The sequence below is a fragment of the Engystomops pustulosus genome, chromosome 10 (genome assembly GCF_040894005.1).
Source record: "Engystomops pustulosus chromosome 10, aEngPut4.maternal, whole genome shotgun sequence".
NCBI classification, from domain to species: Eukaryota; Metazoa; Chordata; class Amphibia; order Anura; family Leptodactylidae; genus Engystomops; species Engystomops pustulosus.
The window spans coordinates 58,372,817-58,516,995 of NC_092420.1; the positions used below are offsets into that span (position 1 = coordinate 58,372,817).

Genomic DNA, 144,179 nt, shown 5'->3' on the forward strand with positions numbered 1-144,179 from the left:
CAATGTACATCACACTTGATATATCATCTTGTAAATGAGGCTTTGTGGGGTTGCGTCTAGGAACAATTGGTTATTGTGTTTACTGAATATGTAGAACGGGGCGGAAAGAGATTTTGTCCTATTATGTGAAAATCTGGAGCTGTAGGATAAGGGTGCTCATTGCCAACCCTTTCACTGCGTGTTCAGAACCTTCATGAATAACAGGACTACAATATATGACCTGGCAGCGAGAGGAGGGGTAGCAGGGCACTGAGTCTCATGGCAACATTATAAAGCAGGAATAACATCCAGTGGTGGGAGTGGGGCAGCATTATTTATTTCTAACTAACCAAACAGTCTGGAGTCATTGTAACAGAGATGCAGGAGGATTGAGGAGGACATCAACAAAGCGAGGACGTGGATAAACAGAGGAACACATCTATACAGAGAGATTGTCTGGGATAGAAGAGAATTGTGGAGGATCAAGGTTACTTGAGGACATTAATGAAAACTGAAAAGTAGAGAAACCATAAACTAAACTCCTGAAGCAGACAAATTGATTTCCTGGCAGGTATGTGGAACACTTATATATAGTTAGTGATGGATATATAATGATTAGTAGTGATGAGTTTTGTATTAAAAATAACAACGCAACAGCACCAGATGAGAACTTGTTTACCAGAGATAAATAACAGAAGGATGCCTCCAGTGAAGGTGGAAGGTTGCCATCCTCCGTTTTCACATTGTTTACAGTTAACACCATTGCTATATACCAGTTATTCTGTTCCAAATCTCTTCCTTTGATGCTATTCTTCCTCCACTCGATAGCATAAAAAGGAAAAATCTCAGACTAGTATAGCCCACCACTATAGACCACTGCGACTGGGATTATTCCTCCTCCGTTTCCACCGTTCACCACAGTGGACCGCTGGAAGAAATATATATGAACATCGCATAGTATGTTTTAAAAGTTGGAGTTTAATAGTATATAATCTACTTACAAACAATAAGTTAAAATGTGCATATAGAAAATCAATTGGGACGCCAGTCTCGCATGTCCGCCCGACCCTGGGTTTCGCCAACCACGGCTTCTCCCGGAAGAAGTTTATTATTTTATAACAATGCAATCAGAACATATATTCAGGGAACTGAAATAAGGGAAGCCAATACAAACATAAAAAAGGACAAAGGGGGAAAATGTAGGAACAAAGGGAAATGAAAAGTGGCAGCGCTACTGGTTCAGAATTGCCATCCAGGGAAAGTGGTGGACTTTCAAGGAGACAGCAATATCAGGGATCTTCACCTATCCAACATACATCCCACAACGACCAAACCTTGTAAAAGGATTTTAAGTTATTGTATTGAAGCAATGAGTCATCGTAAGTAAGTGTAGAATCAGTCTGGGTACATGTTTACTCGTTTTGGCTCACTGAACAATCACCACATAAATCTTGGTGTCAAAGCAAAGAGAAACTTCTGCAATAGAGGGAATCACCTCCTGCACCATCCATCACAACAACTTCATCAAAGGACAAGGCCAAAACAAGCAGAATAGGATCCACATCTTCATCACGCATCTGGCTTGGCCGTATCCCTTCGATAAATCTGAAGGTTATCTGATAAACCATGGTATAATCACTGGTTAATGTTACTCCACTATGTAGCATATTGATGTGAATGGCTCAATGGCTTCAATAAAGAAATCTTATTACAATTGTGTCCAGCCTTTATGGAGGTGTTATTACTGATATGACTTAAGTTATGTTTATACTTCATTTACAGTTAAAAATGGATCAACCCCATGAAGGTGAGCTAAAACGGTGGATTTGTTCTAAGCCGAAACAGCACCAAAAACGAGGTGAAAATGAAGCCTCAAGATCATTATCAGTCACCCCCCTATTCACCAGCTGCCAGAGGTGCCAAGAATCTGGGATAAGAAGAAAGATTGGTACTCAGGGTAAACCCAGCAGCCAATCCAAACATGTCTTGGAGAACAGCTCTGTTGATCCAGATTTTGACCTACACCCACGGCCTACACGAATATTTTCTTCAGAGGAAGCATCAAGAGTAATAAAATCTATCTTGGATAAGGAGCTTCAAAATTGTGATTATGAGGCTCCAGGAAGTCAGAGAAGAGCAATGGAGCTTGCAGAGTTAGTTAAAGCGGCAGTGAGGGACCTTGGCTATGAGCGGTACAAGCTTGTCTGCTATATAGTGCTAGGTCCAGTATCTGGGGGGACCATATACTGCTGTAGCAGAAGTGTGTGGAGTCCAACCTCAGATACGTATGCAGAATATATGTTCCAGAATCAGTCTCTTTTTGCATTGTGCATTGTGTATGCTGGATATTATGAGTAACAAATAATAAGGGCCGGTTCTAAACAAAGTGGGGCCCTGGGAAAAACTAAAAGAGGGGCCCCAAAATAAAACTATTTTATGACCAATCACAGTCAGTAAGAGGCTCCCTTTATTACAATCTGTAATATGGGAGAATTTTATAGGAGATAGATAGATGATAGGGAGATTGATGGGCAGCACTGTGGCTCTGTGGTTAGCACTACAGCCTTGCAGCGCAGGTCAACATCTGCAAAAAGTTTGTATGTTCTCTTTGTGTTTGCGTGTGTTTCCTCCGGGTCCTCCTGTTTCCTCCCAGACTCCAAAAAATAACTGGTAGGTTGAAAAGATTGTAAGCCCCATTGGGGACAGGTACTGATATGGCAGCTCTGTGCAGTGCTGTGTAATCTCTGTGCACTATATAAATAGAATTATTAATTATAATTATTATGATAGAAGATAAATATGAAAGATGATAGAGATTTCTAGATGCAGAACTTTAAAGTAGATAGATATGAGAGATAAATACATTTCCATCATCTGTGAGGTGCAGCAGCTCCTGTGTGCAGCAAATTCTCCCTGCAGCCTGACGGCTAAGAATCTGGAGGGGGCTACACTTCAGGGGATGTATCTTTGGCTCTGTGACATATAGAACCTCATTTTTTTTCATATGAAAGAAAAGAGTCTCCTCTAAATTTTTGTTTAGGAAAACAGAAAATGTAACTGTAAAATTGCCCTCGGGAGTGATTTTATTAATAAATATCCCACCTGATATTCTCACTTTAAACCTGAATATCTTTGGATCCATAGCACCTAGAAACAAAATTCAAGATTCATTTGAAAGAAGAGATTCTCTCCATTTAGGCAATTACCCATAGCGCCGACCCTGCAAATAATATGGATATATTGGTGTGTTCTTTGCCTCTTAAACAAACTGAAAATGCTTCATAAACAAAGCTCTATGCATCCTAAAATGCTTTATCCTTGGCCTACAAGACTGCCAGCCATGATAGCCAGCAGAACAGCCCCTCTCACGAAAACAGTCTGCAATATAAAAAAGGGAGCTGAACAGTCAGCAACCAGAGCTCACAGTCCATGTCAGAGGAGAACTTCAAATTCACAATGAAGGTGGCATTTATTGTTAATATAAAGTTTTACTCTGACTTCTACACAGCATGTGGCCTGTTAAAATGGCTGTACAAGTAAAAAAAAAATTAAAGTTTTGCTAATGGGGTTTTCTGATTCTTGATACTTAGGAGAGGTCATCAATATCTAAACATTTGTAGTCTGACATACGGCATTCCCACATCTGCTTGTCAAACATAGTCCTGTACATTTTATAATGGCTGTGCTTGGTATTGCAGCCCGGCCTCATTTAGTGGGATTGAGCTAAAGGGGGGAATTTGTGGGGGCTTCTGCGCCACGCCAGGCCCCGTGAAGGGGAGCGCAGTTCCCTGGCTAATACTTTCAGAGGCCAGAGCCTCCTAATGTATCAGGATGTGCCGAAGCAGCAGCGTTTAATAAACAATCCCCAAAGTGTCTGGTGGATGTGGCGTTGAATGCCTGACAAGCCGATGCGGCAATCACAGACACCATGCTGCTATGAGCTATTAAACGGTGATAGTTATTGGACCCTGGCTGGTCTGACATAATGACATAGGATAAAATCGAAAAAATGTAAATAGTACTCCTACTCTTTATGTAGAAGAGAGGGGAGAGGAGTGCCGCATGGAGGGCGGTGATACGGCTGCACAATGGCATATATTATGATGTTCATATTATGATGTTCAGCCTTAATTTAACACATTGTACAATTTAAAATTGTCTATGTTGCACATGGCAAACAATCAGAGATCAGCTTTCATTTTACCAAAGCAGTTTAATGAAAAAAAAGCTGAGCTTTGGTTGGTTGCAGTAATGAGGACAGTTTTCATAAATGAAGCCAAATATGAATTAATCAGTAAAGTATTTTAGGTAATGATATGAACATCAGGGGTTTAGTGGGTGAGATATATTATATGCACTAAACTGACTATTTATGTAACATATTAAAGAATGGACTTGGTAACAAAATAAACTGATATATAAACAATATGACTAATAATCATTCTCTAACTTCCAATGACAATGGATATAGATAAATCCTGATGAAATCAATAGCAGGAACATTGGTCACATTTACGGGCATTTACAGAGAAGACTGTGTGAACAAAGACTAATCCTGAACATTATTATGTCACTTCTCCTCCATCGTGTAAATTACTGTCCAGCAGTCAGTAATGGAGATACATGAAGGTACTGTCCGACAAGAACCCTCCTTTATTAATAAACTGCCTAGCACTGTGATACTGTCAAGCCGTCAGCCCTGCATTTATTGAGATACAGTACTGTCCAGCAGTCAGACCCCCTTATTAAATAAAAAGTAGAAAATGGCCTCTTGTCATTACTAACCTCTGGTGCTGACACTAATTTCTCCTCCTCGCAGGCTTCACACCGCCAGATGCTGAAAACTGGTGTACAAGCCATGCTAAATCACCGCCATTGTCTGTTTGACACAAACGATTGTGCATATAAACATTGTCTATCTGTGTTTCTTTTTTGGAAAACCAATACAAAATTTAAGATAAAAAAAATGGCTCATGTAGTGTAATAACTTCAATTTTATCTGATTAAAGTGGCAGGGCAGACAATTCCGAATATATATCACAGTTTATGATGTCACTCTGTGTACAAGACTTGGTCAGCCACTGGTGACGTCCCACCTGTCACAGTATCTAGCCTCATGCTCTGAAGGTTATTTTCAGCTGGACACGTGTCGCATTCATATGATGAGTGAAATTCCTTCATGTACAGACTGAGGAGAAGATCTGCAGCAGGGACTTCTACAGGAGCCTCTTACATTATAGAGAACACAATGAACAATGAACACAAGGAAACATGTATTCTTCTAAGGTGCCATTCCATTGCAGACTTATGTGAATGATTACATGCCGCTCGGAGAAGAAATATGCAATTCTATTCTGAGCCTAGTCTTGGGTATCAATGTGTCTGATCGAGTTGGATACAGCAATTAGAAAAATCTGGGTAAGTCGCATTTACAGAGGACTTGAATTGCAATAATCTTGAGATCTTTTAATGGGATATTCTGGCAGGTTATCTCTTATCCACTATGATGGTGGAATCCAAAAAATTGGAACTTTGAATTTGTATGTAAGTCAGAACTGTATATTTTTGAATTGTAGCTACGGACAAATTATTTTTTGGTCTCCGGGACAATTGGATTTAAAAACTGTTGGATTGTCATAAGAACCAGGATTAACAATAAAGCTTCATTACAGACACATTTAATAACTGTTATAATCATTGATTGTAGCCTGGGGCTAAAGTACAGTAAATTACCAGAGGTCCGTTTGTAACTAGGGGTCGTCTGTAAGTCGGTTGTTTTTAAGTAGGGGACCGCCTGTACAGGGCAATGTCACCTGGGATCTAGGACTCTGTGCTACATCTATAACATTATTACAGGCTGTATTATAGCCTAAATAAGGTAACCTCCCACCCTTTGGGCTATTATTATACTGATTTACTACTCTATGGGAGGGCAAATGTCTCCCATGGGAACTTCTCATTGATAGATGTAAAAGTTTCTAAATTTGAAGCCGATAATACCGGTAGTTATAATCTCAATATAACATGCAAGACTGGGATCACGCATTCTGGTGCTTTAGGTAGGCTAGAGAGACTCCTCACAAGCCATAAAATGAGTTTACACTTAATTGACAGAGAAATGGTCATAGGGAACCTGTCAGAAGATTCCATTACAGTCTGCTATAAATTGCTAAAATCTAACAAAACTGTGCAAGTCACCTACTGTTACCCAACCATAGTCCCTGTCCTGATTACACTACTTTCTATTGGTAAATCAATGGTAATTCATTCTCAGATTAGACCAGTGTGATAGTACTGCACATTGCAGGATGGTGGTACCATTGTACATGGGCTGTTACCTAAAAGGGGCACGTTAAAAAAGTAGGTGATACTGTGCTTAGGAGTTCAGGCAAATGTCCCATTATGAAGTTTCATGTATACAATTAAATGGCCCTAATTTAAATGAAATGCTGTAAACCTCTGGTACCTCATATCATGTAAAGTACTGTACAGGGTTCATACAATATCATTCATCCTACCAATGTAGGTTTTGGTTCTCAAAATAGTGCATAAAAAGCATGTTATTTCCTTTCATTAATTCCATGATAAATGGGTCACTATATTTAACTCATTCTCACAACATGTATAAAAGGAGGGTGTACAGGCATGCTAGTGGCGCCATCAATGGCTTGTTAGTCATTACATGAAATGAAATGGGGACATTTCTCAATTCCCTGGCCAAGGGAGTTATCAAAGTTTAGTCAGTAAAGGCACCACGCAAAATATAACTCAACTGGCAAAAAACAAGCCCTTTAATAGAGTCATTGATATAAAAATGTTATGGCTTTCATATTCGGACGGAAAAAATTATGGAAATTGATTAAGAACTCTCAATAGGGTACAAAATAGAGGTTGGTGGACATAGTATAGATTTGCTGGTGAACATTTAGGGACCTGCCTAGCCCTTGTTAGTCAGTTGGCTACCACTCTTTCCTCCTTTTGATTGATTTCAGCATGATGTGCAAGGGAGACTGGTAAGTTCAAGTGCTCACAATAGGAGGCTGATGGACATAACAGAGATTTATTGGAGGCTGATGAACAATTAGAGACCTTCTTCCTTTAGATTCTTTCCAGCATGTGCATAGGCGATTGGTAACATTGTGAAGCGATGTTCCAAGATCAAAGCCTTTTTTTTCTCTCCACCATAGCAAAAGTCCAGTCATTGGGTTAAAGCTGGAACATGAGCGCTGTGGTTTGCGTAGGATCAATCTCTAATATCAAAGCTTTGTGGGAAAGCAGAATCCAGAAACACCAGGACGAGCTAAAAGCAGAGAGGGGACGGAGAGGAAAGTCTTCTGTGGGAGAGTGAGTAGAAAGATCTTGTACTACACTGGCAACGATCTGCCTTCTACATGGCTTGGTAGTGCCATTTTCTATGTGATCCTTGTTGTGTTCGGACTACGGTGTAATTATTACAATGATTAGACTGGAAAATAAGCCTTTATTCAATGGGTATGACTGCCAGATTGTTGTTATACATGGATATTTTGAAAGGACCACACACAACAACAATATATGGGTGTGAAAGAAATTAACCAGAAATTTTTGCATTTTTAAAAAATTATATCAAAGTTTGGAAGTTTACTTAATGCTGTTCATAACCAATTAGTGACTGCAGTGATAATATGCCTGTGGGTAGTGACACTTGAGTTTTTATACTGCATCAGGTTGTGCATATTTTTACTCAATTATGTATATGTCTTACTGTGGCGGAACAGAATCTCTAATGTATGGGAAAGTCGGATCCAGCTATCTAAATTGAAGGAAAAGGTTTACAATGAGGATGGAAGATTAATCCTGAGGATAGAAAAGGAGGAGTGGAAGGTAATTCCAGGCCATGTTCACTAAAGAACTGCTTTTCCAGCATGTAAATGATAGTCATGAGGCATGTATTAAAGGCTATCTACCATCAAAATCTAGCATGATAAACTAGGGAAACTTACTCATAGATCCAGGAACCATGACTGTGGTAATCTTCTTATAATTGTTAATCATGGGGTCCTTCCTTCTAAAATCGACTTTTATAATTATTCAAATGAACCTTAAAGTCTCTGGTGGGTGTGTCAGATTCACGTTTTGAATAATGCATGGTGCAGGGCCTGAAGGGAGGAGCATGACTCATTTTCATTGTATTCCTGGAACATTGTTAGAACCTAAAGTCATGCTTCTCCATTCAGGTCCTTCACAAGGTATAATTCATGAATCAGCTGTTACCGGAGTGTTCCTTTAAAGGGGTTGTTTAGGCTTTGCAAAATCTTGTCGACTGAAGGTGTGGGAGTTGTGGGTATAAAAGCAAGAGATGTCTTGGTTACCTCCTCCATCCGTCAGTGCTGTACCCTTTATTTACAGAGGCAGGGCTTGCCCACCCATCCAGTGCCATGAACCTGGTACTCCATTAAATAAGATGGCAGCGCCTGCCTCTGTAAAAAAAAATCTCTCAGTGAGGTTGGAAAGTGCTAGTGGGAAGGACTCTACATCTCTATGCCTTACGTCAGTTCAGCCATCTGTACCACATCACCCTCCCATTTATTTTGTTAGATATCAAAGCAGGCTTCCTAAGTTTTTTTGGCAAGGCACAGAACCCTAAAATCAAGTTGGCCAAGGACATGTTTGACCCTTACTTATTGAATATTTATGAGGGTGGGAGAGCATTTATTGGAGTGCTGTACAAGTTTTACAGTCAGTCAATATAGAATAGGTGACATGTCTAATATCAGATTAGTAACATCTGGCTCTTTACTATTTTCCCTCTCTACTGCAGACACTTCCTGGATGTTTGGTAAAGTTACCACAACTTCAAGAATGGCAACTACACCGCACAGGTCTGACTACTATACCCACATTCATTGCCAACTTTAATAACCTTTTGGTCTTGGACTTATCTCGCAATGTAATAAATAAAATTCCTCGGGAGATTGGTAAGTTACTATAAACTGCTTATGCCTTCTCTTGTTGCCCTCTCTTATGTGCATAATGCTTTCCGAAAAATCCAATCAAAATAATCTGATATGTTAGATACTTGTAAGGTAAATCACATTCATCAAAAGTCTACAATCTCAGACCTCAACAACCAATGGCATTTATTGAGAAGAGAAGTTTGGATACTTCTTCCCTCATGAATTTGGGTGTAGGCTGAAATATCCATGATGGACTAATGAATGTTTTGATAATGATATCTGATCATTTTTCACTTTCTACTCTGTAACAAGCTTGGATTCAACTAGTCATGTCTCTACACAGTGAGATATATTAAAGAGTCCTATTTTTAAAGGGTTCACACATGCCCATTAAGGCTACATTCATATTGGGTTTGTATGATACGTTCAGCGTATATGCCCAGAAAGCTGCCAATATACGTTTCATCGTCCTGCTGAGCAAAGGCCATAATAGTCTATGAGGGACGGATGAAACTTTATGGCATCCATCCTCGGCCTCCACTGAGCAAACGGTCCGGAAGGTCTCCAGGGATGTAACTGTCAGTATAAGAGCAAAAACGCTGCTTGGGAGTCACCTTCAACACCACGGCTGCAATACCCACAAAGGGTAAAAGAGTGAAACTGGATTATGTATCCCACTTTGAGCATACAGTGAGATACACTACAAATCCTTACAACACAGGGCTACAATCAAATGGGAACATTGCCTAATAAAAGTCTGCACAATGTTTAGCTCCACAAGACCTATAACTAAAATATAAAATTAGTCCTTACCTACAGTGTAACATAGTTGTAGGTATCCGTGTTCTGTTTCACTCATCCTGATTTTCCCACATTCCCAGGTAGACTCACTAAACTGCGTGAACTTTTACTTAGTTATAACCGAATAGCTGAGGTCCCTGCGGAAATAAGTGGCTGTGAAAATCTAGAGAGATTGGAGCTTGCAGTTAATAAAGATATATCAGAGCTCCCGGATCAGGTAAGAAAATATATAATGGTCACTGTTCTACCACAATTATGTGTGTAAGCCTATAACCATATAATAATACACTGACTATCAATGTCTTATATCACAATTCTTGTAGTCTCTAAGAGGTTTTATCCTTTCTCCAGCTCGGGAAACTGACTCAGCTGACACATCTGGACCTGAATATGAATCAGTTTACCACCATTCCAAGGGCGGTTTTGGAGCTCCCTGCACTGGAGTGGTTGGATATGGGTAGCAATAAACTGAAGACATTACCTGAAGATGTAGACAAGTGAGTGCAGCCATTTACTGTATGTGCCATCAGGCTTCTGTGTTGAATGACTGCTCATGTAGGTTGTCTTATACAGGATGCAATGTTTGCACACCTTGTGGCTTCAACGGAATGAAATCTCCGATCTGCCCGATTCCATTGGAAATCTACAGAATCTTAGTACACTTGTCCTTACCAATAATCGGATGAGAGGGATCCCAGCTTGCCTCCAGAGCTTACGGAATCTGAGGTAACAAGTGATCCAGTGCCACAACACCCATGGTCCCCCAAGCTTTTGACTGTTTGCATGTGACTGCTTATGTGCTTTACTTATTGGCACGAGGGCTCCTAGGTACAGACATCTGTGCTGTATGGTATTTATCAGCTCTAATAGGTATTTGGTCCACCTATGCCATGACTTGTAGAAGAATCTAGTACAGATCATATGCAGATCATAAATATGAGGATGAAATCAATTTTCACTGTGGAATTTCCCGCAGTGTGCATTTGGGATTTCCATAAATCCCATACACTACACTGATAAAGATCCAGATATGTGTTACTCTATATTTTTTCTTCAAACAGGTTTGTAAACTTCAGAGACAATCCCCTGGAGCTTGAAGTCTCTTTACCCCCAGGTGAAGATGAAGAGGAGGAGGAGGAGAGAGATCTGTTTGGATTGCAGTTCATGCACACCTACATTCAAGAGAGTCTAAACAGTGGCAGCACAGGTATATACACAAGATATGTAGCTGTGTGACTATATTAGAAATAGGCAGCTACATTCCGAGCAAGGTTCTCACTCCTTTCGTTCCATATGACTGTCTGTACTCTGTAATGAAGTATTTTACTTGTATATGTCCCTTATGATTTGCAAAGTACTACGGAATATGATGGTGCTATATAGATAAAGATTATTATTGGCTGTATCTATGCTTCTGATGTAGGACACGTCGCCTTTAAAGAATTTGCACAGACACTAGTGGTAACTTTATCTTTTGGATACTGAGCAAATCTGCTACTCCATGCTTTGTGGCCACTTTCAGTTCTGTAGGGAAACCACTCCCTCTAGTCTTGGCTTAATAGTTTGGCATGGGTGCAATGAGCTGTTAAAACTTCAACTCAATATATATATATTTGGAATGAAGCTACAACAACCTGTACAAAGAGGCATTTCCAGTTCAATGAAAGCAAACATGTTGAGCTATTTCTCCTGCCTCGGGAGATATTAACATGGTTTGGTGCAGGATTTATAGATAAAAAGCAGAGAAAATGTAGACAGGACTCCTAGTAGAGACAGTGTCATGACTACTCAGCCCATCCAGGGTGATTGACAGCCTTCTCTCTCCACACCCTGGATAAGCAGTCATACAGCCTGTGAGGGCAGTGTAAACAGGACTGTCTCTACTTGGAGTTTTGTCAGGATGTGGCACAAAGCACTGGACCTGTTCTTGTTCTGTACTGGTATATGAAGCCTACAATTTGTACTCGCAGCTCATATTTTATTGTGAGTGATTAGTGATCCTACAATAACCTTGTCTTTCAGACTCATTTTCATGACAGAATGGAAACACAAAAGTGGAACCAGCCCAAGATCACAGAGTTCGTGTTTTATTACATCTTTGGTTGTGATCACGAGACGTAAAAAATAAAAAAATATGCTTGTATCCAGTTAGATGCGCAGAACATAGATTCCTGAGGATATTTCTGATTCCATTCACCTGTCTGGTTTGTTGCTCCAATGCAGTGAAAGACGTCTAATGAGAGAAGACGAGGCCACTTTAAGAGTCTGCTTTAAGTAACTGAGGTACTGCTGTCAATATAACGTTCTCTAAGGATATCTGAGGCTCAGTATAATATTCTAAGCTGGCCTTATATCCCATCCTTTCCAAGTATTCTACACGTCCACGGTCTATAAGCAGCTTGCAGAGACGACCTAAGTTTTCTCGCTCCTCAACAGAAAGTTGTAGCCTGGAAAACAAAGAACAGAGACAGAATTTATATCTATGAAAAACAAAGTCATGCAAGGATGAATTCCTATTTGAGACCATCATGTCCTCACCCCTGAAGGGACTCTGTATTACAGTCATTGCTCTTCTGGTCTAGGTCATGTTCTTCTACATCCTCAGAGTTTCCTTTTGTGCTGCAGTTCTCTACCTGAGATGACCTCCTGCTTCCACATGTAGCCCAGCTGGACATCCGCTGGAAAAGGCCAAATTCTCGCTGCCCCAGTCCTAACTTTTCAAAAAAGTTCCTGCCCACATAGTGCTGCCAATCACAGCGATGGTGACAGCACAGGGCAATAACAATCCCCTCCACACTGCAGGGAGTTCTATGTTCTAGACTGATGGATTGATCTGGATCTGTCTTGTATCGCTTTGATAGGGGTTCTCCCTCTGGATTATTATAACTGTGCACAAGGCATCGAAGAGCCAAATCTACAAAATAAGAAAAGACAAAAGAAATGAGACCAAACCATCAGTACAAGAATGATATAAAAATGATTACTCAGACATACCTGTGCCAGCTCCACAAAGGTGTTTACCAATGCCAATGACTGGAAGTTGTTTCTGAACAAGACTAGGTACTCGATCTAATATTTGGGAAGAACAATGGGGAAGATTTACTAATGGAGGTTAAAATATCAACAAAATAATCATAATGAAGCATTGATTGATCTGTGAATGTTATCTACACTAGATGAGTAGTCACCTCTTAAAAGGAAATCTACCATCAAAATCAAGCATGATAAACCATGGGCTCATACTGAGGTAATCGTCTTATAATTGTTAATCATGGCCTCCATCCTTCGAAAATCAACTTTTAAGATTATGCTAATGAGTAAGAAGCACAGAGTAACCAGAGGAACCTCTATGCTATAGCTTCACACACGAACAAGCACTTCCCCCCTCCCACTGTGTGAGATAACAGCAGGCAGAGGGAGGGGAAGACTGTGAATCTGCAGAATGATAGGGCTCTGATAACTAGTCCCAGAACCCTTCTGGCTCATTGGTATAATTATCAAAGTTGATTTTAGAAGGAAGGAGACCATGGATAATGAATATGAGAAGATTACCACAGTCATGGTGGCCTGGATCTATGAGTAAGTGTCCGGTTGATCAGGCTTGATTTTGATGTATAATAAAAATATTTCTAGTATTATTTGCTACTCCTCCAATGATTGTCACCTTACTTACCTAAGCAGAGGTGCTGAATGTCAATATGGAGTCTCTCAAAAGTTGACTTCCTCTGTTTTCCATCTACCTGTTGATAAGAACACACAATCTTTCTATCTCTAATACTTGGGAAGTGTGATAAGCTTCACATTTAGGGCATGCATATGACCTTGTTTAAAAAAAAAAAGTCTACCCTCTCTGCCATGCATTATAATATGTTGGCAGCATGTTGTAGAGAAATGTGCTGTGATTTTAACACACCTTACAATATGTACAATATGTGATTTCCAAGATATTCCTAGTTTAATCTGTATGGTAAAGAAGCAGTTGGTGCACCCAGGGTGTCCTCAACACCCGGAGAACTGCTATTCCTGCTTAAATCACATCCCTTTTCCTCTAGTACCACATGACAAATCTCTTGCTTATTTGATGAAAAGGCACTCCTGGGTGCACAAATGAACAGAAATAATTAAGGTTTTTTTGGAACCCACAGTGCATTTATCTCCAATATGCTGCCATTGGATTCCAATGCTTGGGGATTTGTTAATTAAACAATTAAACGTGTTGAAAATATTCAAATCCTAGAAGAAGATATGGCTGAAAAGAAGATATGACCACCACATTTCCCAGCAGGAATTAACAAATATAACAATGCCAAACACCATTATAAAATGTTGGCTCAATGGTCTAATAGCCATTTTCTTGGCTCCCCAACTCAGAAATCCTAGGTGCGCGACACCCCAGGACTATTAGAGGATGCTTATCCCAGATTTGTCGACCATAAATTGAAATATTTGATTTATGACTATGTTTTCTTTGAAGTATAATTTTGCCATATCCTTAAGTAGCCATCTTAACCCCTTCCTGCACCTTGACGTGATACTACGTCATAGGATGCGGGTCGTTCCCGCACCTTGACGTAGTATCACGTCATGGCGATCACCCGGGCTCAGAAGCTGTAGCCGGGATCCCACAGTAACAGCCAGGATCGCGACTATCGCGATCCCGGCTGTTTAACCCTATAGACGCCGCGGTCATTGTGACCGCAGCGTCTATGGTGAGTCGCCGCGACGGTCGGCACCCTCCGTGCAAGTCATGGAGGTGCCGAACGTTGCCATGGCAACCCTGAAGCCGCATAAGGACCCCAGGGTTGCCTTCACTAGAAGCCTGTTAGGATCGTGCTTACAGCACGATCTAACAGTGCTGATGTCAGCCTATGCAGAATGCATAGGCTGACTATGTAATATGCTGCAATACATTATTATTGCAGTATATTACAATGAATAAGTGATCAAATGATCACTTGTTCATGTCCCACCCTGGGACAAAATAAAACAGTAAAAAAAAGTTTTAAAAAAAAAAGTGCAATTAAAAAAAATTATTAAAAAAGAATAAAAGTCCCATCCCATGCAATTACCCAATAAAACATAAAAAAGTGAAAATCACCAAAAAAACACAACATATTGGGCATCACAACGTCCGTTACAACCCGTACAATAAAATAAAATTGTCACTGAACCCGTACGGTGAACAGCGTAAAAAAAAAAAACACAAAAAAACTTGCAAAAATTATGAAATTTTCACATCTGACCTCATAAAAAGCGCATAAAAAGTAATCAAAAAGTAACATTTACCCCGACATGCTACCAAGAATAAGTACAGCTTGTCCCGCAAAAATAAAGCTATAAACCAGCTCTGTAAACAAAAAAATATAAATGTTCTGCCCATTGTTACATGGCGATACAAAAACAAGCAAATTTCTCACAAAATGAGTTGTATATTCTGCAAAACAAGTTAACCATAAAAAAGCCATATAAATGGGGTATCGCCATAATCACACACATAAATTTTTATGGTATGGTGAACGTCCGGCGAAAAAAATGCTAAAAACCATAAACAAGAATTAATGATTTTTTAACCACCACCAAGAAAGAGTTAATAAAATCTGATTATTAGCTATTGAGCCCCCCTGTAAATGATGCACCTGAAAAGTGGATCTCATCCACAAAAAAATAATCTCCCATATGTCCAAATTACAAAACAAATAAGCATTTTATAGCCTGTAAAATGTGACATGCAGATCTGCTCTGAATGGCACTGCTTCCCTTCTATGCCCGGCCGTGCGCCCATACAGCAGTCACCACCACATATGGGGCATCCTTATACTCGGGAGAAATTGGGTATCAAACTTTGTGGAGTTTTTTGTCATTTAATACTTTGTAACGGTTTAATTTTTGGCCAAAATTAATATATTGTCTAAAAAAATTACAGCTTGTAAATTACACCTTCATATTGTTTTAACTCATGTGAAGCATCTAAAGGGTTAACACACTTCTTAAAGTTGATTTTTTACACATAGAGGGGTGTAGGTTCTAAAATGGTGTGATACATGGGGTTTTACTGCTGTTTAGGCAGTTAAAGCTGAGCATGTGCCTCTAAATAAGGGTTTGGGCGATTTTCATAAAAATGAGAAAAATTGCACCCGAAATTCTGAACCTCCTAACAACCTAGAAAAGAGAGAGGATGCATAAAACCCTATGCCGATATAAAGCAGACATTCGGGAAATGTTAGTTATAAAGTTACTTGGGTGCTATGACTATCTGCCTGAAAAGCAGAAAATTTTGAACTTTGAAAATGAATAATTTTAAGAAATTTTTGCCAAATTTCAATTTTTTTCATAACTAAACACAAAAGATATCATCAAAATTTTTCTATTACTTTAAAGTACAATGTGTGACGGTAAAACAATCTCAAAATCCCCTGTTTAAGCTAAAGCCCCACAAAGTTATAACCTCCTATAATGACACAGGGCAAATTTTAAAAATCAGGCCTGGTCCTAAAGGTTTAAAATGGCATAGACACGAAGGGGTTAAGGCAATTGGTTGCAAACCAATTACCAATTATATTGATTAGGACAGGAAACTCACAGTGGAGTGGAGGCAGTTGGTCTACGGCCAAGAGCAAATTATGTTATCTCATAAGGGCAAGTTGATTTCCCCTCCACACATAACTGGCACAGAGGGGGCATCCGATCCATAATTTATGACAGTTATTCATCTGTAATATAATGGTGTACATAAGGATATAAGAATGTGTTTAGATATATTTAGGTACTTAAAGCATACCTCTAACCAAAACTTTAAGATCCCTTGAGTGAAGATTCACCGAATACAATAAAAACTAAAAATTTAGTTCATCTGTACCCTGCTAATCTAGGCAAAGTGTACAGTCACATCTGAAAAAAAAAATCTGAAAATATTTTGTATGTGAAATAAAAGCTTCTGTTGTTTTATCACTTGTCCTTTGTCCACCAACAAGTGATTTTATACGGGCTCAGCAAGTTCAACTTCTTGTACTGCTCCACTTGACTGTGATGTTTCCTACTGAGCACTGATGAATATTTTAGTAGCAGATCCAGGATGCCACTCCACATTTAGCATGGTTAGTTCCAGGGATGGCAAGGATCATATACAGCAGTACATGGGACCTATGCAGCTCCATGGTGCAAAGCCATGAAGCCTTCGGTGATAGAAATCAGAAGTCTGATTCATCTGACATGTCTGTACAACAGATCTGAGGTTTTTGGAGTCTACAATTCACCGGAAATAGAAAAAAAAAAACTGATAGCAGAACGGGGATTGAATCAGAAGATCAAGATTTAATAAAAGAAGCAGCAACCAATACAGGCGGTCCCCTACTTAAGAACACTCGACTTACATACGACCCCTAGTTACAAACGGACCTCTGAATTTTGGTAATTTATTGTACTTTAGTCCTAGGCTACAATGATCAGCTGTAACAGTTATCACAGGCGTCTGTAATGAAGCTTTAGTGTTAATATTGATTCTTATGACAACCCAACATTTTTAAAATCAAATTGTCACAGAGACCAAAAAAGTTCTGGCTGGGATTACAATGATAAAATATACAGCTCCGACTTACATACAAACTCAACTTAAGAACAAACCTACAGACCCTATCTTGTATGTAACCCGGGGACTGCCTGTATAAGAGATAGATAAATGGAAAAGGGATGGTCTGTGTTCTATCTACACCAGTAGTTTAGTATGACATTAGTCACCAATGTGCACCAAAATACTCACCATAGGGTATAATGCATAGTCAGGTACACAACATGTAGACCAACCTTAAATCTTGTTGTAGCCCTTTCCACTAGCAAGAAGTGAACATTTTCAGCATCTTCTGTAGCGATATTCACCCAATGTGACAACTTCCCTCTGCCTGCTCCAAATTCTACAAAGCAACGAGAGGCACCAAGCAAACCCAGCCTATCCAGATGACCCAAAATAGAGCCCTAAGAAAATGAAAATGCACAGTAAATCTTGTAAACCAGGTTTATCCACTGTCCAAAGGATAGGAGCTTAGATGTAAATCAGTTTTAAAAACTGCCATACGTCACTTTATCCAGCAATAACTTTAGAAAGTTTCAACTTATCCAATAGTTTTTCGTGACATGTTGTACTTCAAGTTAGTGGGAAATTTTGGTTGATATATTTCGCGTTTATTTTTGAAAAAAGGTGAATTTGGGAAATATTTTTTAAAAATTTAGCTATTTACATTTACCATATCTTGGCTTTCTATTGGTGTTATTTTATAAGTGTCCTTTTGTTTTATTACGATGCTAGATAGACCACAAATCGAGCATCATTTTTCCAAATTTTCAAGAAAATTTTAGAATGAATTATTTTAGGCACCATTTTATTTTTATAGAGGTTTTTGAAGTCATATTAATAGAAACCCCCTAAAATTCACCCCATTCTAATAATATTACCCTGCAAACTATTCAAAACAGCACATAGCAAGCTTCTTAACCCTTTAAGTATTTTACAGAAATTAAAACAAAATTAAGGTTTTATTTGGAATTTTCTAATTTTGTCCAAGGACAGACCTAGGGACCTTTATCAGAGAAGACGGTGTTGCAATTGCAGGGTGTGTGTAGGAGGAGGGAGGAAGTCCCCTTCCTCAGCAGATTTGTAGATCCTGTGGTCACAATAATGGGTCAAACTTGTTGTGAGTTCCGAAAGAGCAGAGGTCCGGCTGTCACTGTTCTTCCTTGCATGAGGGGACCTGTGCAGAACTTAGGCTGGGCCAATGGAGAAACCTGTCAGCCTAGCCTAAAAGCCCTTTAGTGGTCGATGCAGAAACCCGCATGGGTAATCACAAAGGGGTTAAGGGACGTAGATCTAATACATAGAAAATGAAGAATAAATCCTTATTGACCAGTTTTTGATTTTAATAGAAACTCAGTTAATCTACAAACTTTAACAATTACATTGTCCAATGGCAATGACTGTACCTGTTGTTTGAGATGCTTGGAGGCAGAATCTCCATTTGCTGGATCATTCAGAGCTTCATGTAATGCCGGATGACATAGTTTCTTGTCTGGAAGTGGGGGATCTAAGCCTAGAAATATAAGTAGAATAGTGTGAGAGACAACAAAACACACACACATACAAGGAAGAATATTTACACAAATACCACCCAAAAAGCAATGGATGAAAATGTAGCATTAGATAGCTGTCATGGGCAGATCAGGTCCACATGAGACGAGGCTCTCCAGCTCATATATGGATATGCAGAGAGTCCAAATGGGTTTATGGAGAGGTATCATGTTTATGAGACAATATGAGTCCAACATTGGAAATGTGAATGTAGCTCTGAAATAGAATAAGCTCCAAACAATATCAAAATAATAATATAGACGACTCCTAGTTAGGGTACATTCACACAGCGGTATGCCCGCCGTGCGGGCATACCGCCGTGTGCTGGAGAGGAGGAGGAGGAGGCAGCCCCTCCTCCCTCCATAGAGAATAGCGGCGCACGGCCGCACACACGCCAAAAGATAGAGCATGCTCTATCTTTTTGCGGTGTGCGGGCCGGATCGGTGCCACACATGTGTGGCACCGCATCTGCGCCGCGCCGCTATTGCCGTCTATGGGGACGTACATGCGGCCTGCCCACGGCAACCTCTAGTGAAGCTTTCTGGATCCTTTAATGTACTGATCTGTAGCTCCAGGCACCTGAGTGAAGTTGGCCCCCCACCTTGTTCAAATCTAACAACATTGGTGTCAAACGTTTGTGCTGGTTTGTGCAGCAGAAATTTTCAATTGCGCTGCTATAGTTTATAAGATATTAATAAAAGTTTCCAGAGGTCACCAGAGGTCAAACAGCCCCCCCCCCACATTACTCAAACAAAACTGGTGCTATTCATTTGTGCCATGTCTGTGCTTTTCAAATTTTTGCTTGCGCTGCTTGTTTTGAAGATATTAATGAAATTGTAAAGGTCAAAATGTCAGCCAGTCACCCCCCCATTAACGGAATCATACAAAACTGTTGTCAAACGTTGTGCAGCAAAATTTTTCAATTGTGCTGCTATAATTTTTAATGTATTGATAATTTTTTTCCCCAGAGGTCAACAGAGTTTTTTCCTTCCATAGCACAGTGTGCTTGCTAGCTCACCCTGGTGATCAAACCAGAGAAGTCCACAATACATCAAAACAAGGTAAAGTCATGTAGAGGTGTTAGGAAAGAATGGTCTAGGACTAGGGTATCTCCTCATCCCCACACAAACCGCTTCAATGAACTTTGTCCAACAAATCCACCATAGAAAAATATTTTTTAATTTTACTTCAATATATTTCAATCTGCAAATATCTTCTCAGTGTTCACAGTAAATTCATATTTCACATATAATAGCTTGTAATTTTCATAGAGAGTATAACCACAAAGGGTATATATTTCTCGCTGAATCCAGTGTTTAACATTCAATCTATGGACTACGCTGGATTCAGCGAGAAATATATACCCTTTGTGGTTATACTCACTATGAAAATTGCAAGCTATTATATGTGAAATATGAATTTACTGTGAACACTAAGAAGATATTTGCAAATTGAAATAAATTGAAGTAAAATTAAAAAATCTTTTTTTAAAAATATTTTTCTATGGTCGGTTTTGTTAAACATAGCTCATTGAAGCAAACCAGACAGAGAAGTGTCACCAGGTTTGTTATTTTACCAGTGCATCCTAAAAACCTTAACTTATTTAAACACCTAAACATACCTTAAAAATGATAGCAGCATAAATGAAGATTTTTGCTGCACAAACATGCACAAGCGCAGCACAAACCTTTAATGCCAGTTTTGTTTGAATGTGGGAGGGGGGAGCTGGCTTTTGACCTTTACAATTCCATTAATATCTTTAAAACAAAAGCAGCACAAACTAAAATTTTAGAAGCACAAACCAGCACAAACATAGGACAGTTGATTGGCACCAGTTGTGTTTCATTTGGGTAATGTAGGGGGGAGGGCTGGTTGACCTCTGATGACCTCTGGAAACTGTTATTTGAACAAGGTGGGGTGGTCAACTTCACTCAGGTGCTCCAGGCTGTAATAGTCAACATGAGAGCCATCAAAGGTGTCTGCATGAAGCACAACATAAAATTATGAAAATCCAATTGGCCGAAAACAAATACTTTGTCTGGAGTTAAACTTATAAAATATATCAGTTGTGACTTACACACAATTTAAACTAAAAAACAAACCTGCAGACCCGGGACTGCCTGAACTGGAAATTGACATAAATTTTGCAATAAAACCGTATGGCCTTATTTAAGCAATGGATGTGATGTATGTGCATCCAATATAACATTGTGAATCACATTCACTCACCGTCAGTGACCTGCACCAGCGTATCTGTCAGCTTCTTCAGCTCTTCTTTGGACAAGGAACCAAGGCTCACCTGAAAAGTGAAAAAAGGCATTTGTCAGCACATTAAATTTCTTAACTTTTACTACATAAATTAACTACAGTGACCCCGTCCTGACATGGCCCATTTTAAAAAATCTAACATGTATCACTATAAGTGGTTGTAACTTTTGTACACTAACATATCCAGTGTAAATAAGTTTTGCGTTTCATGATGAAACAAACGGAAAATTTGCGAAAATTCTCCATTCGCCATTTTTAACTGCTTAATGCTGAGGCCCTTTTTCGTTTTTGCGTTTTCATTTTTCACTCCAGCTTCAAAAATCTATAACTTTTTTATTTTTCCATGTAAAAAGCTGTGTGAGGGCTTGTTTTCTGTGTGAAATTGCACTTCATAGTGATGGGAAAAAAATCCAAAAGCGAAATTGTTGAAAAATGGCATTTATGCCAATTTCTCGTGGGCTTGGATTTTTACGGCTTTCACGGTGCGCCCAAAATTACATGTCTACTTTATTCTTTGGGTCAGAACAATCACAGGGATACCAAATGTCCAAATATAAATTCTTCATTTTGCCATCTTCTGTGCGTACTAGAAGTTTTTTGCAACTTTTGATGAAGTTTTCAATGTTACCATTTTGAGGACTGTATGGCCTTTTGATCACTTTTCAATTTTGTATATTTTGCAAAGTGGCATTTTCGACTTGGGATGCTATTTTCTGTAATGGGTTAAAAGCTGGGAATGAGTTTTATTATATTTTGATAGATCGGATTTTGTGATGCGGCGATACCTAACATGTTTATGAGTTTTACTGTTCATTTATATCAGTTCTAGGGAAAGAAGGGTGAATTTGAATTTTTATTTTTTATATATTCATTAATTTTTTTTACTATTTTCAGACCCCCTAAAGTATTTTAACCCTAGGTTGTGATGGATCCTACCATATACTGCCATACTACATTATGGCAGTACAGACGGTCCCCTACTTAACACACCCCTTGTTACAAACAGACCTCCGGATATTGGTAATTTATTGTACTTTAGCCCTAGGCTACAATAAACAGCTGTAACAGTTATCACAGGTGTCTGTAATGAAGCTTTATTGTTAATCCTGGTTCTTATGACAACCCAAAATTTTTAAAATTCAATTGTCACAGAGACCAGAGTGCAGGATAAGATGGACTGTGGCGCGGGACATCAGCAGCGGCGGAGGAGGGGAGTACATTTATTTTTAAAAAAAAGCCAGGCCCAGCCCGTGCCTATTTTATTTATTAACCTCGGATAACCCCTTTAAGAACAAACCTACAGAAACTATTCTGAGTGTAACCTATATAGGGGATTTTGCACATCATCCATTACAATATGCAAATCGCACATTGCAATACAAGGGCTAAAATGAGACAGCTTTAGGTCTTTGTAACCTTGCTGCTCGCCAATGATCTCACAGGGAGCGACGATCCAAGCCAATATGGCAGTGCCCATGTGCTGCTGACTTTTAATGGCACCGGCAATCTAAGCGTTAACATCTGCGACCGATGCCAGGTACCGGTGGGTGTTTGTCTTTGCCCATCCTGCAAAGTTTGCTTCCCAATTTGTCCTATGGGTGCCAGTGCTCTGTACGTGGTGGTAACCTTCTGTGTGGGCACATGGCAGAGCATTGAAGAGAAGGAGCGCCATTCACAGCCGATTTATTAAATCTCTATGGGTAGAGGAAAAGAAAATCATTGATTCTTGTTTTGGATTTTAGCACATGTAATATTTATGCTTTGGGTCACTACAATTATGGCGATATCTCATTTGTATTGTTTATTTTCCTTGAATAAAAACAAAACCTCATTTGTTTTAACATCACATTGTTTTCTGAGCTATAACTTCTGTATTTGGCAGTCAATAGGACTGCTTGGGGGCTTATTTTTTGCGGGAAGAGTTGTATTATTTAGTTGTATTATTATGGGCCACAAAACTTTTTGAAGAACATTTGAACATTCTTGTGAAAAATCAACATTTTATAATGACATTTTTTTGTGTGGGTCCAGATTTGTTTGGTTATGGTTCAGATTTATTGTACAGAGTGTTACAGATATGGTCCTGTTACATCTGCAATGTATTTATCTGATCACATGAAATCACAGCATGCCTTCATGAAGGAATGAGGAGGTGTAGAAGTCCATGGAAGCATGGGGAGGAGTAGAAATCCAGGCATGCTGTGATTTCATATGATCAGATACATACATGGGGTACATATACCTTCGATGAAATCACCCTGGTCACATAACTTGTAAGTGTTTAATGATGTAACAGACCTTTTTCTCTCAATGTTCCATACAGCAGCATATTATAGCACTTAGACCTGTCAGGAACAAGGAGGCAGGGCAATGCAGTTACCACTGAATATGAGGGGGTTCCGATCGGTGTGTAAGGGGTTAACGCCCCCTATTGGAGTTATCTTCAATCCCGGGTGTTACAGCAGGCTGTCAGCTGTAATATACAGCTGACACCCGCTGCTTCTGGTACTGGCTCTGCTTGTGAGCAGGTGCCAGAAGCGTGATGTAATAGTACTGCACAGGTCGGGAAGTCACTGTTATGTTGTGCAGCCTGTTACTGTTGTGTGGCTCTGTCTTTCCGTAGTGATGTCACCGTCCGTGGTTATGTAAACATGTAAACCATTGATTGGAATGCAAGTGGTATAACAAAACAAACAATCTCCCCTCAAGGCTACAGCTTACCTGTTCTTGACTCCCATCCACAATGGCTGCTCCAGAATTTACATTAAGAACATAAAAAACCTTTTGGAAAAAAAATATAAATTAGTATGTGGGAACAATTTAGTCACTACTGATGCTTTCAAGATGGCATCTGCCTCCAGGACATAAACTAATTGTAGCATGTATTCTGACTCTGAGCACTTATTTGGGATTTTTTTTTCCACTACTGTATTAGTTTGTTATCATAAGGCTATAACTATGAAGTGGATATTTTGTTTATTCAGCCACTCCCTTAATTAGCTGACAGCTGTGCCCACCTTATCCCATCTATATGTCCCATTCACAGGTTTGGTCCAGAATATTTACTTTAAAGGGAACCTGTCATCAGGAGCTTTTTATTTGGCTCCATATACTCATAGAGAATCGTTTACACATTGCCAAAGAGTTTTTATAGTAAAACTGGCTTTTTCCGAAAAAAAAAAAAAAAAAAAAAAAGATGTTTACCAAAGATCAAAGTTTACCCTTCTGTATGCAGAGCTGTTTTCCTAGTCCCATGGGAATGACCAGTGATGAGTGGGACAGACACTTTTGACATACTGAGGGGGGAAGCGACAAGGGGGAGGACATATGGGGGACATGAGAGTTTGTTTTTTTATTTGAAATCGGTGCATGACAGAGTGGTTACCTGAGACTGGAGGAACCACTCTTCACTGGCCACTCCCAGGGGACTAGGGACACAGCTCTGCATACAGAAAAGCAACTCTTGATCTAGCTTAGCTTTTTTTTTTTGCAAAAACTAGTTTTACTAGAAAAACTCTTTGGGAATGTGTACTCTATTCTCTTTGGGGACATGGGGGAGCCAGAAAAAGGACTCCCGATGACTTCTGATGGGTCCAGAGGAACAGCAACACAGAACACATGTTATGTGTTAATTATAGAGAATCTATCTCCAGGCGAATCAATATGAAACCACAATAAGTACCTTGTAGGGACAGTTGCATGTGTCCTGGATATGTCTTTATAAATTGAGACCGCCGCCTGCAGTCAGAATAATTTACTTATATTCATGGTTCTCTTCCAGTCAGGGGGGTGAGGCATGCGCTGGTCATCTCCGCTCTGACCATGGCAGGCCAAGGAGAGAACAAGAAGCCAGGAGGCAGAGCCTGCTGCAGCTACCAGGAGATAAGGAGGCGCAGTTACGTAGAGACGTGTATGCTGTGCCGGGAACCCCACCCCGCTGACTTGAAGCGGATTATGAATATAAGTAATTTTTTCTGGCTGCAGGCAGCGGTCTCAATTTATAAAGACATGTCTAGCACATATGCAACCGGCCATACAACGTACTTACCGTATATACTCGAGTATAAGCCGAGACGCCTAATTTTACCACCAAAAACTGGGAAAACCTATTGACTCGAGTATAAGCCGAGGGTGGGAAATGCATAGGTCAAAGCCTCCCAGTATATTGGCAGCCCGCCCCCAGTAGTATATTGGCAGCCCGCCCCCAGTAGTATATTGGCAGCCCGCCCCCAGTAGTATATTGGCAGCCCGCCCCCCAGTAGTATATTGGCAGCCCGCCCCCCAGTAGTATATTGGCAGCCCGCCCCCCAGTAGTATATTGGCAGCCCGCCCCCCAGTAGTATATTGGCAGCCCGCCCCCCAGTAGTATATTGGCAGCCCGCCCCCCAGTAGTATATTGGCAGCCCGCCCCCCAGTAGTATATTGGCAGCCCGCCCCCCAGTAGTATATTGGCAGCCCGCCCCCCAGTAGTATATTGGCAGCCCGCCCCCCAGTAGTATATTGGCAGCCCGCCCCCCAGTAGTATATTGACAGCCCGCACCCCAGTAGTATATTGACAGCCCGCACCCCAGTAGTATATTGGCAGCCCGCCCCCCAGTAGTATATTGGCAGCCCGCCCCCCAGTAGTATATTGGCAGCCCGCACCCCAGTAGTATATTGGCAGCCCGCCCCCCAGTAGTATATTGGCAGCCCGCCCCCCAGTAGTATATTGGCAGCCCGCCCCCCAGTAGTATATAGGCAGCCAGCCCCAAGTAGTATATAGGCAGCCAGCCCCAAGTAGTATATAGGCAGCCAGCCCCAAGTAGTATATAGGCAGCCAGCCCCAGGTAGCATGTAGCAAGCCAGCCCCAGGTAGCATGTAGCAAGCCAGCCCCAGGTAGCATGTAGCAAGCCAGCCCCAGGTAGCATGTAGCAAGCCAGCCCCAAGTAGCAAGTAGCCAGCCAGCCCCAAGTAGCATATAGCCAGCCCCAAGTAGCATATAGCCAGCCAGCCCCAAGTAGTATATAGCCAGCCAGCCCCAAGTAGTATATAGCCAGCCAGCCCCAAGTAGTATATAGCCAGCCAGCCCCAAGTAGTATATAGCCAGCCAGCCCCCAGTAGTTTATAGCCAGCCAGCCCCCTTAAGTATACAGCCTGCACATTTTTGTGCTGAAAAACTCGGCTTGTACACGAGTATATACGGTATTGTGGTTTCATAGCATTTTGCCTGGTGACAGGTTCCCTTTAATAAAAGAAAGAATGCTAAAATGCAAAAGCCATGTGTAAAAATCTACATTAGAATAAAAATAAAAGTAAGTCAGAAAAATGATTCCTGGAGTTCTGTATAACCACAATTTTGTGTAAGTGATTAGTAGCAATGCCGTGAGAGTGAGATACCGTTCTCACTCAAGGGTGTGGCGCTCCATTCAGTTTTATGGTCTTGGCTGGAGATAACCAAGTGATATGCTTAGGGAAGGGGATTACTTCCTTTTTTCATAAATAATTAATAAAAATTATGAAATCCGTTGTGTGATGTGGTTAATCTGAGATTGGATCTAAAGTGTTTAGATGGCTTAAACAACCCAAGACAAAGTGTGAGATTGTGAACCTATTGCACCAAGGTTACACCAGTTGAAAGCTTTTAGTGTACACATTATTACCATATTTTTCGGACTATAAGGCACACTGGATTATAAGGCGCACAGCTTTGATTTCTGAGAAAATCAAAGGATTTTTTGTGTGCATTATAGTCCGAAAAAATACGGCAAATGATTTTCTGGCTTATATACTATGTTTTGATAATTTCTCCAGTTGGACCCCCACCAATGGAATAAACACAGAGAATAGAGTTGGAATAACATCTCCATCATCTGTGTTAGGTGAGTGAAGCAGTTCTACATATATTACAACTAATCTGAACATACCGGCTGAGGTTTCTCTCTTGAGTTGCATTTCTTTAGATGTTTTTGGAGCTGATCTTCATATACTGTGCTGTAAGAAAAAAAAAGAGAATAGAATATAAAGTGATCAGATGAAAACACACATATTGCAGTAATAAAAGTAGATATGTTTTTCTGTTATTTCAGAAATGAATAAAGCAGGGATAAAAGTAAACTTTCCAATATACTTCATAAAGGACAGCAGCTTCTGTGTGCCCTTTTACAGCTTCTATCTCCTGCAGCGAGTAGTGTAACTGAAAGCCTTCAGACAGATAAGGAGGCTAAAGATAAACTCTTTCATCCCTAGAGAATATTTCCCTTAATGATCGAACTCTGTAAGTCATTAGACACTTTATCGGGTTCCTTTATCTCTCAGCAGTCAGGAGATATAGGACAGAAGGCCGATTTACACAGACTGCTCAAATAAGGTAGAAAGGTAGGGGGAAACACAGGGAAATGTTTCTATAAGGCTACATTCACACGGCCGTATGGGGGATGTATATAGGGCCGACATATATATACGCTGTGTATACGTTCCCACAGCCTGCAATGGGTGCACGGCGCAGTACAAGAGCGGTACGGTGCAGCACAAGTGTGGCAAAGTACCCTTCCGTACGTGCGAGAAAGATAGGACTTGTCCTATCTTTCCCCATAATACGGTGCAGTGTGCCGTACATCACTATGGAGAGGGGGGCTCACCCTCTCTTCCTCTTCCTCTACCCTCCTCAGTACAGCAGGCACACGTTCATGTGAACGTGAAAGTATATTACAATGTTTAGGATTTTCATCTGCAATATATATATTTTTGAAATGTTATCAAAACTTTATTTACACCATAATCATATAATTTAAACTTACTGTTTGGGGTCCAGAGGACAAGGAATCCTTATTCTGCTGTTCTGCTCCTAGAATGAAGGCACAGACCACACCTCAGAATACATATAAAGTACATCCTTGTCACGTAGCCAATACAAAGTTTAATACCTTCAGAACTGGTTTTATAAGTTTATAATCTGAAGTAATCTACCTGCACTGGACATGTAGATTACGATAAACCACATACTATTGCATTCAACCCTACTTTATGTAGTTTAGAAATTAGTATTAGAAATTCAAGTATTATCAACCTTGCATCACTGGACTGAACAGACACGCTGGGGCACATTTACTAAGGGTCCGCACACAGCATTTCTGTCGGGTTTCCCTAATATTTCCTTTTTGCGCCACCTTTAACAGGACTTTTTGGAACACGCGATCAGATTTTGGCGCAATCGCGCCGACCTTCATGTAACGCAAATTGGGGGCGTGGCCGTCAGACAACCCGACTGATTTGGACTGAGCGTGGGATTTAAAATTCAAATTGTGCCGTAATACATGCACTTAATACACCGGGAAGAAGGTGAACTCCAGCAGATCTGAGCGGGGAAGCGACACATGCAGGATCTCGGGCACACAATCTTGCTGAATCGCGGCAGACATCATCCTCGTTGGAGAACGCACCTTGGGGATCATGCAGGGACCGGGTAAGTAAATGTGCCCCGCTGAGTTCAGTCCAGTGATATTATGTCCGGTCTTGGAAACACACAGATCCTTTATCTCGGACTACAACCTCTGATGGGCGACCAGCCTTAATCTGCCCCTGCTACTCCCTGTCTCCTCTCAGGCCTCAGTGAAAACTGCTTACAGTATGGAGGCGCAATCCCCTGTACAGTGTCAGTTTTAGAGAATGAAGAATATATACTGCAGGGGGCACAGACTGAAACCCCCCAGGTGATGGTTTCTGGAATCAAGCAATGGAACCAGAATGACTAGCAGACCCATTGAAGGTGAAAGCATCCTCTCAGCTGATACATTACCTCCCCATTTTCTGCATGCTCCCCACAAAACTTCTTCCCCTCTGCTACGATCATCTTACAATATCGTTTTTTCCTCTGAACGAAATAGCTGCACCTTCCTGGCAGGGGGCCCGCAGCTATGCCCGGGGGTCTCTCCTCACCCATCATGTTATACAGTATGTGAGGTGCGCACGTCGGCTCACTCAGCCTTCCCTCTCTGACCACAACAAATATGGCGGCAAGAGAACAGCGGGACACGTTCCCACAGCGTCGTAGAAAAGAGTACGTCATGACGTCAGCGCGTAGCGGACGCAGCAGGCGGTTGATTTGGAAATTGTACCGCGACAACAAGTGGCAGATAGCGAAAAAGGGGGTTCGGCTGGTGCCCGATGTGCTGAGGGGCGGTGGGTGCAGGGCAGCCCGAGGCACAGCTGGTAGTAGATACGGGGAGCAGGGCAGGAGGAGGGCAGCGCGCTCACCGCTGGGGTCATCGCCCGTATCCTAGTAACAAGGCCTGACACAGGACAGACCCACAGGATGGTGCAGATACACGAACTGCTGAGCCGAGAGGTGAAGGTCCTGCTGAGGAACCAGGACTGCAGTGACAGGTAATGTCCGCCATACTACTACCACTCACCTGTGTGTCCTAGTACTACTCCCATCATCCTGTACTAGCCTTCTGTGTGTGACTGCCATACTACTACTCTTATCATCCTATGCCAGTCACTTATGTGAAGGACAGCCATACTACTGCTCCCATTACTAGCATCCTATGTGTAACAGCCATACTACTACTCCTATCATTATATTCTAGTCTCCTGTGTGTCCTATTACTACTCCTATCATCCTGTACTAGCCTTCTGTGTGTGACTGCCGTACTACTACTCCTATCATTATATTCTAGTCCCCTGTGTGTCCTATTACTACTCCTATCATCCTGTACTAGCCTTCTGTGTGTGACTGCCGTACTACTACTCCTATCATTATATTCTAGTCCCCTGTGTGTCCTATTACTACTCCTATCATCCTGTACTAGCCTTCTGTGTGTGACTGCTGTACTACTACTCCTATCATTATATTCTAGTCCCCTGTGTGTCCTATTACTACTCCTATCATCCTGTACTAGCCTTCTGTGTGTGACTGCCGTACTACTACTCCTATCATTATATTCTAGTCCCCTGTGTGTCCTATTACTACTCCTATCATCCTGTACTAACCTTCTGTGTGTGACTGCCATACTACTACTCCCTTTACCTTGTACTAGTGTTGTGTGTTACTCTACTCTCATAATACTATATTAGTCTGTCATTTTACACTAGTATTGTGTGTGTTTCAGCCATATTACTACTACTCTCATCATTCTGTACTAGTGTCCCATGTGCCGTATTGCTACCCCCATCCTTCTATACAAGTCTGTATTGTTGTGTGTGTATCACACTACTACCTCCTCCATTATTTTATACAAATGCTGTGTGTGCCAGTCATACTACACCAGTTACCTCTATACTTGTGATGTCTGCCATACTGTTAGTCAATAGTTCTCTACTAATGTTCTGCCATAATGCTAACCTTCTAATTCTACATTGTGCGTCTACCATACAACTACCTCCATCTTTCTATACCAATGCAGTGTTTGTCATACTTACTCAGTCAACCCCATAATTCTATATGAATGTTGTTTGTGACAACTATACTACTACTCCCAACATTCTATACTACTGCTATGTGTGTCATCCATACTACTATCCTGTTATTGTGTCAGTCATACTACTACCTCCATCATTCTACTATTGTCTCAGCCACACTAATACTCCTATTCTTTTATACCAGTGTTGTATGTCTGCCATACTACTACCCCTATTCTTTTATACAAGTGTTGTATGTCTGTCACATATGTATGTCATCATTCAATACTAGTGTTGAGTATCTACCTTACAACTACACTATCATTCCAAACTGGTGCTGTGTCAGCCCTACTACAACCCCCTTCATTCTATACTTTGTGGCCTCTGTGTTTCAGACTACTGCTACTCCCAATATTCTATACTACTCTACCCCCATTACCAATTTAGATGTTGTTGGATAAATAATGTGAATTTTAATAGACTTCCCACTGACACAGATAAACAGCATTTTGTTACCTGATTACATTACGTCAGTGTCCTAATCTATAGTATATGTTACAGGAGACAGACTGTCCGGATATGCATTGAACAACACTCGGCCTCAGCGCCTGTCCATAAGAAGGTGTGTATGCAGCTAGATCTTAAAGGGACTCTGCCACCGGCTTTTACCCCACAAACTACTAGTCCTCTCAGATAGGGCATGGCATTCCCTCTTGTCTGTGAAATCTCACCCGTTTAACTATTAGGGGGATCTTTTGATTGAGATGAGTTATGTGTCACTTTAGATGTCCATATCTTGGACTCTATAGTACCTAGTAGCATGGTACTGGTGTCGTATTAAAGATATAAATCTCCTCTTTAACTCCTTAATGACCTCTGTATCGGGATTCTACAGCAGTCATTTAGGGTACTTCTGACACGCCACCTTAATACAGCAGCACAGCAAAAGAATATTGTAGGACACAGAGTCCTACAAGTGCCGCTGCCAATGGTGTCACACGGCAGCTCTGGGTCCAGTGAAGGACCCCATGACTGCAGAGGCCTGGTCTAATAGATGACTGTTGGGAGAGATGTGATGCATTACACTACATAGGTACCCTACTGGGTCTATAAAAAAAATAAACGTACATACTCACCTTGCGGCGCTCCCGATGCTTGGTGCAATATCAAGAGTTTATTTTTTTTATACATCAGGCCTGCTGCATGGGGCATTTGATTGACTGGGAGGGGGGCCACCAAAAATATATAAACCACAAGGAACTGATAATACTTGATTCTACTCGTGCCAATAAGTTTTCCCAGTTATTTGTGGCAAGATTAGGACCTTGGCTTATACTCGGGTATATACAGTAATATGAAAAAATACTGTATATACTCAAGTATAAGCCGACCCGTGTATAAGCAGAGGCCCCTAATTTTACCACAAAAACCTGGTAAAACCTATATTTTATAAGCCGAGTTTGGGTTTTCAGCACTTTTTAGTGCTGAAAAACTAGGCTTATACTCGCGTATATATGGTAAGTTAATAATAGGTTTCATTAAACAAAAACCCCAAACAAGCAAGAATTGCCAGCCGTTAAGTACCGCTTTACCAATACAAATTCAGGCTACAAAACTATACTAGTATTTACCTTGTACAACAAAGAAAATGCCCAAATTTACATTTTAAAAGAATCCATCACACAAAAAAATATTAATGCTTACATGGTGGTGATGCAAAAAATCCCCAGAAGTATTTCATTATGCATAAAAAAATAAGAAATTGGAATCACGTAGTACAGTGATGGGCAACCTTTTGAGCTTGGTGTGTCAAAATTCGTAAAAAAACCGAGCATAACTCGGGTGGTGTGTCACCTTGAGAAAAAAAAACTTATTTTGTGATATTTAGAGTTTAAATAACAAATACGTATAGTTATTTAACTTACCTGCTTAGTGACTTCTGTGTTAATCTGTCAGTTGGTTTCTTTTGTTGGTCTTGCTGTTATGTAACTTGTGTGGGGTGCCATGAACTAAGATAAGTGAGGGGGAGGGGGAATTCTTCCAGTGATGGCGAACCAGTGGCAGTCCTGCAACAGCTAGTTTTAAGGACATTTGTGTCCTGAGAAGTGCCCCCTAAACCAGTGTACATCACAGCCCAGTCCAGCAGAGCTCAACTCAATAAATTAACGTACCTAACTGGCACAGGCTCCAATGACACCACGGACCTTACGTTACTCCTCTTCAGGCCGCTTCAGCTCCTGTGTGGATGTTCCCGCGCAGGCACAGCATAGGTTGCGTCTTTGCGAGCTGGGGCTGCTCTGTCTCCACGCTCCACTCTGGAGTCATTGGGCGGCCTCCGCAGAGCAGGAGAGGAGGACAGGAGCAGCAGCTGCGATCTCTCTGACTGAGATGCAGCCGCTCGCTGCAGACCACATCGCCAACCGACCGCCCGACCGGCCCCAGACAACAGACAACTGCACTACAGCAATTTTTCTCCAGCAGCCGTGTGTCACTGAAAATGGCTACGTGTGTCAGTGCTGACACGCGTGTCATAGGTTGGCCATCACTGACGTAGTATGACCCAGAGAAAAAAAAAGTTACTGTATTTTTCGGACTATAAGGCGCACAAAATTTTTTCTCAGAAATCAAAAGTGTGCCTTATAGTCGCATGTGCCTTATATATGAACCGTACTTACAGACAACAGCTGCCATGAATAATGTACAGGTCTGCCACCTGCTAGTCATTCATCCTTCTAATTCATCCACCTTATAATCCGGTGTGCCATATATATGAACCTAGACATAGGGAGCCTGGCCCCCACTTTTGTGCTCCTGTACAGCTCCACCTTCTGGTTCTTCTCAGAGGTCACAGCCTGGTCAGCCTGCCATCAGAGGGAGAGGGACATGCTGTACAGGAGCACAAAGATGGAGGCAGCCTGCAGCTCAGACAAGTCACATGTTGTTTTTTGAGATAAGATAGTCCTTTATTAGTCCCACAGTGGGGAAATTCACAGATGCATCCAAAGCAAAGTCCCGCCCCTGTGACTACCCCAGGATTTTATCAGGATGCAAGAGTAAGTTATAACATATAATTATATTGTAATGCAAATGCTTAGAAAAGACACTGCAGGTGTCATTGGCTTTTACAGTCTATCATTAGTGAAAATGAGGTACCTGGTAACAGGTTCCCTTTAAATACACTGCACAGAAAGAAGTTAATAAAACTTTACCAGTATGGCATATGAATCCTACTTTTTGAACCCGCAAAATCAAGACCCCATACAGCTATAGTGACCAAAAAAATATATAAGTTAGAGGTTGTTGAAGGAATTGACGAAAATAATGAAAAATGGGCATGGTGCAGAGATATGGGGTTAAAATAAGGTTTGTGGTTCTGTGAGCTTTATACCTAGTATAAAACTGGATCTTTATGTGCAGTGTGCATTCCCTACTGCCATTAGCTGGTTCTGCTTATCTGGTTGTTTAGCTCGCAGAACCACAAGCCTGATGCATTATTAAAACTGTGATTCTCCTCTTTAAAATCAGAGGGTTGGTTCTAGGGGTGTCTGAAGTGAAGCTCCCTCAGCATCCTTGAGACTCTTTAGGCAAGAAGTGACTCTAGTTTATTTTTTCCCAGCGGTACAGGAACCTTTTAGGTAAATAGACGATTTTTAAGGTAAAGAGGGAGCTGTTGGTTTAGGTTTGCTGCTTTGTGAAAACACTCCAGCATAGGTGGTCGTATCCCAGGGAAACAATTTCATTTCAAAGGGACAGCATGGCTACATCTACCTCTGTGTGAATTATCTTCTCACAGGGAAATCCTTTTTAATAACATCCAAACGGAAAAATATATCTACTTGGTAGATTAAATGTCAATTCCCAGATGAGAATAACCCCATTAGGGCCTCATTCAGACGATCTGGCCGCACCATTACCGTTCCCGGAGCATGCGTTATGTGACTGCACCGTGACCGCGCACAGAGAAATATAGGACGTTTCCTATGTTCTGCCGTGTTACTGTGCTGAGTTTCTCTAATGGAAGGCGAGGGGTGAACAGCACTCGCTCCTTCTCTCCTGCGCGTTATATGATTGTCTGAATGAGCCCTAAGTGACACTTAAATATACTGCATCACACAAAGCTTGAGTGATCATCTTCACTATGATATTAAACATGTGGGTTGCCAGGTAAAACTTATTGTCAAAGTTGTAACTATTTTATATTTTGGAACTTTTTCCTGCAGGACCTGGTGGTTCGTATGACTGATGATACTGATCCTTTCTTTCTTTACAACCTTGTGATATCTGAAGATGATTTCCAGAGCCTGAAGCTCCAGCAGGGCCTGCTAGTGGATTTTTCAGCTTTCCCACAAAAGTTTATAGATTTGCTTTATCAATGTATCAATGAAGAAAATAAAGAGGTGCCTCGGTAAGACACAGTTGTGGAAATATGTTATTGGATATGAAAACAACATTTTCAGAGTTAAAGGGGAATTCTGATTTAGATTAGATTGATAGGGATTCCTGTGATAAGCTCCTCTGGCACTAATATTGATATGAGGCAGAGGTCGCACTAACATTTTTCCTGAAGGGTAATAATACTACTTTTACCATTTTTAAGGAGTATTTTTAGTCGAGGAGGAGTATAAAATTTTTAGTAGTACATATAAATAGCTACTAGGTTAAAAAGTGTTAAAAGATGAATATTTTTGCAAGAAAAAAATCACAACCAGTTTGTTCTAACGCCCGATACCCCACCTGTCCAGAATAAAGGTGTTGCCCCATACCCCACCTGTATAGACTATGGCCAGACAACTATTCACAAAGTAGTTTATTCAGTAGCCCATTGAAAGATGCACATTTCAGTTGTATTAAAGATGAGCTTTTGCCAGAGACTGTATTTGTAAGTTACCTGCTGGTCCTGGTTTGTGTCATGTGACCAGCAGTAAGGCTCTCCATTCATCCGATAAAGCGTTGTGATATCAGGGTTGAAGAATGACCAGAATGAAGTAAAGCATATCTTTCCTACAAGTAATATCACATAGCTTTCTAACCATCAAATAAAAGTGTTTTCAGGCACAGTGCTTTAAAAGGGGACATCCACTTTCAGAAAATAATTGATATTGTTTGTGCAGCGAAAAGTTATACATTTTTTCCAATATACTTTCTGTATCAATTCTTCAGTTTCCTAGGTCTTTGTTTGCTGTCCTACTATAGGAAGCTTCATTGTTTGCCTTCAGTGGATAGAAATCCATCCCTGGAGAGCAGTCGGAGCAGTGTGATGTAACAAATCGTGCACCTGTGTGACATCACATGACCAGGCACCTTTTTTTTAATTCTTGTTATTCACAGGAAGTAAACAATGAAGCTTCCTATTGAATGACACCAAGCAGAGATCTAGGAAACCGTGAAGAATTGATACAGAAAGTATATTGGAAAATTTCATTATGTAAATTTTCATTACATAAACAATATCAATTATATGCGGAAAGAAAGCAACCCCTTTATGTCGGTGTATATTAAGTGACCTGTTGTGATCTTTCTTCCCAGATTCCTGTTACAGTTGTCCTCGGGCACAGTTCTGGGTAGTTCGCCTGCTCAGTTAGATGTGGTGGAGACTAATCCATTTAAGCACTTGACACATCTGTCTCTACGACTACTACCAGCAAATGACATAGAAGTAAAGACCTACCTGGCTACATGTTTAAAGTGCATCAAGGTACCTATATAGTTCTATCAGGTTCATGTGTATTGTTTTTTTCCATTTAGATTAGAATTGGACAACAAGGTAATTTTTTTATAATTTATATAATTTTTGTCCTTTTTTGTGCAGGAAGAAAAACTTATGATTCACCACAAACTGAAAAAAACGGAAGATGATCTGACACGACAGCTCCTCTGTACACAGCAGGTACAATATGTGTGTAAGATTCCATACACAAATGCCAATATTTGAGGCAGTCACATGAAATACACTTTTTATTTGTTTGTGCAAAAATTTACCTTGGCCATCAATGTCTGGCCTCTCAGGCAATACCTACAAACCAAAAGAGCTGAGACAACACCAGTGCCTTTTTAATAAAAGTAGAATGTTTTATTGGGTATACATTAAATATACATAACTATTAAAAATCCAGGAATGGATACACAGAAGAAATTGGAGTGCTGTGCAGCGTTAATAGAAAAATAAATAACTCTTACACATTCAAAATAGGCACCAAATTAGAAGGCAAAATGACCAGCAGTAAATGTTGAAAATAGAGGGGGTCAAACTTAATGGAGTACAGGAAGCTGCCCAGCACCCTCCCTAATAAAACAGCAAATGTGTTCAATATTTCAATATATGTGTTTGATATTTATGGAGGTAATTTTTTTTTTTCTTGTTGCATTTGTTGTTTTCTTATTTTTAGCTTTGTATCTTATTTTTCTTGGCAACTTTGTATCTGATAACCCTTTTTTCTTTTATTTAGAGTCTGAATGAGAAAAGTATTGAGCTTGAGAATTTGAAGAGTGAATCTTCCTCTCAGATATCATCACTAAACAGCCAGCACACAGCAGAGATTACCAGCGAAAAGGAGAAGGCTCAGCAGGTATTAACTTCATTTATTATACAGGCAGTCCCCGGGTTACATACAAGATAGGGACTGTAGGTTTGTTCTTAAGTTGAATTTGTATGTAAGTCGAAACTGTATATTTTATCATTGTAGTTCCCGACAATTTTTTTTTTTGCCCCAGTGACAATTGGAGTTTCAAATTTTTTTGCTGTAATAGGACCAAGAATTATCAATAAAGCTTCATTGCAGACAATTTTAAGCTTATTATTGCAATCTGGGACTATTTTAAAGCATCCAGAGAGCTTCACCAGAGGTCACAGTGGGCAGAGGGGTCCGTCTGTAACTACTAGGGGGTTGTCTGTAAGTCGGGTGTCCTTAAGTAGGGGACCGCCTGTATTGTGTATATGTCAGAAAGTCATTCTAAAATCAATAACAACGGGAAACCTATCTATGTGTGTGTTAACCATTTACAGAGCCCTTTTTCGTTGTTTCATGTCTGTTTGTTTATTCTTTTTTTTATTGGCCTCCTTCTGAAAGCTATACATTTTTTTTTTTTTTTTTCATTTACATTATTTAAGTATCACAAAACCGATCTTTTTGTACGTTTACATTGCATATAGAAATGCAATGCTAACGTCTGGGGGAGGGGCTTGGCCCAATCACATATGCGTTTTCAATTAAACTCATGCGGACAGTAACTATCAATCAGTGTTTTGCAAGGAGAGCTTTATTATTATTTTTTTTTATGATGGTTTATTATATGTATATGTATTGTGAATGTTGTCCTGGTAATGCCAATTTATTTTGTGTCTGTCTTATACATTTTTAAGAGGCACTGTATCTCTATGAAATGGTAGAGAGTGGAGGTTGAGAGTTTACATCCCATCTGGGCAAAATAAATATTTAACTGAATAACATGAATTAATTTAGAGACAATGGGGCTTATTTACTAAGGGTCCCGTGGATTGCACTTTCGTCGGCTTTTAGAAATTTTTGGGATTTGCTCCTCTGTGACAGGTATTTAGAAGGGGATTGTGTCGCACGCAATTGGATTTTGGCGCAATTGCGCTGACTTTCATGCCATAGAAATCGGGGGCGGCCCGTTGGACGATCCGATGGATTCGGACTGCGCGCAGGATTTAACTTTAAAATTGTGTCGCAAGACAATACACTTACATGCACCAGGAAGAAGAAAGTGAACTCCTGCGGACCTGAGCGGGGAAGCGACACATGCAGGATATCCGGCGCATAATCTTTGTGAATCGCGGCAGAAAGCATTATCGTCAGACAACTACAGCGGCGATCGCGACACAACCGGATAAGTAAATGTGCCCCATTGTGTCAGGGAAATACCTGGGAGATGTAGAATCTCCATATATGGATATTTCCCCTGATTATGTGGTTCCTGCTCTGCCGCTGTCCAGCACATCTATATAAAGGATTCCCTGACCAAAGTACGAGTATGAAAGTATCGAGCATTGTGTAACCCTACTTTGAATAGATGTGTGACGGCTTGTTGTCTGTAGGAATTGTAATTTTTCACTGGTTCAAATTACATGTACCCTTTATTCTTTGGGTCAGTAAGATCAAGGGTATACCAAACTTCAATATTATTTTTAATGTTTAATTCCTTAAAAATGTACAGAGTTGTGTAAGTTTGGATGACGAGCTGATGTTTATGGGTGCAAAAACTGCAAAAAAGAGGCGATTTGCTCACTTTTATACTGTACTGCAATATATAGTGTATATATACTGCTGATCTGTAACGGTTTGCCTCTGGATTATTGACAGGTCAAGGCGTCTCTGAGACAAGATCAGTGCACTCCAATGCCATTATAATATACCTTATATACTCGTGTATTAGCCGAGTTTTTCAGCACAAAAAATGTGCTGAAAAACCTCACCTCGGCTTATACACGAGTCAATGATAAAAAATAAAAATAAAAAAACCTTCATACTCTCCCTCCGGTGTCCCCGATGTTCCTCGCGGCTCCCGATCCCTGTCGCAGCTCCCCGTGTCTCCTGTTCTATCTTCTCTAGCCGGCAGAGTCGCGTCCATTCGATCTGTCGGCTATCGCACACTATGATGCACCGCTGTCGCCGCTGATGACTTCATCAGCGGCGACAGTGTCGCATCACAGTGTGCGACGGCCGGCAGATCGCATGGACCCTACTCTGCCGGTTAGAGAAGATAGAAGAGTGAAGCAGCCGCCAGGAGCCGTGACGAATATCGGGGACACCGGAGGGTGAGTATTATGTTTTATTTATTTGTTTTAGCTGTATGCTACACGGGGGCTGGCTGGCTGTATACTACACCCTCAGCTTATACTTGAGTCAATAGGTTTTCCCTGTTTTCTGTGGTAAAATTAGGGGTCTCGGGTTGGCTTATACTCGAGTATATATGGTAGTATATTTTGTGGCACTTAACAGGTTGCAGACCCTTTTCACAGCACTGTACACCAAAGAATAGAAAACATAAGGGCGTCAATTATGCTGCAGTTTTATATTATTTTGTCAGAATGATTACTGTATTAACACATAATAAAACTGGTATCTCAAAAAAAAACTAAAGGGAGTTGTCATTTGAAGCTCAAAGTTAGAGCCATGAAAACAGAGCCCTTCACAAAATGGTAAAGAATATAAGAATATATTAAATAGTGACACTAGAAAGTATCATCTGTTTAAAATAAAAATAAAAAAAAGGATTTGACCTTTTGGAAGGTGGGGAGTGAAAATGGCGGCAAGTGTCTAAACATTTTTCCCTTATCTATAGGTTGATGAGATAGAGCTTTATCAAGGGTGTGCTGCTGTACCACTGACAGGATCCCGAAAATTAAAAGGATTGCTTTTGTATATCTCATAGATACAAAATGAAAATGCATGAATGTGTTTGTCTGTTGGACCTTTCATCACTATGGAATTTTTTTAGGCGTATTCTCAGCTACTGCAACAGTGTGAGCAACAAAGAAAGGAGTTTGAGAGTTCACTTCAGAAGAACAGCCAGCAGATTCAGAGCAGACTCAATGAGCTTGAACAGTCCAATAAGGATCTTCTAGAAAGAAGATATAAGGCCGAGTCTACTGTCCGAGAGCTCCGAGCAAAGTACCAGAACCTTGAAGAGGTACCCTTCCTTTAATAATTCATCTATTGGTACATGTATGCATATTGTATTTCTATTCTTCATCGATTAAACTCTAACCTCTATGACTTCCATGTTGTTGGGATTTTGCTTATGTCTGGAAACTTTTGCAGTAATGGGTGAATGCAATGGAATGTTTTTGGAATTCTTTAGGAACTACAGAGAGCAGAACAGAAGGTAACATCTCTAGGTAGAGAAAACAGCGCACTAGATGCAGAATGTCATGACAAGGAAAAGGAGATGAATCGCCTGCAGACGCGGCTTGCTGTTCTGGAGCAAGAGCTGAAAGACAAGGATCAGTTGGTGTTGAGGAGTAATGAAATTCTTGCAGCCACTCAAGAACAAAAGGTAGGGCTCCAACCTTGGGAACACATCACCAACCTGCAGATGAAAGTGTGTTTTTTTTTTTTGTTTTAAATTTTTTTTTTTTTATTATAAATCAGGCCGTACTAGAAGGCAGTGCTGAGAAGAAACAAGTGCAGATTGGGAAGTTGGAGGCAACAATAAAATCCTTATCTTCGGAGCTCCTTAAGGTAAAGACTGTGCGCTGAGGAATTCACCACTTATTTATACCTGCCCTAGTTTCTGTTCTCCAATGCATTTTGTTCTCTCGCACTTAAATTGTAAAGGCCAATGATATCATAAAGAAACTTCAAGGAGACCTAAAGACATTAATGGGGAAATTGAAGCTGAAGAATGCAGTGACAGTGCAGCAGGAGAAACTTATTTCTGAGAAGGAGAAGTTACTACAAGAAGGACAAAGAAATTTACATGACATTCAGCAGAGTCTGCGGTTGAAAGAGGAAGAGGTAAGAATATAACTGTGATTAAAAGCAGTCACATTAACTCTGTGGCTTACAGAGGCCTGAAGGAGTGTAGGGGTAATATTGCTATGAAACTCTGATTCTATTATTTGTGTAAAAAACATTTTGGCAAGGCAAAACCTATTATAGGCCATTGCATTATGGGTGGAGCTATTTTCAGCTGATTCAGATCCCCCATTATTGACCTATGCTAAGCAAAACCTATGCCCAGAAACGCCCTTCATGTTGGAAGAATTTGCAATAATACAATGTACTGGATTTTTAAAGCTTTCCAGTGTGTTGTACAAATTAACCGATCACAGTGACTACAGGTTCAAGTCTTTTTGGAAGGCTAAACTAGTAACTAAAAACTTCAAATTTTATATCTAATATGACTAAAATGTGACTGCGCCACATTGGATAGGCATGTAACTCTTCATCTTATGCCATCTGTGTACAATCACACAGCTTTATGCATTCTGACTAGTTAATGCGGCCTACTGTTTTATTCACACAGAATTGCCACAAACCACACGATTCCGTGATACCATGCAGAATTCTCAATTTATATCTGTATTATATTTTGTCTGGATGTTTTGTTCTGCATTTTAGGTGGAAAAATTGCAAGAACAGCTTCAGCAAACAGACAAGAAGTTAGAAGAAAGTAAAGAGCTGCTGAAGACGAATGAGAATGGTAAGGATTATAGAATGGCTTGGTACAATGTCTTATGAGAAATCTTCCAAAGCCTCTTCATGTTGCTGTTGATAATAAGTTTTCAGTATACTTCAGATGGAAAGAACAGCTTTTTTATTATCTGAATGGCAAATATATAAGAGATCTACTGGTGCAACTTGGGAGGGTTGCTAGTACATAAAGAATGGTGTTTGAAGCCAAACAGACCGTTCTTCTAATACATTTGCCTGTTTTAACACCTTCTGTATCTGTATTGAGTTTCTGTGTCCTGCTGTTCAATTCAATATTATGTGTATCAGAGATGGCCGAGCCCATCAATAGCTATCCAGCGCTCGTATAGTAGTGAAGAGAGACAGATACCTGAGCGCTACCTGGGTCTACAGTTTCCTAACTCCCGTACTATTGAATGGATTGGTAGGGCATCCTGCTGCACCACCAAATAGTGTAAATGGGGCACTCTCTAAATTAAAGGCGGTCCTAGTAGTCACAAAATAAGAAGCGGGGAGCGTTGTGCGACACATCCTGCATTTTGAACCAGAACCCCAGGTAGGAGCCTGCAAACTTTGAGGGCTTCCAGCCCCTAATACCTTCTTTTCTGCTGTTTCATGTAACTTATACAACCCCTTGAGCAGCTTCTTTGTATTGCACTTTTGCTGCAAACCTCCAAGATGTACACACCAAAGACCTGGGAGGGATTTTGATGCTCCGACAGAGTCTATGGGATTTCCCACCTGCTTGGTACTACTATCCATGTTTCACCCTGGAAGAGTGCAGTATGTGGCTCCACGGCTGTAACAAAGTTAAATTCATGGGATCCTGCCTGTCCCTAGAAGTGTCACTGCTGCTCCATTAACTTGACATACAAGTCACTAGTTTAAGTGCAAATTGAAGGTTTTACTTTTCTTTTTCCTGTAGTCATTTCTTGGTTGAATAAGCAACTGAATGAAAATCAATCTGTGAGTTCCAATCCGAGCAGCGCCCCCTTCAAGAGAACAGTGTCGCCTAACCAAATGGTACATTTCTCACTTCCATATGTTATTATAGACCTGGTGTTTTTAAGTGTGAGACATGTGATATCTGTCTAATAATGGTTCTGTGTTGTAGCTAGAGAACAGGGTACCGCTACACGGCTCCAGAATTAACTATCCGCTCCCTTCATCATATTCGCTCATTCCATACATAGCCCCTTCTGCGACACACCAGCCATCTATAGATGTAGGACGCCCAGGACCACGGGTAGGAGGCGTGATATGTGTGTAAAATATGGAGACTTTTATCTTTTGGACGTTTTATTCATTTTCAATTATTTTTTGTGTGTAAAGGTTCAGTACAATAATCCGCTTTCTAAAGCAAATTTGGCAGGAGCAACCCAGAGTGTAAATAAAGAAAAGTAAGTCGTCCATTACACATCCGGCAATTCACTTTCCCTTGTCAGTGTTGGTTTTGTTGTATTTATCCAGTCAGTTGTCTCACTGATTCCTTCATGTTATTTCAGTGGAGAGTCTGCAGGCCTAGATCTTAAGTATCTGAAGAAGAGAGAAGGCACCCTTCCTTTACAGGGCCTAAGCCAAAACACTGTACCAGGTGAGAGTTCATGCACTGTTTGGGGGCAGCAGCCCAAAATATTTCATGGAGTTATTTGGCAATTAACAGACAGGCCATCAGGACCCGACCGTGATCAAAGGCTGCACATGATGGAGGAGATCTGTCAATGTGTCGCTCGTAATACCAGTACGGAGTACAACTAGACCGGATTTATCATGGTGTGATGCTTGATAATAAACCTGGAGTAGTTTAAGACTGTCTAGTTACCCCATCATTGCTTTACATGTGAAAAAACTGCAGTGTATAGAACTGGATTTCCCAAATACCATATGCACCCTACAGAAACTGATTTCTATTGATTTTGCAATGCAAAGAGTAAGCTCTGTCCCCTTTCTCATCAGAAAGTGAAGATTTTGGCTGGTTTCTATTGCTTACTGAATAGCTATGGAATTACCACTGGGTAAATTTAATATTTTGTGCAAAACAATGCCAATGCTTCCTTCCACATGTTCAGTTGTCGTTGGATTTTCATGATTTGGCCTGACCTGTGCTTGGAAACAAAAAGACAAACCCCTTTAATGTCTCCTACTTCTAGAGACCAGTTCTGACAACTTTGCAGTAATTCTGATTTGCTGAAATGAGTTCAGTGAAAACGGATGATTGGTAATTTTCCAAATACACTTCCCAAAAGGCTTGAATTGTACTTGGTCTTAAATTACTGAGCCTTCCGCCAAGGTAATAGCTACAGATCCACAGGACACAAGGTGGCTGAAGTGACCACACTTAAGTATTCCATAGCTGTGCAGGACTCTTATAAGCCCATTGGACTCAACTTATAAGCCACAATTCACTAGTTAAAATGGTAATGCGAGTGTTAGAAAGCTATTTACAGGAAATGTATGCTTCTCATTTACAGAGCCTCGTAAACCCTCTTTGCGGACAACAACACAAGCGAAGACTGGACCCCCAATTCACTCAGCATACTTCCCTGGACAAACTTCATCATCTTGAATCCTTGATGCCCGCTGACCAGTGGAATAGTGTTCATGACTGAGCCTATAGAAAGATGATTTGTGGCCGCACAAGGAGTCGCAGCATATTCCCACGTGGACCTCATAGGTTTGGAAGAGTGGTTTTGATCAATTTCATCTACCGGATGTGTGTGAATGTAATGTTTCTTTCCTTTGTAAGTGATTGATGTGTGGTCCTAATATATTCAGCTAAAGCTTTTCTACAAAAGAAACTGTATGAACAGAAGAGTTACAATTGTGTCCATACGCTTTCTAAATAGATCTGGGACACTGGATTTTCTATAATACTGTATTTTGCACATCACGTCAAATCTATTTAAGTTTTTTTTTTACTAATTTCATTCCAAAGAACTATTTTAATGCTTCTACTACCTCTTGTATACTATAACTTGTCTTGGTGTGTGTATATATGTGTGCTATGATCAGACTGCTCAAATTTACATATTACATTGTCTGTAATATTCATATTAAACTATGTAAATAGTTAACTTTTCACAAGTGTTTTTGAGGTTCTTTTCTTGGATGTATAAATATTTATTGGTGTGGCTTATCAATATAAGATTTGGTGTTCCAGCACTCTCCACGGATGTGCAGGTTATGAAACCAAACATCACAATAAAGGAACACAGCCACCACAAAGTATATGGCTTCTTCATGGCTACATTTGCTTTTTTTTTTTGGCCTTCATCCTGGTGGTAGATTTAAACATGCAACACTTATTTTTAAAACCCAGTGATAATCACCAGAAGGAGATTGACAAAAAAAAACCTGTAACAGCACTCCAATCGTAGATGCACTGGAAGACCATTAGGAAATGAAGGCACACTTTAAAGGAAACCTACTACTTGATCCCGGCCGAAATGAACTCACACCACCCCTTGGGCTCTGTACCACTGACCCCATGACATATTTTGTTTAGAGACAAAATCCTGATAGTTTAGGCAAAAAAAGGATTCTATAATCTATAGAAATGAGGCTTCGGCGCTTCACTTACATCACCCTGGCAATTCCGCGCACCTCCAATATTTAATTATGCACACCCCATCTTTGTTGTGTTCCTCCTCCTTGGACTGAGAGCCGGTGATGTCACTCGGCACTTCTCGTGCATGTGCAGTCAGTGAATCTTGCACAGCCGGTTGTGACACATTGCAGCTGTACGAGATTCACTGCCTGCACATGCGCGATAAGTGCCGAGAGCCGAGTGATGTCACCGGCTCTCGGTCCAAGGAGGAGGAACGCAACAAAGATGGTGCATGCATTATTAAGTAGCGGAGGTGCACGGAATTGCCAGGTTGATTTAAGTGAAGCCTCATTTCTATAGATTAGGTCCCTAAACAAAATTTGTCCTGGGTTATTGGTAAAGAGCCCAGAGGGTGGTGTGAGGAGGTCCTTTCGGCCGGGATCCAGTGGTAAGTTTCCTTTAATTGAATTATACGAAAATGTAATAGTTTATGCAGCTAAATAAAACTTCTGTCCCACGTTTCGGAAATATCTATCCTTTGTCCTGCTACACGAGGAGAAAAGGAGATGGTGGATTCAGCCAATTACTCTGATTATGTTACTTTAGGCTTACAGTTCAAACAGCAAACAAGTACTATTTATTAGAAACTCTCCACAAATCACCTCTTAAAACTGCTCAGAACAGCCTCTGTGAAAAGTGTTAAGCCTTCAAGTATCTCACAAGACTTAAAACAAAATGGAGGTTCTATTTGTAATTTTGACAATAAAATGATTTAGTCCTAAAAAAAATAATCAGGAGCCTGCTGTACTGTTAAGTACCCATAATGCATAGAGCATACACACCCAGCATGGATTCTGGCACTATAGACCGTATCCTTCTTACTTGTGGAATAAATCCTACCAACACGGATTCTAGCACCATTCACATCATCACCACCACTGATCCCAGAAAGGATTCTGGTACTATGATCTTGCTTACAGCTCCTAGCAAGGATTCCACATTATCTGGTTTACTTGTGGAACCACTGCTCCCAGTAAGGACTTTGACACCATTAAGAATACAGGCAGTCCCCTACTTAAGGACACCCGACTTACAGAAGACCCCTAGATACAGACTGACCCCTCTGGGGAAGATCTCTGAATGCTTTACTATATGTAATGATCAGATGTAAAGTGTCTGTTATGAAGCTTTATTGATAATCCTTGTTCCTATTACAGCAAAAAATTACCAATTGTCACTGGGGCAAAACATTTTTTTTGCCTGGAACTACAATTATAAAATATACAGTTTCAACTTAATGAACAAACCTATGGAACCTATCCTGTACATAACCCGGGGACTGCCTGTATATTGCTTCTGCAAGCGTCATAGACGCGTTTAGAGGTTGGGGAGGCATATCTATTGCTGGGGCTGTGCTCCTGATCTGCCCCTTCCAAACACATTAACACCGCATTTACAATGCGTTTTGTAAACAGAAATGTTAACAGTGATGTAATTAGGTAAATCAACTCTCCTCAGCTGTTGTAATGCGTTTCAAACGCAATGAAAACGCAGGTCAAAACACAACTTTTAAACGCGCCTCAAACTTATGCCCTCCAGGCGGTAGTCTGCAGACATGCTTTCTGTGCCATGGAGAAGAGGGGTGGCCCCTCCCCTCTCCATTGAAATGCATTGGGTACAAGCTATAACACAAGGAAAGACTTGTCTTTTTCCCGTGTACGGAGCGGTACCGCTGCAGTCTATTGGGGACATATGTACAGCCGCAAGACGTGGTAGGGTGAATGTAGCCTAAGGCTGGCGCCACACGTAGCGCTTTGTCTTCGCTTGCAAACGCATACAAAGCAGAGGACCACCCCAGTGGGCACGACTTTGTCTGCGTTTGCAAGGGCAGACAATGCGCTACGTGTGGCTCCAGCCTAAGGGTGAGGTTATTACATGCGTTTTCAAACACATCACAACAGCTTAGAAGAGATTTGCCTAATTACATTGCTGTTACAAAACGCAATAAAATTGCCTTGATGCATGCGTTTTGTTAACACTATGTTGACTGCAATGTAATTATGCAAATCTCTTCTCAGCTGTTCTGAAAACACCATGTGTGAAGACACCACAAAAATGTTGTGCACCACTTGTTTAAAACATGTTATTTGAGGGCGCATTCACACGATGCACATTCAACATGTGAAGCCTTTGGAAAAAAAACGTAACACGTAGTGTGAATGTGCCCTAAAGGGGTTTTCCCAAGAATTCAAATTGGGCCCTATCCCGTGGATGTGGCCTAATTTGAATTTGTGGCAAAACACTTTTAAGCACAGAAAACAGGAGCTGTAACTTTTTCCTTGTATTAATAGACTCTTAACACTATATATACGCCTGGGAGTTATACATTTATTGAGGAAACTTCGTACTCCTCCTCTGTTAAAAATACTCCTCAAAAATTGTGAGGAGTATTATTACCCTTCTGGATAAATGTTAGTGCGACCTCTGCTGACACCCTACACATTACGGGCAGTTGTGTTAGAAAGACAATATAGAGCAGTGGTGGCGAACCTATGGCACGGGTCCCAGAGGTGGCACTCAGAGCCCTTTCTGTGGGCACTCAGGTCATCACCACAGGACAGAATTCACCAAATCTTCCTGCAGTCCCAGGCCACTTATAAGATGCTGCTCTCAACGCTATTTTAAAGCAACACTTCATTGGCTGTTTGGAACTGCAGGAAAAGTGAGAAGGTGTTGACAAAACTGTATTATCTTTGGAGGTCATCCTGCTGGACCAACCATGCTTCCAGACCCTCTTTCTTTCAACTGTATTGGTGGCCAATACAATTGAAAGATGTGGAAGAACACGTAGCAATAAGTTACTGCTTAAAATTCCACGTTGGCACTTCACAGTAAACAAGTGGATTTTGGTTGTAGTTTGGGCACTCGTTCTATAAAAGGTTTGCCATCACTGATATAGAGTCTTGCCCAACCTGGTACTACTGCCTTCAGCAGGGATTCTTATCCCTCAGTGCACTGGGCACACAAAGCCGCCACATACTACAGTAAGGACATGACTATGGATTGTGAGCACCTCAGAGAAAATTCAACCTATAACTTGGATAACTTTTTCATCTCTTCAAATTACATAACTTCCATGGATAACACCAGCGCACCTCCATAACTATAGATTACCTATAGTTACAAATGGTCATATGTGTGCGGGCAGCAATACTCTTCACCATGGTAGGTTCCCTTCATGAAACCACTGCGGCTAGGAGGGTGGCATGTCTCTCATTATAGAGGCAAAAAGAATGTTCAGTGGCACTTATCAGCCTTATGTAGCCGTCCTTATGTGCTACCACCTTAACCCTTAAACATCAAAAAGGGAAAAGAAGAATTTTATGTAAAAGTTAATATGTAGGTGGTCTCGGAACGCCATTGCGCAACACACGTGGCGGTGGAGACAACGCAGCGAACATTATCTATACGGTGTTGTACTGCCCTCCGACACGGAAAAATCTTGTTTGAACAGAAAAGCAAACCAGAATCAACCAACCGTGAGTGAATGGCTGTATTAACGATATTTGCTATCTGTCTCGGGTCGATCCTGTTTATAGTAATATACACTGCAGATATAGGGCCCTATATTGTCAGTTATAGAAAATACCTCCTGGATACTCATCCTTGCCCATACGACATAGGCTCTTTTAATAAGAAAAAACCTTTTTTCTACTTTTTATACTTCATAAAAAAAACACATATATCTCTATGACGTACTTTTAGATTGCTGGAACTTTTTATTTTTTATTTGTATTTAAAGATAGATGTTTTTTGTTACAAGACCATTTTTGCAGACGTCTGTAGGTCTAGTTTCGTATATATATGCATGCATGTATGTATGTATCTGTGTGTTATTGGATTGTATAAATTAACACGATTATACTAAGGAACCTGGAACCGATCCTCATTAGTGCCCACCTACATATCAACTTTTACATGTCTCTCTTTATGCTCAGGTTTCCTGTCTTAAGGGGGTGGATCCCTCAGGTATGGTAGTGTCGTGAAAGGTTTTAAAAATGATGCAAATGAACAGAAGGGGCTCCCTTGACACCTATGAAGCCTTTTTTGGGAAAAAAAACAGGGCATAAGAAACTAAAAGAACAGATCATTCCAGAGAGGGAACCGCCTGCATGTCAGTGTGCTTGGTTTACAATCCTTCATCTTGATGGTAGATTTAAGGGGACTGCCTCACTATGTAGTCAAGAGTCTCTAGAGCAGCACCCATTCTATGGAATGCTCCTCCCTGGACTATCAGACTAACACCTAACCTCCAAAGTTTCAAACATGCTCTTAAAACCCATTTCTTTAGGCACGCCTATAACACTCTTTTTTTACTAACCTGTCCTGTGTCCTCCTTCCATCTGTTATCCAGCAGTCACCAAGCTTCTCTGGAGTCCCATACACCCTGGACCTTGTATATAAGATGACGGCTGATGACTGGGTCAAGTGACAGCACTTCTATTTATTGTATTTTGTTCTATTCCCTTATGAAGAATGGCTGGACCATTATATATTCTTTTACCTCTTGTGTCTCCCCACTCTTCCTCATAGACTGTAAGCGCTTGCGAGCAGGGACCTCACTCCTTTTGTTCCATGTGCTCTGTCATGTTTTATTATATTTGTATTTGTCCCCTATGATTTGTAAAGCGCTACGGAATATGATGGAGCTATATAAATAAAGATTATTATTATAATGGTTTCCTGTTGTAAGGATACATCATGAAGCAGCCTGACATAGGCTGGGTTCACGCTGCGTTTTTTAAGGCCTCATTCACATGGCCGTCTGGGGGGGGGGAGGATGTATATGCGGCCGCAAACTTGTACGTCTCCGTAGACGGCAATGGAGGCCTGGTGCTACACACGTGGCACTGATCCACGGTAAAAGATTGCTGCATGGCCGCAGACATGGGGAAAGATGGAGCATGCTCTCTTTTTTTCTATGGAAAATGTCGCCGCCCCCTCCACTCCAGCGCACAGCTGTATGGTATGAATGTAACCTAACTGTGGACTTTTTACAAAGATTGGCCATACATATTAACAGTGGTGTCTACACAAAAGTGTATAATAGAAAGTGACCCACTCCTGGTTTTGGCCTATTATGGTACCACGGGCCAGGTAAATCACAGCATACAAAGTTCAATATAAAAATATTTAGGTTTATTCATAAACATACATCATTCAGATCTTAGCCAATGAGAAATGTTCAAAAGTACCAAGCAAAACGAAAGTGATTAAATTATACAACACTTTGTACAGTACAAAGGAAACACTTTAAATAACCAAGCAAAAATATACACAAATTATAGATCATTTTAGATAAATTCACATCCGGTATTTTATAAAGCTTTTTTTTGTTTTCTATTTTCTTGGAGCACATCCTCATAAAAGGTCTATTCTTTCTACATATCTGATGTGTGAATGAGCTACCAGCTTCTAGCATTATAGAGTAAAAGAAACAAAAATAACAAAGGCCACAAACAAATGTACAGTCTATGTGCCAGGCTGCACGTCTAGAGCTGTATATTCAAGTTTTGGAGATATATAACATCCAACGTATAGTGGTACAGTATGTGAATGATAGGAGTTATGCAGGATGAATGCGGAACCCTTCTGGAATATTTTAGGCTAATTTTATTATTACATTATTGTGGTCTTTAGTGACAATCAATGATGTGCAGTTCAAAAGGAGAATGATTTATTAGGGCAGATGCACACAACAGCAAAAATGGCCGTGTGCCATACATTTATAGATTTACAGGCACTCGGCTGCACGAAATGCAATACTTTTTGATGGATTATTGCCCACGGATATTATTTTAATGGACCTATATCAGACAGTAGAATATGTCCTGGTCAGAAAGATTTTCCACCGATTACTCAGATTATAGTTCATAGAGATGAATTGGTAGAAGATCGGTGCAAATAAACTACGTGAAAATCGTCTGATTTTTGAAGTGTTTGTGTGCTAGCGGGGGCACGGGCAGCAGATAAATGCATACATTTAAAATTCATCTCATGAGTTAAGGGGTTAACGTGTTTTTTTCATCCACAAAATTGTGTGGCCACAAAAACTGCTCCATATTCTGGTTGTCCTGTATGACCTAGCCATTCATAAAGATTTCCAAAATGAACACAGCGCGTAGGCCTGGAAAACAATTCTTACAAATCCTGGGTAAGTAAGTATAGTTGTACGATTATTTCTTTTCATCCATGGAAGCAGAGGATGATGGCACAGCAATAGAAGGTAACTAGTTCATGTTTCCACTCAAGAAAGCTGGGCACCTCTGTCACAGTGTTATTTGGCTTTAATCTACATGCAAGTTGTGTAACTGCACACAGGGAGGGGGGATTGTGGGCGCAATACTTACTAATGGGAGAAAGTGATGCTGCCCCACAGACCTGCTTGAGAAGGTAAAGAAGGAACAAGTCTTATTTGCTTTTATAGTGTAAATATAGAATAAGATGTGTTCCTTTACCTGTCCACACACTGGAAATGAACATGCTTCACGTTACTTATTCCAAGCTAGGATTTCATGAGAAGTGAACTATACAATATGCAGTGACTGAACAAGATGAAAGTTATCCTGTCGAGCAGTACGGCCCGAATCAGAACGCAGAAGTCAGGGAGCCGTGTCCTGTCAGAATTTTAGATTTTAATATGAGTTCGCCTTCTGCCAAAACCATTTCCTATGCAGCTGAGCCACCAGAGCTCAGTCTTAAAAATCTAATGTGGGGATATTTTCTCAACACCGCAATACTCCCAACTTCAATCTAATGAGCAACGTGGTCCTGACTCTAGAAAACCAACTTGTGGTGGGGACTCCTGTTCCTCCTCACCCCCACAGACTGATGGCCTTACATATGGAAAGCAGTGTCTGTGTGGATCGGATAAGAAGGGTTCTTAGTCCATCTTAAGAGTCCTATCAGGATTTACCCTTTTCTGGTCCATACAGTATAAAACTATACATGCTTACCCTCACTCTTCTCTTAGCGTGCACAAGTACTCACATGTACCAACGTTACTATTCAATACATCAGCATATCCATTGTTTTAGCCATTCTGATCACTAGAAAGCATTTCTTGCCTGCTATTGCTGACCTCAGAGTGTCTGTCACATGTTGATGAGTGGTCATGTCATATAACAGTATATGTCCACATATCGCTCACAGGTCTAGTTAGGCTACAGATAAGGCTAAGCAGTCAACACAGCAAAACCAAGTTGAACAGCATTTAATTCCATTCTAAAATTGTGCCAGGACAAGCAGAGCTCCCAGACTGGTATAACCAGCTTATCATAACCTTCAAGTGGTGTAATATTGTAAACATGTAAGAACTGCTCCAATTACCTACCTGTACTCCAGGCTGGGAGGAGGGGGGCAAAAATGCTTGCCATGATATCTGAACAGTAAATAAGCCAAGGAAAAGGAGGAAGCAACGTAAGATGCAAGAACTTTGGCGATCTTAAAATAATAAATAAAAAAAGAATTGCTGGAGAGAACACAAAAGTTACATTACATGACTGAAGAACCATATACATAAAGAGCTAGCAGCTTTATAACACTAGCAATGTGTCTTCCCCCAGCCACACAACTAATAGCCCTTATGTAAACATGGTTCTCCAGTAAAAGTTCAGACTCACAAGCCTCTTAAGGAGCACACGTCTTGTGCCATGCTGCACCCATTACATCTGTTCATACAGATGATTAGTTTGCAATTGCAACAATCTGGCACTTAGAAGATGGAATACATTTACATCTGCATTCCCCTGCTATCCGATCAGAAGTACAAAAGGCTGGAGATTTGGCCCTGCTTGATTGAAAGACGCAGGATAGTCATGTAGGGCCAGAGCTTGGTCTTGTGAGTAGAGAAGACTCTTGGTTGACCTTTCCTTTCATACACATAGAGATTGGTCCTGCAGGTGCCTCAGCTCATTGCTGAGTGGAATGCAACTACATGAGCAGCAGAAGCCAGTACAAATGGTCTTTGAGGCTTTCGTCATACATTTGTGTCCTGCAAAAGAGGCTCTTTACCCTCTCCAGGTGCTGGAGGACTATGCGGATGACTGTGACCTGCTCCATGTTTTTTCCAGTTGCCGCTGCGCATGTTCAGATTGGTGTGTTCTGGAATAAACAGAGCTACAAGCAAAGCAAGGAGGACCGAGCAGGCACCAAACAGAAATGGAGGTCCAGGGATGATCGAATTCTGTGGGAAAAATAGAGAAATACAATTAAGATCTTTTTACATTCTTACAGGGGGACTTACTGTATTAAGACACATGATATGCCATGCACGACTAGGATGCAATGCTGAGCTCTGAAAATAAACTATGTCTCCTAGAGTACCCAGTTACAGGTGAAATCAGTAGGAAGTGCTTTGAATGACATCTGCAGGCACAGGCGATCACTAGTCTCTCACACTGCTTTGGTGGGATTTTGGTCCAGTCTCTTCCACAGTTCTGTAACATTTGTGGGTTTCTTGGCCAAGGATTTTCCAGGAGTTTTCAATGGGGTTTAGATCCAGGACTCTGGGCTGGCCATTTCATGGTTTCAATGTTTACCTTTTCAAAAAACTGCTCTGCCAGTGTTTCTGTGTGACAGGTGGCAGTGTCCTGCATCAAAATTACTGGCTTATTGCAGGATGAATGCAAGGGGAAAAAAAACACATGTTGTTGAAGCAGGTTCGGCTACACACTGAAATTCACTCTGCATTGTAGATTTATGTGAGGTCCAACTTAGCTGCAGTAAACATTCCCGAAACCATGACACTTCCTCCATAACCTTTCACTGACTTCTTCACACACTCTTTAGGTTCAATCTTTCCCCAGTTTGTCAACAAACACGTTTCCCATCAGAGGCACATAAATTGAACTGTCCACACAACATCTTCCTCAGTAAAGGCTAGGCTTTTGATTCTTTATGCTAATGATAGGTTTAGTCACTGCCGAGTGGGCAGTCAGTCCAAAAGCTCTTTATCAACTGCACATGTTGCACGACGAGGCAGATATTTACTATGTTCAGTGCTGAAATGCCGAGCAATTCCAGCTGCAGTGTTGAAATGTTTACCCAAGGAAATTCTCTACATTATCCTGTACTCTCTAGCAGTTGTGTTTTGAGGTAGACCAGCCTTTTTTGAGGGACTTGAATGAGTTTAATGTTGTTGTAAAGATGCAACATTATAAAAATCACAGACTTGGAACAACCAACTGTTATTTCTGTGGCTGATGCTGTCACCCCTTTGGCCTTTATATGACAACCTGCTGCCAGAGGGTTTGTCACTTTGCAAAAAGGGTGTGCTATTCCAAAGTAACCCTTTGTGCTTCTCCCCTGCCTTTTTGAATCTCTTCTCTGCAGTGTGCTCCATCAACCACAGAGTAGACAGAAGTGATAACTACTGCGCCCGTGTTCTCTCGTGTTTCCACTGCAGCAAGCCTGCATCAGGGGGCCATCACATTGGCTGCTAGATCACTTAGAATATAAATAGTATACACATAAAAAAAAAAGTCTGAATGTATAAACGCTGTAAAGTAAGCACCTGTTGTGAATGGGATGTCGTCACCTTGTCCCTCGGCTCAGAGTCTCCTATAGGGTTTTCATCTAGTTCCACATGAAAAATATAAAATATAAATCCATACAGGGCAGGTCCAAGCCCATTACATAGTCCACGAATCCCTGTGATCATTCCCTGGACAACACCTGCAAAAAGAATGAAAAAGTTATAATCTTTTGGTATTCCTCATTTATAAAATGGAGATATTACAGGTATTCTATAAACTATAACAGTCTACCTACCTTGCTGGTCAGCATCTGCCGTCCGAGACACCAAAGCACTTACTGCAGGAAACGTAATGCTGGACATAGCAGCAACGGCTCCTGCGGCCCACATCATCCTGCAAGTCATATGGAACGAAGGGAAATGGTTATAATTCTGAAAACCTAATTCTGGTTTATGTTAAATATTTTTCCAATGGTTACTGCACAAAAAATGTCCCCCTAACCCCACAAGGGAACAATGAACCACTCTTCATCCGTATATACATACCCAAATCTGGCTACAGAAAAAGGTGTTAAGGAAAACCTTGTATGGAAACGTGAGAAACTGGTCCCAGCTAAATTCATTCACCATGGTCCAGGGCTTCCCTGTATTATCTACATCTGTAAGCCACATCATTTTACTCGGGGCAATAAAGAGCACACATTTTAATTCAAAAGAGGCCATCTGTGCAGACTGCTGCAGTAAGAGGAGGGCAGGATGAGTATGTGTCCGTCGCTCCATCCATTAGTGATAACAGACACCATTTCCACAGATTTGTAGAATTGCTGGGACTCTCACCAATCAGCTAGTTATAAACTATCCTATGGACAAGGGATGACTTAAATAATAGGTACAACCCATTAATAAAAAAAACTGAAATATGAGAATTATCAAAACTGGCAGAGAAGAGAGAACACATTGAATGTCGGGCACAACCACATTTGTGTAGTCACCAGCTTCTCTGGTTTCAGGATAAAGTTTATTTGTATTCACATTCTATGAGCTCCACCTACATCAATGAAGAAAGTCATCCTTACCAAGGTTCTGATCCAAAGCCATACCAGGCCAACTGCAATATCTGAAAACCAAGCCCCAGAAGAATCGTGTTCTTGTTTCCAATTGACCTCATGAGCAAACTTAAAACAATCGTCTGTATACAAAAAAAATAAAAAAAATATATAGTATATAGGAGGACTGTTATGATATGATCATGATGTTGATACGATGAGAATTTTATGTTAATGACATGATAATGGTAGGATGGTACATTAATAATGAGATTTTATAAGACCATTATAATAAGATAATCCTAAAGATAGGATTGAAAATAAGATGTAGACAAGATTAGATTAGAATTTTATATTATGGATAAGGTAAGTGCAAGACCTCATGATATGATAATGATATTGTTATTTATAATGATAATATTATAATAAGCTTTTATATAAACACAATATAACATATATGATATAATATGATTTCACACTAATAATGATACGGATGACACCTATGATATTAATATTTTAAATTTTATGTAAAAATAAGCTTAGGATTTCAAGATATGATAAGGATGCCATTATGATTATAAAATTTTAACCTCTTAAGGACCAGACCATTTAAAATTGTTGTGCTTCCATTTTTCACACAGTATTTAATATTCCATGCAATGAAATTTTCTTGTGGACAGCATTTTTACCACTTTCACGGTGACACTTCTACTTTATTCTTTGGGTGCATACAATCACAGGGATACCAAATTTACAAAGATTTAAAAAAATCTTTTTTTGTACACTTTTCTTTTTCCATTCTGCCCTATTCTGAGACTATTCAAAATGTATGTTTTCATACTTCAGTGTACAGCGCTGTGTAAGGAGTCATTTTTTGCGTGGTGAACCGATGCTTCCATTGCTATAATTTTGGGACTGCATGACTTTTTGATCACTATTTGTTCTAAATCATATTCGTTGTAAAAAAAAAAAAAAAAAAAAAGCAATTCTTCATGGTATAAGTTTATGATTTCAAGATATTAGGATACTGATTACACTGTTAAGTTAATAGTTTAAATATGACATGATTTCATCATATGGATAAGAAAAGATTATAATTTTGTATTTGGACATTATAATGAGACTTACATTTAGAATCTTATTATTATATAATGATATCAATAATATGGATAGTATACGCTTATGATTTTAAGATATAATAATTTGATGATAAACTGTCAGGATATTAATAAGATAAGTTTATGATTTTCACAGTTGTTGGACACAAGTATGTGACATTTACATTTCCTCACCTGTGCAACAATGGATAGAATCCCCAGAACCGCAATGAAAGCGGCCACGCTTTCTGATGAAAACTTCATTATCTGAAAAAGGTGAAAAAAAAACAAACAAACAAAAAAAAGTTACCGGGTCAAGTCAAAAATAAGTAAATGCCATTAACTTACATCACAGATACTCACTTGTCTAAGGTACAGAAAGAAGCTGGAATACTGTCCAGCCTCCGGGAGGTAGGAGAGGAATACGGTGATACAGATGAGTAGAACAATGGAATCTTGGCCAACTTTTTTCAGTGACTGAGGAATGAATAAAAATATTGTAAAACTTGAAAATACAATATGGAAGCAGGTATCTTTTATATACATAGCAGAGAAGGAGGGGGGGGGGGGGATACCAGAAATATTTAACAATGGAAGAATGCACAGGTCTATAATGATACAAGAGGAACCTGTCAGCAGGCATGGAGGTACATGACCAAAGCTGAACTACTGGACACAATGCTGTAAACCTGGCCAATCAAGTTGTCAGAAGAAACACACTTAATAGGCTGGCTAAAAATGTACAACTTCCAGAATGCACAGAAAGCTCCAAGGTATAAGTTTTTCACAGTTGTTGGATACAAGTGTGTCACATGAAAGGCCACACATGGAGCTGAGCCAGAGACAGGTTTACTTGTACTCCAGGCAACAAAGCACACAATGTAAGAGCAGAAAGCAGCAGTCACAGCATTACTGACTTCTACCTCAAAATAATGCAAAAGCAAGCATAAGCTGGCCCACAGCGAGCATGCATGAGAACTAACAAAATCATGGCAGAATGGACACATGTCAAGTATGGAAGCTGGTAAAGGAGTTTATAGTTTGGGGAGAAATTCAAGTATATTTTGTTTGGACCTGTGGCTGCCCGTGGTACAGTGTTCTGTTAGGTGGAGTGCACTCCTCTTAACCCCTCTCAGACCACACACTGACTAAATACATCAGCTTGTGCAGGTCCGGGTGTGCACCGATGTCCGTGCAATTACCTCTGTTCCCTCACTAATCTTTGGACCGGAGATTAATTACTGCTTCTGCCTTCTTTCTTCACTGCATAGTGCCACTTTAGAAAGGAGAAGGCAAAGTGTCGCCAGCTTTGCAAAAAGTAAGCAGCTCCTAGTGCTAGTCCATTTTTAGCAGTGATAATCTGCTAGCTTTATCAAAACCCTCTGATAAAGTTAGCAAACACTGGCGTGCTGTACAATATACCGTATATATTCCGGCGTATAAGACGACCCCCCTACTTTCCTGTTTAAAAGATAGAGTTTAAGATATATTCGCCGTATAAGACTACCCCTTTTCCAATGCATACAAAACACCGGTAAAAATTTAAAAAAAAACTGATTTGAATTTAACATGGTCCTTTTTTTAATTTAAATTCTTATGACATGCAGGTATATAGCAGGAAAACTGTCGCTCATAAACATAAGGCATACAACAACAACATTACCATCGTCCATTTTACTGGAAATGTTACCATACTGTACCTTAAATTTTTATTTTATTAAATATTCCATGCCATGTACTCAGAAAAATTCCAAATGCAATGAAAATGGTGAAAAAACGCATTTGCGCCATTTTCTTGTGGGCTTGGATATTACGTCTTTCACTGAGCGCCCCAAATGACATGTCTACTTTATTCTTTGGGTCGGTACGATTACGTGGATACCAAATTTATAAAGGTTTTATAATGTTTTCATACATTTACAAAAATGAAAACCTGTACAAAATTTTTTTGATTTTGCCAACTTCTGGCGCTAATAACTTTTTTATACTTTGGTGTACGGAGCTGTGGGTGGTGTCATTTTTTGCGAAATTTGATAATATTTTCAATGATATCATTTTTAGGACTGTACGACCTTTTGATCACTTTTTATAGATTTTTTTTATAGTTTTCAAAATGGCAAAAAAAGTGCCATTTTCGACTTTGGGCGCTTTTTTCCGTTACGGGGCTAAATGCATTGAAAAACCGTTATATTTTGATAGATCGGGCATTTTCGGACACGTCGATACCTAATGTGTTTATGATTTTAAATGTTTATTTATATTTATGTCAGTTCTAGGGAAAGAGGGGTGATTTGAAATTTTAGGGTTTTTTTATTATTATTATTTTTTTTAAACTTTTTTTAATTTTTATTTATACTATTTTTCAGACTCCCTAGGGTACTTTAACCCTAGGTTGTCTGATCGATCCTATCATATACTGCCATACTACAGTATGGCAGTATATGGGGATTTTCCTCATTCCTGATAGCACATTGTAATGAAGGGGTTAAAACGAAAGACCTGAGGCTACCATGGATGACGTCACGGGGAGCGTCGATCCCAGGTAAGATGGCTGCCGCATAAAGCCCGCCAGCGTATGGAGTGGGAGGGGCGGTCCGGGTAAGAATACTTTGTACCACGCATCAGTGTCTGCTAGCTTTATTGGACGGTTCCGATAAAGCTAGCAGTTTATCACTGCTAAAAATGGGCTAGCACTAGGAGCTGCTTAGTAAGCAGCTCCTAGTGCCTGTGTTATGGGTAACAGGTCCTCTTTAAAAATGGAGTGTGTGAATGCAGCCTTTAGGGTGATGGCACACTGGGCTTTTTTGAACACGTTTTTGTGCAGTTTTTAAGCAGTCCGTTAAAAAAAACGCATGTTTTAAAAAAACGCATTCGGTTTTTGAAAACGCATGCGTTTTTCACAGGTTTGACCAATTATCAAACTGGTCAAAAACGCATGTGTTTTTAAAAACGCATTCATTTTTTGACGGACTGCTTAAAAACGGCCCAAAAACGTGTTCAAAAACCCACATGTGCCATCACTCTTAGGGTTAGGTGTGCTCCAGCAGCCACTACCAGATTTTTGAGTATTATAATAAACATTTTGAATTCCGATAACGCTTTTTTCTTTTTGTGAAAAGGATTGTATGGATATGGAGAATCGTGATACTTTTTCAGATATTGGATTGCACTCAAAATTTTGTTAGCGGTGCAACCCTAGGGTGAACAACAGATCCCCAATCTCATACTCAGGGGTTGTTTTCAAAGTACGAATCTTCCTAATACCTTACAGTCCAATTAGCCTATGTCCCCACGCATGCGCAAACTCTACTAACAGTTTACGGCCATTGTGGTCACCACATTGTACACTGAGTTTTCGCGTATGCGCAAAGTGTTAGCAGCCTCAAACCTGCAAATTTTAAGAAATAAGTGTGATATATATTGTTAGAATTCTAATCAAATTTAATAAAAGTTATGTTTTAGGCCTGACCGATAAGGCTCCATTCTGTCTTAGGACAGTCCTTGTAAATAAATTGAATTGCCAAAATTATACAAATAGAAAGGCAGATGTTATGGAAAAGAAATAAATTTTATTTAATGAAATCACACATTCATTGTTTCAGATGTTGTTAGTATTATTTATGACCCATTTCCTTGGCGAGTTCATAAATTGAATTGCCTTGGCAGTCCTAAAAGGGCTATCTTTTGTGTTTAACAACTCCATTTAAGGGCACACACTGGGTGGATATAGGATCTGACAAAAAAAATGTAAATATGACAAATCTGTTGGTTCATGGCAGTGCATCACCAATGAACTAAATGTTATTTTTCTTTTACCTGTGGAACAGGACTACAGTGGATGCTCCAATATTGTATCTTATGTATGCCAGTAAATACAAAGCTTATACGCTACCAACTATGATAACTACAAACTGTGCGAGAAAATCTACAAACCGATGTCTCATTCGACAAAGATCATCTGTAAAATTAAAAAAAAAAAAAAAAATGGCTTCCAAGCAGTGAATTCAGCAGCTGAAGTGTCCAGACACTGGTGGATTCATGGAGCAGAGAAAAAAAGCCCCACAAATGCCATTGTATAAAACACATTCTGTATGTGTTATTCGTAAATACCTATGCCTTTACTTTTTTCCCCAGAAACCAACTCCGGCCCACTCTGTCAGCAGCGGCACCCCTCCACGCCCTCATGGAGCAGCAGTGGTTAGGGAGTACTCCATCTTATATTACATTAACTAAGGGGGTTTGTCCAAATCCATGATTTTTTTAAATTATTTTTAATTTATCTTAAACTTTGTAACACCAACCACATTATACAACCAAGTATAATGCAGGCCCATGGGTCACACCAGTGCGTGGGTCATCTTCACACAGATATAGCTACACAACAAACAAGCAGCTTACCTTAAGGAACACTAGGCCTGTAAATGAGGTTTTACAACACTAAAAAGTTTACACTGTGAAATACAATGGTACACATATTTAACATCTTGTACGAGACTGTCCCTGCCCAGTGTTGTATACCACAGATTTATACGGGTGCCTTATCTGCTTTCGCCACTGAAGTAAATTTACAATAATGGAGATCTGTTAAAAGATCCTTTTCCCAAATCACTATCATTCCCTGGATGAGAGAGATTAATAAGATGTCATGAGACAAAAGATGTTATACTATCCAGAAGAAAATGTGACCATTTGCTCTAATACATTTACTGCCGACCCCTGTGAAATAACGCTCAATAGTTCTTTCATTGAGGAAAGAAGATATTTAAGAGACATTACAGATGATAGGTAGCCTGATACCCATGCACCACTGTTTTCTACGATTTCTCCTATTGTGCCATAATAATTCTTCTACACAACAATAACAAGGATTTTCTTTCTAAAACCTACATAATAAACAAGAATAAAACAGCTGATGTGTAGAGTTTTTCCACTTACTGCAAACGGATCTGCCTGCTCCCAAGAAATTGGAGCCCCCCACGATGCTGGCCTCATTTTCTCTGGAAGAGACTCTGGAACAGCCACCAAGATGAAGAAGATATCAAGTAGAGCTATAGCCGTCGCTAGCAGCACCACAAGAGAGTCCCCATACGCATCGCTCAGGTAAGCTCCGATGGCAGGACTGGTGACCAAACTAGCTGCAAATGTGGCGGAAACCTGCAAAGGCAGAGTGGTTACACATGTAATGAAGAAGGAAACCTACATACAGCTGTGAAGTGTGATCTTTGGATTTACACAAGCGGGGGACTAAAATTCCCAGCATGCCATACAAATTTTATTGAGACATTTCCAACAGAAACATTTACTTCTTTAAAATACAAGCCAAAACCTTTCCAATGAGAGCCATGATATGTTTCTCTGTAAATAGCAAAGCATTACACAGATCACATTCCACTTACATCCTGACATTTATACAAGCAGAATCTCTACACTGTTTACTTAAGGATTTGCTCTGTTATCTTTCCAGAAAATGTGAAGGTGTCTATGGAAATAACGAACAACTCACACGTCATAGAAAGTTTCCACTGTAGAAGCACATATAGAAAGGAACAAAAAACATGTTCCCCTAGAGAAGTGTAGAAGCAGCTTTGCTAGCAAACTTAAATTTTTTTTCTATAAAAGTCCAGGCTACAATCATAATGCAACAGTAAACTGGATCTGGGAGGAGACTGGGGGGCCAGCAGCGGGATTAACAATACTAGTATGACTTCCTTTTGAAAGGGACCCCTGTCAAAGCAATTTGGGACACTAAATCACCCACAGGTCCTTATGGACCAGTGGTTTAGGTCCCAAATTGCCCTGTAAATTTTTTTTTTTTTAAAACATCGCTAAAAAACCCCCAAACTTAATACCCACCTCGTCAACCATTGCCTCGGTGCCTGCACGTTGAGGCAAGTGAAGCTTAGTACACCCAACTGCACAAGCACCATAGGGTGCGAGTCTGATGGTGCCTCATGGGACCCACATCTAGGCAGGTATACTTTTTTTTTTTTTTTTTTTTTAATTTTCCCCATATACAGGTCAATTTGGGACCCTAAACACAGGTCCATAAGGACCGTAGTTGGTTTAGGGTCCCAAATCTACCTGACAGGTGGCCTTTAACACTTTTGAATCCAAATGGCAATTGCTAAAAACTTTTCTTAGAAAGCCATTTCTTAGAATTTCTATTATGTTAGAAGGGTACAAATATATTTTGCACTATGCAACAGTTTTCTATATATATGCTAATTATGTCTCCGCAAATTAAAAAAAAAAAGTTCAATCAAGCTAAAATCAGGTAAGTCCACCAAGTACCGATGCTTGATTTTAATATCCCTGAACCTCTTGTTCTCAAAGGGTTAAGCTACAACCAGAGATGTTCACTCGTAACATTTGCATACACGTACATAAGGAGTTTGGAAGCTTGTTCAGTGCTTTCACACATGCCATTTCATTGGTTTTAAAACCAAAGCAGATAGTGATAAGTAAATGAGATTATATATTATACAGGGCTTAATTTTTTTTTCTTTATTATAATTTGGACTCCAAAATCAAAACGGGATGTGTAAAACCACACACTTTATATGCATCTAATTTAAAATCCATAAAAATCCAGGAATCTAAAAGAATGCACCTACCAGTCCATATGCCATGCTTCTCTCATGCTCCTGTGTTATATCTGCCACATACGCAAATACCACAGAAAATGTTACAGCAAATACTCCAGATACAGAAATTACTGCAAAGTACCACCTATAGAAAGAAAGAGAGGGTATTACAAAATTTCACATAAGAGCCATCTATGAAATAATGTAATTTTATATATGTATTACTCTGTTGGCGTGGAGGGGCGGCTGCCAGCAGAGGGACTGGCAGGGGTGGTACCCAGTGCCTGCGTACTATCTAAAAACATATGAATGGTTTCTACACAAAACTACGCTGGGTAAGACCTGCTGTAGTTTTCCCAGTGGATGGGGCTGCCTGATTGATACATCAAGAGGCCTATGCCTCAAAGTTTCCACCACGATGAGACGAATGGCTTTTATTACATTCTGGCATATGAGCACCGTCATATCATAAATTCCCACCATAGTTATTAAGTATCTGACTGTTAATACATACCAAGGACTGATCCTCATCAGTGGTATAGGAGCACATGTAAAAAACACAGTTAGCAGCAAGAAAGACTTTCTTCCCCAAACATCCGAAAGCGCCCCTATCAATGGTGCACTAAGAAAGGATAACAAACCCTGAAAGAGAGAAGCAGAGGTACACACTAGTACAGACCCAAAGTAGTTAATTAAAGATATTTTCAGCTTAAAAGGAAGCTTGCCCAACAGATCTGTTTCTCTATGTCATAACACCTGTTGCACATTCTTGGCCACATCAACTCTTCCTGAATAAAGTCTTAAAGGAGTCCTAAGAGTGTGTTCATACATGGAGTTTTTTTGAATGCATTTTTAAGTTTTGCATTCTTCATAAGTTTCTACGCTAAACTACGCCAAGTCAGACCGGGCATAAGAACCTGTGGGTGGTTTGTTGTCCCAAATCACCCAGACAGGTCAATTTTACGTGCAACAGATAAGTCCATAGTTTACCTTCACGCCTTGGATGAGTCCATTCATAAGAAACGTGTGCTTTGGGAAGGTTTCATGTAAAACCTGAAAAACAGACAAAATGTAAAGATTGTTCTTACTAGCATTAATACAGGAAGCAGCAGTGACTCATCTTGTGGTGGTTTCAGCTACAGATAAAAAGGAACTGCACTGGTTTAACTTCCACTTAAGACACTAATCTATATACCACCCCTAGTGGCATATGGTCTCATCTTACACGAGTGCCGAGATGAAGAGTTCAGCATGAATAGTACAGCAGCTCCTGTCCCTACACTGTAATTCAGGGTAGGCCTTGTCAGTTTGGCTAACCTGTAGAAAATGACACAGGCTAGGAAAAGGTTGTTGCTGCAACGAGTACATATTCCTATTCAGAGGATCATCAAGATATACTAGTAAACAGGCAACCATCAAAAGAAGGCTTTTATAAAGTGTGTACAGAGACTCATATTGTGGTGCATCTTGAGGTGTTTTTTGCTCTACTAGATAATAATTAGCCAAGCTTTCCAATAACGGTCAATGTGCAGTTAGGATACAATGGGGAATAAGGCCACGTTTACTATGTTTGTTTTCATTCCAGCTAATTAGTTCCCTTACAATACTTACCACTAATGTCGGTGCAGTGAGCAGACCCCAAGCAAAAAATTCAAGGAAGATCACGATGACAGCATGATACACGCTGGGAGAGCCAAACCCCTGAGGCTAAAGACAAAAGGACAATACATGAGTCTCACGCCTAACAAAACCAACAATTTTTACAATAATGCAGAACGACAACTTGAAGAAAAGTAAAATGAGGACACGGTGATAAGTGAAAAAATGTAAAAGGTCTGATGCCAACTGGGAAGAGGTGTGTGAGGTGGAGTCAGAAGTGTCTCAACCAGCCTGAACTTGAGATGTTATGATCCAGCCCGCTCAACAAATTAATACATTAATGACAACCTAGGAATTCAACCAACCTCCCCTATAAAAAGGGAGTTCCTCCAGAAAGTTGATCCAATATTGAAAGTGCAATATGTAGGAAAAGGAAAGTGAGCGCCAAGTTTGAAAAACCCTGGGCTCCGTGGTGGGACGTGCCTGGAATGGTATCAGCAGAATTGCTGAGAGGATTTCTGCAGTCTAATATAGGTCATTGGAGGTTTCATTTACTTAATAGGGTTCTCGTCTTAATTAATTCTGCCACAGTTTGTTTATAACCTTGGCATGGTAGAGGGGGTTCTGTGTTTCTGTGTTGGTCTGGTATGCTGAAAATAATAAAGAAATATCTAATTTAAAAAAAAGACAACCTCTCATGTCCTGAAAAAACTAAAACTGACAGGAAAACTTTAGTTACCTCTTCGTCCAGTGGAGAGTATATATTATGTCATGAGATCATATTGCAGTCACTCAAGAGATTTTATCTCATAATCCCCAATGATAATGTTTTCTGAATGTTAAAACCCACGATCAGAATTCTATCTGATCACGTCTGTTTGTGGAACAGCTTGTGAATCAGTTCCAGAAGGATGACTGAATGGTACTGCACGGGTCGACAATTCACTGCCACCTGTGTAGTACTACTACATCCCACGCCAGGAAGGGAATAATGCCTCCAAAGAATAAACCGCAAAGCTAAATATTTATCTGTTTTAGAATTAAACAATGCAGCAAAACACATCTCATTTAGATGATGACAACACAAGAGTTACACTTACAGAGCCTCCATCTTTGATGATTATTTTCTTTGCAAGAAGAACGCTGCGGTTCACCCTCTTCTTTTTCTTTCCCTGAGTCATGTTTACATAACTCGGGACCTGGCAGCATTCACCTACAAAGTAAAGGACACAATTAAGTGAATTGAACATCAGGATAGCTAATCCATGACTAATGCAACAAACCGATGCAATACAGAGAATAGAAAAAAATTATTTTAACCCCTACGGGACTCAGCCTCTTTTGGCCTTAAGGACGCGGCCCCATTCTTCAAATCTGGCCTGTGTCACTATAAGTGGTTAAAGCTTTGGAACGCTATGAGATATCCAGGGGGTTTTGAAATTGTTTTCTCGTGACACATTGTACTTCAAATTAGTTTAAAAATTTGGATGAAATCTTTTGCGTTTAGTTATGAAAAAAAAATTCTTTATTTTCAACATTCTAAATTCTCTACTTTTGATGCAGATAGTCATAGCACCCAAATAAATTCATAACTTACATTTCCCAAATGTCTGCTTTGTGTTGGATGGTTTTTTAAGATTCCACATATTTTACTAGAATGTTATGAGGCTCAGAATTTAGGTATCATTTTTCACATTTTTTGTAACATCACCAAAACCCGTATTTAGATGGACCTGCTCAACTTCTAATTGACACTGAGAGGCCTAAATAATAGTGAGACTCGTAAATTACCCCATTGTGGAAACTACACACCTCAACGTATGAAAAACCACTTTTAAGAAGTTTGTTAACGCTTTACGTGTTTTATAGGGGTTAAAACAAAATGGAGGTGCAGTCTACAAATTGTAATATTTTTTCACAATACACTCATTTTGGGTGGAAAATTAAACATTTACAATGTATTAAATGAATAAAGGCTCCACAAAGTTTGTTACCCAATCTCTCCCGAGTACACGGATACCCCATATGTGGTGGTAACCTGCTGTATGGGCGCACGCCTGGGCATAGGAGGGAAGGAGGCGCCATCCAGATCAGATTTGCTATGTCACATTGTACAGGCTATAATTTTTTTCTTTTTTTAATGTGGACCTATAGGGGCTTATTTCTTTTGCCACATGAGATGCACTTTTCTGGTACGTAATTTGGGGGAATCTATAGCTAATTGGTGAGATTTAATTAACTCTTTGTTGGTGGAGGAAATGAAAATCATCACTTTTCAGGAAGATTTTTATGGGGTTTTTTTTGGCCGTTTACCATACCATAAAAATAGTATATTATTTTTATTCTATGGGTCGCCACGATTACAAAAAGACCTCATTTATATAGATTTTTTATTTTTTTCCCATTTTTACTGAATAAAAAGCAATTTGGCAAAAATGTTGCTAATCTTAGCATCACCGTCTTTCATATGCATAACTTTTTTATTTTTCGCCTCACAAATCTGTTTAAGGGCTTATTTTTTGCGAGAAGGATAGTTCTTTTTAGTGGTCTTATTTTAGAGTGCATAACATTTTTTAAATCCCTTTTTAGAGCATTTTTATAGGGTATTAATTGAAAATTATCTTTTTTCTGGAGCTTTTTTTTGTTTTGTTTTTTACGGGGTTCACTTTTCGGATCTAATAACGATTTCTGTTTTATTATGCAGATTGTTACGGACGCAGGGATACCAAATATGTGGGGGTTTTGTGTATTTTATTCAATTGTACTGAATAGAAACCAATTTGGAGAAAATCTTGTTCATTTTAGCATCACCATCTTTTCATATGCATAACTTTTTTATTTTTCGGCTGACAAATCTGGTTAGGGGCTTATTTTTTGCAAAAAGAGTTGTTCTTTTTAGTGGGCTTATTTTGGAGTGCATAACATTTTTTAAATTACTTTTTAGAGCATTTTTTTTTATAGGGTATTAATTAAAAATGATCTTTTTTCAGAACGTTTTTGCATTTTTTTCCTCCGGCGTGTACCGTGCGGGTCCAGTAACGATTCTGTTTTATTATACAGATTGTTACGGACGCGGCAATACCAAATATGCGGGGGGGTTTTGTGTTTTTTATACTTTATTAAGTGTTTTTATAGGAAAGTGACATTTTAGGGGCTTATATTTTAATGCATTTATTTTTTATTTATTCTAATGTATTAACTTTAGTGTTTTTGACTTTTTTTTACTTATATATACTTGAACTTGAACCAGTGATGCTCTGATCACTGGTTTAAGTTCAATACACTGCTCTACAATACTATTTTATTGTAGAGCAGTGTAAACTGTCTGAGCATGCAGGCGCATGCTCAGACAGTTTGCAGTCAGACTCGGAAGGGGTCTGACTGCCATGGAGACCGGGCAGCTCCGGGGCACATGCCAGTCCTCGGAGCTGCCCAGAAGTGGATCGGATCCCCTGGTAAGCGGCACGGGGGATCCGATCCACAGCGCAAACACCCTTACACGCCGCGGTCATGTTTGACCGCGGCGTGTAAGGGGTTAACACCCGCGATCGGAGCCGGCTCCGATCGTGGGTGTTAGCGCAGGCTGTCAGCTGTACTAGACAGCTGCTGCTTCTGGTACCGGCTCCGTTCGTGAGCCGGTGCCAGAAGCAGGACATTATAGAACGTCCCCGTGATCTAAGCATCTAGCCCCGGGGACGTACTATAACGTCCTGGTGCGCCTAGGGGTTAAAGATCATCAAAAAATGACAGATAAATGATCCAACCGAAAACTGAGGATTTTAAAGCTAACTAAGATTAATAACATAAGTAATTTAGTGCGGTTTGTCAGAAATCTGTGTGTGTGTGTAGTATAATCTTTTAATATATTCTCCATTAGGGTTGTACATGCACTCTATTATTCCCTCTTATACTGGCCAGAGGTGACAGTCTGTAGTATAGTCACAAGCTGGATGGACAATTCTGGCGGTTGTTGAAGTCTACAACACATACACCCATTATACGGCAGTAGGATACTATTGTCTCCCCAGTCACTCAGAGCTAAACATTGATACAGCAAAGAATGCTGGGAGTTTTCCGCACTGAAGCCTGTACAACTGGACGAGCTGGGACAACTATGGAAAATCTAGATTAGATAAGAAGATTTGTTGCATAAAATTATGTGAATGAACATCACTGACCTTTATTTAAAAGGAGTTGTCCAAACTTTTCAAGTTATCCCCTATTCACAAGGTTTAAAGGAGTGGTTTTATCACAAGTCAGCTTTGCTGAGGGAAGATACAGTCTAGTACAGTGATGGCGAACCTTTTGGAGACAGAGTGCCCAAGCTACAAACAAAATCCACTTATTTATCGTGAAGTGCCAACATGGCATTTTAACTAGTAACTTATTGCTACTTGTTCTTCCACATCTTTCAATCGTATCGACCCCCTGAGGCAACCAATACAGTTGTCGTTTCTCTCCAGGGTCTCTCTGTAGAGGAAGAACGATGGGTCCAACAGGAGGACCTCCAGAGATAATGCAGTCCTGTCAACACCTTCTCACTTTTCCCACAGTTCCAAACTGCTATAAAATAGCGCTGAGACCAGCATCTCTTAAGTTGCATTGGACTGCAGGAAGATTTGGTTCTATTAGGTGAACTCTGTCCTGGGGCGATGGTCTGTGTGCCCACAAAAATGGCTCTGAGTACCACCCCTGGCACACGTGCCATAGTTTGCCACTACTGGTCTAGTATTTACACTGACCACTTAGATGAATCGGCACCCATGTAAAAAAAAAATAAATAATAGATCCAATATATCAAAACAGGAGTAACGGGGGCCTCAATGGGGGAAATGTATTAATCTGTCTACACCAGAATACAGGCATAAGTTACCCTTGAAATGTGGTGTGCCGCATTTATTGAGGGTTTCAGATCATTGTAAGTAATTTGCCTGACTTGTCCAAAAAAATGGGGCATAACCTTGGTAAAATTGGGGTTAATATTGGTCAATATTGTGGCGCAGCAAACAAATCTATCAATAAGAAGTGCAAAGTCAGACTTGCCAGTCTTAGGCAACATTCACACGACAGTATGATTTCTCCAGTCCCGTATTTACAGGCCGTATCAGCCCGTATATACGTGACGTTTTTCATCCGTATGCAGCACGTATGTGACCCGTATTTTATACGTCCCCATAGACTTCTAGGGCATATGGAACTGAAATACGGGAGAAAATAGGACATGCTCTATATTTTTATACGGCTAGTATACGGTACTGTACGCTACAGTGTCAAAAACGGCAAAATAAATGGTTAGACGTATTGTCCATTGAAATGAATGTGGCCGTATGTAACCCGTAAAAAACGGTACGGATACGGACGTTTTCATACGTTTGTGTGAATGTAGCCTTATACTGCATCTGATTAATCAGCCAACATCAGACACAGTGAATTAAACAGGTCCAGCAGAGAACCGTCTAGTTCTACTCTGCACTAGTCTAAAGTCAGACACATGAATGCATCTCCCCTAATGTGTGAGAGATTTTGTCACTTTGGCAAAAAACATGGCATGAGAAGTTCTCAACTTGGCTGCGACTATGCCCTATTAGAGGATCTGGAAAGGGTTACTCACACAGTGACCTCTGTCGAGTGCAAACTGAACTTAGTGTCAACCTAATCAAAGTCATGAAAGTCCAAATTTAGTGAAGTTACCTCTTAAGGCAAAGGGGTCTGAAAGAGTCTCTAGGTCTAGATTTGAAGATCTAGTAAGGTACACAAATCAGATTTTTTTTTGGAGCAAGTACCAAACTAGTTTGTGACCAAAAGACTTTCACCTGAATCCTGGTGCAAGCCCCCTGCACATGATGTGTCTGGCTTATGCAAATTGATCTATGGAATGAACACAGGAAATATGATGCAAGGAGAATTTGTCAGATGAATGAATAGCAACGCCGTGGGACCTGATCAACAAAATGACCAGTTTCCATGGACCAAGCAAGTTCACGCGTAGCTGAACAAAATCAGACTATTCACATGCTACTGAGAGGCAAACTAAAGCAGCTTGGCACAATGACATCTGGTCCTCATTGGAAATCACAGGCATTGCTCCAGTGAGAATATTCAATGCACCAAAAGGTGAAGTTCTCATGTCTGGTGTGGAATGGCATCAGAAAATCTCAGAATTTCCGACTATGGTAAAATGTCAGGGCATATTCTTAGAAATGCAGGTCTAAAGGAGCAATTAAAGGCTGGATCAGGACTGACGGCAGAATGCATATGTGTACAGATGAAAATAAACATAGCAGGAGACAAATAGCAAAATATACTGAACTTATTGCCCTAGGGAACACACTTGGTGTTCTGTATCCTGATCACACGGTATATTCCCTTGTTGGTGCTGTTGGGGGGGCAGGCCGGCTGCACACTACAGGGGGGGGGGGGGGGGGGCAGGCCGGCTGCACACTACAGGGGGGGGGGGGCAGGCCGGCTGCACACTACAGGGGGGGGGGGGCAGGCCGGCTGCACACTACAGGGGGGGCAGGCCGGCTGCACACTACAGGGGGGGGGGGCAGGCCGGCTGCACACTACAGGGGGGGGGCAGGCCGGCTGCACACTACAGGGGGGGGGGCAGGCCGGCTGCACACTACAGGGGAGGGGCAGGCCGGCTGCACACTACAGGGGGGGGGCAGGCCGGCTGCACACTACAGGGGGGGGGGGCAGGCCGGCTGCACACTACAGGGGGGGGGGGGGGCAGGCCGGCTGCACACTACAGGGGGGGGGGGGCAGGCCGGCTGCACACTACAGGGGGGGGGGCAGGCCGGCTGCACACTACAGGGGGGGGGCAGGCCGGCTGCACACTACAGGGGGGGGGCAGGCCGGCTGCACACTACAGGGGGGGGGCAGGCCGGCTGCACACTACAGGGGGGGGGCAGGCCGGCTGCACACTACAGGGGGGGGGCAGGCCGGCTGCACACTACAGGGGGGGGGCAGGCCGGCTGCACACTACAGGGGGGGGGGCAGGCCGGCTGCACACTACAGGGGGGGGGCAGGCCGGCTGCACACTACAGGGGGGGGGGCAGGCCGGCTGCACACTACAGGGGGGGGGCAGGCCGGCTGCACACTACAGGGGGGGGGGCAGGCCGGCTGCACACTACAGGGGGGGGGCAGGCCGGCTGCACACTACAGGGGGGGGGCAGGCCGGCTGCACACTACAGGGGGGGTAGGCCGGCTGCACACTACAGGGGGGGTAGGCCGGCTGCACACTACAGGGGAGGGGGGGGGGCAGGCCGGCTGCACACTACAGGGGAGGGGGGGGGGCAGGCCGGCTGCACACTACAGGGGAGGGGGGGGGGGGGGCAGGCCGGCTGCACACTACAGGGGAGGGGGGGGGGGGCAGGCCGGCTGCACACTACAGGGGAGGGGGGGGGGGCAGGCCGGCTGCACACTACAGGGGAGGGGGGGGGGGCAGGCCGGCTGCACACTACAGGGGGGGGCAGGCCGGCTGCACACTACAGGGGGGGGGCAGGCCGGCTGCACACTACAGGGGGGGGGCAGGCCGGCTGCACACTACAGGGGGGGGGGCAGGCCGGCTGCACACTACAGGGGGGGGGCAGGCCGGCTGCACACTACAGGGGGGGGGCAGGCCGGCTGCACACTACAGGGGGGGGGCAGGCCGGCTGCACACTACAGGGGGGGGGCAGGCCGGCTGCACACTACAGGGGGGGGGGGGCAGGCCGGCTGCACACTACAGGGGGGGGGGGCAGGCCGGCTGCACACTACAGGGGGGGGGGGCAGGCCGGCTGCACACTACAGGGGGGGGGGCAGGCCGGCTGCACACTACAGGGGGGGGGGGGCAGGCCGGCTGCACACTACAGGGGGGGGGGGCAGGCCGGCTGCACACTACAGGGGGGGGGGCAGGCCGGCTGCACACTACAGGGGGGGGGGGGCAGGCCGGCTGCACACTACAGGGGGGGGGGCAGGCCGGCTGCACACTACAGGGGGGGGGGGCAGGCCGGCTGCACACTACAGGGGGGGGGGGGGCAGGCCGGCTGCACACTACAGGGGGGGGGGGGCAGGCCGGCTGCACACTACGGGGGGGGGCAGGCCGGCTGCACACTACAGGGGGGGGCAGGCCGGCTGCACACTACAGGGGGGGGCAGGCCGGCTGCACACTACAGGGGGGGGCAGGCCGGCTGCACACTACAGGGGGGGGCAGGCCGGCTGCACACTACAGGGGGGGGCAGGCCGGCTGCACACTACAGGGGGGGGCAGGCCGGCTGCACACTACAGGGGGGGGCAGGCCGGCTGCACACTACAGGGGGGGGCAGGCCGGCTGCACACTACAGGGGGGGGCAGGCCGGCTGCACACTACAGGGGGGGGCAGGCCGGCTGCACACTACAGGGGGGGGCAGGCCGGCTGCACACTACAGGGGGGGGCAGGCCGGCTGCACACTACAGGGGGGGGCAGGCCGGCTGCACACTACAGGGGGGGGCAGGCCGGCTGCACACTACAGGGGGGGGCAGGCCGGCTGCACACTACAGGGGGGGGCAGGCCGGCTGCACACTACAGGGGGGGGCAGGCCGGCTGCACACTACAGGGGGGGGCAGGCCGGCTGCACACTACAGGGGGGGGCAGGCCGGCTGCACACTACAGGGGGGGGCAGGCCGGCTGCACACTACAGGGGGGGGCAGGCCGGCTGCACACTACAGGGGGGGGCAGGCCGGCTGCACACTACAGGGGGGGGGCAGGCCGGCTGCACACTACAGGGGGGGGCAGGCCGGCTGCACACTACAGGGGGGGCAGGCCGGCTGCACACTACAGGGGGGGGCAGGCCGGCTGCACACTACAGGGGGGAGCAGGATGGCTGTATACTACGGGGGGGGGGGCAGGCTGGCTGTATACTAGTGGGAGCTGGCTGGAGTATATTCGGTATATAGTTCAAGGTGATAGAAGTGCAAGGCGGTTCAAACTTCTAAAATCAGGGATGGACACAGGCTGCTTGTCTGCAGTTCCCTTGCTTTTTTCAAACTTTACACTGCAAGCGTTTTTTGGATATGAGGTTTTTGTATGTTTTTTTTTCACAGCAAGAGGGTGAAATTTGTTTAATTTATGCAGCCACAATAGACTGTTTGAGAGCTGCAAGTTATTTTCTAGCAGGAAAGCAATGGACTATTGCATAATGTAAATCTGTGGTGTAAAGAAAACTCGTCCCATGTAAAGAGCCCCAAAATACAATGGGGGGAATTTACTTTGACTAGCGTTGTTATGCTGGTCCCTGCCAGAGCTCTTATGTACCTGGAGGCTCCGACCTCTTAGTAGTTTGGGTGCAAACTCTGCCAGTTCAGACCTAAGATCAGGTCTAATCTGGCAGAGTTTTCTGCTTTGTTTACTGTGGGGACAATAGTAAATCCAGCAGCCCAAAGTGGTGTCCGGGTCCGAGTAGAAGAGAAACTGATGGAGATTTATGGGCCTTCTCTGTGAGAAAACTGGTGAAGAAGGCATGATGAATCTTCCCAATAAAATAAAATTAATAATGCAAACGTCACTGTCATGAGCCCCATCAAATGTGCTAAATTACAGACCCATTTCTGGTAACAAAGAAAAAGGGATACATAGGAGCAGAATGGCCACATACCCTTGCACTGAAATCCCAGATAAGACATAGTGCCATTTGCTACAGTAACCTCCTCTAGCTTCCAATGTAACCAACTAAACCACCCAGCCTTAGTTATACCATGTCCCCAGACCCCCCCCCCCCTCCTCCATGATGGGACTACCAGCGTTAGGCACCTCTGTCTGGTCTGTAGTAACTTCTGCTGGGAAAGAGGAACCTGCATAACATCAAAGCCACTACTTCCAGCAATAAAAAGGGCGAAAGCTCGCAAACACCCAGATAGTCAGAGGCAACATGAAATCCTGCCCATATGGACCAAAGCTTTCTCTTCTAACAAGCTCTGTAAGCGCCTCGATCACACAGATCTGGCCATGCCTGGACACCTGTTTCATCAGAACAGAAAGAAACCACAGAGGTGATAAATAGCCAATATAACAGATTCATCAGTAGCAGACACCTCATCCTCCTGCACTGCATGCCAGGTATGGGGCACCTGTACCCTGCTACATGGAGGGGCCTGTTATACAGCTTTCGGGGGTTATTAGTCCAGTAAAGAGAAATACAGGGGAGATAGAGGAAAGCTTCAAGTACTATTCCAAACACAGAACACCCTGACTACAGATGTACTGAGAGATCTGTACATTCAGGGGGCACAGACCTTCCCCTGTGACATAAGGACATGACTGGACCTGTGCCAGGGGTCAGCAGGGTGCAGGTAGGTATTACTAGGTGCCTCTATTGTACTCTCCTCATACACACCGCAGCAGTCACACAACAGAAGCGCCTCCTGCTCTGCCTCCTGATAACAAGCTGTCACTTCCTGTCAACTCCCTCCCCGGTGCCCACCAGTCACTCGCTCCCCTGCCCCTCAACCCGCACAGCCCACCATAATGCCCCCTCTCCTGCCTGCACTCTGCCGGAGCGCCCTCCCTTCATACGTTACCTGTCTCTTCCTTCTCTCCGCTCCTCTCATTCAGCAGCCATGTTGCGTACACTCCACCTTCTCACGTCAAATCGCGCGACCCGCCCATTGGCTGACACGGAGACCACGTGGTGAACGCGTCAACATCCGGACTCGGGCCGCCACACGTGAGAAGGAGGGGCATCGCGGGCGGGGAGAGGGAGGGGCATCGCGGGCGGGGAGAGGGAGGGGCATCGGGGTAGGGGCATCGGGGGCGGGGCAGAACGTCACTATTATGAGCACAGCGCGGGAAGGAATGAGTGTCCAGTGTTCCTTGCACTCTAGTGGTGGGATTTCCGCCTCTTTGGGCTCAGCTCACTAAGAAGAGCCGGCTTTTGAGCCGCAGACCAGTCAGTCACCCCATCCCACTTTTAACCCGGTTTTATCGGGATAAAGGGGGCGTGGTGAGACATTTAAGGGAGGGGGTTTAGTGAGTCACCGGCTCACATCTCGAACAACCCATTACTACTGCTCTCACCTGACCTCCTGTCTGCTTCCTATGTTCTGTGAGGGCAGATATGCAGTTTTTCTTCTTGATTTTCAGCTGCCTTGTTAGAGATTTTTATCTAGGACTCAAAACAGTCCTTACTTCAGTTGTACAGGCGACTTTCAAATTAAACAAACCCAAGACACGCGTCAGTCTCTTAGTGTATGTAAAGATCTTCTCTCTTGTTTATTTCACAACCACAGTCGTATGTAAAAAAAAAAAAAAAAAAGGACAGAAAAGTCATCAAAGAGGCGTGAATAGAATACTGCAATGCTATTGGCCATAATGAATTCAACAGCACATTCTGAGAAAAAGTTAATAGGCCTTGTTCACAGAAATGTATATACTACAGAATGTACAGAGAATGTCTCCAGAAGCTTCTTACTAACCAAAACAAGAGATAATCAATGCTAGAGAACAAGATGAGGAGAAGAACAATCATCTATAACAAGTGTCAAGGAGAAACTTTTTTACAGGCAGGTTACACAAAAATGGCTGACTCATGACATTTAACTGGACAGAGGTCAGCTAAAATGTTTGCTTGATCTAACATGGCTGACACCAGTGCGATCTCCTTAACAATTCCCCCCTTTGAGCTTTGCTGGCCTGTAACTCCATCCTGAGCGACCTCCTCAAGCTTTAGGTACCCACAGGTAGGCTAAGCCCTTACCTGCTGGACTTGTTAACTCTTCACCAGATCCGCTGGAGGCCAGTCACTCAGGGGTTACAGGCCTGCATACTCAAATCAAATCACTGAGTTTCTATAGTTCATAGGTTTGTAAACAGGATGGTTCTTCTACAGGCAGCATCATCCTCCACCGGGCACTTCTCCTGTTGCGGTGCTTACTGCCTGGACGGCCATCTGGGACATGGTGGACTTGATGAGGGGGGCCACACAACACACAATTAGTGACAAGAGCAAAATCACAATCCCCAATATCAGCCCCACTTAAAGGAAACCCTTCCAATCCCCCAACTACGAAGTGAAGGACAAGGTGTCCACTCCAGAGTTTCTCTTGAGTTCCCTGGACAGTCCTCCAATCTTTTCAAGTGCATGGGTAATGGATCCATAGGGGGCGATGTCATCCGGGATGTATATGCAACAAGCCACTCCCACCATCTTACAGACTCCTCCCTTCTCAGCAAGGATCATGTCTAAAGTCATGCGGTTTTGGAAAGCATCTCGGATATAATTCACAAATCTCTGTTGATTACAATAAAAACAGTTAACCCAACCAACATCTTTGCTCATAGTTCTCTAGGGAATAATGGACTCTAGACCTGCCCATATCTGATTGTGGGCCTTGTACTCATCTGGGACCCCCCTTGGTGCTCCCACTGTATCTATATAAACGTCGTCATCTAGGTGCTTCTCTCAGACCTCCAGAATCCTTTGGGATTCTCTACCTTTTCTTATGTGTCTGATCAAACTTATCATAGCACACTCACCTTCCCAGCCTCAAGGCAGGCTTGACCCGAATCTCCTATGCCCTCCAATCCGGTACACATCAGACACTGCTAATACAGGGTTACCTGTGCTGTCAATGTTAAAGAAGGTCATTGTCTGCACCAACCGTAGGTAAAGTCTCCTACCCTGGGGGCATCCTGGTCACCCCTATAGATACAGTGATATGGTTGGGATGTCCCTGAGCATACAGTCAGTCAGAAGAGACAATCTAGCAAGAAGAATAAGTAAGTTTGCAAATAGAAAGCGTGGAAGCATGCTGACTTCCCTCTAGCTTCACAGACGTGGCGCTGGTCAGCAGGACTTGGAAAGGACCGTCCTAGCGAGGCTCCAGACTCTCTGGTGTCTCTTTACCACCACGTAGTCTTCAGGCTTCAGGTTATGCGTCCTGAGGTCTCTGTCTGGATCTGAAAAAGGAATCAGAAACACTTTTGCGGACCTTTTCCAAGGCCTGGCTCAACTGTATGGCATATTCCACCTGGTTTTCTGCCATCATCTCTAGGGTCTGTGGGAAGTAGAGGCCTAGTCTGGGTGCACAGCCAAAAAGTACTTCAAAGGGGAAATCCCATCTTTCTGTTATAAAAGCAGGAATGGTGGGCAGCTGGAAAGCACTCGGGCCATGGTTTCCCTGTTTCTTCCATGGCCTTCCGGATCTCTAACTTAAAGGGAACCTGTCACCAGGAGACCCATTTTTAGCTCTCCCCCAGTCCCCATAGAGCATAGTACATACACTGCCAAAGTGTTTTTGTATAAAAAATAGGTTTTACAGAAAAGAAGATATGTTATATAGAACCTTTTATTAGCACCTGCTGTGTGTCTAGGCAGTTGCCAAAAGGAAGGGTCTGGAAAGGAGCAGGTTCCTCTCCCCACCCTTGGGATTCAGCTTCTCCATGTGACCTTTTCAAATATATGAAAACACCCATCACTGGGCTTAGCGACGCCCCCTGCTCCTCTACAGACAATCCTGAGAGTGGGGAGTTATTCATAGATTTGAAAAGGTCACATGTTTCCCAAGGGTGGGGGGGAACTGCTCCTTTCCAGACCCTCCCTTTTGGCAACTACATAGTCACACAGCAGATGCTAATGAAAGGTACAATATAACATATCTTTTTTTCTGTAAAACCTATTTTTTATACAAAAACACTTTGGCAGTTTATGTACTATGCTCTGTGGGGACTGGGGGAGAGCTAAAAATGGGTCTCCTGGTGACAGGTTCCCTTTAAGAGTGCCGTTTAGTTTTTCAATCCCACCACTAACTTGGGAAGGGTAAGGGGTGTGCAGGGCCTGTTCTACACCCAGGAGGGACAAGGCTTCAGGTCTTTACCTGTCCAGTGAAGTGGGTTCTGCGACCGGACTCTATGGTCTCTGGAAGCCCAAACCTGCAGAAAAATGTCACTCACCAACTTCTTTGCTGCAGCTCTGGCAGTAGCCTTGGTCATGAGAGAAGCTTCTGGCCACCCTGGAAAGAGATCAATGCACACAAGCACGTATTCCTGCGTGCCACTTTTTGGTAGCTGGATAAAATCCATCTGCAGTCTCTGGAAGTGATACAGCAGCTTGGATGTCACCTTCTGTGGGGTCTTTACCACCTTACCTGGGTTGTGGTGGGCACAGACTATACAGGCTTTTACTAGTCTAGTGACAGTGGTAGTAATGCCCGGGGTAAACCACTTGCAGTTTATGAGCACTAGCATGGCCATTTTGGATATGTGTGTGTCCGTGGGCTACTTGACTTACTGTCGGGTGCAGGGCTCTGGGCAGGCACACCCTCTCTACCAGCATCCAGGTCCCATCAGCATCTGGGCTCCAGCTTTCCTCACTCTGATGACTCCCGGGCCACCAGGGACTGGAACACCTGTGGATCAAACTTTTTAGCTCAGAACTCACCGCTGAGACTTCAGGACAGTCTCTGGGTTCCATCTGTGCAGCTGCCTTTGTCATCCCGTCAGCCACATACTTGCCCTTGGCTTGTGGAGTTATCAAATTGTGTGTGCTTTAACTTTTACTATCCCCACCTCTTGTGGAAGTAAGAGAGCATCCATGAGCTCTTTAACCAGCGTGCCATGCTTAAAGGGGGTCCCTGCGGAGGTGAGAAAATCTCTAGCCTCCCACATGGGTTCATAGTCGTTTTTAGACCCCAGACCTACACCTAGAGTATAGATGTTTGCCCTTTTATCTTCCACCAGCTATAGCACTTCCCTGAGTGCCATCACTTCACCTCCTGCGCTGACCTGTGTGGAGGGAGTGGTTCTGCTTGTACTACCTCATGTGCGCTACTGACCACTGTATATCCAGTGTAGAACTGTCTGTCTTCTCCTGCAGACCTGGAGCCATCTATGAGAAAAAAACTCAACATCTGGGTTAATAACCCTTCCCCCCCCCCTCTCAGGATCCTGGAAGACTCGTGATAGAACAGCAGGATTCAGAGCTGAGCACCTTTTCAGTGTGACGGGGCATCAGGAGTGCACGCTGGAGTCTGAGCTGTCTGGCCTTTGCTTGGGCTGTACTTGGGTGAGGACACTGTGCAAGGTATGTGGGGTTTGCACTGTAACTTAGTGATCTAGGGTCTAGGATCAACTCACTGGCCTTGCTGAGCAGATTGCTGGCTGCAGCTACTGACACATGAGGGGCTTCCCTCACGAGTCTAACCGGGCCTAATAGTGAGCCACTTGGGAGGCCACCACATTCTTGGGCTAAGACACCTGTGGCCTAGATACTTGGTGCAAAATAAAATAAAAGGTCTGGTTCAGTGGGGTGTGTCTAGGGCCGGGGCAAACAGGATTTGCCAGCTTAAGGCTATGGAATGCATCAATTGCCTCCTGGGGCAAATGGGGAAGAGGCAATGCAGTCATCAAGGGCCAACATCAGGTTGGAGACAGCAGACCTTATCCCAGGCCTGCAGGAGCTGGACAGTCATAGAAACATGTGAAGAGGCTTAGGGGCTCAGGGCAGGGGCACATTCTGGACTGCCAGCTTTCTTTCCTCTATTAGGTGTCTGCCTGTGGCTGAAGAGCAGTGGCCTAGGAAGACCACCTTCTCCTGGCAATACTGGAGTTTGTCTGTAATCTGTAAAAATGGAGGCACAAAAACAAGAGAATATTCAGAAAGGGGCTAGTCTTCCAATCTACTCCCTGTAGGGCCGTGTAGTATGGAGTACTGGCTGGGTGAGTTTTACCCCTCTTGTGGGAATCTGCATCAGGTATACTGGAATACTGAACTGGTAAAGGCAAATAGGTACTGGCAATCTTCATGTAGGGGCACAAAGAGGAAAACATTTGCCAAATCAATAACAGTGAATAATATGTCACACTCGGGGACTGCTGCCAGTTTGGGCTAGGGACCATTGGGCTTCAGTACACTCATTGGCAGCTTGGAGGTCATGGACCATCCTACATGTTTCCGGCTGTTCTTTCTGAGTCTTTTTCTTGACCGGGAATGGGTTAAAATCATCATCGGGCTAGCAGGGGAGGAGTCAAACTTCAGTTCTTGTGGGTTCTTGTTCGTTACCACCCCCCTATTAAAATATGGCCACTCACTTTAGTCACCTCAGTCATGTCTCCTCCCCGCAAGTGGAAGCACGCCCCCTTGAGCTGGGCTCGTCCAGGATCGAAACTTTTGCCAGTCTTACTTTGCCGTTGTCTGTGAAACTACCGACCCTGGTCTCTATTCCCTCTGTATGTCAATCACCCCCCATGTGTCCTAAAGCTGTAAATAGTTCCCGGGACACAGGGGACTCTCTTAACCATCTCTAGGTCTACACCTAGGGGAAGTGTCTACCATGATGTCCGACTTGCTTCATGGAGTGCATTTAGTTTCATTCATCCAACCTATTATGTCTGTGTCCCCCACTAGCCTTCGAAGTGGTACCCATCTAAGTAGAGTTATGCTAGCTTAATTTTTATTGCACTTTAGGCCAAATTCATATGTTTTTTACAACATCTAAAGCACTCATGTCACTGTAGTTAGGAGTTGTGCAAACTGGGATTGATGCAGATTACAAAAGATTAAAGAGTGATGGCGGCACCCCTGTCGTGTGCTGCATGTATCTACCTGCTAGGTAGTTGTCTTCTTCTTAGGGGCTTGAAAGTGCTATTTTCTGTGAGTGTCCACAGAAGCTTGGCCACTTCCAGAGGCAGAAAAATACATATTGGCTGACCGCAGAAGAAACTATGAGGCTAATTTGCATCCCACGGAACACTGCGCGGGTCACAGTTGGGTCCCTTGGAAACTGGGCCTATGACATCATAAAGGGCCTTGGTCTGCTGGCAGCTGTGGTTGTCTCACTGCTCATTCAAGCTCTGCAGCTCTTCAAGGAAGCAGCAGGAGATGCTGTGCGCTGGGTCGGTAATCTCCGGGCTCATGGAAACCCCAGGAAGGGTATTGGCCTGTGCCAAGGTAGCTAGGCTTAGGAAAGATTTTAAACGAATAACAGACCATAATGCTAATAGCTCAAAAGTCGCACAACTTGTTCTTTTGCATAGGAGCAGATGACCATCCCCTTTAGTCCTGCATACTGTTTTTGGAGAGTAATAGCAGCAGGGCAAGTCACAATCTAGATGTCCCTACCCCCAGTTTTCTTAACGCAAAGTAGCATCGGCCTGGGCTGCTTGCCTCTGTCTGGTAAACATCAGTCTTTAATAATCCAGTTTAAAGTCACACTTTTGCTTTGAAATGAAAGGTCTACATCTAGGGGAAGTGTCTACCATGATGTCCGACTTGCTTCATGGAGTGCATTTAGTTTCATTCATCCAACCTATTATGTCTGTGTCCCCCACTAGCCTTCGAAGTGGTACCCATCTAAGTAGAGTTATGCTAGCTTAATTTTTATTGCACTTTAGGCCAAATTCATATGTTTTTTACAACATCTAAAGCTCTCATGTCACTGTAGTTAGGAGTTGTGCAAATTGGTAATGATGCAGATTACAAAAGATTAAAGAGTGATGGCGGCACCCCTGTCGTGTGCTGCATGTATTAACCTGCTAGGTAGTTGTCTTCTTCTTAGGGGCTTGAAAGTGCTATTTTCTGTGAGTGTCCACAGAAGCCTGGCCGCTTCCAGAGGCAGTAAAATACACATTGGCTGACCGCAGAAGAAACTATGAGGCTAATTTGCATCCCACGGAACACTGCGCGGGTCACAGTTGGGTCCCTTGGAAACTGGGGCTATGACATCATAAAGGGCCTTGTTCTGCTGGCAGCTGTGGCTGTCTCACTGCTCATTCAAGCTCTGCAGCTCTTCAAGGAAGCAGCAGGAGATGCTGTGCGCTGGGTCGGTAATCTCCGGGCTCATGGAAACCCCAGGAAGGGTATTGGCCCGTGCCAAGGTAGCTAGGCTTAGGAAAGATTTTAAACATATAACAGACCATAATGCTAAATGCTCAAAAGTTGCACAACATGTTCTTTTGCATAGGAGCAGATGACTATGCCCTTTAGTCCTGCAAACAGTTTTTGGAGAGTAATAGCAGCAGGGCAAGTCACAATCTAGATGTCCCTACCCCCAGCTTTCTCAACGCAAAGTAGCATCTGCCTGGGCTGCTTGCCTCTGTCTGGTAAACATCAGTCTTTAATAATCCAGTTAAAAGTCACACTTTTGCTTTGAAATGAAAGGTCTACATCTAGGGGAAGTGTCTACCATGATGTCCGACTTGCTTCATGGAGTGCATTTAGTTTCATTCATCCAACCTATTATGTCTGTGTCCCCCACTAGCCTTCGAAGTGGTACCCATCTAAGTAGAGTTATGCTAGCTTAATTTTTATTGCACTTTAGGCCAAATTCATATGTTTTTTACAACATCTAAAGCTCTCATGTCACTGTAGTTAGGAGTTGTGCAAATTGGTAATGATGCAGATTACAAAAGATTAAAGAGTGATGGCGGCACCCCTGTCGTGTGCTGCATGTATTAACCTGCTAGGTAGTTGTCTTCTTCTTAGGGGCTTGAAAGTGCTATTTTCTGTGAGTGTCCACAGAAGCCTGGCCGCTTCCAGAGGCAGTAAAATACACATTGGCTGACCGCAGAAGAAACTATGAGGCTAATTTGCATCCCACGGAACACTGCGCGGGTCACAGTTGGGTCCCTTGGAAACTGGGGCTATGACATCATAAAGGGCCTTGTTCTGCTGGCAGCTGTGGCTGTCTCACTGCTCATTCAAGCTCTGCAGCTCTTCAAGGAAGCAGCAGGAGATGCTGTGCGCTGGGTCGGTAATCTCCGGGCTCATGGAAACCCCAGGAAGGGTATTGGCCCGTGCCAAGGTAGCTAGGCTTAGGAAAGATTTTAAACATATAACAGACCATAATGCTAAATGCTCAAAAGTCGCACAACATGTTCTTTTGCATAGGAGCAGATGACTATGCCCTTTAGTCCTGCAAACAGTTTTTGGAGAGTAATAGCAGCAGGGCAAGTCACAATCTAGATGTCCCTACCCCCAGCTTTCTCAACGCAAAGTAGCATCTGCCTGGGCTGCTTGCCTCTGTCTGGTAAACATCAGTCTTTAATAATCCAGTTAAAAGTCACACTTTTGCTTTGGAAGGAAAGGTCTACACCTAGGGGAAGTGTCTACCATGATGTCCGACTTGCTTCATGGAGTGCATTTAGTTTCCTACATCCAGCCTATTGTGTCTGTGTCCCCCACTAGCCTTCGAAGTGGTACCCATCTAAGTAGAGTTATGCCAGCTTAATTTTTATTGCACTTTAGGCCAAATCCATATGTTTTTTACAACATCTAAAGCACTCATGTCACTGTAGTTAGGAGTTGTGCAAATTGGTAATGATGCAGATTACAAAAGATTAAAGAGTGGTGGCGGCACCCCTGTCGTGTGCTGCATGTATTTACCTGCTAGGTAGTTGTCTTCTTCTTAGGGGCTTGAAAGTGCTATTTTCTGTGAGTGTCCACAGAAGCTTGGCCACTTCCAGAGGCAGAAAAATACACATTGGCTGACCGCAGAAGAAACTATGAGGCTAGTTTGCATCCCACGGAACACTGCGCGGGTCACAGTTGGGTCCCTTGGAAACTGGGCCTATGACATCATAAAGGGCCTTGGTCTGCTGGCAGCTGTGGCTGTCTCATTGCTCATTCAAGCTCTGCAGCTCTTCAAGGAAGCAGCAGGAGATGCTGTGCGCTGGGTCGGTAATCTCCAGGCTCATGGAAACCCCAGGAAGGGTATTGGCCCGTGCCAAGGTAGCTAGGCTTAGGAAAGATTTTAAACGGATAACAGACCATAATGCTAAAAGCTCAAAAGTCGCACAACTTGTTCTTTTGCATAGGAGCAGATGACCATCCCCTTTATTCCTGCAAACTGTTTTTGGAGAGTAATAGCAGCAGGGCAAGTCACAATCTAGATGTCCCTACCCCCAGCTTTCTCAACGCAAAGTAGCATCTGCCTGGGCTGCTTGCCTGTATCTGGTAAACATCAGTCTTTAATAATCCAGTTAAAAGTCACACTTTTGCTGTGGAATGAAAGGTCTACACCTAGGGGAAGTGTCTGCCATGATGTCCGACTTGCTTCATGGAGTGCATTTAGTTTCCTACATCCAGCCTATTGTGTCTGTGTCCCCCACTAGCCTTCAAAGTGGTACCCATCTAAGTAGAGTTATGCCAGCTTAATTTTTATTGCACTTTAGGCCAAATCCATACGTTTTTTACAACATCTAAAGCACTCATGTCAACGTAGTTAGGAGTTGTGCAAATTCGGATTGATGCAGATTACAAAAGATTAAAGAGTGGTGGCGGCACCCCTGTCGTGTGCTGCATGTATTTACCTGCTAGGTAGTTGTTTTCTTTATAGGGGCTTGAAAGTGCTATTTGCTGTGAGTGTCCACAGAAGCTTGGCCACTTCTAGAGGCAGAAAAATACATATTGGCTGACCGCAGAAGAAACTATGAGGCTAGTTTGCATCCCACGGAACACTGCGCGGGTCACAGTTGTTTCCCTTGGACACTGGGGCTATGACATCATAAAGGGCCTTGTTCTGCTGGCAGCTGTGGCTGTCTCACTGCTCATTCAAGCTCTGCAGCTCTTCAAGGAAGCAGCAGGAGATGCTGTGCGCTGGGTCAGTAATCTCCGGGCTTATGGAAACCCCAGGAAGGGTATTGGCCCGTGCCAAGATAGCTAGGCTTAGGAAAGATTTTAAACGTATAACAGACCATAATGCTAAAAGCTCAAAAGTCGCACAACATGTTCTTTTGCATAGGAGCAGATGACCATCCCCTTTAGTCCTGCATACTGTTTTTGGAGAGTAATAGCAGCAGGGCAAGTCACAATCTAGATGTCCCTACCCCCAGCTTTCTCAACGCAAAGTAGCATCGGCCTGGGCTGCTTAACCTCTGTCTGGTAAACATCAGTCTTTAATAATCCAGTTAAAAGTCACACTTTTGCTTTGGAATGAAAGGTCTACACCTAGGGGAAGTGTCTACCATGATGTCCGACTTGCTTCATGGAGTGCATTTAGTTTCATTCATCCAACCTATTATGTCTGTGTCCCCCACTAGCCTTCGAAGTGGTACCCATCTAAGTAGAGTTATGCTAGCTTAATTTTTATTGCACTTTAGGCCAAATTCATATGTTTTTTACAACATCTAAAGCTCTCATGTCACTGTAGTTAGGAGTTGTGCAAATTGGTAATGATGCAGATTACAAAAGATTAAAGAGTGATGGCGGCACCCCTGTCGTGTGCTGCATGTATTAACCTGCTAGGTAGTTGTCTTCTTCTTAGGGGCTTGAATGTGCTATTTTCTGTGAGTGTCCACAGAAGCCTGGCCGCTTCCAGAGGCAGTAAAATACAAATTGGCTGACCGCAGAAGAAACTATGAGGCTAATTTGCATCCCACGGAACACTGCGCGGGTCACAGTTGGGTCCCTTGGAAACTGGGGCTATGACATCATAAAGGGCCTTGTTCTGCTGGCAGCTGTGGCTGTCTCACTGCTCATTCAAGCTCTGCAGCTCTTCAAGGAAGCAGCAGGAGATGCTGTGCGCTGGGTCGGTAATCTCCGGGCTCATGGAAACCCCAGGAAGGGTATTGGCCCGTGCCAAGGTAGCTAGGCTTAGGAAAGATTTTAAACATATAACAGACCATAATGCTAAATGCTCAAAAGTCGCACAACATGTTCTTTTGCATAGGAGCAGATGACTATGCCCTTTAGTCCTGCAAACAGTTTTTGGAGAGTAATAGCAGCAGGGCAAGTCACAATCTAGATGTCCCTACCCCCAGCTTTCTCAACGCAAAGTAGCATCTGCCTGGGCTGCTTGCCTCTGTCTGGTAAACATCAGTCTTTAATAATCCAGTTAAAAGTCACACTTTTGCTTTGAAATGAAAGGTCTACATCTAGGGGAAGTGTCTACCATGATGTCCGACTTGCTTCATGGAGTGCATTTAGTTTCATTCATCCAACCTATTATGTCTGTGTCCCCCACTAGCCTTCGAAGTGGTACCCATCTAAGTAGAGTTATGCTAGCTTAATTTTTATTGCACTTTAGGCCAAATTCATATGTTTTTTACAACATCTAAAGCTCTCATGTCACTGTAGTTAGGAGTTGTGCAAATTGGTAATGATGCAGATTACAAAAGATTAAAGAGTGATGGCGGCACCCCTGTCGTGTGCTGCATGTATTAACCTGCTAGGTAGTTGTCTTCTTCTTAGGGGCTTGAAAGTGCTATTTTCTGTGAGTGTCCACAGAAGCCTGGCCGCTTCCAGAGGCAGTAAAATACACATTGGCTGACCGCAGAAGAAACTATGAGGCTAATTTGCATCCCACGGAACACTGCGCGGGTCACAGTTGGGTCCCTTGGAAACTGGGGCTATGACATCATAAAGGGCCTTGTTCTGCTGGCAGCTGTGGCTGTCTCACTGCTCATTCAAGCTCTGCAGCTCTTCAAGGAAGCAGCAGGAGATGCTGTGCGCTGGGTCGGTAATCTCTGGGCTCATGGAAACCCCAGGAAGGGTATTGGCCCGTGCCAAGGTAGCTAGGCTTAGGAAAGATTTTAAACATATAACAGACCATAATGCTAAATGCTCAAAAGTCGCACAACATGTTCTTTTGCATAGGAGCAGATGACTATGCCCTTTAGTCCTGCAAACAGTTTTTGGAGAGTAATAGCAGCAGGGCAAGTCACAATCTAGATGTCCCTACCCCCAGCTTTCTCAACGCAAAGTAGCATCGGCCTGGGCTGCTTGCCTCTGTCTGGTAAACATCAGTCTTTAATAATCCAGTTAAAAGTCACACTTTTGCTTTGGAAGGAAAGGTCTTCACCTAGGGGAAGTGTCTACCATGATGTCCGACTTGCTTCATGGAGTGCATTTAGTTTCCTACATCCAGCCTATTGTGTCTGTGTCCCCCACTAGCCTTCGAAGTGGTACCCATCTAAGTAGAGTTATGCCAGCTTAATTTTTATTGCACTTTAGGCCAAATCCATATGTTTTTTACAACATCTAAAGCACTCATGTCACTGTAGTTAGGAGTTGTGCAAATTGGTAATGATGCAGATTACAAAAGATTAAAGAGTGGTGGCGGCACCCCTGTCGTGTGCTGCATGTATTTACCTGCTAGGTAGTTGTCTTCTTCTTAGGGGCTTGAAAGTGCTATTTTCTGTGAGTGTCCACAGAAGCTTGGCCACTTCCAGAGGCAGAAAAATACACATTGGCTGACCGCAGAAGAAACTATGAGGCTAGTTTGCATCCCACGGAACACTGCGCGGGTCACAGTTGGGTCCCTTGGAAACTGGGCCTATGACATCATAAAGGGCCTTGGTCTGCTGGCAGCTGTGGCTGTCTCATTGCTCATTCAAGCTCTGCAGCTCTTCAAGGAAGCAGCAGGAGATGCTGTGCGCTGGGTCGGTAATCTCCAGGCTCATGGAAACCCCAGGAAGGGTATTGGCCCGTGCCAAGGTAGCTAGGCTTAGGAAAGATTTTAAACGGATAACAGACCATAATGCTAAAAGCTCAAAAGTCGCACAACTTGTTCTTTTGCATAGGAGCAGATGACCATCCCCTTTATTCCTGCAAACTGTTTTTGGAGAGTAATAGCAGCAGGGCAAGTCACAACCTAGATGTCCCTACCCCCAGCTTTCTCAACGCAAAGTAGCATCTGCCTGGGCTGCTTGCCTGTATCTGGTAAACATCAGTCTTTAATAATCCAGTTAAAAGTCACACTTTTGCTGTGAAATGAAAGGTCTACACCTAGGGGAAGTGTCTGCCATGATGTCCGACTTGCTTCATGGAGTGCATTTAGTTTCCTACATCCAGCCTATTGTGTCTGTGTCCCCCACTAGCCTTCAAAGTGGTACCCATCTAAGTAGAGTTATGCCAGCTTAATTTTTATAGCACTTTAGGCCAAATCCATAAGTTTTTTACAACATCTAAAGCACTCATGTCAACGTAGTTAGGAGTTGTGCAAATTCGGATTGATGCAGATTACAAAAGATTAAAGAGTGGTGGCGGCACCCCTGTCGTGTGCTGCATGTATTTACCTGCTAGGTAGTTGTTTTCTTTATAGGGGCTTGAAAGTGCTATTTGCTGTGAGTGTCCACAGAAGCTTGGCCACTTCTAGAGGCAGAAAAATACATATTGGCTGACCGCAGAAGAAACTATGAGGCTAGTTTGCATCCCACGGAACACTGCGCGGGTCACAGTTGTTTCCCTTGGACACTGGGGCTATGACATCATAAAGGGCCTTGTTCTGCTGGCAGCTGTGGCTGTCTCACTGCTCATTCAAGCTCTGCAGCTCTTCAAGGAAGCAGCAGGAGATGCTGTGCGCTGGGTCGGTAATCTCCGGGCTTATGGAAACCCCAGGAAGGGTATTGGCCCGTGCCAAGATAGCTAGGCTTAGGAAAGATTTTAAACGTATAACAGGCCATAATGCTAAAAGCTCAAAAGTCGCACAACATGTTCTTTTGCATAGGAGCAGATGACCATCCCCTTTAGTCCTGCATACTGTTTTTGGAGAGTAATAGCAGCAGGGCAAGTCACAATCTAGATGTCCCTACCCCCAGCTTTCTCAACGCAAAGTAGCATCGGCCTGGGCTGCTTAACCTCTGTCTGGTAAACATCAGTCTTTAATAATCCAGTTAAAAGTCAAACTTTTGCTTTGGAATGAAAGGTCTACACCTAGGGGAAGTGTCTACCATGATGTCCGACTTGCTTCATGGAGTGCATTTAGTTTCATTCATCCAACCTATTATGTCTGTGTCCCCCACTAGCCTTCGAAGTGGTACCCATCTAAGTAGAGTTATGCCAGCTTAATTTTTATTGCACTTTAGGCCAAATCCATGTTTTTACAACATCTAAAGCAATCATGTCAACGTAGTTAGGAGTTGTGCAAATTGGGATTGATGCAGATTACAAAAGATTAAAGAGTGGTGGCGGCACCCCTGTCGTGTGCTGCATGTATTTACCTGCCAGGTAGTTGTCTTCTTTATAGGGGCTTGAAAGTGCTATTTTCTGTGAGTGTCCACAGAAGCTTGGCCACCTCCAGAGGCAGAAAAATACATATTGGCTGACCGCAGAAGAAACTATGAGGCTAATTTGCATCCCACGGAACACTGCGCGGGTCACAGTTGTTTCCCTTGGACACTGGGGCTATGACATCATAAAGGGCCTTGTTCTGCTGGCAGCTGTGGCTGTCTCACTGCTCATTCAAGCTCTGCAGCTCTTCAAGGAAGCAGCAGGAGATGCTGTGCGCTGGGTCGGTAATCTCTGGGCTCATGGAAACCCCAGGAAGGGTATTGGCCCGTGCCAAGGTAGCTAGGCTTAGGAAAGATTTTAAACGTATAACAGGCCATAATGCTAAAAGCTCAAAAGTCGCACAACATGTTCTTTTGCATAGGAGCAGATGACCATCCCCTTTAGTCCTGCAAACTGTTTTTGGAGAGTAATAGCAGCAGGGCAAGTCACAATCTAGATGTCCCTACCCCCAGCTTTCTCAACGCAAAGTAGCATCTGCCTGGGCTGCTTGCCTCTGTCTGTAAAACATCAGTCTTTAATAATCCAGTTAAAAGTCACACTTTTGCTTTGGAATGAAAGGTCTACACCTAGGGGAAGTGTCTACCATGATGTCCGACTTGCTTCGTGGAGTGCATTTAGTTTCCTACATCCAACCTATTGTGTCTGTGTCCCCCACTAGCCTTCGAAGTGGTACCCATCTAAGTAGAGTTATGCCAGCTTAATTTTTATTGCACTTTAGGCCAAATCCATATGTTTTTACAACATCTAAAGCACTCATGTCAACGTAGTTAGGAGTTGTGCAAATTGGGATTGATGCAGATTACAAAAGATTAAAGAGTGATGGCGGCACCCCTGTCGTGTGCTGCATGTATTTACCTGCCAGGTAGTTGTCTTCTTTATAGGGGCTTGAAAGTGCTATTTTCTGTGAGTGTCCACAGAAGCCTGGCTGCTTCCAGAGGCAGAAAAATACATATTGGCTGACCGCAGAAGAAACTATGAGGCTAGTTTGCATCCCACGGAACACTGCGCGGGTCACAGTTGGGTCCCTTGGAAACTGGGCCTATGACATCATAAAGGGCCTTGGTCTGCTGGCAGCTGTGGCTGTCTCATTGCTCATTCAAGCTCTGCAGCTCTTCAAGGAAGCAGCAGGAGATGCTGTGCGCTGGGTCGGTAATCTCCGGGCTCATGGAAACCCCAGGAAGGGTATTGGCCCGTGCCAAGGTAGCTAGGCTTAGGAAAGATTTTAAACGGATAACAGACCATAATGCTAAAAGCTCAAAAGTCGCACAACATGTTCTTTTGCATAGGAGCAGATGACCATCCCCTTTATTCCTGCAAACTGTTTTTGGAGAGTAATAGCAGCAGGGCAAGTCACAATCTAGATGTCCCTACCCCCAGCTTTCTTAACGCAAAGTAGCATCTGCCTGGGCTGCTTGCCTCTGTCTGGTAAACATCAGTCTTTAATAATCCAGTTAAAAGTCACACTTTTGCTGTGGAATGAAAGGTCTACACCTAGGGGAAGTGTCTACCATGATGTCCGATTTGCTTCATGGAGTGCATTTAGTTTCCTACATCCAACCTATTGTGTCTGTGTCCCCCACTAGCCTTCGAAGTGGTACCCATCTAAGTAGAGTTATGCCAGCTTAATTTTTATAGCATTTTAGGCCAAATCCATACGTTTTTTACAACATCTAAAGCACTCATGTCAACGTAGTTAGGAGTTGTGCAAATTCGGATTGATGCAGATTACAAAAGATTAAAGAGTGATGGCGACACCCCTGTCGTGTGCTGCATGTATTTACCTGCTAGGTAGTTGTTTTCTTTATAGGGGCTTGAAAGTGCTATTTGCTATGAGTGTCCACAGAAGCTTGGCCACTTCTACAGGCAGAAAAATACATATTGGCTGACCGCAGAAGAAACTATGAGGCTAATTTGCATCCCACGGAACACTGCGCAGGTCACAGTTGTTTCCCTTGGAAACTGGGCCTATGACATCATAAAGGGCCTTGTTCTGCTGGCAGCTGTGGCTGTCTCACTGCTCATTCAAGCTCTGCAGCTCTTCAAGGAAGCAGCAGGAGATGCTGTGCGCTGGGTCGGTAATCTCCAGGCTCATGGAAACCCCAGGAAGGGTATTGGCCCGTGCCAAGGTAGCTAGGCTTAGGAAAGATTCTAAACGTATAACAGGCCATAATGCTAAAAGCTCAAAAGTCGCACAACATGTTCTTTTGCATAGGAGCAGATGACCATCCCCTTTAGTCCTGCAAACTGTTTTTGGAGAGTAATAGCAGCAGGGCAAGTCACAATCTAGATGTCTCTACCCTCAGCTTTCTCAACGCAAAGTAGCATCTGCCTGGGCTGCTTGCCTCTGTCTGGTAAACATCAGTCTTTAATAATCCAGTTTAAAGTCACACTTTTGCTTTGGAATGAAAGGTCTACACCTAGGGGAAGTGTCTACCATGATGTCCGACTTGCTTCATGGAGTGCATTTAGTTTCCTACATCCAACCTATTGTGGCTTTGTCCCCCACTAGCCTTCGAAGTGGAACCCATCTAAGTAGAGTTATGCCAGCTTAATTTTTATAGCACTTTAGGCCAAATCCATACGTTTTTTACAACATCTAAAGCACTCATGTCAACGTAGTTAGGAGTTGTGCAAACTGGGATTGATGTAGATTACAAAAGATTAAAGAGTGATGGCGGCACCCCTGTCGTGTGCTGCATGTATTTACCTGCCAGGTAGTTGTCTTCTTTATAGGGGCTTGAAAGTGCTATTTTCTGTGAGTGTCCACAGAAGCCTGGCTGCTTCCAGAGGCAGAAAAATACATATTGGCTGACCGCAGAAGAAACTATGAGGCTAGTTTGCATCCCACGGAACACTGCGCGGGTCACAGTTGGGTCCCTTGGAAACTGGGCCTATGACATCATAAAGGGCCTTGGTCTGCTGGCAGCTGTGGCTGTCTCATTGCTCATTCAAGCTCTGCAGCTCTTCAAGGAAGCAGCAGGAGATGCTGTGCGCTGGGTCGGTAATCTCCGGGCTCATGGAAACCCCAGGAAGGGTATTGGCCCGTGCCAAGGTAGCTAGGCTTAGGAAAGATTTTAAACGGATAACAGACCATAATGCTAAAAGCTCAAAAGTCGCACAACATGTTCTTTTGCATAGGAGCAGATGACCATCCCCTTTATTCCTGCAAACTGTTTTTGGAGAGTAATAGCAGCAGGGCAAGTCACAATCTAGATGTCCCTACCCCCAGCTTTCTTAACGCAAAGTAGCATCTGCCTGGGCTGCTTGCCTGTGTCTGGTAAACATCAGTCTTTAATAATCCAGTTAAAAGTCACACTTTTGCTGTGGAATGAAAGGTCTACACCTAGGGGAAGTGTCTACCATGATGTCCGATTTGCTTCATGGAGTGCATTTAGTTTCCTACATCCAACCTATTGTGTCTGTGTCCCCCACTAGCCTTCGAAGTGGTACCCATCTAAGTAGAGTTATGCCAGCTTAATTTTTATAGCATTTTAGGCCAAATCCATACGTTTTTTACAACATCTAAAGCACTCATGTCAACGTAGTTAGGAGTTGTGCAAACTGGGATTGATGCAGATTACAAAAGATTAAAGAGTGATGGCGGCACCCCTGTCGTGTGCTGCATGTATTTACCTGCTAGGTAGTTGTCTTCTTCTTAGGGGCTTGAAAATGCTATTTTCTGTGAGTGTCCACAGAAGCTTGGCCGCTTCCAGAGGCAGAAAAATACACATTGGCTGACCGCAGAAGAAACTATGAGGCTACTTTGCATCCCACGGAACACTGCGCGGGTCACAGTTGGGTCCCTTGGAAACTGGGCCTATGACATCATAAAGGGCCTTGGTCTGCTGGCAGCTGTGGTTGTCTCACTGCTCATTCAAGCTCTGCAGCTCTTCAAGGAAGCAGCAGGAGATGCTGTGCGCTGGGTCGGTAATCTCCGGGCTCATGGAAACCCCAGGAAGGGTATTGGCCCGTGCCAAGGTAGCTAGGCTTAGGAAAGATTTTAAACGTATAACAGACCATAATGCTAAAAGCTCAAAAGTCGCACAACATGTTCTTTTGCATAGGAGCTGATGACCATCCCCTTTAGTCCTGCAAACTGTTTTTGGAGAGTAATAGCAGCAGGGCAAGTCACAATCTAGATGTCCCTACCCCCAGCTTTCTCAACGCAAAGTAGCATCTGCCTGGGCTGCTTGCCTCTGTCTGGTAAACATCAGTCTTTAATAATCCAGTTAAATGTCACACTTTTGCTTTGGAATGAAAGGTCTACACCTAGGGGAAGTGTCTACCATGATGTCCGACTTGCTTCATGGGGTGCATTTAGTTTCCTATATCCAACCTATTGTGCCAGTGTCCCCCAGAAGCCTTCAAAGTGGTACCCATCTAAGTAGAGCTATGCCAGCTTCATTTGTGTAGCACTTAGGGCATTATGTGACATTGCTGTGTGCATTATGCCCAATCTGTGAGATTGCTGTTTGCATACTGCGACATTGCTATGTGCATTATGTGACATTGCTGTGTGCTTTGTGTGACATTGGTGAGTACATTTTTTGACATTGCTGTGTGCATTTTGTGACATTACTGTGTGCATTCTGGGACATTGCTGTGTGCATTATGTGACATTGTTATGCCCAATCTCTGACATTTCTGTGTGCATTAAGTGAACTTGCTGTGTTCATTTTGTGATATTGCTCTGTGCATTTTGTAACATTGCGGTGTGCATTATGCCCAATTTGTGACATTGCCGTGTGCATTATGTGAAATTGCTATGTGCATTTTGTGACATTGCTGTGAGCATTATGTGACATTGCTTGTGTGCATTTTGTGCCATTTCTGTGTGCATTTTGTGACATTACTGTGTGCTTTCTGGGACATTGCTGTGTGCATTCTGGGACATTGCTGTGTGCATTTTGTGACATTGCTTTGTGCATTTTGTGACGTTGCTGTTTGGATTATGTGACATTGCTGTGTGCATTATGTGACATTTCTGAGTGCATTATGCCAAAACTGTGACATTGTTGTGTGCAATATGCCCAATCTTTGACATTGCTGTGTGCATTATGCCCAATATGTGACATTGCAGTGTGTGTTATGCCCAATCATTGACATTGCTGTGTGCATTATGCCCAATCTCTGACATTTCTGTGTGCATTAAGTGACATTGCTGTGTTCATTTTGTGATATTGCTCTGTGCATTTTGTAACATTGCGGTGTGCATTTTTTTCCATGCCTGTGAGCATTTTGTGACATTGCTCTGTGCATTTTGTGACATTGCTGCGATCATTATGTGACAATGCTGTGTGCATTCTGTGACATTGCTTTGTGCATTCTGTGACATTGCTTTGTGCATTATGTGAAATTGCTGTGTGCATTTTGTGATATTCCTGTGTGCATTTTATGACATTGCTGTGTGCATTAGGGCCATTTTGTGACATTGCTGTTCATTTTGTGACATTGCTGTGTGCATTTTGTGACATTATTGTGTGCATTATGCAACATTTCTGTGTGTATTATGGCACATTTATGTGTGCATTATGCCCAATCTGTGACATTGCTGTGTGCATTTTGTGACATTGCTGTGTTCATTTTGTGACATTGCTGTGTGCATCATGCAACATTTCTGTGTGCATTTTGGGACAATTCTGTGTGCATTATGCCGAATCTGTGACACTGCTGTGTGCATTTCTTGACATTGCTGGGTGCATTTTGGAACATTGCTGGGTGCATTTTGTGACATTGCTGTGTGCATTGTGTTACATTGCTGTGTGCATTTTGTGACATTACTGTGTGCATTCTGGGACATTGCTGTGTGCATTATGTGACATTGTTGTGTGCAATATTTGACATGGCTGTGTGCATTATGCCCAATCTCTGACATTTCTGTGTGCATTAAGTGACATTGCTGTGTTCATTTTGTGATATTGCTCTGTGCATTTTGTTACATTGCGGTGTGCATTATTCCCGATTGTGACATTGTTGTGTGCATTTTGCCCAATCTGTGACATTGCTGTGTGCATTTTGTCACACTGCTGTGTCCATTTTTTTTACATGGCTGTGAGCATTTTGTAACATTGCTTTGTGCATTATGCCCAATTTGTGACATTGCTATGTGCATTTTGTGACATTGCTGTGAGCATTATGTGACATTGTTGTGTGCATTTTGTGACATTGCTTTGTGCATTCTGTGACATTGCTGTGTGCATTTTGTGACATTACTGTGTGCATTCTGGGACATTGCTGTGTGCATTCTGGGACATTGCTGTGTGCAATCTGGGACATTGCTGTGTGCAATCTGGGACATAACTGTGTGCATTATGTGACATTGCTGTGTGCATTTTTTGACATTGCTGTGTGCATTTTGTGACATTGCTGTGTGGATTATGTGACATTGCTGTGTGCATTTTTGACAATACTGTGTGCATTTCTTGACATTGCTGTGTGCATTATGTGACATTGCTGTGTGCATTATGCCTATTCTTTGACATTGCTTTGTGCATTATGCCCAATCTGTGACATTTCTGTGTACATTGGGGGTCATTTACTAAGGGCCCGATTCGCATTTTCCCGACGTGTTACCCGAATATTTCCGATGTGCGCCGATTGTACCTGAATTGCCCCAGGTTTTTGGCGCACGCGATCGGAATTTGGCGCATCGGCGCCGGCATGCGCGCGACGGAAATCGGGGGGCGTGGCCGAACGAAAACCCGACGTATTCGGAAAAACCGCCGCATTTAAAAAAAAAATTGTGTCGCGAAAATTTCACTCACCTTCATCCTGGATAGGCCGGTGTATTTCGAGGCAATCCAGCGGACTTCAGCGCAGCAGCGCCACCTGGTGGACGTCGGAGGAACTGCATTGATGAATCCCGGCCGGACCCGAATCCACCGCAGAGAACGCGCCGTTGGATCGCGAACTGACCGGGTAAGTAAATGTGCCCCATTATGTCCAATCTGCAGAATTGCTGTGTGCATTATGCAACATTTCTGCCTGCATTATGGGACATTTCTGTGTGCATTATGCGCAATCTGTGACATTGCTTTGTGCATTATGTGAAATTGCTTTGTGCATTATGTGAAATTGCTGTGTGCATTTTGTGACATTGCTGTGTGCATTAGGCCCATTTTGTGACATTGCTGTTCATTTTGTGACATTGCTGTGTGCATTTTGTGACATTGCTGTGTTCATTTTGTGCCATTGCTGTGTGCATCATGCAACATTTCTGTGTGCATTTTGGGACAATTCTGTGTGCATTATGCCGAATCTGTGACACTGCTGTGTGCATTTCGTGACATTGCTGGACATTGCTGTGTGCATTATGTGACATTGTTGTGTGCAATATTTGACATTGCTGTGTGCATTATGCCCAATCTCTGACATTTCTGTGTGCATTAAGTGACATTGCTGTGTTCATTTTGTGATATTGCTCTGTGCATTTTGTTACATTGCGGTGTGCATTATGCCCGATTTGTGACATTGTTGTGTGCATTTTGCCCAATCTGTGACATGGCTGTGTGCATTTTGTCACATTGCTGTGTCCATTTTTCTTACATGGCTGTGAGCATTTTGTAACATTGCTTTGTGCATTATGCCCAATTTCTGACATTGCCGTGTGCATTATGTGACATTGCAATGTGCATTTTGTGACATTGCTGTGAGCATTATGTGACATTGCTGTGTGCATTTTGTGACATTGCTTTGTGCATTCTGTGACATTGCTGTGTGCATTTTGTGACATTTCTGTGTGCATTTTGTGACATTACTGTGTGTATTCTGGGACATTGCTGTGTGCATTCTGGGACATTGCTGTGTGCATTCTGGGACATAACTGTGTGCATTATGTGACATTGCTGTGTGCATTTTTTGACATTGCTGTGTGCATCATGCAACATTTCTGTGTGCATTTTGTGACAATTCTGTGTGCATTATGCCGTATCTGTGACACTGCTGTGTGCATTTTGTGACATTGCTGTGTGCATTTTGTGACATTACTGTGTGCATTCTGGGACATTGCTGTGTGCATTATGTGACATTGTTATGCCCAATCTCTGACATTTCTGTGTGCATTAAGTGATATTGCTGTGTTCATTTTGTGATAATGCTCTTTGCATTTTGTTACATTGCGGTGTGCATTATGCCCGATTTGTGACATTGTTCTGTGCATTTTGCCCAATCTGTGACATTGCTATGTGCAATTTGTCACATTGCTGTGTCCATATTTTTACATGGCTGTGAGCATTTTGTGACATTGCGTTGTGCATTATGCCCAATTTCTGACATTGCCGTGTGCATTATGTGACATTGCTATGTGCATTTTGTGACATTGCTGTGAGCATTATGTGACATTGCTGTGTGCATTATGTGACATTGCTGTGTGCATTTTGTGACATTGCTGTGTGCATTATGCCCAATCTGTGACATTGCTGTTTGCATTATGCCCATTCTCACATTGCTATTTTCTGTGAGTGTCCACAGAAGCTTGGCCACTTCCAGAGGCAGAAAAATACATATTGGCTGACCGCAGAAGAAACTATGAGGCTAATTTGCATCCCACGGAACACTGCGCGGGTCACAGTTGGGTCCCTTGGAAACTGGGCCTATGACATCATAAAGGGCCTTGGTCTGCTGGCAGCTGTGGCTGTCTCACTGCTCATTCAAGCTCTGCAGCTCTTCAAGGAAGCAGCAGGAGATGCTGTGCGCTGGGTCGGTAATCTCCGGGCTCATGGAAACCCCAGGAAGGGTATTGGCCCGTGCCAAGGTAGCTAGGATTAGGAAAGATTTTAAACATATAACAGACCATAATGCTAAATGCTCAAAAGTCGCACAACATGTTCTTTTGCATAGGAGCAGATGACTATGCCCTTTAGTCCTGCAAACTGTTTTTGGAGAGTAATAGCAGCAGGGCAAGTCACAATCTAGATGTCCCTACCCCCAGCTTTCTTAACGCAAAGTAGCATCTGCCTGGGCTGCTTGCCTCTGTCTGGTAAACATCAGTCTTTAATAATCCAGTTAAAAGTCACACTTTTGCTTTGGAAGGAAAGGTCTACACCTAGGGGAAGTGTCTACCATGATGTCCGACTTGCTTCATGGAGTGCATTTAGTTTCCTACATCCAGCCTATTGTGTCTGTGTCCCCCACTAGCCTTCGAAGTGGTACCCATCTAAGTAGAGTTATGCCAGCTTAATTTTTATTGCACTTTAGGCCAAATCCATATGTTTTTTACAACATCTAAAGCACTCATGTCACTGTAGTTAGGAGTTGTGCAAATTGGTAATGATGCAGATTACAAAAGATTAAAGAGTGGTGGCGGCACCCCTGTCGTGTGCTGCATGTATTTACCTGCTAGGTAGTTGTCTTCTTCTTAGGGGCTTGAAAGTGCTATTTTCTGTGAGTGTCCACAGAAGCTTGGCCACTTCCAGAGGCAGAAAAATACATATTGGCTGACCGCAGAAGAAACTATGAGGCTAGTTTGCATCCCACGGAACACTGCGCGGGTCACAGTTGGGTCCCTTGGAAACTGGGCCTATGACATCATAAAGGGCCTTGTTCTGCTGGCAGCTGTGGCTGTCTCACTGCTCATTCAAGCTCTGCAGCTCTTCAAGGAAGCAGCAGGAGATGCTGTGCGCTGGGTCGGTAATCTCCGGGCTCATGGAAACCCCAGGAAGGGTATTGGCCCGTGCCAAGGTAGCTAGGCTTAGGAAAGATTTTAAACGGATAACAGACCATAATGCTAAAAGCTCAAAAGTCGCACGACATGTTCTTTTGCATAGGTGCAGATGACCATCCCCTTTAGTCCTGCAAACTGTTTTTGGAGAGTAATAGCAGCAGGGCAAGTCACAATCTAGATGTCCCTAACCCCAGCTTTCTCAACGCAAAGTAGCATCTGCCTGGGCTGCTTGCCTCTGTCTGGTAAACATCAGTCTTTAATAATCCAGTTTAAAGTCACACTTTTGCTTTGGAATGAAAGGTCTACACCTAGGGGAAGTGTCTACCATGATGTCCGACTTGGTTTATGGAGTGAATTTAGTTTCCTACATCCAACCTATTTGGGGTCATTTACTGAGGGCCCCAATCGCGTTTTTTCGGCGGGTTACCCAAATATTTCCGTTTTGCGCCATTTTTTCCTGAATTGTATAGGGTTTTTGGCGCACGCGAACGGATTGTGGCGCATCGGCGTCAGCGTGCAAGCGACAGAAATTGGGGGGGGCGTGGCCGAGCGAAAACCCGACGGATCCGGAGAAACCGCCGCATTTTTAAAAAAAAGTGTCGCTGGACACGCGTTTACCTGCACTCGGCCCGGCTTGGTGAAGTCCAGTGAACTCCGATGAACTTCAGGGCAGGAACAATACCTGGTGGACGTCGGAGCAACTGCCTTAGTGGATTGCCGGAAGACCCGAATCCTCCACACAGAACGCACCGCTGGATCGGGAATGGACCGGGTAAGTAAATCTGCACCATCGTGTCTGTGTCCCCCACTAGCCTTCGAAGTGGTACCCATCTAAGTAGAGTTATGCCAGCCTCATTTTTATAGCACTTTAGGCCAAATCCATACTTTTTTTTTTGTTCTAAAGCACTCATGTCAATGTAGTTAGGAGTTATGCAAACTGGGATTGATGCAGATTACTAAAGATTAAAGAGTGATGGCGGCACCCCTGTCGTGTGCTGCATGTATTTACCTGCTAGGTAGTTGTCTTCTTCTTAGGGGCTTGAAAGTGCTATTTTCTGTGAGTGTCCACAGAAGCTTGGCCACTTCCAGAGGCAGAAAAATACATATTGGCTGACCGCAGAAGAAACTATGAGGCTTGTTTGCATCCCACGGAACACTGCGCGGGTCACAGTTGGGTCCCTTGGAAACTGGGCCTATGACATCATAAAGGGCCTTGGTCTGCTGGCAGCTGTGGCTGTCTCACTGCTCATTCAAGCTCTGCAGCTCTTCAAGGAAGCAGCAGGAGATGCTGTGCGCTGGGTCGGTAATCTCCGGGCTCATGGAAACCCCAGGAAGGGTATTGGCCCGTGCCAAGGTAGCTAGGCTTAGGAAAGATTTTAAACGGATAACAGACCATAATGCTAAAAGCTCAAAAGTCGCACGACATGTTCTTTTGCATAGGTGCAGATGACCATCCCCTTTAGTCCTGCAAACTGTTTTTGGAGAGTAATAGCAGCAGGGCAAGTCACAATCTAGATGTCCCTAACCCCAGCTTTCTCAATGCAAAGTAGCATCTGCCTGGGCTGCTTGCCTCTGTCTGGTAAACATCAGTCTTTAATAATCCAGTTTAAAGTCACACTTTTGCTTTGGAATGAAAGGTCTACACCTAGGGGAAGTGTCTACCATGATGTCCGACTTGGTTTATGGAGTGAATTTAGTTTCCTACATCCAACCTATTTGGGGTCATTTACTGAGGGCCCCAATCGCATTTTTTCGGCGGGTTACCCAAATATTTCCGTTTTGCGCCATTTTTTCCTGAATTGTATAGGGTTTTTGGCGCACGCGAACGGATTGTGGCGCATCGGCGCCAGCGTGCAAGCGACAGAAATTGGGGGGGGCGTGGCCGAGCGAAAACCCGACGGATCTGGAGAAACCGCCGCATTTTTAAAAAAAAGTGTCGCTGGACACGCGTTTACCTGCACTCGGCCCGGCTTGGTGAAGTCCAGTGAACTCCGATGAACTTCAGGGCAGGAACAATACCTGGTGGACGTCGGAGCAACTGCCTTAGTGGATTGCCGGAAGACCCGAATCCTCCACACAGAACGCACCGCTGGATCGGGAATGGACCGGGTAAGTAAATCTGCACCATCGTGTCTGTGTCCCCCACTAGCCTTCGAAGTGGTACCCATCTAAGTAGAGTTATGCCAGCCTCATTTTTATAGCACTTTAGGCCAAATCCATACTTTTTTTTTTTGTTCTAAAGCACTCATGTCAATGTAGTTAGGAGTTATGCAAACTGGGATTGATGCAGATTACTAAAGATTAAAGAGTGATGGCGGCACCCCTGTCGTGTGCTGCATGTATTTAACTGCTAGGTAGGTAAATAGCCGAAATGTCGCTGTCGTTATTGTATTTGGAATAAAGAGGAACAACACTTTTTTACCACTTAAACCGGTGTGCTGTAGTATACTGGGGAGGATAGTATAGAACTCCTACCCCCTTCACCAATATTGTAATAACTAGTAAGTACACAGAGGGTGAGAAAATGTAATTTAAAACTTAGCTTTTAATATAATCTGAAGTCATAAAAAGAATAACAAATGGTGATAATGTTCAATAATGAGATAGCAGCCCTCACGGGGCTATGCCAGTCAGCCTGGTACACTTTGAAGTATTTGTCCAGATGGTTCTCAAGAGGCTGAGTCGTGTTACTATATGCCACAACACAGCTGTTTGGAAGGTATTGTATGTTGCAGATTCTCCAGGTCGCGTGTTGGTGATGGTGGAGTACCGAAATCCCAACAATAAAAGTAGAGGAGGAGACACCAACGGATGGTGAGAGGTAAGTGTAAGAAGAGAAAAAGGTTATTATACGTGCAGAGGCGGGGGGGGGGGGGGAGGAGAGAAAACCAAGAGGTGTTCTCAGAGGACCCCCTATTGTCCTCACTATCCCTAATAGGCAGATGATGAAAGGGGCTATATATACCCTGTGGCCTCAACACGGGATCGCAGCCCTATGAAGCTACGACCCCGCCTGGAACCTTGCCCTGTTCTCGGACGTCTAGCCCTGCACTGAGGGGGGAGGAGCAGTCGATAAATGCAAAATATAGTTAACTCAAGTGTGAGTGTACACGTGAGAGATACCCACACCGTGGTGAGAAAAACATCTAGTAGATTTGGCTTTATTTATGTATTATACGGTCAGGACCCTACATGCCATGTTTCGCCTGTGTAGGCTCATCAGGGGTACAAGAGACCTAAACAACAAGAAGAAACCACAGAGATAAGGGTAAGTGGGTGCTGAAAGGGTAAATATGTTGTAGTCTGTATGTTGTTCAAAAAGAGAGGAGAGCTTACCGCCAGAGAAATGGTAAAGGGATATCAGAGGTGTATGATAATCCCGGTATCCTCTGAAGTATATATGTGGGATACTCAGCGGCGTGGTGGCTCTATTGACAAAACAGACTGGTGTCAGTCATCTGAATATATCTAAATGCTAATAAGAAGATTGCCCCATGTTAAAATGGTTTTTACCGTTAAAGCACGTGGTTGTAGTAAGAGACAGTCAATCTAAGGTGCCTGGAGGGTGATATCACCATTAGGGATTCGGGGCACCCCCAAAGATAAATGGCATCATATACTGTTCTGTTTTAAGAAACAATAATATTAGATGACAGACAGTGTATTGTTTGCAAATCGGTAGATTACCCCTTTGGATCGACAGTTAATAAACCTTTTGATTGAATAGGTGATACCTGTCACATTACTGGTGAAAGAACGGGCACACTGAACCACCTGTCAGGCAACGCAGCCACTACAGCGGTGGCAACCCTTAATTTCCCTGGACAGCCAGGAAGTGGGGGTCGTTGGTTTGGTGTAATGGCTGTGTACAAGTCTGTCACGGATATTACGACCCCGTCTATACGTTATGCTGGGAGTTTCTGGTAGGAAGCTAGTCAGGTCTGGATCCATTTTAAGGATGTGCCAGTGTTTGTACAGTATGTCTCCTATCCTGTGCGCTGCCCCATCAAACGCACCGATGAGACGAATTACTGGATCCTTGTCGGGTTTCTTCCGTGGAGTGAGATTCCGTGGGTTTCTTCCAAATCTACTACCGTATATTCCGGCGTATAAGACGACCTGGTGTATAAGACGACCCCCCCTACTTTCCTGTTTAAAATATAGAGTTTAAGATATATTCGCCGTATAAGACTACCCCTTTTCCAACGCATACAAAACACCGGTAAAAATTTAAAAAAAAAACAGATTTGAATTTAACATGGTCCTTTTTTTAATGTAAATTCTTATGACATTAAAAAAAAAATAAACTTATATACTCACCCTCCGGTGGCCCCGATGTGCTGCGCTGCTCCCCCGATGTCCGCGCGGCTCGTCTTCAGTGTTCCGCACCGTCTTCTTTTTTCTGCCGGGCGCCGCCATTGATCTTCCCCGGCAGGCGCCTAGTATGACGCGCCGCTGCTGGGAAAAGCATGGCGGCGCCCAGCAGAAGAAAGAAGACGGCGCGGAAGACTGAAGACATCGGGGCCAACGGAGGGTGAGTATGCGCCCCAATGTCTTTTTGAGGCTGCCGGTAGCTTTTTGAGGCTGCCGGCAGCCATCGCTGTGCAAACACCCGCGATCGGTGCTAGCACCGATCGCGGGTGTTACCGGTAAGCCTTTGCTGCAATATGCAGCAAAGACTTACCGGCTATGGAGAGGGCTCAGCCCGTGAGCCTTCTCCATGCACCCGACCGCCGCCGTATAAGACGATTACCGGCGTATAAGACGACCCCAGAGAAGACAGAAGATTTTTCTGTCTTCAAAAGTCGTCTTATACGCCAGTATATACGGTAGATATTTTTCTAACCACGGTGTGGGTATCTCTCACGTGTACACTCACACTTGAGTTAACTATATTTTGCATTTATCGACTGCTCCTCCCCCCTTAGTGCAGGGCTAGACGTCCGAGAACAGGGCAAGGTTCCAGGCGGGGTCGTAGCTTCATAGGGCTGCGATCCCGTGTTGAGGCCACAGGGTATATATAGCCCCTTTCATCATCTCCCTATTAGGGATAGTGAGGACTATAGGGGGTCCTCTGAGAACACCTCTTGGTTTTCTCCCCCCCCCCCCCCTGCCTCTGCACGTATAATAACCTTTTTTTCTTCTTACACTTACCTCTCACCATCCGTTGGTGTCTCCTCCTCTACTTTTATTGTTGGGATTTCGGTACTCCACCATCACCAACACGCGACCTGGAGAATCTGAACCATACAATACCTTCCCAACAGCTGTGTCATGGCCTATAGCAGCGATGGCGAACCTATGGCACGCGTGCCAGAGAGGGCACGCAGAGCCCTCACTGCTGGCACGCGCCCCATCCTCCTAACCACTGCCAGGTGCGGACAACCACTGTCCACACCTGGTTGTCATGGCTGCTAGCAGTATCGGAGCTGCGCTACGATACTGCTAACAGCCATGACAGAGCAGGGTGCTGACACTTCCTGCTCTGTCACTCCAATCATAGCAGCACACAAGACGGTAAGCGTCCCAGCGCTGGCAGCGAAATGATGTCATTACGCTTCCAGCGCTGGGCACCTTACTCCGTGTGCGCTGCAGTGATCAGCCGGAGGAACGCCGAGTCTGAGGTGAGTTTTTTTTTTTTTAACTCAGCGCATCCACGGGGCATAGATCAGCAGGAGGCTGATTTCCTGCCCGCTCCCGCCCCTCCCCTCCACTAAGCAACCGGCCCGAAACTCACTGCGCCGCTACCACAAGCCCCCGTGCCCGAACCCCAGCCCGCTATCGCACCCCTACCCCCCCCCCCCGCCCAAACTCCGCCCACTACTGCAATTTGCCTGCCCGAACTCCGGCCGCTCTCACTACCCCCCCCCTCAATTCCGGTCACTGCCCCGCATCACCCCCTCCCCTGGAACTCATGCCTCATAACCCCATTGCCCCGAACTCCAGATGCTGCATTACCCCCCCAGCCCTAACTCTGGCCGCCCACCCTCTGCCCATCTACCCTACTGACCCCCCCGGAACAACAGACACCTGAACTTCTGCCCGTCAGCATGGCCGCCACCTTGGACAACCAAAGAGTAAGTAACATGTATTTCTATGTATGTATTTATGTATATGCATATTATATTATATATTTATATCTGTGCATTTATATATTTATACCTGTGTGAGGGCTTATTTTTTGCGTAACATATTTTACTTCTCATTTATTATTCCATGTCGTGTACTGGGAAGCTGGATTTTAATACTTTCGCTGTGCGCTCCAAATCATTTGTCTCCTTTATTCTTTGGTTCGGTCCTAACACAGTGATACCAGATTTGTAGGTTTTATTGTGTTTTAATACTTTTTCAATAATTAAAACAGTGTACGAAAAAGAAAATAGTTTCGCCATCTTGTGACGCTAATAACTTTAGTGCACGGAGCTGGGGAGGTGTGGTTTTTTTGCTTTATGAGCCGTTGTTTTCATTGCTACCATTTTGAGGACTGCGTGACCTTTTGATAACTTTTTATTACTCTTTTATGTGATGTAAAATGGTGTAAAAGTGGCGTTTCAGTGTGTATAGGACTGCTGGAATCCAAGCTCAGACAGTCCTGTGTAAATTGATTCTAAACTAAACCGTCAGTTTTCTGGTTAAATTGCCGTACTGGCACTTTGCCATAAGTAATTAGGTTTTGGGTTGCAGTTTGGGCACTCGGTCTCTAAAAGGTTCGCCATCACTGGCCTATAGTAACACGACTCAGCCTCTTGAGAACCATCTGAACAAATACTTCAAAGTGTACCAGGCTGACTGGCATAGCCCCGTGAGGGCTGCTATCTCATTATTGAACATTATCATCATTTGTTATTCTTTTTATGACTTCAGATTATATTAAAAGCTAAGTTTTAAATTACATTTTCTCACCCTCTGTGTACTTACTCCTTAAACCGGTGTGCTGCGCAATTTCCTTGATGTTTATCGCTGGAGGTCCTTGGGCCCGGACCTGAGAAGCTTGCACCCACTTGCACAAGATATTGAATGTGCTGCTTGGACTTTCTATACGTACCTAGCAGGTAAATACATGCAGCACACGGCAGGGGTGCCGCCATCACTCTTTAATCTTTTGTAATCTGCATCAATCCCAGTTTGCACAACTCTCAGGAGGATACCTTCAATGTTATTAGATTTATAGTTACACAATAACAACTAGTGAGAACATATTTATCAAAATACTTACTGTCATTTTCTATTTGTTACAGATACCACAGTCCTGCCCCGGATGTCTCCCTGAGGAAGCTGTCCGATATTTTTATTTTTATTTATCTGTAAAGGACTTTTTTTTCAGGCCGGAACTGCACCAGACGCACTTACTGTTTTTTTCTGGCATCAGCCAACTATATTTATATGCCTCTTAGTTTTTCAGCACTTCCAGCCAGGGAAATAAGTGGCATTATCATGCCTATGACCCTAAATGGGAAGAGGTTGACACAAAGGCCTGCACCTTGAATCTGGGTGTTTTTGGTTATGGTGTCACCTCTTTGGGCGATGGTTTCCCCGGGAGGGGTTAACCATTTCATCCTTTCCTGGTCAATTCTCTTCATAAAAATGCATTCCCTTTGCAAGGTCTATGGTCCCACTTTTATCTATATTATGCTATACAGAGGGCCTCTTGCAGGCTTTTATCTCTACTTGTTATCTGCATCGGATTACATACCTGTGATCCCATCTTCTGTTACTGGCGATCCACCGTGCGAGTGTTGCTGTCTGGTTACCATGACAGCGGATCAGCTGCTGTGACGTCCACTCTGCTCTCTAGCTGCCGTGACGCATGCGCACTGACACTGTTATGGCGTGCGTTCCAGTTATTATATGGATGATCGGAGTTCACAGCTCAACCAGGGACGCTCCGAGGATACACAGTAGGAGGAAACACTGGGTGCACTTTATGCACTATAGCACTTTTATTGTGGGGGATCAATTGTTTACAATAACTTTACACACATTTGATCTGTGAATTGAGATTATCTTATCCATTATATGCTCAGATCTATTCTTATTGTATTAGCACTATACACATTATGGGGCATATTTATCAGGACCTCTGCGCACCGCCACTGGCGCAGAGGCCCTGAAATAATCGCAAATGCTAGCTTATTGCTAGCTTTTGCGATTATTTTCCCCAATCTGCCACCTTCACGCCAGTGGGGCGTGAAGGGGCGTGAAGGGGGGGCGCGGCCGGACGGGAGTGGGCCGGCGCGGGGCGTTACTGTCCCCGCGCCTGCGCACTCGCTGCTGCCGGCGACTTTTCATACGTGAAAAGTCGCCGGCTGCGTATTTTTCTACGCCAGGCCCTGCCTGGCGTAGGAAAAACGCTGCGCAGCTGGCAGCCCGATACATGAAGAGGCAGAAGCCTCATCATGAATCGGGCTGCGAATTTGCAGCGGCGGGGCTATCATACGCTGGCGCACGAGCGCCAGCGTATGATAAATATCCCCCTTTGTCTTTATATAACTTTAATGTATTTTAATATTGATATGTTTATGGGATGGGCGGCACTTAGGAGGTCATGTGACCACTTGTATATGTATATATGTCCACCATTCACACTTGTTCAATGGCTTGAAAAAGGCAACTTGTAGCCGAAACGTCGCTGTCGTTATTGTATATGGAATAAAGAGGAAGAACACTTTTTTTTACTACTTAAACCGGTGTGCTGCGCAATTTCATTGTTCTTTACCTGCTAGGTAGTTATCTTCCTCTTAGGGGCTTAAAAGCGCTATTTTCTGTGAGTGTCCACAGAAGCTTGGCCACCTCCAGAGGCAGAAAGATACATATTGGCTGACCGCAGAAGAAACTATGAGGCTAGTTTGCATCCCACGGAATACTGCGCGGGTCACAGTTGGGTCCCTTGGAAACTGGGCCTATGACATCATAAAGGGCCTTGTTCTGCTGGCAGCTGTGGCTGTCTCACTGCTCATTCGAGCTCTGCAGCTCTTCAAGGAAGCAGCAGGAGATGCTGTGCGCTGGGTTGGTAATCTCCGGGCTCATGGAAACCCCAGGAAGGGTATTGGCCCATGCCAAGGTAGCTAGGCTTAGGAAAGATTTTAAACGCATAGCAGACCATAATTCTAAAAGCACAAAATTCACACAACATGCATAGGACCTGATGACCATCCCCTTTAGTCCTGCAGACTGTTTTTGGAGAATAACAACACAACATTGTTTAAGAGGGGTCAGGGGTAGCTTCCCCTCCAAGTGGTGTTAGGATAGGATTCAAGACATCCTCTTTTAGTGTGTGTTGGATGCGTGTTTCTAATCAATAAGCATGTGTGCACATAGGAAATAAATTCATACAAATTGCTGATTTAAATCTCAGTGTCATGGGTGGTCCCCCGACCCATATCGCGGGTCGCGGGCTCACCCGTGCTCCCCGGGGCTCGCAGGCGCGGTGCCGGCGCGACTCACCTCTCCCCGCTCTGGAATTGCTGCCTGGTTCCGGCATCTTCAGGAAATTTAAAGGGACAGTGCACCGCTAATTGGTGGACTGGTTGATCACTTCCCCTTTAAAAACCCTGCACCGTCCTCACACTCTTGCCGGATCTTTGTGCCTCACAGCCTGAGAGAAAGCTATTCTGCGATTTGCCTGTGATTCCTGCGTTCCTGTGTCTTTTGCGTTCCTGTGTCTTTTGCGTTCCTGTGTCTTCTGCGTTCCTGTGTCTCCTGTGTACCTGACTTCCTCCGTGTTCCAGTGTTACCTGACCTCCTCCGTGTTCCCGTGTACCAGTGTTCCTCCGTGCTGCTGTCGTGTGTGCTGTGTTCCCGTACCCTTCTGCTTGGACCTCCTGTTGCTGACTCTGGACCGGATTCTGACGTTGCACCTCTGCCGCCTGCCCTGACCTTGTGCCTAGACTTCTACCACGAGATTGTCAGCCGTCTCTGTACTTCTACCTTGGCTGCCACTGCAGACAAGTCACGCCTGAGGAACGACCTGGTGGTACCACGCCGCAGCTTGTCTAACCCGCCTTGCGGAGGGCTCTGGTGAAACCCGGGTACCACTTAGACTCCGGTCCCAGGTAGTGGCTTGTGTCATCGTCTGCAGTGGTCCAGAGGATCCACATCCTGTAAGCCTGACCCTCAGTCATGCTGTTATTGCCATGGCAAATCTGCACTGCGAGAGCTTTATTTGGTTTCACAAAACTATATAGAAATTATGGAAGAAGCAGAATGGGGCGGAGAATTCCCAGCTCATGTGGTCTCTTGATTGGAGAACTTCCTTGCTGTTGCTTACTGACGTCATGTTGACATTCTTTAGCCTTGATTGTTTTCGTTATGAACACGAGGCCGGCGCCATCTTAAAATGCAGTCTCTGTTACAATGCTTTTAGGAAAATAGAACAAGTAGAAATGACAGGATTTGATCTGTCAGCTAGGTTTACCTTAACAGTGGGGGTTCAATGTCTGCACTATGATCCCCTGTTTTAGGACTATGTATAAATCCGGTACTAAATAGATACTACTACACCTATACACAAAAAAACTGATTTTGAACAACAAACTGTTGTTCAATAAAAATTCATATTTTTATTGGAAATATACAATATCACAAAACATTACTTTAAAAATTGTTGGAAAGGGTGAGGGGTAACAAGTGTGAGCAAGGCCGATCAGTGTGTGCTAAAGAGACAGCATACAACAAACATCCAGTACACGTGGTCAGGTAAGTATATAATAAACCACATCATTTTAGGTATGGCTTAAGTATATTGGTTAAAAATGAAAATTGACATGTTGACAAAATACCATTAGGGAATACACCTAGGTGCTAAATATATTGCACAACCCGGTGTCTATGTTTCATACATTGCACTTGCCCTTAGTTTAGCTTGTAAGTAAGTAAGTGCTTGTAAGTGTCAATAGGCAATCTAATCCCTATATGGCAAATGTATGCATGCCAAACAAGAGTTACGTCCCTGCATTATTACCTGCTGGTGGTGATACACGTGGATCTGCATGGCTGACACCCCGACGCACGTTTCGGCACGCTGCCTTCGTCAAGGGGTAAATTCAACCAGACAGAGAGCAGTTTAAAAGCCTAGGGTAACCAATGGGAGCAAAAGAACCTCACCTGATGTCATTAGTAATCAAGCTCAGTGTTCTATTACGTGGCGCATGTGACCAGACGTCACTTCCGGTCCCGGCTCCCCCACCTCGCCGATCATGTGATCGGCTGGAACAAAAGAGGGAGGAGGGGAGGAGAAAGGGAGGGGGAGGAGAGGGGAAGAAGTGTGTTGTCATATGGAGCTGATTGTGATGATGCATTGTGACTACCACAGTGGGGGTCATTTACTAAGGGCCCGATTCGTGGTTTCTCGACGTGTTACCTGAATATTTCCGATTTGCGCCGATTCTCCCTGAATTGCCCCGGGCGCACGCGATCGGACGCGCCGCTGGATCGCGAATGGACCGGGTAAGTAAATCTGCCCCAGTGTGTGACTAATATGTGTGCACAGAAATGATGTGACAAGTGAAGATATGTCTAGTGGAAAAATGAACTTGCATTTAATAAAACATGGAACTTCAATTAAATTCATGAAATTTGTCGTATAAATTGATGTGATATCAAATTATTTCTGTGTTCTATACATAATCAATATAATCCTAATCATGCAATATACAAAATTAAATCATGATAAACATAGAACAAATAAAGTGCTACGTGCTCCTAAGGGGCGATATTGTAAGAGTCACAAATTCTTAAAGCAACAAGGTGTAAATACATCATACATAATTATTCAAAAAGTTGTTCTGCATTACAACAGGGGGGGGGGGGGGCAAGGGGGGGGCAAGGGGGGGGCAAGGGGGGGGGGAACGGTTGCAAAACTTTGGATTGTACCTTCGGGAGTGGCCATTAAAATCATTCTGTACATATATAGAGTCTTTATAACCAATCAGTATTGTTTTAAAAAACGCCTCCCGTGATGGAAATTTATGCGGTTGCGTCCAGAGTATCAGCTTCTTTCGTAGTGCAGAGCGAGAGTAGTGGCTGTGCTGGAAATGAATCATTGGTTGATGATACAAAGGTATTCACCTAAAGCTTATAAACAAAAAGATCCAAGAATTAAAATAAGCACTCCATAAATGAAAAAAGAAAGAACAAACATAAGGTTAAAAGCAGATATAGTTGGATAAAATGGCTCAACTGCCTCAGTGGGATCAGAAAAATGGAACAAAACTGAGAGATTTGTTTGTCCCCGGGGGTTGAGAGTGCCTAAGGTCCAAATCCATTTGGATTCGCACTGTGCCAGTTTTTGAGAAATGGGGCCCCCTCTAATATTGTTTCTTATGTGGTCAATACCACAGACTTTGAGAAGATTTGAATCACAGTTATGTGATTCTTTAAAGTGTTTGGCGACAGGTAAGCCATCAGTACAGAAATCGGATTTCTTTGCGGATTCAATGTCCCTAATATGCTCTCTTATTCGCTCTCTTGAGGTAAGGCCAATGTATATTTTCCCACAGGGACAGGTTGCGTGGTAGACTACTGCTTTTGTTCTACATTTTATGGTGTGAGTAATTTTGCATTCCCTCAGACCTGAAGAATCCCTGAAACTGTCTGTTTTCACCACATTGGGGCAGGCAATGCATTTCCCACAGGTTTTGCATCCCCATTTAGGTCCTTTGTTACTCAGGAATGTATCTATTTCTTTCTTTTCGTAGTGACTTTTTACCAGAAGATCTCGCAAGTTTTTTGCCCTTGGGACAGTGATTCCAGGTTTAGGTGGGAGGTATTGTGCCTGTACTCTGTCTGATATTAGGATAGGCCAGTACCTGGCCAATATGTCTCTCATGTTCCCCCATTGACAGTGGTAATTTGATATAAATCTTACCTCACAATGACTTTGAGTCTTGGGTTTTGGATACAATAATTCAAGCCTAGGCGTATTTTTAGCTCTATTGTATGCTTTCCTTAGAGAGCGTTGGCTGTAGCCACGGTCACGTGATCTTCTTTTTACCTCTGTCTGGTAAACATCAGTCTTTAATAATCCAGTTAAAAGTCACACTTTTGCTGTAGAATGAAAGGTCTACACCTAGGGGAAGTGTCTACCATGATGTCCCACTTGCTTCAATGGGTGCATTTAGTTTCCTACATCCAACCTATTGGGGGTCATTTACTAAGGGCCCGATTCGGGTTTTCCCGACGTGTTACCCGAATATTTCCGTTTTGCGCCGATTGTACCTGAATTGCCCCGGGTTTTTGGCGCACGCGATCGGAATTTGGCGCATCGGCGCCGGCATGCGCGCGACGGAAATCGGGGGGCGTGGCCGAACGAAAACCCGACGTATTTGGAAAAACCGCCGCATTTAAAAAAAAAATTGTGTCGCGAAAATTTCACTCACCTTCATCCTGGGTAGGCCGGTGTATTTCGAGGCATTCCAGCGGACTTCAGCGCAGCAGCGCCACCTGGTGGACGGCGGAGGAACTGCATTGATGAATCCCGGCCGGACCCGAATCCAGCGCAGAGAACGCGCCGCTGGATCGCGAACGGACCAGGTAAGTAAATGTGCCCCATTGTGTCTGTGTCCCCCACTAGCCTTCGAAGTGGTACCCATCTAAGTAGAGCTATGCCAGCTTCATTTGTGTAGCACTTAGTGCATTATGTGACGTTGCTGTGTGCATTATTCCAAATCCGTGGCATTGCTCTGAGCATTTCTTCACATTGCTGTGTGCATTATGCCCAATTTGTGAAATTGCTGTTTGCATTTTGCTACATTGCTATGTGCATTATGTGACATTGCTGTGTGCATTAGGTGACATTTCTGTGTGTATTACTTCCAAACTGTGACATTGCTGTGAGCGTTTCCCGACAGTGCATTATGCCCAATCTGTGACATTGATGTTTGCATTTTGTGACATTGCTGTATACATTTTGTGACATTGCTGTGTGCATTACTCCCTATCTGTGACATTGCTGTGTGCATTAGGTGACAATACTGTGTGCATTATGCCCACTCTGTGATGTTGCTGTGTGCATTATGTGACATTGCTGTGTTTATTATGCCCAATTTCTGACATTGCTGTGTTCATTTTGTGACATTGCTGTGTGCATTATGCCCAATTTCTGACATTGCTGTGTGCATCATGCAACATTTCAGTGTGCAATTTGGGACATTTCTGTGTGCATTATGCCCAATGGGGCAAATTTACTTACCCGGCCCATTCGCGATCCAGCGGCGCGTTCTCTGCTCTGGATTCGGGTCCGGCCGGGATTCATGAAGGCAGTTCCTCCGCCGTCCACCAGGTGGCGCTGCTGCGCTGAAAATCATCTCCACGCGCCGGAATGCACCACCTCGGACCAGGTGAAGGTAAGCGGTCACCAAGCGACACTTTTTCGGGTTTTAAATGCGGCGGTTTTTCCGAATACGTCGGGTTTTCGTTCGGCCACGCCCCCCAATTTCCGTCGCGCGCATGCCGGCGCCGATGCGCCACAATCCGATCGCATGCGACACAATCCCGGGGCAATTCAGGTACAATCGGCGCAAATCGGAAATATTCGGGTAACACGTCGGGAAAACGCGATTCGGGCCCTTAGTAAATGACCCCCAGTATGTTACATTGCTGTGTGTATTTTGTGACATTGCTATGTGCATTATGTTAAATTGCTGTGTGCATTTGGTGACATTACTGTGTGCATTCTGGGACATTGCCATGTGCATTATGTGACATTGCTGTGTGTATTTTGTGACATTGCTGTGTGCATTTTTGACATTACCGTGTGCATTTTGTTAAATTGCTGTGTGCATTTTGTGACATTGCTATGTGCATTATGCCCAATCTGTGACATTGCTTTGAGCATTTTGTGACATTGGTGTGCGCATTATGCCCAATCTGTGACATTGTTGTGTGCATTAAGTGACAATACTGGGGCACATTTACTAAGTTCGAATTTGAATGCATAAAAAGTGCGTCCCTCCGACTAGAATGGGATATGCGCCCATTCACTAATTGTGTCGCACGCGTGATAAATGTGGCGCATGAGTTGCGCCACAAAATTTAAGCATAAATAGTGCACAGCGAGGCTAATTGCACAGCTGGTATCTATCATGGCTGGGCGTCCAGAGCAGTCCACAGCAGCACCAGATGCTCCCAGTGCCATTTTTATGGAGCTACTCCGGCAGCAGTGTCCCCAGGTGTACGAGTATGCCATCCGCGGAGCACGGGAGATGGAAGCGGAGAATCGTCAAGCCCCCCCCAACATCTGTGGCCCCAGCATCCGCTGCTCCGGCTGCTGGTCCGTCCGCTGCTCCGTCCTCTGCTCCGTCCGCTGCTCCTGGGGATCACAGACCACCAGCTGCCGGGGATATGGATACTGGGGGCTCTGGTGCTGAAGATGAGGAGGAGCCTGGCCGGGCAAAGAAGGCACGTTTCACGGAACGTGAAACGGAAATATTGGTTGAGGAGGTATTGTTACATTTTTTTTACTTATTTATACTGTTGGTGTCCTGTTCTACTCTTTACCCACCGTTGCAGAGTGTTTTTAATGAATGTTTTTTTTTTTTTTTTTGGTGGCTTTTGTCTTTTCCAGGTGACACAAAATTATGATCATCTTTTTGGCCGGCTGGCCGACTCAATTCCCCTGTCAGCCAAACACCACATTTGGCAGGGGATCACAGTGCGGATCAATGGCCTAGGTAAAAATTGCACTTTGAATAGTATTTGAAATTTTTTATGCTCACTTGGATTTTAAATCTTGAAGGTGAGTGGCCTTTGTATAATGTTTTTTTTTTTTTTCTTTTGTTTTCAACTTTGCAGGAGTGGAATATCGTTCCGTTCCTGAGGTCCGCAAGAAGTGGTATCACTGCAGGAGGAGGCTGAAGGCCAAGCTGGCGAAGCACAAAGAGTCAGCTCGGAGGACGGGTGGTGGCCCTAGTGTGGCCATGCGGATGTCGTGGGTGGAGCAGAAGATTAGTGAGACCATACACCCCGATCAAACTGAAGGGATCGGGGATTTTGACACCGATAATCTTGATGTTGGTATGTGCGTTTTTATTTTATGTCTCTAATACTAATGTTTGGTTTCACTTTCCATAAATATTTTGCAATCCTTTTTGTAAGCGGCTACTGGGGCGTGGAGTAGCCAGACATGAGGCTACACATTGCGGCTACTCCACGCCCCAGTAGCCTCTTTACTCCTCCTAACCTGACATCATTGGCACGTAGCTCCTCGTAGCTGCGCGCTCTTGTCCGAGAAGCCGGAGTACTCCGCATGCGCAGTAGCTTTGGCTTTGTTCCCAAGATTGCACAGCCACGTGCCTGCGCTCTGCATAGTCTACCTATGCAGATTGCATTCATTCTCATATCTGAAGGTTCGTGGCACGGGACAGGTGTGTCTGCTCTGCTCACCAACTAATACCAACAACGATGCCACTGCCACCAATGTATTTTATGGGATTAGGCATATATGTTTGCCTGCTGGGCCCCCCCCCCCTGGGCAACGAGCAAGGGCCCCCCCCCCTGGGCAACGAGCAAGGGCCCCCCGCCCCCTGGGCAACGAGCAGGGCCCCCCTTCCCCCCCTCTTTCTTTCCCCCCCCCCCTTCTCTGTGTCTTACAGGACCGGGCCTGCTGTGGACTACTTTGGATTTGGTGGACTCCAGCGAGGACCTGTAAATAAATATTGATTTAAATGGCTGACGAGGGTGTGTCTGGTTTTCTTTCTATAAAATATATTTTTACAATGATGTGTTTGTGTCATTCTGTATAATTAGCCATAGTAGTGGTGCTGTTTAGTTGACAGTGCTCATTACTAAGGCCTGAACTTATTGTAAAATGTTCATTTTTGTTTGGGCCAAATTTACAGTAACGCAGATTAAATTACCCCGGTACCCACCGCCACCAGGGGTGCCGGGAAGAGCCAGGTACAAACCAGCACCTGACCATCTAAAGATGGTCAGGTGCTGGGGCGGCTGCAGGCGGTTATTGTTGCACTGGAATAGCCCCCTAACAGTGTGCTTTCCAAGCTCATTAATGGCAGCCTGCTGCCGCTGCTTTTTGTATATTGCTGGTTTTAAAAATTGGGGGGAATCCACGTCATTTTTTTTTCGTGAAAATTTACACAAAATTTAAGATATTGATGTGGGGCTCACCTGATTTTTAACATCAGCCAGATAAAAAAAAGCAGCAGCAGCCTGCCATTACTGATCTGGGATATCCCTCTGTTAGGGGGCTATTCCAGCGCAACAATAACAGCCTGCAGCAGCCCCAGAACCTGACCATCTTTAGATGGCCAGGTGCTGGTTTGTACCCGGCTCTTCCCGGCACCCCTGGTGGCGGTGGGTACCGGGGTAATTTAATCTGTGTTACTGTAAATTTGGCCAAAACAAAAATGGCCATTTTAAAGTAAGGACAGTGCTCATGACTAAGGCATGAAAACTAAACAGCACCACTACTATGGCTAATTATACAGAATGACACAAACACATCATTGTATAAATATATTTTATTAAAAGAAAGCCAGACACACCCTCGTCAGCCATTTTAATCAATATTTATTTACAGGTCCTCGTCGGAGTCCACTGAATCCAAAGTAGTCCACAGCAGGCCCGGTCCTTGAAGACAACAAAAAACACACACAAAAAAAAGGGGGTAGGGGGCCATGCTTGTGCACTAGGGGGCTGTTGGCCATGCTCGTTGCCTAAAGGGTTGTGGAACATATGTCTAATCATATAAAATAAATTGCCATCTGTGTAATTGTTCATAGTATAAGTTGGTGAGCATAGCTAGGTTGAAATTATAATTACTGTGCCTATAGGATACATTGTTGGCAGTGGGAATCGTGTTTGGTATTAGTTGAGCATAGCATACTCCCCTGTCCCGTGCCCCAAACCTTCACATAAGACAAGCTATGAGGAGCTGCGCACCGATGATGTCAGGTTAGGAGGAGCAGTGAGGCTACTGGGGCGTGGAGTAGGCATGACATCTTGCCTCATGTCCGGCTACTCCACGCCCCAGTAGCCGCTTATCAAAAAATACAGAATAGGGCCATAAAGATTTTAAAATAAAAATGGTGGATGGGAGGATTAGCTCGAAAAAGTGCTTTCAACATGTACTATACATCCACCTCCCACCTGTTCTACCTTTCTCGGTAGATTCGTTGAGGTAGCTTCCATTTAAGTGTGGCTATCATTTTTAATTTAAGGTTACAGCACTCTATAGTTTTTGAATTGTAATTTACTTTGTTTTATCAACAGGGAGGGCTGCTCCACCCACGGCACCGCAGGCTGCACCACCACCAGCAAATGAGGCTGCACCCGGACCTCCATGTGCTTCGCCAGCCACTCCTCCTGCAGTCGTATCACTTGGTGGGTCCAGTGGGGATGAGGCTCCTGAAGCGGTGCCTGCTGAAGATAGGCCCATCACACTTTGCATATTTTCCAGCTATATGGATAAAAGCCTGGAAGCGATGGGCCTAATTCAGCAGGAACTCCGAAGGCATGGCCGGATGGTGGAGGAGGGGTTCCAGCTTATTAGTCGAGATTTCAGAGCTCTCATCAATATTCTGGAACTCCTCATCCACCAAGGAACTGCGGCTCAGGGGGGGAGTGTGAGTGTCCCTCCATTCTCCCCACCCCAGGTCCCCACTGGTGGGGATCCAGTGACACAGGCCAGCCCTGCCCCCGAATCCCCGATTCAGCTTCCAACTGATCAGGATTCGGGGTGCAGTTACGCACCATCGCTGGCAGGTGCACTGGATCCCTCTCCAGTGGTCCTGGGCCCTTCCCCTGAAGCCACGTTCCTACTTTCGGTCAAGGAGGAACTTAGATCCTCGGCTTCAAATCCACCGGGCACATCTGGGAGTTCTGTGGTGACGCGGCGGCAGGCAAAAAGGGGGAAGGGGCCTGTCCGTCGTTCATCACGTTCTTCCAAACCGTAATTTTCTTTTTTTTTTTTTTGTTTTTTTTACTTTATTTATTTTTGTTTTCTTTATTTTGATCAAAAATGACAAATAAATTTTTAATCTACTTTGTCTTCCTCTGAGCTGAAATTATTGTACTAAAGAATGAAAAGCATGGATACAATTTGACATTGCATTTACTTTAATGCAATTCTAAATATACAGACATTAAGGCATAACAAAAAAAAATGGTAACTGGCAGATCACTTTAAAAGTAAATCTCAGTGACTTGCATGCGCCTTAGTTGTCCCGCTCTATTGGTGGGTTGAGCAGACACATCCCCCTGATGCTCTATATGCTCAGTTAAATCTGTTGCAAGGTCAATTTCTAGCCTGTTGGCTGTCGCAATGTTGTGTAACATGCAACAGACTATAATGACCTTGCACACAATGGGGGGTTTGTAGAGCATAGCCCCCCCTGAAAAATCCAGGCAGCGGAACCGACTCTTGAGAATTCCAAAGGTCCTCTCAATGGCACTTCTGGTTCTTCGATGTGCTCGGTTGAATCTCCTCTCCTTAGGGGTACTTGGCCGCAAATATGGTGTCATCAACCATGGCAATAATTTGTAGCCATTATCACCTAAAAACAGGACAAAGTAAAGCTAATTAGCTTAATTTCAAAAATGAGGCAGCATTCACACAAACATCTGCCTGCCGGGCGTCCGTGTGCTCCGTGTAATGGAGAGGAGGAGGGGTGACCGCTCTCCATAGCAATGCATGGGGGCTGCCCGTAACACAGGGAAACATAGGACATGTGTTAGCTTCCCCCCCCCCCCCATGTACGGTGTTGCATGTGTGCTGCACCATATTGCTCTGTGCAGCCATTGCCATCTATGGGGACATATGTATGGCCGTAAGTTTGCAGCTGTACATATGTCCCCCATACAGTAGTGTGAATGGAGCCTTAGTCCGAGCTTAGACTGACATTTTTGGATTATCCTCACAATATCCGTTTTTTGCTTGGAATCTGCTTGGTTTATCAGTGACAATAATGCAAGTTATTTGCATTTGGGGATGTCTTCTTTTTCAACAATATTTTTCACAAAACATGATGGTAGTTAAAGGGGTTTTCCAACAAACGAAAGTTAAGCCGTATCCATGAGATAGTGCCTAACTTCATGATCAGTGCTGAGACCCCCACAGACTGCAAAAATGACTAATGGAGCAGATGGCCGTGCATGCCCATTCAGCTCCATTAATCTCTATGGAGCTGACAGAGATTGGTGAGCGCTGTGCTCGGCAAGATCACTCACCTCCATAGAGATTAATTGAGCAAAACAGTCATGTTCAGCCATCTGCTCCATTAGTCTGACTGAGCGGCGAGGGCTCCATTGTTTATGCAATATGTGGGGGTCTCAGCACTGATCATGGAGTTAGGTCCTATCCAGTGGATAGGGCTAAACTTTATTTTGTGGGAAAACCCCTTTAGATTGTGAGGTTTACCAGTTCAGTCACATGTCCATGGACAAAGTAGGTGTTTGTAACTGATACCCCTCAGTATGTATTTGTAAATTAGGCTTAACCCCGCACTTTTTTTTCCTTTGTTCACTCTCTCTTAACGCCGGTTTCGTCCAATTAATTTCATATGCTGAGAATGTGTTTTGTTTAAATTATTTTGCCTTTTTTTTTTGGGTTTTTTCATTTGTATGTGTTAACATTTTTGTTTACATTATGTAAACTTTTGAAAAAAAGGCAATACTGTAAACAAAACTCTTCTCAGTTTATGAAAAGCATAATTAAAGACAGACCTTATGGAGCATGACCACATTTTAAGTGTTTAGTAATTGAAAGAGCATTCACATTCACTTACCAAGCAGAAAGGCGTCCCTGTACAATTCACTCTGGAGCCGGCGATTGAGGGCACAGTTCTCAAAGATAAAGGAATCGTGTGTCGAGCCAGGGTACTTTGCGACCACATTAGTGATGATGTTATTGGGGTCCACGGTGACCTGCACATTAATAGATCTAAACATTTTTCTATTGCGGTACCGATATTCATTGGCCGCAGGAGGCACCAACGCCACATGTGTGCAGTCGATTAGCCCGATCACTTTGGGCATCCCCGCTACTTGCTCAAACTCCGCTTGCGTCCTCCGGATGGCATCAGCAGTTTTGGGGAAGGAGATGTACTGTGTACAGAGCTTAAACAGCTCATCCACTACCTCGTGGAAAAAACGGCTGAAGGTTGGTTGCGAAAAACCAAAACGCTCAGCAATGCAGTGCTGGAAGGATGCGTTAGCCATATAATAGATGGCCGAGACCATCTTGGTGAGTCCAGGCACTGCATGTGACCGTCCGGTTTTTGCCCCGATGGCTACTTCAAGCTTCTCATAGAGGCTTAGGATTGAAGCTCTATCCAGCCGAAACTGCTGATACACCTCCGCGTCCGTAAAATCTGAAAAGGACACACGAGGACGGAACACTCGAGGACGCCTCCTCTGCCTCCGTCTGCGCTGTCTAGCCATGATCCGGTCATTTTGAATGGCCACGTAGACGATCGGAAGCATATCCATTGTCCTAGAAGAAAGAATATGGAATATTTTTTTTTTTATGCTCATATTGGCAGATTGGTCAGATAAGGTCTGTTACTTTGTGAGTAATTTTAATTTACACTACGAATTTGTTTAATCCCAATTTGTGGTAAATACTAAACACATTTTTAGTTTTTCCTGGGCCTCTCTTCAAATTTTTTTAAAGTTTTTTCAAATTTGCATTTTAAAGTGTGACTTACCTTTGCAAATGCTTTTTTGACGAGTGTTTGTCTTCTTATTACCACCAATCTCCACTCCTGTTTTACAAATTGGATTGTTATTTTTTCCCAAATCAAGCCTTTTTTGAAATTTAGAATTGAACATGTACTTACCTTTTAGCAAAATTTCAATGGATTTATTGTGCACGATCACCAGTCAACTTTTCCAATCTCCTTCAGAACCCTTGACTCCTAACTCTCTCCATTTTGTTTTTTTTTTGGAAACCATTTTATATTTTTTCCCTAAATTGTGTCGCACACACCTTTACCTTGTTTCAACAAGCATAATAGCAATCAGTTTACTCATGCGACACTTTTTGTGTCGCGGTTTGAATACTGTCGCACGGGCTTTCCCCCCTGTGTTTTCGCGCTTAAATATGCGCGTCCCCTTTGTGTCGCGCGCTATTCAAATTGAGGCGCACGGCACGTCAGATTGTGTCGCGCGCTTTCGCCATTTTCCTGGTTCTATCCTTGAATTTGTGGCGCATGCACGGCGGATTGTGGCGCGAATATATTGAAAATCTGACGCCAGCAGCAGCGTCATAAATAGAAGCCACACCTGCAACTACAGCAGATACCGTGCACAGCAGCCAGGGAACAATACTCAGAATTGTAAGTACCCAAAACAACACAAAATACACCCAAAACAAGGCAAAAAGAGTGGAAAAAGCCCAAAAAGAGAGATAAGAAGGGTGGATATACAGGGCAATGTAAAGGACAGTGAAGAAACACAAGCTAATGGCACAGCACATGTTGCAGGGGGATCGCATCGTCAGAATTACATGAGTTTAACATCATAACTTCTAATCCCTTCACGTAGATCTATATTGTCGTGAACGAGGAGGGAACAACCTTTCGAAAAGCAAGATGGCCACATCCTCAGGTAAAGCGCTCAATACATTTTATATAACTCCAAAATAAACCTAGAAATGCAATGTTCACACAGAGTTTTCAATTAGGGTGTTTTATATTCAAAATCACAGTATTACATAAAAGAAAATGAAAAAATGATTTTTACTGCAAAAAAGGTTTTTATGTGTCATCACCAAAATATAAACATTTACATCAAAGTATGAGGTCATGGGCGCATGCGTCACTAGCTACGCTTTGAAGTGCAGTGCTAGCGCAATGGGGGCGCACCCTGGGCTGGACACATTTTCATATGCATTGAAAGGCATCTACTGGTTAAGCAATCACATGCGTTACACTGGACACACTAATGTTTTTTTTTTGTGAGGCCCAAAACCATGCACTTTTAAACGCAGGACTAGCGCTGTCCAACTGCACCGTGTGATTCCGTTTTTGGCCAATACACATGCATTTAGTTGAAGCCCTTAGCGCTCTGCACGGTAGCTGTACTGCACTGAGATGATGCCGGTTCAGCTCTGCACAGGAGCCAAACCGCCATCGGGGGTTGCGGGATGTCAGCGTTAATCTACCGCTGACATCCACAGCTAACACCCGCGGTCGGAGTGGGCTCCAATCGTGGTTGTTTATTCCGTTAAATGACGCGACCGCACCATTTAACATGCCTTCCGGGGTTCTTTACCCCACTATCGGCGCCCCAGCGATGTTTTGGGGTGCGCCAATCGCTGCTATGGCACCTCTGGGGTCCGATCGGGACCCCAGAGAAGCCTGAAGGCAGGGCCTTTAAGATGGCGTCTGTGACGTCATCTTAAAGGCAAAGTGTCAGCCTATGCATCTGCATAGGCAGACACTGCTAATACTCTGCAATACATGAGTATTGCAGGGTATTATCATGACCAAGCAATCAGATGATTGCTTGGTCATGTCCCGTGGTGGATCAAGAAAAAAAAAAGGAAAAGAAAATGTTTTTCATGAAAAAAAAATTTAACAAATCAATAAAAATGGCCATAAGGCCAAAAACATATAAAGATACAAATTACGCTCAAAAAAGTCAAAATCATAACACAAACCCCACATATATAGTATCACCGCGTCCGTAACAATCCATAGAATAAAACAAAATAACTATTGGACCCATATGATGAACGCCATAAATCAAAAAATTACAAACCCACAAAAAATTCGGATTTTACCTATTATATCCCACTAAAAATGCAATATAAAGTGATCAACAAAACATATGTAGTCCAGAATGATACTGTTGCAAAGTACAACATGTCCCGCAAAAAACAAGCCATCAACCAGCTGTGTATGCCACTTTGAAGACGGCGATACAAAAATGATAGATTTTACAACACATTAGCATTTTATTTTCCAAATTTATTAAAACATAAGAAAAAATATTCATGTCTGGTATCCCCGTAATCGTATCGACCCATAGAATAAAGATAACAGGATTATTAGGCTATACGGTGAACCAAAAAAATTTTTTGTTAACTAATCCAGTACAGAATTGATTCTTTTCTACTCATGACCTCAAAACAAGTTAAAAATTTACTACAATAGGAGATACCAACCACAAAATGGTAACACTGGAAAAAGCATCTCATCTCGCAAAAAAAATGCCGTCACATGGCCCTAATAACGTAAAAGCAAAAATTTTATAGCCTTCAAAAGGGGGCAACGAGAAAACTAAAATCCTGGCAGCTGCAGGGTGCTCCTTCCCTTCTGTGCCTCGCTGTGCCCCCATAACACAAGTAATGTCCACATGTGGGGGGTCTCTGCACTCTGGAGAAATTGTTGAACACATTTTAGGGTGGGTTTTTGCTTTTTATCTTTTTGAAATGTGTAAATTTTAGGCCTAAATGAACATATAAGCAACAAAAATTGACCATTCAAAATTTCACACCCATTTGGATTCAATTACTAGGAAGATCTCAAGGAGTTAACAATCTTCGTAAATGCTGCTTCTGATATCATGAGGGGTGCAGATTTGAAAATGGGTTTGTTATATATGGGGTTTAGATGCTAAAAATATTACAATTCAGTGAAAACACTATTTATCCACAAAATTCCAAATTTAACAAAAAATATATATATTTGTAAGCTGCGCAACATCAAAAATAATTATCGAGACATTTTTTTAATTAATGCAAATGTAAATAAGACGATTGGAAATGTTATTCTGCAACTTATTTAGGTTGAAAATCATCTGCATGAAAATGCAATGATTCTAAATTTTGACAAGGTCACATTTATCCCAAAACTCCAATTTGTGACATTTTTTTGGGAAATCAAAGCAAAAAATATCAGCCAACATTTACCACTAAAATGAAGTACAAGATGTGTGGAATCGTTTAGATTAGTAAAAGTGTTCAAAAGTTATAACCATATAAAGCAAACCATATCACAATCCCAAAAATCGGGCTGAGCCTTAGGCTAGATTCACACTGCTGTTGCCCGCCCGTACCGTACCGTAGCGGGCAACGGCAGTGCACGGGGAGAGGAGGAGGAGGTGAGCGCAGCTCCCCCCCGCCCCTCTATATAGGAAGTAATGGTGCACGGCGCCGTACTACGGAGAAAGATAGGACAGGTCCTATTTTTTTCTGGGGTACGAAGCGGTATGGTGCCGCACGTGTGCTGCACCGTACCGCTCCCGTAGTGCGCCATGCGCCCATTGCCGTCTATGGGGGACGTATATCGGCCGTATATACGTCCCCCATACAGTCGTGTGAATGTAGCCTTAAGCTGTAAAATGGCTGCGTCCTTAAGGGGTTAATACACAATGCAAAGACTATGAAAACACACCATGAGAAGAAGGTCGAAGACGCCAGACATGTGAAAGGCAACACAAATTCCGAGCACAACAAGATCAGGGTAAACCCAATGCAAATCTTTGAAACAAATCTATCATAAATAATTTTTGAATTTCATATTGGTAAAAATAACAAATATCTTGCGTTCTTGTATTTTACAGATGAAAGCCAGGCAGGCACCAGCAGCGGCAAGAGAAAGCAGAAGAAGAGCGCCCCTTTTGATCGAGCAGAGCTCGTCGCTTTGATAACCATCTGCGACGAGCGGGGCTACGACCTGCTCCGTGAGACTGGTAGCTATAAAGCTAAGACCAAAATCATGGAGCAGGTCCAAGCCCATCTGCTCGAGAAATACGGCCGGTACCATTCCGTCCGACAGTTGCAGAAGCGGTTCTCGGACATAAAGGTCCGTGAGGAGCGATTTTTGGAGCGAGTCCGAAGCCGGAACCGCTCTGCAAAAGGTTAGAAGATACAACTTGGTTCTCTAAGTAATGACATGTCTGTGCATTTTTTGATGATTTCTCTTTTTCTTTCTAGCCGGACGGGAGAGGGCACCGGCCGTAGAAGGGGCCTCTTCTTCTGCTTCTGTTGCTGCTGCTGTTGTGGTGGATGTTGGGGACGACTCTCCCCCTCCACCAAGCCCTGTGCCACCTGGCCAAGAGGTAAAGACTGGCATCCTTTTAGGAATCTAAGATGTTGAAAATTTAATATATACAAATTAATTTGTAATTAGAATTAATTTATATATATATTTTTTTTTTTTACAGGATCTTGCTGTGGCTCCGGAGGAGGAGATGGTTACCCTGGTGCTGGAACCAGTGGAAGACCCACAGGAAGAGGTCCAGCCACCAGAGGTAGCATCCACAGCAGTGGCCGAGGGTCTTCAGATGTCCATCGGTGAGCAGCTCCTCCATGAAATGGAGCTGCTCAACCGAAAGATGGACATTCTGATGGCCCATTTCGAAAGGTTGTTCCACCCTCCTCGTTCTTAAGTTTGTTGTTAACCATTTTTTTTTTTTGTTATTTAAAAAGATTTTGTTTAAAAAAAATGTAAAAATGTAAAAAAAATAAAAAAAAAACAAAAAACAAAAAAATATCAAAATGTTTAAAAAAAAAAAAAAAAAAAAAAAATGTTTGAACCAAAAAAAAAAAAAAAAAAATTACCTTTTTACCATGATTATCCCGCAAAACAGGCAACGGTGTTAGTAAAGTTGTCTTTTTACCATGATTATCCCCCAAAACAGGCAACGGTGTTTGTAAAGTTGTCTTTTTACCATGATTATCCCCAAAACAGGCAACGGTGTTTGTACAGTTGTCTTTTTACCATGATTATCCCCCAAAACAGGCAACGGTGTTTGTAAAGTTGTCTTTTTACCATGATTATCCCCAAAACAGGCAACGGTGTTTGTAAAGTTGTCTTTTTACCATGATTATCCCGCAAAACAGGCAACGGTGTTTGTAAAGTTGTCTTTTTACCATGATTATCCCCAAAACAGGCAACGGTGTTTGTAAAGTTGTCTTTTTACCATGATTATCCCCCAAAACAGGCAACGGTGTTTGTAAAGTTGTCTTTTTACCATGATTATCCCCAAAACAGGCAACGGTGTTTGTAAAGTTGTCTTTTTACCATGATTATCCCGCAAAACAGGCAACGGTGTTAGTAAAGTTGTCTTTTTACCATGATTATCCCCCAAAACAGGCAATGGTGTTTGTAAAGTTGTCTTTTTACCATGATTATCCCCAAAACAGGCAACGGTGTTTGTAAAGTTGTCTTTTTACCATGATTATCCCCCAAAACAGGCAACGGTGTTTGTAAAGTTGTCTTTTTACCATGATTATCCCCCTAAACAGGCAACGGTGTTTGTAAAGTTGTCTTTTTACCATGATTATCCCCAAAACAGGCAACGGTGTTTGTAAAGTTGTCTTTTTACCATGATTATCCCCCAAAACAGGCAACGGTGTTTGTAAAGTTGTCTTTTTACCATGATTATCCAGCAAAACAGGCAACGGTGTTAGTAAAGTTGTCTTTTTACCATGATTATCCCCCAAAACAGGCAACGGTGTTTGTAAAGTTGTCTTTTTACCATGATTATCCCCCTAAACAGGCAACGGTGTTTGTAAAGTTGTCTTTTTACCATGATTATCCCCAAAACAGGCAACGGTGTTTGTAAAGTTGTCTTTTTACCATGTTTATCCCCCAAAACAGGCAACGGTGTTTGTAAAGTTGTCTTTTTACCATGATTATCCCGCAAAACAGGCAACGGTGTTAGTAAAGTTGTCTTTTTACCATGATTATCCCCCAAAACAGGCAACGGTGTTTGTAAAGTTGTCTTTTTACCATGATTATCCCGCAAAACAGGCAACGGTGTTAGTAAAGTTGTCTTTTTACCATGATTATCCCCCAAAACATTAAAACATGTATCGCTCCTTCTTTTCTCCTGAGTGTGTACACTGGTCTATCGTAAGGAGTCTCTCACCTTCCTTCTAATCAACATTCAATAATTGCATGCTAGACCACAGTAAATTCTTTTGCAGAACAGCTTTATCGTTCAATAGCTTATATACAAGTACATTAGGCATAGGTACTTCACCCCTCTTCGGTTGTAGTATGCCGTAGTGGTATTGTACAGTCCACACTCAATCTTCTATGGCTCCACTGAGACAACAAGCGCCAGGTGAGTCCTGTTACGTTTCGGAGGGGAACCCTCCTTCCTCAGACATGCGCAATAGCGCTTAGGTGTGGGTTTTTAAATCCTCCGTACTCCACTCCTCAATTTAACCCATGGCAGTACAGACCCTTTCACCTACCACCAATACCATACAAAAGGCACAAAAATTTCACAAATACATATTGCACCAACCTGCATTATTATTTACACAAATACATTTTACTCTTTACAAAAATACATTAAAACTACACTGCTCATTAAGCCCTCGAGGTTGTAACGTATCTAGTCTAGTAATCCAGTATACTTCCCGTTGTAGCAGCCTCTTTTTCATGTCATTACCCTGTGGGATTTCTTCTAAGATTAACCATCTCATGTCACATACTCTATGTTTAAGTTCGTAACAGTGTCTAGCTACACCCGTATCGTGCTTAGTTTTTTCAACATTTTTCTTAACCTCTTCCTTACTGAGAGACAAAAATTGTCTAATAACAGATTTGTGTTCGTTGAGCCTAGTCTTTATCGGTCTAGCTGTCTGACCAACATATGCCAGCCCACATGGGCACTTAAGCATATATATGACTGAAGAGGTATTACAAGTAAAAAAACCTTTTATGGGAATTTTCATCCCTTTGCTAGGATGGCACACTGAATCTCCTTTGATGATGCCAGTACAATTCTGGCAGGAGAGGCATGGGAAAGTACCATTCCTCCTTGCTGTCAGAAAGGTTTGGCGGGATGCTTTTTTGTCTGCAATATCGGATCTTATTAATTCATTGGCAATAGATTTACCTTTCCTGTAAATAAACTTGGGGGGGTTTTTAAACAATTTACCATATTTAGGATCATGAGTCAAAATACTCCAATTTTTTACAATTGATCTTTTAATTAACTGTGCATGTCTATCATATTTAGAAATGAAGACTGGGCGATCGTCAAATTCTTTTTTGTTCATCTTAGGTATCCTAACTTCATCACGTGGAATATTGGCCACTTCTAGTCCCACTAGTTCTACTTCTTTCAGTGGATATCCCCGTTCTACAAATTTATTAACAAGTTTTTTCCTCTGTATTTCATATTCCTCATTATTGCTACATATTCTACGAGCCCTAATAAACTGGCTTTTGGGGATGCCCTTAAAGGTCTGTGGGAAATGGTGGCTGTCATATGCAAGTAAGTTATTGCGATCGGTCTCTTTTGTATAGAGTGTCGTGATGAAACGATCTTGAGATCTCCTTATTTCCACATCTAGATAATGTAATACACTATTGCTTTTTTCTGCTGCAAACTTAATAAGAGTATGACACTGATTCAAATATACAATAAATTCATCTAGACATTCTTCCGGACCTGTCCACATTAAGCAGACGTCGTCCACATAGCGGGTCCATAGAGCTATATATTTGGACCATTGACTGTGCAGAACAAAATTCTCTTCAAAAAACGCCATGAAAATATTGGCGTAACTTGGAGCCACAGGGGCCCCCATCGAGGATCCCTGTAGCTGCAAGTAAAAATCACTGCCGAATCTAAAGTAATTTTTCTTAAGGATAATGTCTAACAGTGACATGATGAATCTAATGTCTCTGTTATTCAGGGAGCTTTCTTCTTTCAGGGCATCTAAGACAGCTGTAGTCCCTTCTTCGTAGGGTATGTTGGTGTATAAACTTTTTATATCCAGTGTGCACAACCATGTAACGTCTGGACAATTCACAGTGTCCAGTTTAGACAGGAAACTGTTCGTATCTTTCAAGCAATTTGGCAATTTAGTGACAATTTTTTGCAGAAACGAATCTACATACACAGACAAAGGCTGAAGAATGGAGCTGACACTTGACACGATAGGTCGCCCTGGAGGGGGGCTTAGCCCCTTATGTATTTTCGGCAGCAAATAAAGGATAGGGACCCTGGGGAGGTCGACGACCAAAGATTTATATATATCATCCGTGATAATTCCAGAGTTTAGGGCTTCTTCTAATACACTATCGATATGTGTTTTAAACTCGGTGGTTGGATCTCTTTCTAATTTTTTATATACTGACTCATCTGCCAGTTGACTAAGAGCTTCATTACAATAGTCTTCTTTGTTCATAACCACAGTAGCACCGCCTTTATCGGCTTTTTTCACGATAATCGATGGATCTTTTTTTAAATTAGATAATGCACAGCGCTCTTGTCTCGACAAGTTATTATGTCTAGTTTCTTTACACGCATCCCAATTTTTCATGACTTCATCTGTAACAATTTTTTGAAATGTATCAAGGAATGCAGAGGAAATGCACGGATCAAATTTACTCTTCTTTTTCAATCTATTGGGACTGACTTGCTGCTTTTATTCGCCCCTTGAAAAAACATTTTAATTCTCAAACTTCGACAGAATTTAAAAAAGTCAACAGAAAAATCAAACGGATCCATATTTTGTGTAGGGACAAACCCTAAGCCTTTATTAATCACTAGATGTTCTTCTTTGGATAATGTACGTGAAGAAATATTCACCACTAAATCCTTTACTTCTTCTTTTGTTTCTGTCTGGTTGTCATCCCCTTCGGGGTCCCTCCTATTGCTCCGTCGCTTGACGTTTCCGTGTCGTTGGTCGTTTCGTCGCGTGTGACTAAAAAATCATCTGATTTCATATTTCTTTTATTTCTCATTTTATTTTTATCCCTCCTTTCGTTGTCTGTGTACTCACTATCCGAGGTATTAGGGTCCTGTGGTCCTCTTTTCTTATTGCGGTGTATTTTCCGTTCTTCTGACCACGTATACACACGGTTTAGTTGGTAATCCTTAATATCTCGTTCAAACTTCGAGAGCTTGTTTCGTAGGAGTGTATCTTTAAGTTTATCCATATTCGATTTCATTTCTTCGTGTGCTTTATTATATATCTCCAATTTGCTCGACGTTTTAAATTCATTATCCAATTTCTCATATTCACACCTGGTCTTTTCAATCGCACCTTGGAGGTGTTGAACGGTAAGCAACAACGTAGAATATGTAGCAATAATGAGGAATATGAAATACAGAGGAAAAAACTTGTTAATAAATTTGTAGAACGGGGATATCCACTGAAAGAAGTAGAACTAGTGGGACTAGAAGTGGCCAATATTCCACGTGATGAAGTTAGGATACCTAAGATGAACAAAAAAGAATTTGACGATCGCCCAGTCTTCATTTCTAAATATGATAGACATGCACAGTTAATTAAAAGATCAATTGTAAAAAATTGGAGTATTTTGACTTATGATCCTAAATATGGTAAATTGTTTAAAAACCCCCCCAAGTTTATTTACAGGAAAGGTAAATCTATTGCCAATGAATTAATAAGATCCGATATTGCAGACAAAAAAGCATCCCGCCAAACCTTTCTGACAGCAAGGAGGAATGGTACTTTCCCATGCCTCTCCTGCCAGAATTGTACTGGCATCATCAAAGGAGATTCAGTGTGCCATCCTAGCAAAGGGATGAAAATTCCCATAAAAGGTTTTTTTACTTGTAATACCTCTTCAGTCATATATATGCTTAAGTGCCCATGTGGGCTGGCATATGTTGGTCAGACAGCTAGACCGATAAAGACTAGGCTCAACGAACACAAATCTGTTATTAGACAATTTTTGTCTCTCAGTAAGGAAGAGGTTAAGAAAAATGTTGAAAAAACTAAGCACGATACGGGTGTAGCTAGACACTGTTACGAACTTAAACATAGAGTATGTGACATGAGATGGTTAATCTTAGAAGAAATCCCACAGGGTAATGACATGAAAAAGAGGCTGCTACAACGGGAAGTATACTGGATTACTAGACTAGATACGTTACAACCTCGAGGGCTTAATGAGCAGTGTAGTTTTAATGTATTTTTGTAAAGAGTAAAATGTATTTGTGTAAATAATAATGCAGGTTGGTGCAATATGTATTTGTGAAATTTTTGTGCCTTTTGTATGGTATTGGTGGTAGGTGAAAGGGTCTGTACTGCCATGGGTTAAATTGAGGAGTGGAGTACGGAGGATTTAAAAACCCACACCTAAGCGCTATTGCGCATGTCTGAGGAAGGAGGGTTCCCCTCCGAAACGTAACAGGACTCACCTGGCGCTTGTTGTCTCAGTGGAGCCATAGAAGATTGAGTGTGGACTGTACAATACCACTACGGCATACTACAACCGAAGAGGGGTGAAGTACCTATGCCTAATGTACTTGTATATAAGCTATTGAACGATAAAGCTGTTCTGCAAAAGAATTTACTGTGGTCTAGCATGCAATTATTGAATATCCCCCAAAACAGGCAACGGTGTTTGTAAAGTTGTCTTTTTACCATGATTATCCCTCTAAACAGGCAACGGTGTTTGTAAAGTTGTCTTTTTACCATGATTATCCCCAAAACAGGCAACGGTGTTTGTAAAGTTGTCTTTTTACCATGATTATCCCCCTAAACAGGCAACGGTGTTTGTAAAGTTGTCTTTTTACCATGATTATCCCCAAAACAGGCAACGGTGTTTGTAAAGTTGTCTTTTTACCATGATTATCCCCCAAAACAGGCAACGGTGTTTGTAAAGTTGTCTTTTTACCATGATTATCCCCAAAACAGGCAACGGTGTTTGTAAAGTTGTCTTTTTACCATGATTATCCCCAAAACAGGCAACGGTGTTTGTAAAGTTGTCTTTTTACCATGATTATCCCGCAAAACAGGCAACGGTGTTAGTAAAGTTGTCTTTTTACCATGATTATCCCCCAAAACAGGCAACGGTGTTTGTAAAGTTGTCTTTTTACCATGATTATCCCCCTAAACAGGCAACGGTGTTTGTAAAGTTGTCTTTTTACCATGATTATCCCCAAAACAGGCAACGGTGTTTGTAAAGTTGTCTTTTTACCATGATTATCCCCCAAAACAGGCAACGGTGTTTGTAAAGTTGTCTTTTTACCATGATTATCCCGCAAAACAGGCAACGGTGTTAGTAAAGTTGTCTTTTTACCATGATTATCCCCCAAAACAGGCAACGGTGTTTGTAAAGTTGTCTTTTTACCATGATTATCCCCCTAAACAGGCAACGGTGTTTGTAAAGTTGTCTTTTTACCATGATTATCCCGCAAAACAGGCAACGGTGTTTGTAAAGTTGTCTTTTTACCATGATTATCCCGCAAAACAGGCAACGGTGTTAGTAAAGTTGTCTTTTTACCATGATTATCCCCCAAAACAGGCAACGGTGTTTGTAAAGTTGTCTTTTTACCATGATTATCCCTCTAAACAGGCAACGGTGTTTGTAAAGTTGTCTTTTTACCATGATTATCCCCAAAACAGGCAACGGTGTTTGTAAAGTTGTCTTTTTACCATGATTATCCCCAAAACAGGCAACGGTGTTTGTAAAGTTGTCTTTTTACCATGATTATCCCCCAAAACAGGCAACGGTGTTTGTAAAGTTGTCTTTTTACCATGATTATCCCCAAAACAGGCAACGGTGTTTGTAAAGTTGTCTTTTTACCATGATTATCCCCCAAAACAGGCAACGGTGTTTGTAAAATTGCTGTAAATCAATAGCATGAGATGTATTTATTAAGGTATCATTATTTTTCGTTGATGTCTGAATTGAAACAAATGTAATGTGATTTTAAAACAATGCTTGAATAAATTATTTTTTTGGACATAAAAAAGACTGTTTATTACGTTAACCTCCAGAATAAAACAGGGGCAGCAACACACTGGTGGAGGTGGGGGGGTATGGTGACATAAACACTGGTGGGGGGGGATGGTGACATAAACACTGGTGGGGGGGGGATGGTGACATAAACACTGGTGTGGGGGGGGGGATGGTGACATAAACACTGGTGGGGGGGGGATGGTGACATAAACACTGGTGGGGGTGTATGGTGACATAAACACTGGTGGGGGGGGGGGTATGGTGACATAAACACTGGTGGGTGGGAGTACAGGGACACAGACACTTTGGCTAAAGATAACTTACATGATGTGGGCAGCTTGGTGTATTTTGCTGGGTTCACACCATATTCTTGGTCTAGGCTCAGCGTATATGTCACTAAAGCCCCTGACGTGTGACCTTTGTGTATATATTGGCACATAGTTGCAGACGGCGGCCGGCCTTTTGGCTCCATCTGATGCTCAAACTTTAAATCAAGGAGTAAACTCTGGCAACAGTTACCAAGATAATAATTTTTATTTATATTGCGTCTGTAAATTACATAAAGCTTTACAAATAAATATACATCTTTCCACTATGCAGCCTCCACAAGAGCAATGTATGCATGGTGGCATGGGGGCTCATTAGTTAGCATTACAGCCCTGCAGCACTGGGGACCTCGGTTCAAGTCCCATCCAGGTCAACATCTGCACAGAGTTTGCAGTTCTCTCCATGTTTGTGTTGTTTTCCTCCAGGTCCTCCGGTTTCATCCCACGCTCAAAAACATACTTGCAGGTTTTTTAGATTGTGAGCCCCATTGGGGACAGGGAACATTCTGATAAGGAATGATTATTAATTCTTATGTGCTCATCGGAGGCAAGTGATGCCTATGTTAAGCAAAAGCAGTGTTTTGCATCCTTATTCACTTTCGACAAGCACTTATATCACTCATCAGGAGATAGGAGCAGGGTGTAATGCACATACATCACACAAAACACCTTTAAATGGGCCAGGAGGAGAGAGCATAGCTGCAGACCTATCCCTTTAATTTGGGCTTGTGTATGGAACATAGCTGCAGACCCATCCCTTTAAGTGGTGCTTGTGGATGGAACATAGCTGCAGACCTATCCCTTTAAGTTGGGCTTGTGTATGGAACATAGCTGCAGACCTATCCCTTTAATTTGGGCTTGTGGATGGAACATAGCTGCAGACCCATCCCTTTAAGTGGTGCTTGTGTATGGAACATAGCTGCAGACCCATCCCTTTAAGTGGTGCTTGTGTATGGAACATAGCTGCAGACCTATCCCTTTAAGTGGTGCTTGTGTATGGAACATAGCTGCAGACCTATCCCTTTAAGTGGTGCTTGTGGATGGAACATAGCTGCAGACCTATCCCTTTAAGTGGTGCTTGTGTATGGAACATAGCTGCAGACCTATCCCTTTAAGTTGGGCTTGTGGATGGAACATAGCTGCAGACCCATCCCTTTAAGTGGGGCTTGTGTATGGAACATAGCTGCAGACCTATCCCTTTAAGTGGTGCTTGTGGATGGAACATAGCTGCAGACCTATCCCTTTAAGTGGTGCTTGTGTATGGAACATAGCTGCAGACCTATCCCTTTAAGTTGGGCTTGTGGATGGAACATAGCTGCAGACCCATCCCTTTAAGTGGGGCTTGTGTATGGAACATAGCTGCAGACCTATCCCTTTAAGTGGTGCTTGTGGATGGAACATAGCTGCAGACCTATCCCTTTAAGTGGTGCTTGTGTATGGAACATAGCTGCAGACCTATCCCTTTAAGTGGGGCTTGTGGATGGAACATAGCTGCAGACCCATCCCTTTAAGTGGTGCTTGTGGATGGAACATAGCTGCAGACCCATCCCTTTAACTGGGGCTTGTGAATGGAACATACCTGCAGAACTATCCCTTTAAGTGGGGCTTGAGGAGAGAGCATACCTGCAGACCTATCCCTTTAAGTGGGGCTTGAGGAGAGAGCATACCTGCAGACCTATCCCTTTAAGTGGGGCTTGAGGAGAGAGCATACCTGCAGACCTATCCCTTTAAGTGGGGCTTCTTGCTTTTCAAAAGCAACATTCTCCAAGTAGGATCCTAAGCAAAAGAAAAATGCCCTGACTTTCACCTCCTTCAGCCCGGTGTATCTGAGTGCACGTCTTGCGACACAATTCGGTTTTTAAATTCAGGGGCTTGTCCGAATAATTCGGGTTGCTCGAAAACCACACCCCCTATTTGTGGCGCACGGAAGCTGGTGCGCGCGCGACAAAATTCAAACCCGTGCGCCACAATCCCGGGGCAATTCAGGGGAAATCGGCGCAAATCGGAAATATTCGGGGAACACATCGGGAAAACGCGAATCGGGCCCTTAGTAAATGACCCCCACTGTGTGCATTATGCCCACTCTGTGACGTTGCTGTGTGCATTATGCCCAATCTGTGACATTGCTGTGTGCATTATGTGACATTGCTGTGTGCATTATGTGACATTGCTGTGTGCATTATGCCCAATATCTCACATTGCTCTGTTCATTTTGTTACATTGCTGTGTGCATCATGCAACATTTCTGTGTGCATTATGCAACATTTCTGTGTGCATTATGGGACATTTCTGTGTGCATTATGGGACATTTCTGTGTGCATTATGCCCAATCTGTGACATTGCTGTGTGCATTTTGTGACATTGCTGTGTGTATTTTGTGACATTGCTATGTGCATTATGTTACATTGCTGTGTGCATTATGTGACATTGCCATGTGCATTAAGTGAAAAAAGTATGGCAAGAGTGGACAGGGAAAGAGAGCGCTAATAGTGTCACACTTTTAGGGATAGAGACGGAATAGTAGTGAATATTAAGCTCACCGTATGGTCTTGTGCTAAGATAGGCACAACACTATGAAATAACATTAGTATAGTCACAGATGGTCTGGTGCCGCCTCCTGGTGGATAAACTCCTGTGTGGTGTAGCCGCATTACTCAGGATTTTCTTGACAGTATTATTGAAATTGTGATCCAGTAAAGTGGCGCACTCAGAGTAGGATTAATAAATAGAATTTAATATAAGTCTAAAAACACAACGCGTTTCGGGATTAGAATAACCCCTTTATCAAGTGACAGAGACTGAGAAAGGTGATGATACGTAAAAACATATAAGGAAGGGGGGTCAGATGTAGACAAGAACAATTCATTTAGTTGATGTTTTCTAATTATATGGTTCATAAATATATGAAAAGTACAATATACGGAGAAGAATGGATATATGTACAATAAAATATGGAGTATCCAGATAGATCAAACTCTCATATGTATGTATATATAGCACAAGGTTCAGTGAAGAGGCAGCACTCCTTGTAGTGGTGAAAGGGGTGAAGCTTTATTCCATAATAAGCGACATTTTGGTGTACTGTTACACCTTTATCAAGCATAGTGTGAGTAACAAACAGCCAACTATTTAAGGACCAACAGACCTGCTGATTGGTCAATGTTAAGTGACAGTAATTCAGTGTACATCATACAGAAAAGTGACAAACAAGTAATAACATTATTCATATACATGTTATAAAGTGACCAGTAGTGCCAATATATTATTATGAAGTGTGCCATCATCATAAAGTGACATAGTGCAAAAGTAAACACAGTAAAACACGCCCATCGGTTTGTAGACCTCCTCCACGTCTCCTCCTACTCATTCATGAAAAACAAATAGTTTCAGCTTGGCCACCTGTTGTATCACGCCATGTTCATTGCCAAACAGGAAGTGTATACTTTGACCGACAGGAAACCGGAAGTGAGGTAATCGGTTTGGATGGTGCATATGTATTGAAGGTATTGAGTTGATGGCGGCCATCTTGGATAAGGGCAGCCCTCTTCTCATTAGACCAACACTAATATGACAAAAGGTAAGTATTAAAATACCATTATTTTTGGCGCATGTTATGTGGATCAGCACATATTGTTCATCCCCAGTTGTACAGAGGACTCACTCGTGCCAAGTACCTCCCTAGTGCCGCAGGATCCATCGGACGACAGACCTGAAGCAAGATGGGTATATAGTACCATTGTCCCAAACGAGTAATCGCCAATTGGGATGACAATCCCACCTCATAGAGTCGTGGATGAAGGTCTGGGGAGTTGTTACAGGGTTATACCGGGCCAATTGAATTTCAATGGGAGACGTGGGAAAAATGGTCCATCCGATGGGGGTTTTCAATATAAGTCTTGAACTCACAATGGCTTTTCTGTATGATGTACACTGAATTACTGTCACTTACCATTGACCAATCAGCAGGTCTGTTGGTCCTTAAATAGTTGGCTGTTTGTTACTCACACTATGCTTGATAAAGATGTAACGGTACACCGAAATGTCGCTTTTTATGGAATAAAGATTCACCCCTTTCACTACAAGGAGTGCTGCCTCTTCACTGAACCTATATTGGAGACCCTGGCCAAGGGATCACCGGCTTCTGCACCCACCGCTAGCTGTGCTGCTCTGGATCTTCTACTTTTTATCTAACCGGCATCAGAGACCTGCAATGAAGCAAGTCGGACATCATGGCAGACACTTCCCCTAGGTGTAGACCTTTCATTTCAAAGCAAAAGTGTGACTTTTAACTGAATTATTAAAGACTGATGTTTACCAGACAGAGGCAAGCAGCCCAGGCAGATGCTACTTTGCTTTGAGAAAGCTGGGGGTAGGGACATCTAGATTGTGACTTGCCCTGCTGCTATTACTCTCCAAAAACAGTTTGCAGGACTAAAGGGGATGGTCATCTGCTCCTATGCAAAAGAACATGTTGTGCGACTTTTGAGCTTTTAGCATTATGGTCTGTTATACGTTTAAAATCTTTCCTAAGCCTAGCTACCTTGGCACGGGCCAATACCCTTCCTGGGGTTTCCATGAACCTGGAGATTACCGACCCAGCGCACAGCATCTCCTGCTGCTTCCTTGAAGAGCTGCAGAGCTTGAATGAGCAGTGAGACAGCCACAGCTGCCAGCAGAACAAGGCCCTTTATGATGTCATAGCCCCAGTGTACAAGGGAAACAATTGTGACCCGCGCAGTGTTCCGTGGGATGCAAACTAGCCTCATAGTTTCTTCTGCGGTCAGCCAATATGTATTTTTCTGCCTCTGGAGGTGGCCAAGCTTCTGATGACACGCATAGAAAATAGCAATATTAGAGAATGTCCCATAATGCACACAGCAATGTCACAAAATGCACACAGCAATGTCACAAAATGCACACAGCAATGTCACAAAATACACACAGCAATGTCACAGATTGGGCTTAATAAACCCAGAAATGTCCCATAATGCACACAGAAATGTTGCATTATGCAAACAGCAATGTCACAGATTGGGCATAATGCACAAAGAAATGTCCCATAATGCACACAGCAATGTCAGAGATTGGGCATAATGCACACAGCAATGTCACATAATGCACACAGCAATGTCACATAATGCACACAGCAATGTCAGAGATTGGGCATAATGCACACAGCAATGTCACAGATTGGGCATAATGCACACAGCAATGTCACTTAGAAATGTCACACACACACTGCACAACCCCCCCTCCACACACACACAGACATAGATTTTGCTCCCCCACACATATACAGCATGGACCCCCCCCCCCCCCATGTTATAGACTGCACTTCCACACACATAGCATGCACCCCCCATGTTATAGACAGCACCCCCACATTATAGACTGCACCCCACGCACAAACAGCATAGACCTCCCCCATTATAGAGACTGCACCCCCACACATATACAGCACAGACCCCCCCATGTTATAGACTGCACCACCCCACACACATACAGCATGTACCCCCATGTTATAGCCTGCCCCCCCACACTCATAAAGCATGTACCCCAATGTTATAGACTCCACCCCCACACACACAGCATATATTCCCATGTTATAGACAGCATCCCCTGATGCGGCAGACTGCACCCCACATTAATTATGTAAGTCCCAATGTGGCAATATGCAGCCATTAGACCCCTCACAGTCCATACATGACCCTCCCCCTTCACTACATACGTACTCCAGGCTCCTCTATGTGACCCTCCGGCTCCTCTATGTGACCCTCAGGCTCCTCTGTGTTACTCTCAGGCTCCTCTAGGTGACCCTCAGGCTCCTCTATGTGACCCTCAGGCTCCTCTATGTGACCCTCGGGCTCCTCTATGTGACACACTGCTCCCCTTGGAGCCAGGGCTTCTTTACATATCACCCCCTTTCCACACTTGCAGACTGCAGCCGCCTGCACATATTACACACAGCTCCCAGAACCCTCCATTAGACCCTGGAGCAGATGTACTCACCCTGATAATCGCTCCACACACCAGAGAGCTGCCATGCAACTCCTCCACACACATACAGGCGGAAAACACAAAGCTCCTCCCCCGCCTATATCACCTCGGTCATATGATCTGGAGTGCCCCATTCCAGCAGCTACCATCCGCTTATGTATATGCTGTATATGTGTGGGGGTGCAAACTGTCGTAATATTCCCACACAGTGTAATGTCCCTTCTTGGCCCACCAGCATATTATATTATCTTTCATTTTATCCCCAACATATAAAACCCCACTTACTATAACACCCACACACCCCTACACACACCTCTTTTCTATGGCCCCTCAACACGTAAAACCCTATTTTGTTGACGTCTTGCAAATTATGACCCCTTTTATTTATCAATTGTTCCCCACTTATAATCCCCCACCAATCCAATTGTGGCCCCTTCTCCTCCCTGGCACCCCCCTTCACCTTGTGACTCCCCATTATGACCACCTCACCTCGCCTCCCCCACACAATGTATGTCTCTTCTTTCTCGTTTTACAATCTGATTGTATGACTGTGTGTGGTAATATTGTATGTTTTCTTTTTTGATCCCTTTAGATTCTATTTTGTATTGGATCCTGAATGAAGCATTTGTGTCATCGGAGAAGATCACACGACATGGAATGGGATTTGAGAACAAAACCTGCTTGAAAGGATGGAGGGTAGTAATCTGATTGGTGAGGATCAAATGCTGGGACCCCCACTAATAACTGGTGTTCTGTTCTCAGGTATTATGAATGGAGCAGCAGGTCAAGTATGCGTCCTGTTGCTTTATTCATTGCCTGAGTGTACCAGGTCGCCTGGTTATCTCTGGCACTGTCATTGAGGTTCAGGAGAGTGCCGGAAATACCCAAGTGCTGGGCTTGTCAATTTCCAAAACTCCAATGGCAGAACACAGGGTTCACCTACTGCTCCATCAATTAGATCAGATTGCTATTCCCTATGATGAGGAAAAGATCCTATACTTACCTCCTCTGGATTCTACTTGTGCGTGTACTTTCTGGTCTTTGTTTGCAAACAGAGGCTGCAGCAAGGATGTCATGTCCGCTGTAGCCTTATATTACTCCCTGCCAAACACCTCTGAGACCAGGAGTAGACTGCGCCGGTCACATGTCATCATCATGACGTTACCGCTGCAAACAGAGGCAAGGATCTGCAGTCAGGAGGATGCTGGGTAGATATTCCTATGTTGCTGACAACCCTTTTCTGTCCCCTAGTGGCACATTTAAAAAAAATTAAAAATGTCCAGGCAATGTTTTATAAAACAATAAAAATAAAAACTTCTTAAAATCACTTTTCTCCTGATTAATTTCATGTGTAATAATATAGAAAATAAAGACTAACCACAGAACCATAGCTGAAGGACTGTTCAATTTCTTTCCAAGTTGTTTTTTTTTGTAAACATGATCCTTAAAGGGGCTGTTTGACTATTTAAAAAACTTTGCAAGTGGGCTGAGTAGGGTTATATCCCTATATTTTTCCCCATCCATCACTCCCCTGTTCCAACGCTGTATCAGACGTTGAGACAGGAAGCGTGCCAGGATGCATTAAGTTGTAAAAGTGGAGGGGCCGTGCCCCTGTAAATATATAGGTACAGCCATCCTGTAAAGTTTTTACAATAGTCTGACAACCCCTTTAACACTGTCAAATAGTTTTATGACTTATTGAAGGTTACTTTCTGTCTGTATAATGCAGCGATTCCCCACTTTTTTTGTAACCTTTTTTGGGACCAGCTGCACCTGAAAAAAAAAATTCCAGGTACTTTCAGGCTTCCCCTGACAAAATTGTGCGCTGTGTAATTAGCTCCTACCTAACTCCAACCCATGCAATGCCCCTTTTCCTGCAGCCCCTATTCTAAGATGCCCTTTTATAATGCCTCTTTAATGCAGCTCCCTCATTATAGTGCCACCATTTCTGTTGTACCCTGTTTCTGTAGCCCCCCTCCTTTTTTGCACCATTTTCTTTTTCCATGGGCCTTCGGAGGCATCTCTTTTGGGAAATAGTCTGTGTGGCCAAAATTCTGGTGCACAGTTTAGACCAACTAAAAGTAGGTCTAAAGAAGGAACCGACAGTCACATGAATCACAGTGACAAATCTGGCGCAGCAAAAAAGTGTGAGTGACGGAAAAGAAACTATATTGTGGGGCCAACACATCAGAAATATGGCGTACAAGGTGCAGCAAAAAAATTAAAAAATGCCAAAAAACTGTCAGAAAGTCAATAATAAATGCCCCAGACTGTGTTACTTGTTCCTCCTTTTAGTTCCTCCATTTTAGCCTCTACTAATGAGAAAGGAATAGATTACTGGGGGAGAATTATCAAGAGTCTGCGCACCGGAATTATTAAAAGGGTTTTCCCACAAATTCAAGCTAGGCCCTATCGACAGGATAGGGCCTAACTTGCTGATCGGTGGGTGTCTCTGTGATGAGACCCCCACAGATCACGAAAACAAGGGGTCCGATGGGGTCCCACGTCGAACCCCTCGTCGTTCCATGAGAGTAATGGAGCAGACAGCCGTGCATGACCGTTCTGCTCCAAACATCTCAATGGAGCCGACAGAAATTGCCGAGTGCATGAATTTGTAGGAAAACCCCTTTAAAAGATTCCAGCCTCCTAGTAATTCTAGCATGGCACATGTGCCATAATTAAATCTATTGCAGGTCCGTTGTGGCCAAGATTTCAGCCATAACTTGCACCAGGGTGTTCCCACTTGGGTCTACCATGTGTCCCACTCACTTTTGTCAAAAGTGGAATGCGGGACTAAAAACTGTTAAAAAATTAATCACAAAACCTGTGGTGTGCACCTAGATTTACGACTTTTAATGCATTGCACACCCCTACACTGACGTACATGACAACTCATAAGCAAGAGGGACTACACCAAATAAATAAAAATATATTCATATATTATATAGATTATCAATTTCTCACACGTTAACAACTTAAAAAATCATTTATTTAACTATTGGCATCATAAACAAGTCACCTACTTTTGGTAACTCCATTCTAGCATTTTCTATAGTGAACAGACTAGAATACTGACACCAGAATGACACCTCATCCAGGTAACTCCATTCTAGCTGCCTCTGTAGTGAACAGGCTAAAATACAGGCACCAGGGGGAGACCTCATCCTGGTAACTCCATTCTAGCTGCCTCTGTAGTGAACAGGCTAAAATACAGGCACCAGGGGGAGACCTCATCCTGGTAACTCCATTCTAGCTGCCTCTGTAGTGAACAGGCTAAAATACAGACACCAGGGGGAGACCTCATCCTGGTAACTCCAATCTATCTGCCTCTGTAGTGAACAGACTAGAATACAGGCACCAGGGGGAGACCTCATCCTGGTAACTCCATTCTAGCTGCCTCTGTAGTGAACAGGCTAAAATACAGGCACCAGGGGGAGACCTCATCCTGGTAACTCCAATCTATCTGCCTCTGTAGTGAACAGACTAGAATACAGGCACCAGGGGGAGACCTCATACTGGTAACTCCATTCTAGCTGCCTCTGTAGTGAACAGGCTAAAATACAGGCACCAGGGGGAGACCTCATCCTGGTAACTCCATTCTAGCTGCCTCTGTAGTGAACAGGCTAAAATACAGGCACCAGGGGGAGACCTCATCCTGGTAACTCCATTCTAACTGCCTTTATGGTGAACAGACTAGGATACAGACACCAGGGGGAGACCTCATCCTGGTAACTCCATTCTAGCTGCCTCTGTAGTGAACAGGCTAAAATACAGACACCAGGGGGAGACCTCATCCTGGTAACTCCAATCTATCTGCCTCTGTAGTGAACAGACTAGAATACAGGCACCAGGGGGAGACCTCATACTGGTAACTCCATTCTAGCTGCCTCTGTAGTGAACAGGCTAAAATACAGGCACCAGGGGGAGACCTCATACTGGTAACTCCATTCTAGCTGCCTCTGTAGTGAACAGGCTAAAATACAGGCACCAGGGGGAGACCTCATCCTGGTAACTCCATTCTAGCTGCCTCTGTAGTGAACAGACTAGAATACAGGCATCAGGGGGAGACCTCATACTGGTAACTCCATTCTAGCTGCCTCTGTAGTGAACAGACTAGAATACAGGCATCAGGGGGAGACCTCATACTGGTAACTCCATTCTAGCTGCCTCTGTAGTGAACAGGCTAAAATACAGGCACCAGGGGGAGACCTCATACTGGTAACTCCATTCTAGCTGCCTCTGTAGTGAACAGGCTAAAATACAGGCATCAGGGGGAGACCTCATACTGGTAACTTCATTCTAGCTGCCTCTATGGTGAACAGGCTAAAATACTGACACCAGGGGGAGACCTCATCCTGGTAACTCCATTCTAGCTGCCTCTGTAGTGAACAGACTAGGATACAGACACCAGGGGGAGACCTCATCCTGGTAACTCCATTCTAGCTGCCTCTGTAGTGAACAGGCTAAAATACAGACACCAGGGGGAGACCTCATCCTGGTAACTCCAATCTATCTGCCTCTGTAGTGAACAGACTAGAATACAGGCA

General features: G+C 43.2%; 5 protein-coding genes across 8 annotated transcripts; 3 read left to right on the forward strand and 2 right to left on the reverse strand.

Moving 5' to 3' along the window:
* Positions 1 to 203: 203 nt before the first annotated feature.
* Positions 204 to 16,686, forward strand: LRRC39 (leucine rich repeat containing 39). Of its 3 annotated transcripts, none has more exons than XM_072128010.1 (9): positions 204 to 550; positions 7,167 to 7,323; positions 7,737 to 7,842; positions 8,780 to 8,936; positions 9,797 to 9,933; positions 10,068 to 10,213; positions 10,290 to 10,442; positions 10,778 to 10,923; positions 11,739 to 16,686. In XM_072128010.1, the coding sequence occupies exons 2-9, from the start codon at positions 7,199 to 7,201 to the stop codon at positions 11,750 to 11,752; spliced, it is 984 nt and encodes a 327-aa protein (XP_071984111.1). In that variant the 5' UTR covers positions 204 to 550; positions 7,167 to 7,198; the 3' UTR covers positions 11,753 to 16,686. The 3 variants fall into 3 exon arrangements, with proteins under 3 accessions (XP_071984111.1, XP_071984112.1, XP_071984110.1); XM_072128009.1 differs by lacking the exon at positions 204 to 550 and adding an exon at positions 2,342 to 5,397; XM_072128011.1 differs by lacking the exons at positions 204 to 550; positions 10,290 to 10,442 and adding an exon at positions 2,341 to 5,397.
* TRMT13 (tRNA methyltransferase 13 homolog) lies at positions 11,788 to 29,173 on the reverse strand. Of its 2 annotated transcripts, XM_072128007.1 has the most exons (11): positions 28,875 to 29,159; positions 27,877 to 27,923; positions 27,004 to 27,070; positions 23,821 to 23,880; positions 21,061 to 21,130; positions 18,687 to 18,793; positions 17,517 to 17,684; positions 13,390 to 13,456; positions 12,711 to 12,785; positions 12,255 to 12,630; positions 11,788 to 12,163 (listed from the first exon to the last, which is right to left on the reverse strand). In XM_072128007.1, the coding sequence occupies exons 1-11, from the start codon at positions 29,142 to 29,144 to the stop codon at positions 11,974 to 11,976; spliced, it is 1,497 nt and encodes a 498-aa protein (XP_071984108.1). In that variant the 5' UTR covers positions 29,145 to 29,159; the 3' UTR covers positions 11,788 to 11,973. The 2 variants fall into 2 exon arrangements, with proteins under 2 accessions (XP_071984108.1, XP_071984109.1); XM_072128008.1 differs by lacking the exon at positions 17,517 to 17,684 and having other exon boundaries at positions 28,875 to 29,173.
* On the forward strand, positions 29,123 to 44,680 carry SASS6 (SAS-6 centriolar assembly protein). Its single transcript, XM_072128006.1, has 16 exons — positions 29,123 to 29,461; positions 31,040 to 31,100; positions 34,699 to 34,883; positions 36,005 to 36,173; positions 36,288 to 36,365; positions 36,925 to 37,044; positions 39,938 to 40,129; positions 40,301 to 40,495; positions 40,591 to 40,680; positions 40,777 to 40,956; positions 41,563 to 41,644; positions 42,560 to 42,657; positions 42,749 to 42,880; positions 42,967 to 43,034; positions 43,140 to 43,228; positions 44,106 to 44,680. Exons 1-16 carry the CDS (start codon positions 29,391 to 29,393, stop codon positions 44,198 to 44,200), a joined length of 1,905 nt encoding a protein of 634 aa, XP_071984107.1. The 5' UTR covers positions 29,123 to 29,390; the 3' UTR covers positions 44,201 to 44,680.
* Positions 44,681 to 50,358: 5,678 nt separating this feature from the next.
* MFSD14A (major facilitator superfamily domain containing 14A) lies at positions 50,359 to 75,736 on the reverse strand. Its single transcript, XM_072128439.1, has 13 exons — positions 75,579 to 75,736; positions 66,143 to 66,255; positions 65,055 to 65,150; positions 64,434 to 64,496; positions 63,958 to 64,085; positions 63,474 to 63,588; positions 61,795 to 62,013; positions 57,223 to 57,336; positions 57,055 to 57,126; positions 55,793 to 55,905; positions 55,013 to 55,110; positions 54,756 to 54,916; positions 50,359 to 53,426 (listed from the first exon to the last, which is right to left on the reverse strand). Exons 2-13 carry the CDS (start codon positions 66,221 to 66,223, stop codon positions 53,220 to 53,222), a joined length of 1,467 nt encoding a protein of 488 aa, XP_071984540.1. The 5' UTR covers positions 66,224 to 66,255; positions 75,579 to 75,736; the 3' UTR covers positions 50,359 to 53,219.
* Positions 75,737 to 114,839: 39,103 nt separating this feature from the next.
* LOC140105215 (uncharacterized) lies at positions 114,840 to 118,570 on the forward strand. Its single transcript, XM_072129168.1, has 4 exons — positions 114,840 to 115,100; positions 115,225 to 115,330; positions 115,452 to 115,673; positions 117,888 to 118,570. Exons 1-4 carry the CDS (start codon positions 114,840 to 114,842, stop codon positions 118,568 to 118,570), a joined length of 1,272 nt encoding a protein of 423 aa, XP_071985269.1.
* The last annotated feature ends 25,609 nt before the right edge of the window (positions 118,571 to 144,179 follow it).

Coding starts and splice junctions, on each gene's coding strand:
- MFSD14A (XM_072128439.1), bottom strand. CDS start 66,223: ATGACTCAGGGAAAGAAAAAGAAGAGGGTGAACCGCAGCGTTCTTCTT. Junction 55,111..55,792: donor GGCTTTGGATCAGAACCTTG/GTAAGGATGACT, acceptor TATGACTTGCAG/GATGATGTGGGCCGCAGGAG. Junction 53,427..54,755: donor CGACATCCCATTCACAACAG/GTGCTTACTTTA, acceptor TTTTTCCCACAG/AATTCGATCATCCCTGGACC.
- LOC140105215 (XM_072129168.1), top strand. CDS start 114,840: ATGCCATCCGCGGAGCACGGGAGATGGAAGCGGAGAATCGTCAAGCCC. Junction 115,101..115,224: donor CGGAAATATTGGTTGAGGAG/GTATTGTTACAT, acceptor TGTCTTTTCCAG/GTGACACAAAATTATGATCA. Junction 115,674..117,887: donor CACCGATAATCTTGATGTTG/GTATGTGCGTTT, acceptor TTTTATCAACAG/GGAGGGCTGCTCCACCCACG.
- SASS6 (XM_072128006.1), top strand. CDS start 29,391: ATGGTGCAGATACACGAACTGCTGAGCCGAGAGGTGAAGGTCCTGCTG. Junction 40,957..41,562: donor TGCGGTTGAAAGAGGAAGAG/GTAAGAATATAA, acceptor TCTGCATTTTAG/GTGGAAAAATTGCAAGAACA. Junction 43,229..44,105: donor AAGCCAAAACACTGTACCAG/GTGAGAGTTCAT, acceptor TCTCATTTACAG/AGCCTCGTAAACCCTCTTTG.
- TRMT13 (XM_072128007.1), bottom strand. CDS start 29,144: ATGACGTACTCTTTTCTACGACGCTGTGGGAACGTGTCCCGCTGTTCT. Junction 27,071..27,876: donor TGTCCTCTGGACCCCAAACA/GTAAGTTTAAAT, acceptor TTTTTCTTACAG/CACAGTATATGAAGATCAGC. Junction 12,164..12,254: donor AATACAGAGTCCCTTCAGGG/GTGAGGACATGA, acceptor TTTGTTTTCCAG/GCTACAACTTTCTGTTGAGG.
- LRRC39 (XM_072128010.1), top strand. CDS start 7,199: ATGAGCGCTGTGGTTTGCGTAGGATCAATCTCTAATATCAAAGCTTTG. Junction 7,843..8,779: donor TAGAAAAGGAGGAGTGGAAG/GTAATTCCAGGC, acceptor TCTCTACTGCAG/ACACTTCCTGGATGTTTGGT. Junction 8,937..9,796: donor TAAAATTCCTCGGGAGATTG/GTAAGTTACTAT, acceptor CCACATTCCCAG/GTAGACTCACTAAACTGCGT.